The 135,313-nt window shown below is 43.8% G+C and overlaps 3 protein-coding genes, 1 long non-coding RNA gene and 2 pseudogenes across 18 annotated transcripts; all 6 read right to left on the reverse strand.

The window, feature by feature from the left end:
- Nucleotides 1–1,003: 1,003 nt before the first annotated feature.
- Nucleotides 1,004–3,831, reverse strand: LOC139552351 (uncharacterized). Its single transcript, XR_011670420.1, has 2 exons — nucleotides 3,716–3,831; nucleotides 1,004–2,641 (listed from the first exon to the last, which is right to left on the reverse strand). It is a non-coding gene; the product is annotated as an uncharacterized lncRNA (long non-coding RNA).
- Nucleotides 3,832–9,182: 5,351 nt separating this feature from the next.
- On the reverse strand, nucleotides 9,183–39,471 carry LOC139552352 (glutamate receptor ionotropic, NMDA 1). Of its 15 annotated transcripts, none has more exons than XM_071363993.1 (23): nucleotides 38,750–39,471; nucleotides 33,779–33,913; nucleotides 33,133–33,309; nucleotides 30,119–30,181; nucleotides 29,320–29,417; nucleotides 28,939–29,060; nucleotides 27,412–27,586; nucleotides 27,159–27,303; nucleotides 26,603–26,689; nucleotides 25,343–25,494; nucleotides 24,690–24,816; nucleotides 23,895–24,059; nucleotides 23,635–23,753; nucleotides 23,155–23,267; nucleotides 22,753–22,901; nucleotides 22,329–22,486; nucleotides 21,657–21,818; nucleotides 21,280–21,389; nucleotides 20,772–20,917; nucleotides 20,414–20,470; nucleotides 16,583–16,609; nucleotides 15,680–15,793; nucleotides 9,183–12,357 (listed from the first exon to the last, which is right to left on the reverse strand). In XM_071363993.1, exons 1-23 carry the CDS (start codon nucleotides 38,996–38,998, stop codon nucleotides 12,289–12,291), a joined length of 2,919 nt encoding a protein of 972 aa, XP_071220094.1. In that variant the 5' UTR covers nucleotides 38,999–39,471; the 3' UTR covers nucleotides 9,183–12,288. The 15 variants fall into 15 exon arrangements, with proteins under 15 accessions (XP_071220094.1, XP_071220095.1, XP_071220099.1 ...); XM_071363994.1 differs by having other exon boundaries at nucleotides 24,690–24,817; nucleotides 25,356–25,494; nucleotides 38,750–39,470; XM_071363998.1 differs by lacking the exon at nucleotides 30,119–30,181 and having other exon boundaries at nucleotides 24,690–24,817; nucleotides 25,356–25,494; nucleotides 38,750–39,470.
- Nucleotides 39,472–52,008: 12,537 nt separating this feature from the next.
- LOC139551850 (cholesterol 7-desaturase nvd-like) lies at nucleotides 52,009–58,712 on the reverse strand (annotated as a pseudogene).
- A 20,305-nt stretch (nucleotides 58,713–79,017) lies between these two features.
- On the reverse strand, nucleotides 79,018–87,426 carry LOC139552354 (bile salt-activated lipase-like). Its single transcript, XM_071364009.1, has 11 exons — nucleotides 87,325–87,426; nucleotides 86,628–86,778; nucleotides 86,320–86,439; nucleotides 85,679–85,876; nucleotides 84,641–84,771; nucleotides 82,343–82,450; nucleotides 82,131–82,245; nucleotides 81,719–81,905; nucleotides 79,826–80,026; nucleotides 79,504–79,713; nucleotides 79,018–79,356 (listed from the first exon to the last, which is right to left on the reverse strand). The coding sequence occupies exons 1-11, from the start codon at nucleotides 87,394–87,396 to the stop codon at nucleotides 79,182–79,184; spliced, it is 1,668 nt and encodes a 555-aa protein (XP_071220110.1). The 5' UTR covers nucleotides 87,397–87,426; the 3' UTR covers nucleotides 79,018–79,181.
- A 14,359-nt stretch (nucleotides 87,427–101,785) lies between these two features.
- LOC139551851 (general transcription factor 3C polypeptide 5-like) lies at nucleotides 101,786–111,804 on the reverse strand (annotated as a pseudogene).
- An 8,567-nt stretch (nucleotides 111,805–120,371) lies between these two features.
- LOC139552355 (bile salt-activated lipase-like) lies at nucleotides 120,372–129,515 on the reverse strand. The gene is made up of 10 exons (XM_071364010.1): nucleotides 125,925–129,515; nucleotides 125,228–125,378; nucleotides 124,920–125,039; nucleotides 124,150–124,280; nucleotides 123,504–123,611; nucleotides 123,292–123,406; nucleotides 122,882–123,068; nucleotides 121,165–121,365; nucleotides 120,843–121,052; nucleotides 120,372–120,695 (listed from the first exon to the last, which is right to left on the reverse strand). Exons 1-10 carry the CDS (start codon nucleotides 126,093–126,095, stop codon nucleotides 120,521–120,523), a joined length of 1,569 nt encoding a protein of 522 aa, XP_071220111.1. The 5' UTR covers nucleotides 126,096–129,515; the 3' UTR covers nucleotides 120,372–120,520.
- Nucleotides 129,516–135,313: the final 5,798 nt, after the last annotated feature.

Below are 135,313 nucleotides of genomic sequence, written 5' to 3' on the forward strand. Positions count from 1 at the left end.
CTAGGCCTACATGGCAACTTCATTCCACAACAAGTGCAATAATGACCATGTTTTAATTTTCCCACACCTTTTTGAACGACAAAAAGACACCATACAAGATAGTATGATAGTCGCAAAACAATTTTGATGACATAAACAGGGATTGTCCTATTGTCCACTTTCAGAATGTTCTTTAATAGCCTTCCGATGTGTCTACTTCCCCTCCATCCCTTGGGCTCATGCCTCATTGCCTCCAGTGGAAAATCTGTGATTGATCCCCTGAAGAATGGCACAACTACCGGTCCTTAACAAGGACCTGTGTCCGTTCAACATACCTTTAATCCTTAAAGACACACATGGCTAAACAGCCAATGCCAAGGGACAAATGGTAATTTCCTCAAACCAGACAGGGCCCTGGGACACCAGAATCTAAAGGTCAGAATGGACTGTGTTCCACAAGACTCACTCATGACAGGAACACTGTTGCATGCAAAAGGCCTGGGATGTATTCGTTACGTCTTGCAATGGAAACCGTTTACCGTTTAAGAACCAACCAAATGGAATGAAATGACGAAGGAGCTACATGAATTTGTCCAATAGAAACTCTTGTTTTCATTACAAAACATTTTCCGTTTGGAATAAAAAGATTGTTGCAAAAGGTTTTGCAACAGACGAAAAATGTTGCTAAAATCTGCGTAATGATTACACCCGATACCACCCAAGTGAAAACCACATTCACATAATCACACACACATTTCCCCCCATGCTTGACCACACAGAGGCATCACAATGTAGACACACAGTCCATTTGAGACCCACACTGTCTTTTTTTATCCAACCCTTGGTTTAAATTAGCAGGAAAATCAGTGAGACCACCTTCAACCCCAAAAGACATGCAAAACAACAGTTAGTGCTGCCCCTTGAAACATCTGAGAGCTGGGACTTGATGTTTTATTTATGGACAATAACTCCCCCTTGTGGTAAATACAATAAACTATAGTAGGTTGGCAAACTTACGTCGAGCTTAATATGACAAACAAGTATCTTTATTTCTAGTGTAGGAACACTTACAAAATATAAAATCATCCTCTAATATTCACAAAAGAAATAAGAACATAAGAGCTTATATACTCCAGCTTGAGTAATACACAACATGGCAAAAATAGACCATTGAAAGTGTGTTGTTTTATACAATAGTATGTGGACACCCCTTCAAATTAGTGGATTCAGCTATTTCACCCACATCCGTTGCTGACAGTTCTATTAAATTGAGCAGACCTCCATGCACTCTCCATAGACAAACATTGGCAGTAGATTGGCCCATACTGAAGAGCTCAGTGACTTTCAATGTGGCACCGTCATAGGATGCACCTTTCCAACAAGCCAGTTTGTCAAATTTCTGCCCTGCTAGAGCTGCCCCGGTCAACTCTAAGTGCTGTTATTTTGAAGTGGAAACTTCTAGGAGCAACAATGGCTCAGCCGCGAAGTTGTAAGCCACACAAGCTCACAGAACGGGATGGCCGAGTGCATAGTGCTGTAAAGTTTAGTGGAGGAGAAATAATGGTATGGGGCGGTTTTTCATGGTTCGGGCTAAGCCCCTTAGTTCCAGTAAAGGGAAATCTTAATGCAACAGCATACGGCATTCTAGACGATTCTGCGCTTCCAACTTTGTGGCAACAGTTTGGGGAAGGCCCATTACTGTTTCAGCATGACAATGCCCCTGTGCACAAAGCGAGGTCCATACAGAAATGGTTTTTCGAGATCGGTGTGGAAGAACTTGACTGGCCAGCAGAGCCGTGTCTTCAAACCCAATTGAACACCTTTGGGATGAATCGGAACGCAGACTACGAGTCAGGCCTAATCGCACAACATCAGTGCCCGACCTCACTAATGCTCGTGGCTGAATGGAAGCAAGTCCCTGCAGCAATGTTCTAACATCTAGTTTCCTTCCCAGAAGAGTGGAGGACCAACACCATATTAAATGCCCATGATTTTGGAATGAGCTGTCCACATACTTTTGGCTTTGTTTATTTCTGAACCTGAGTTTAAAACAAACAAAAATCTGACAGTAACTGAAAAACCTGGCACCTGTTCATAACTTATATGCAAAAACTAACATTGTGCAAAATGTATGGCACCATAGAATCCAAGCAGAAAAACAAACACAAAATCAGGACAAAAATGAGCTAGCTAGTGTATATGTTTGGATAGGGTTAATGTGCTTTCGCATTATCACTCCCTAAACCTGCACAAAGCCCTAGTCTCTCCCCCAACGTGCCAGTCCTATACCCCCTCCCATCATCTTAGGGAAGCCAGAGTGCTCTTCCTGGCAGAGGTGCCACACCATGATGCACTGGTAGTTCCACAGTAGCAGCAGTGCCATGACTGTCAGGGCCACCATGATGAGGATGGCCAGGAGGATGCGCTGGCGAGAGCAGCAACTGGAGGGACTGGTAGTGCTGTCTTCTAACAGTCCTGCATAATGCCTCTCCAGGTCTTCAACCTTGGGTCTGGAGGTTGGAGGATGCCACAGCCATTGTTTGATCCATGAGACAGGGAGGCGATGGACAGGGGCTTCCATTGGACCTCCAGCCCTGATCCATGGCTCGGTCTCGGCCATCCTGACCCTTGTATAGATCTCACTTGAGAACTTTAAGGCAAACTGGACAAAAGACAATGGTAGTGTCATACTACTTCTTATTGATACTGTAGGCCTACTTTTACTAGAATTTGGCATTATGACATCAGTTTGTACTGTCATTTTTTTTAAACCCAGACATCAAAAAGTGTCTGGCTATGCAGTCTCAAGGCTGAATCTGTGGGTGTTGATGTCAACTAGTACAGTAGATTCAGCAGTGAAGTAGTCTTCAGTTAGGCCTTACATACCCATATTCTGTAAATGATTATTCTACACAGTAAGTCATCAAACGGATATGGGCTAAATATTGGCACATGTTTGTTGTTGCAATTTGTTACTGTTTAAATACAAGAGAAGTAGTCTGTACAGGAACGGCACACAACCCTGCGGGTGAATATTGTAAATTGCCGTCTACATATTTTACTGAAAAGTAAAAGCGCTGAGTTCGTCGAGCTTCTTATCTTACAAACTCCAGAACTCAGATGAGGTTCAGCTCCAAACAGGTGCGGACGGTTTTAACACGTATAGGTATATTTCTCTATAAAATAGTTCCATATACCTACCTTCAAAAACGATTCACGACCCCTATCACCTCTGAAGAAACAACAACAGTAAAAAAAAAAAAAAAAAATACGTAAGCCACACCCAATTGGAAATCTTCTACCTGATGAGCAGGCGCGAGAACGTCCTGCTGTCCTAGCCCCCACCTCCGGGGTCGTCACTAGTTACCACATTCACAAAATTATAAACCCCGCCTATTTCTACAATTTCTTCTTAAAAACTGATTTTAAACCTAACCTCAACCACACTGCCAACCTTATGCCTAACCCTAACCTTAAATGAAGACCATGAAGCAAATGTATGTTTTCATGAATTTTTACAATATAGTCAATATTGAAGTAGAATGACACAGCTTTGTGGCTATGGTAACTAGTGGAAACCCAGTGTTGCCAACTTAGCGACTTTGTCGCTATATTTAGCGAGTATTCAGACCCCTCTAGCGACACATTTTCAAAAAAGCGACTAGCGACAAATCTAGCGACTTTTTCTGGTCTTATTGGAGACTTTTGGAGACGTGAAGGCACGTATCGTTCTTACTCTACTCAACGAGCAGCGGGTGCTGCCACCCAGGTCCCAAAGCACTCACAGGCGGCCCAGTCCACGCACAGCAGTCCCTCTCAGCTACAGTCAGAGCAGGAGAAGTTCACTCTTCCGCGTCCAGATTGCAAATGAATCGCGCATGCGGGAAGCCGCCGCTGGCTGGTCGCGCCCTGGTTTACATTTAAAACATTTTTTTTTACCTGAACTAGGGCCAGACTAGCTACCATAATTTTCTCACATTGCCATTGCCTTTTTTTTCTTCTATTGTCTCTTTTTGGTCCATTTAGATTGTTAATGTAGATTGTATACAAAAAAATGTTATGGTTAAAAATGTTCATGTTTTACTGTAGGCTCCCAAGTGGATGATAAGGTTAAAAAACCAAACCAAATTAAGAAAAAAAAAAATATATATATATATATATAAAACTAACTAGCTCCGTCAGAGTGTCTCTTTTGGGTCATAGAGGAGGTGGGTTTTAATTGTGACATAAAAAAAAACAAGAATCGACAGAAGAAAGTTCATTTGTAGTTCTAAACATATTTAGGGTGTTTTTCACTCACTTTTTGTCCCTCCCACGACGTTATTCCTCTCTCCTACAGCGTCCATCACAGCCGATTATGCAAATTAGGTTATGACAACATTTAGCGACTTCTAGTGACTTTTAGGACAGCCAATAGCTACTTTCCTTACTAAGGAGCTGGCAACACTGAACCCACCTCCAGCCACTGAAAACGAACGAGCTTGATTTAGCTTGCCCGTGTGCGGTTTGGATGGGGTTCACGCAACATTAAAATACCTTAATATAAGGGGCCCAACTTTGGTTTTAGAAGTGGGGGGGACATAAATTTGCGAGGGGTCTGGCAAATTTCCTGCATTTCTACACAATCCAATATAACCCATGGCCCTTCTAGCCCTCTCTATTTAGAACAACTAAAATTAAGAAAGAATGCACTCAGTCATCAAGCTAGGTAAGAGATCATTGTTAAATATGTTTTTAAGTGATTGATAAGACTGAACTAGATAAAACGTCATTCAATAATCATTATTGTGTTGCAGCTTTAACCAATAGCCTAACAAATCAAACACATTTCTTAAGACATCCTCTATATAAAATTTCTGCCAGACCACCCAGCTAGCCTAAGCCACCTGCACACCCAACCCCCACCAGTCTAGTCAATACCTAAACTCTCTCCCAAAACACATTTTCCCCACATTTTTTTTTCTCTATTCCCAAGGGAAATGTTTAGAAACAAAAGTTTAAAAAACAACAATAAAAAAACACATACAACTACACATGTAAATGAACACAGAGAAACAGCACATCCTCCATGCTGGGAAGGCTTTCTACCAGATGTTGGATCATTGCTGCGGGGACTTGCTTCCATTCAGCCACAAGAGCATTAGTGAGGTTGGGCACTGATGTTGGGCAATTAGGCCTGGCTCAAAGTCGGCATTCCAATTCATCCCAAAGGTGTTTGATGGGGTTGAGCTCAGAGCTCTGTGCAGGCCAGTCAAGTTCTTCCACACCGATCTCAACAAACCATTTCTTTATGAACCTTGCTTTGTGCATGGGGGCATTGTCATGCTGAAACAGGAAAGGGCCTTCCCCAAACTGTTGCCACAAAGTTGGAAGCACAGAATCATCTAGAATGTCATTGTATGCTGTAGTGTTAAGATTTCCTTTCACTAGAACTAAAGGGCCTAGCCCGAACCATGAAAAACAATCCCAGACCATTATTCCTCCTCCACCAAACTTTATAGCTGGCACTATGCATTTTGGCAGGTAGCGTTCTCCTGGCATCCGCCAAACCCAGATTTGTCCATCGGACTGTCAGATGGTGAAGCGCGATTCATCACTCCAGATAACGTTTCCACTGCTCCAGAGTCCAATGACGGCGAGCTTTACACCACTCCAGGCGGAGCGTGGCATTGCGCATGGTGATCTTAGGCTTGTGTGGTGCTGCTCGGCCATGGAAACCCATTTCATGAAGCTCCCGACGAACAGTTCGTGTCTTGATGTTGCTTCCAGAGGCAGTTTCTGAGTACAGATCCCTTGACTTTTTCCACATTTTGTTACGTTACAGCCTTATTTTAAAATGTATTAAATTGTCCCCCCCCCCATCAATCTACACACAATACCCAATAATGACAAAGTAAAAAAACGTTTTTAGAAATGGTTTAGAAATATCACATTTACATAAGTATTCAGACCCTTTACTGAGTACTTTGTTGAAGCACCTTTGGCAGTGATTACAGCCTCAAGTCTTCTTGGGTATAACACTAAATGCTTGGCACACCTGTATTTGGGGAGTTTCTCCCATTCTTCTCTGGAGATCCTCTCAGGCTCTGTCAGGTTGGATGGGGATTGTCGCTGCACAGCTATTTTCTGGCCTCTCCAGAGATGTTGGATTGGGTTCAAGTCCGGGCTCTGGCTGGGCCACTCAAGGACATTCAGAGACTTGTCCCGAAGCCATTCCTGCGTTCTCTTGGCTGTGTGCTTAGGGTCGATGTTCTGTTGGAAGGTGAACCTTCGCCCTAGTCTGAGGTCCAGGAGCGCTCTAGAGCAGGTTTTCATCAAGGATCTCTCTGTTCTTTACTCTTTTCATCTTTCCCTCGATCCTGACTAGTCTCCCAGTCCTTGCCGCTGAAAAACATCCCCACAGTATGATATTGACACCACCATGCTTCACCATAGGGATGGTGTCAGGTTTCCTCCAGATGTGACACGTGGCATTCAGGTCAAATAGTTCAATTTTGGTTTCATCAGACCAGAAAATCTTGTTTCTCATGGGTTGAGAGTCCTTTAGGTGCCTTTTGGCAAACTCCAAGCGGGCTGTCATGTGCCTTTTACTGAGGAGTAGCTTCCGTCTGGCCTGATTGGTGGAGTGATGCAGAGATGGTTGTCGATCTGGAAGGTTCTCCCATCTCCACAGAGGAACTCTGGAGCTCCGTCAGAGTGACCATCGGGTTCTTGGTCACCTCCCTGACCAAGGCCCTTCTCCCCCAATTGCTCAGTTTGGCCGGGCAGCCAGCTTTATTAAAAGTCTTGGTGGTTCCAAACTTCTTCCATTTAGGAATGATGGAGGCCACTGTGTTGTTGGGGACCTTCAATGCTGCAGAAATATTTTGGTACCCTTCCCCAGATCTGTGCCTCGACACAATCCTGTTGTACGCACAATTCCTTCGACCTCATGGTTTGGTTTTTGCGTTGTCAACTGTGGGAACTTATATAGACAGGTGTGTGCCTTTCCAAATCATATTGAATCAATTGAATTTAGCACAGGTGGACTCCAATCAAGTTGTAGAAACATCTCAAGGATGATCAGTGGAAAAAGGATGTACCTGAGCTCAATTTCGAGTCTCATAGCATAGGGTCTGAAAACGTATGTAAATAAGGTATTTCTGCTTTGCATTTTTAATACATTTGCAAAACAATCTAAAAACCTGTTTTCGGTAAGTCATTACGGGGTGTTGTGTGTAGATTGATGAGGGGAAAAAAAGTATTATATAAATCTTAGAACAAGGCTGTAATGTAACATAATGTGGAAAAAGTCAAGGGATCTGAATACTTTCCGAACGCCCTGTGTGTCTGAGATTTATATGAACAGGACTGGGCATTCAAACATATCTGTATCCATTCATCATCAATAGCTTCTACCAGGTGTTCCTCACATGTTTGTTTTACATGATTTGTGTCATCGGGAAAAGCCTCTATCAACCCTTGTTACAGTTTGAAATCAACTTTGGAGGTTTTTCAGACTGCTATACAATAGTTTAAATCTTTGAACCATCTGGGTTGTCCAGTGTTGCTGCACAAAGATAATAAAGTGTTGTATCTGCAAAAATTCACCTCTGCTCCATCACAGATTGGACTTCCCTGGCTGCTTAAACCTGCTGAGACCCGTCACCATCTGATCCTCCTAAGATGAGGCATGACAAAGATTTACTTGGTGAACATTTATACATTATATTTTCCAAGAATATAATCAATGGTTCAGTAATTAAAATGACCATTATTCCCAGATCCCAGACTGTAATATGCTGTCCTGTAGCTACTGTAGGTCCAACCATCAACTCAAGATGGAACTTTGTATCATTCACTGATATTGTTATTGTTAGTATACTGCAAAAGTCACCTGAGCTCTGTAGACTGGCTGTCTGACCCTTACTGGGACACATGTCACCATCTGATCCTATTAAGACATGATGATCATAGTATTGTGTACTGACGGTGAAGCCTGTAGAGCTGTTTATTACTGTGTTAGTGTTAAAAGTAGGCAATTAGCTAGGGAAACTGACAAATCAATAACATTACATTGCTATCCTGACTCTAATAAAAACTCACATTGCACAAAAGAAAGGTCAGAATTATAGGTCTTCAATCGTTTGGTTTCATCGTTTGATTCAGGTCTTTTGTGAATGAGGCAAAAATAATCCCTACCTAGTTTTGGCCAGCTCTCTCTAACGGTACATCAACTGGTGAAAGCTAGCAAAGTTCATTCATTTAAACTCAGTTTTTCACAATTCCTGATATTTAATCCTCGTAAAAAATCCCGGTCTTAGGTCAGTTAGGATCACCACTTTATTTTAAGAATGTGAAATGTCAGAATAATAGTAGAGAGAATGATGTATTTCAGCTTTTATTTCTTTCATCACATTCCCAGTGGGTCAGAAGTTTACATGCACTCAATTAGTATTTGGTAGCATTGCCTTTAAATTGTTTGACTTGGGTCAAACGTTTCAGGTAGCCTTTCACAAGCTTCCCACAATAAGTTGGGTGAATTTTGGCCCATTCCTCCTGACAGAGCTGGTGTAACTGAGTCAGGTTGTAGGCCTCCTTGCTCGCACATGCTTTTTCAGTTCTGCCCATGCTTAGTGTCATTTATAAAAATGCTGGGGAGGCCATTATTTCAGCTACCATGGCTGTGCCCCCGTGGGAGGACAATGCCCCCATCCACAGGGTACAAGTGGTCACTGAATGGTTTGATGAGCATGAAAACTATGTAAACCACATGCCATGGCCTTCTCAGTCACCACATCTCAACCCAATTGAACGCTTATGGGAGATTCTGGAGCGGTGCCACCAGCATAAACAAAACACCAAATGATGGAATTTCACATGGACGAATGGTGTCACATCCAATAGTTCCAGACACTTGTAGTTCCAATAGTTCCAGACACTTGTAGAATCTATGCCAAGGTTCATTGAAGCTGTTCTGGCTCGTGGTGGCCCAACGCCCTATTAAGACACTTCATGTTGGTGTTTCCTTTATTTTGGCATTTACTGGTACATATGCCTTGTTGCCGGCTATATTGTGGTAAGATTATTTTCCATCGCCACCAGCCAGAATGATGCACAACTCAGGGAGTCCAACCAATACAGACTTCAGATGATGTGTCCCAAGCTAGATTGCAATGTGTGTAGGCTACGCTGTATATGTGCATAAATTAACGCATCTCTAATTACATTTGGCAATAGGTACATTTTATTTACAAGTGCATCTATACAAACAATATTATTTGATTGAAAATCATTTTCTAGATCATCTTTATAATTGAGGAGATAAAACTTAAAAATGGGTACAGTGCATGTGTGTGTGTGTTTGTCATTGAGGGTGATTGTGTGTGTGTGTGTGTGTGAAAATGACATTCTCTTCAGCAGTATTACGACAAGTGCAATATTCTATTTACATTGCATTCATAGTATGCGTTTCAGAAAACGAAACAAAATCTGCATGGTCAATAATCAATAGGCATTCAAGAACCAAAAAACAATACTGCTAAACACACATAAGCATGCATAGGCCAGAATGAGAACATGACCAGAAGTAACTTTTTAAATGATCAAATTTCACATTCAGAAACTAAATGCTGTTTTAGTGCTTTAAATAGACAAATATGTGTTTTTTCTCCAGATGAAGTACTACAATCTACATGTTTCATAAAAAACTTGGCCACCAAACAAATAAAAAAATGTGTGTTTGTATGAGATACTCATATTATAACAATTAGACCATAATCTCTGTTGTGAGCCTTTTTCTACTACTATTCATATACATTTGTATGTACTTGCCTGCTGAATGCATAATAATATCTCAATCAGCCTTGTTGATGGGAACAGTATGGGGAAGCCCTCAGGTTAAAGGGATACTTCGGAATTTCGGCAATGAGGCCCTTTATCTACTTCCCCAGTCAGATGAACTCGTGGATAAAATGTGTATTTCTCTGCGTGCAGTTTGAAGGAAGTTGCTAACTACCGGTAGCGTAATTGCTAACTAGTGTTAGTGCAATGACTGGAAGTCTATGGGTATCTGCTAGCACACTAGAAGATACCCATAGACTTCCAGTCACAGCGCTAACGTTTATTAGCATTGACTTGCGAAACTGTCTAACTTGCTTCATACTAGAGACATAAAAATGGTATCCATGAGTTGGCAAAGTAGATAACTCTGGTGAAGTATATAAAGGGCCTCATTACCAAAATCCCGAAGTATCCCTTTAAAGTGCTCTGCAGTGCCATGCCAGAACTGTACAATAGTCTTTCTTTCAACATGCCACAGTTGTTTCTCAACTCCAGAGCCTGGGAAACGGCCCGTTTTCGCAACTAACCAAGATATGTACACAACCTCACAGCACAAAGACTGCAAGTTAAGCTGAATTATCAATTCACTTGGGTTCCTTCCATGTAAGACATATCAAAGTGCAAATGGAAGATAGACTGTTGTGCACAGGCAGGTTTTTGCATGAAATACTAAGTGCTGGTTGGGTGAAAAACCTGGCCCTTTGATGCAACCCCTTGAAACTGGAGATGAGAAAGACTAATGAAAGCAAGGGAGAGGGTGTTCCCAAAAATATGGCCGATAACTAAGGTCATGTTCCCCTTCCCAGACATTGCTTGCATCAACCAATGGTTGCGTGCCATGTCATCGACTGTGGAGTCTGGTACCAGATTGCTATTACATATGATGTGGTAAGCTAATATGTAAAATACCTATCCAGGCTGTGTAAGATCTCACATGTGTCAGCAACATCTGAGCAGGGCAATACGACCAATGGGTGGGCATTTTAGATTTTGCCCTAGCATTACATACCTGATTCTACTAGTCAACTAATTATCAAACCTTTGATTAGTAGAATCAGGTGTGTAGTGCTAGGGCAAAAACAAAAATGTGCACCCATTTGGGTCCCAATGACCAGGATTAAGAAACATTGATAGTGTACTTTCAGAGAGTGATAACAAATAACACATTTCCTATAGTTTCGACTAGATTAGTGACTGAAAATCCCCTTCAAATAAGAATATAACGTATTGCCACTTTCTCAATACCAAAGGTGTAAGGACCTCATTGGACCAAATACAGGTAAATGTGAACATTACGTCACAGGCAGAACGTTTTCAAGGGGTGCTAAAGGATAATACTGTCTGGACAGTTATTAAATTAATTATTTAGGGGCAAAGAATAAAATCTAAACAAAGATCATAATTTTTGTATCTCAGAAAACTGTGCGTGATTAGAATAGCAGTATCAGTATTAACACCATGGGGACAAATAATTAAATAAATAAATACTCATTTGCATCTACCCATTGGGCAAAAACTGGTTAGATCAACGTTATTTCCATGTCATTTCAATGCCAAAAATCTATGCGATGACGTTGAATCAATGTGGAAAACTGATTGGATTTGTAAAAAGTCATCAACGTAAGGGCACTGTCTTTTTTTCACCCAAATGTTTATCTATATCCAATGACATGGTGAAATGTTTTGTAGATTTTACGTTAAATTTACGTTAGTTGAAAACTCAACAAAATGTAAGTTCAAACTAGACGTTGAACGTTGACGTTGATGTCTGTGCCCAGTGGGTATGCATTTACAATACATGCATGCTTCCATCTCTAGTATTGTTGCTTCAAAATATTATATTGGCACAGAAGTTTATGTTCTCACTATTAAAACATGTCCAACTTATCAAAGACATATCTAACATTTTATTTAAATATGTGGAGTTAAAAGACAGGTATTTCTTAAACGTTGATATCCAGCAGTGTACCTTTTTATACTGTGAAATAATAATGTGTGTTACAGTCACTCCTTGTAAGTTAAATGATATGTACAGTACTTAAGTCAACTTGTTTTTCTACTTGAGTCATATAACTGAACAGGACTTTTTAAACAGCAACATTGATAATGTAGATATATTAAATAGTAGTTATATCCAACATCACAATGTCTGCACTGTAGTAAGTAAAATTAGGCAAAGATAGGACTGTTTTAAGCATAAATTGTGCATGACTAGAGAAAACAGAAAAAACAGTATGTGTAAGTAAGCTCAGAACCCTAGAGCTGACTAATGCCAGGCTAGATCCAGCTGTAACAAGTGCCATGATCAGATCAGTCCTTCCTCCAATGTAGGGTTATCTCCATGGCTCCACTGTAAAGCCAATAGAACAAAAAGCTTCAGCAGTGATGGATCCAACAATGCAGCGAGCTGGGGGAAGCCTCTCTTTGTCCACCCACCATCTCTCTCTCTCTCCAAGGAGTGAATGTTTCTCTCTCCTTCTGTCCCTCTCACACCACCGTGCTGACAGACGGGTCGGACAAGTTGAGCTGGCCCGTGATGTCGGTGGGTGGGTACTGCTGCAGAGATGGAGAGAACATGAGAAAAACTGAGCCACGGTCAGTCCCCTACAAAAGCCCTAAACAGAACTCTGATATAGAAGAGAACATCTCTGCTCCATTTCAGTCGAAATCGTCGAAGCAGAGGTGTTTTATAACCCCCCAAAGGCAGTGTAGTTAGGAAAGGTGGAAACATTTTGGTTTCATTGTGGGTTTCTCAGATTAGTACAATACAACCATGGGAATACATGTGTTGGTTGCTCTGTCTGAGGAGGGTTATCATATTACTACAGTGGTGTGGAGGTAAGGCCCAGAGCGTAGAACACAGTTGAATCAGCCAAAAAATAAGACCACTCATTTGTATGCAGACATTGTTTTATTTTCCACAGCTAAGCTGAGAGAAAAATATGAATTATGATTGAGCCTCTCGGCTGGTTCAAAGTGCTGTGCAGTTGGACTCTTACTTCCAGGCCATATTTCACTGTGCTCCTCCAGAGGAGCAGAGTTGTTGATTTTAATGGGTATCTACAGTGCTGGGTAGCAACATACCCAGCTCCATGCAGGGGCTCAGTTACTATGGCAACTGTGACTTTGGGATTGCGTAATTTAGTGCCATTGATTGTGTAATCTGCCTTGGGCTTAATGTCAGGGAACATACTTGACAATGGTAAGGATGGTTCCTTTAGCAATTGACGCAGTAGCAATATCACTAACCACTGCAATTGCTGTGGATTGTTCCTTATACATTGCAAATATGGACATGAACTGATCTTGCAAAATATAGGGAGTGTTTTTGTACCATACCACTGTGCTGAATCATGCTGTCTACAAGACATACTGTTTTCATCAGCGTTGTTTACAACATGTCAAATCGAAATCCAACTTACTTTGCCATTGATTCCGATTTACAGTGTAAAAGTTGGAAAAACCTGATTAACATCATCTTTTCACACTGTGAAAAGACTTAAAGAAAATGGCTTGATGAACAGGGTCACTTCAGTACAAGCCAATCATAATCCACCGTGTACCTCCATCCATTCTATCTTCACAAAAATAATTTTTTAAATTCCTGATGAAATCTATTTTGTGTGTCAATTTCGCAAATCCGCAAATTATTATTATTATTTTAGATGTTGATGATTGTCTCATTTTAAGCTGTATTGATGTTTTTCTTCAAGCATTGACCCATATTGCGTTTTATAAGTTATGATGCAACTACCATGCTAAGTCAAGGGTCAACATCATCATAGGGTATTACAGATATAAAAAAAACACAGATGTTTGACTAATAATTACAAAAGACTTAACACTTAGATCTAAACATTGCATCATCACAGGGCTACAACCTCTGTTTAGACGTCCACGTGGGCCTACTTCAGGGGCCTGCTGTTAGTGGTATCACTTAGAGCACCCCCTTACTAGCCGAAGGTGGACCAGCAAAAGAGAGACCCTTCAATATGTCAATACTTACAGTATGGCCACTACCACAATGACTTCTGTATTACTACAATTACTAGTACTAAAATAATATATCTTACTGATACTACTACATCTACCTCAACTACTAGTATTACTGCTAGTACTACTACTGACAACAATAACAGTAATTCACATGCTTGTAGAGGGAGAGAGGAGCAGTGTGGCATGTGGGTGAGGGACACTGACACTCAAAAGTCCATTGATAACCATTAATATAAAAGAAGAACACTTATATAAAATCAAAATAATGGTCAAAGATTGAGGATGGTACATATTTGGTTATAATCTTGTTGTAACTTGTGTGGTTTCTCTTTTTCACCATAGATTTGTGTAAGAGCACGATAACTCCCAAACCACCATCCCAAACCTCCCACAACAGCAACAGTCATTCCATCTTCTCCACTCCAATAGTTGACCAATTCTATAGAAACACCTCCAGGTGATAGTAGGTGGCGGATGGCAGATTTGTAGTTTTGATTTGGATCAAAGGAATAACATCACTCTAAATGTCAGAGACAATAGATATAAGATCAAGAAAAAAAGAGAAAATCAAACAAAGACAGACCAACAGAGACCTTTTTTCCATGTTCGATATGGCCAATACGTAATTAAGAAAAACCAGAAAGCTTTGATATCTACTGTGAAACTCTCAGCTAAATCCGGATTGAGCATAGCTGGTTAACTCAGATTTTGGTCATCAGCCAGCTATGTTAGGGTGAACAGCAGGACAGAGAACATTGCTGTTCACTGGATTGTCAGACCACTGTGGAGGAGCCTCCCCACCAGCAAAGAGCAGGCCCTTCCAACTGGACTGTGGAGAAAATGAGAGAGCATCACACTCTTATTGTGCTGCAGCAAGGCTCCAATAGAAAGAGAGGTGAATAAGGCTTGAGTTCTTTTTATAGTGGGTCTAAGCTGCGGACACAATAGAAGCGTGATGTTTCAAAGAATCTTAAGCCAAGAAAGACGGCAAACAGAGGAAGACACAATAGAACCACCTGCGTTAACAACCTAGAAATAGACCCTAAAAGGCATGCAAAATTGACACAGAAAATCCTTTTGTCAGACAATATGATTGCAAACATCACAAAGTAAACATGACAAATCAAAAGTAGACAGTAGATCTAATAATATAACTCCATGAAGAAAATCCTGAAATAGATGGTCTGTTGGTAAAAAAAAATATGTTAGTTTGTTTTCAGAACGGTTGACTGACTTTGGCAAATGGCATAACGTTGGCACATGCTTTGAAATCAAAACCAACAAACAAACAAAACGGAAGTGCAGGATTTAAGTGTATAAAAGATGGATTGAACAGGATCAGGCAATCAAAGAAACAGGAGACTAACACAAATACACACACATACACACACTACAAAGTCGCCAAGAGACAAATTGGTCAAAACCACATCCAGATCATTGGCAGGGAGGAAGAGCAGCCCAAACAAGCAAGACAGACTGCTGCATTGCCCTCTCTTCCAGTACTACACCCACTAATCCCATGAAGCCAGCCCAGCCTGGACCTGCATTTGCTCTCCCCACTGCCAGCACACCAGCTCCAGTCCCTGCCCTGCTCTGCCCTGCACTGCTGCCTAGCATCCTGTAGGGGGCATCGGCTTACAAATGGCATCTGGTTGGATGGCTGATCGATGGTGGACTGACAGACACGTGGCCATGGCTGCTGAGCCATGTAGGATGGGTGAGAGAAATGGGTCTCTCTCACAATTAAGAGATGGGAATGGCGGTAGAAAAGACAGAGGAAAAAGAGGGAGATTGAGAGAGAAGAGGAGACAGAGGTAGAGAAAAAGAGAGAGAAGAGTAGGAAGAGTAAGGGAAGATGTTGTTCCCTTCTTCATCTCCTTACCGTGTCTTTGGATGACCTACGTCTCTTGATGCTGGAGGCCAGGGAGGTACTGATGGACCTAAAAGAGGCTTTCTTTTTGGGGTCGGGGGGCTCTGCTCTACCACTTTTCCTATCCTAAAATAAATATATGTAGAACAATTATTCATATTCTTGGGGTGGAGTGATACCTTGGTCTCAGTCTCACCCATTCACCCACTCACCCTCTCTCCACACCCTCCCTCCCTCTTCCATTTCACTGTCTTAAGTGGTATGAGAGTGAGTTTCCTGACACAAAGTTGTCTCCATTGGATATTGGAGGCAACAGGAGTTTTGCACCTCTTTTAGTGGTGGGACTGTCTGGGACTGTAGTCTGGCCCATCCCATAAGAATGTTTTTACACTAGCAGCCATTTCATCATAGTGGGACTGGACATGATGGAAAATTCCTAGCCAAGCATTGACACATCCAAACACCCCCATGCCCCTAGAAATGCATTGGAATAGTTTGAGGAGCATGTGTAGGTTATACCTGTGATATGCTGCTTTAATCATCTACCACATCCTACTCACACACTCACTCCTACCCACACACACACCCACACATCAAATAATCACTTCCACCCTACCTTCACCCCAAGACACACAACCTTTCAGGGAGAAAATAAACATTAGCCGGGACTGAGGAACAACTAAATGGGCAGTATACTATGACTATGAAATGTTACAGTCAACAGAATCAACTGTATTCATTGGAGGTTCAAACATCTTCCCAAACCCATGTTTAACCATATCCTTACAACATGTTCACACATCAACTGTGTTTCTTCCCTCCCTCATGCCATCAAAGTGCCCCACAGCTACTCTCAGTCCTATATAGCTACGTGGCAGTGTTCATGTGCAAAAGCTCATATTAAGGTATTCTTACATCCTGAGTCTCTAGAGAGGAAGAGGGCTGCATGGGGGGAGGAGGGGGGGAGAAAAGAAAAATAAATAAACATCCATCTTCTTGCTATTAGATAGTTATTACTTTAAGATCCAGAAGCAAAGCCAAGGGAACCAAACGAGCCAGTAGAAAAGCTAGCAAAGGAAACAACCACATCGCAAGCCAAGCAGTCATAAAAAGGTGCTCTATAAGGCAGGGGAGCCACTAAAATGCATACCAACATAAGATAAACAACAACAGATAATAGTATATAATTTAAGCTCCTTGAGTCATTATACCTGTGGCTGGGTATAATGGAAATTCCCTAGGGAGTGAAATAGATGGTGTTGGGGTGGTAGTATATGGAATAATATATGTACTATATACAGTATACTACTAACTAGAGTTAGAGCAGGGATTGGGGGTGGAATTGAGAAATATGAGAGATTTTGGCGAGCTGGTTAGGTAGGGGGTGTGGGAAGGTTTTGGTGATAGGCGGCATGAGAGGTTTTGGCCAAGTTGTTGTGAGGTCTGGATGGGGATGGTTAGCTAGGTGAAATGGTAAGAGATGTAGAGAGTAGGAGTTAGGGAGGTCCTAGGCCTAGATAAATGGTAAGAGATGTAGAGAGTAGGACTTAGGGAGGCCCTAGGCCTAGATAAATGGTAAGAGATGTAGAGAGTAGGAGTTAGGGAGGTCCTAGGCCTAGATAAATGGTAAGAGATGTAGAGAGTAGGAGTTAGGGAGGTCCTAGGCCTAGATAAATGGTAAGAGATGTAGAGAGTAGAAGTTAGGGAGGTCCTAGGCCTAGATAAATGGTAAGAGATGTAGAGTAAGGTGAATTAGTCATAGGGAATGGGGAGGCCCTATGAGTGGATGGGTAAGAGATTTAGAGAGTAAGGTAAGTTAGGAGTTGAGAAGGCACTTGGGGGGCAGTGTGGTGTGAATTTCATCTGAGAACATGCAGAAAGGGGTATGGAAGGATGGGAAGAGTTTGGCAGGGACGGTAAGGGAAGGGGTAGAGAAGGAGACACAAAACATAAAGCATGACAGTCAACCCAGGCCAGCACTGGACCCACAGAACATCCCCTGTCATCAGATCACATGACTGGGCCTCTGTTTGAGCCACCCATCACCACCCAAACCATCCCCATTCTCTTAATGCCACAGCATTAAGAGGTGATGTTCTATTGGGTGGTGAGGAAGATGGGTGGAGCTGATTGGCTGAGGAATGATGGACAAGTCACGGGTGAGAAAAAGTAAATAAAATGGATTTCCTGTTGGAAGATGACATCTAGACATTAGTCAATGGTCAAAGTCACCTCATGTTAAAACTCCATCAATGAGGTAAAGATGAGGCATAGAGACATTTAGATTGAAAAAAGAATGCTCATTGCCCAAGCAACTCAAAGCATTGTTTTTTTCTATTCTTTTGTATTTTTCCGCTTCTCGTCAAAATTGTTTTTTCTTGTTGTACTTTTCAGCGTAGAATATCCAGGTCTCACGTGACATCAATCGACACCGACCGCTTGTGAAGTGCTGTGTTTTCAAAGTTCCGGTCATGCAAAGCATGCTGGTCCAATGGAGGAAGCATCCCACTGGACGCATGTGCCGCGGCTTCCTGTCTCCAATAGGAAACAACAGCCACTAGAGTGCATTAGTTCTCGTTGACATTTCGTTGATCTCACTCCTAATATCTCCTCCACCTTTAGGCAGTGCACTTCTGAATAAGACCTGCTACAACAGAGAAAACTAACGGCTAGATACCGTAGCTTCTCTTAAACTAGGGAGGGGGACAGATTCAGTTCACAGTGCTTTTTCAGTAGATACAAGCAAACAAAGGTGGTGAGAGTTGGGGTAAATTATAATTCAGTTGAATCAATTCAGGAAGTGAATTGAAATTCCAAATGGAATTTATCCCTAGCTGGAATGGGTTGGTTAGTTACTGGAGAAGATACTAAGGAGTAAGCAGTTCAGAGCAGCAACATAGTGAACGATAAGAAGGACTCAAACAGGTTATTCAGAATTGCACATCCTCTGGAGGTACCTGTGTTGGAAGGCGTAGATGTACAAACATGTTGCATTATGCACAGTCGTATAAAAACAAACAAAAATATAAACATACAAACACACAAGTAGTAAAAATGATGCTGGACACCTAGCTGGAAATACCCACAGAGAAAGGAAAAGTTCACATAAACTGTCACCGAACCCTGTTGTTATGATAATAGTGTATACTGAATAGTGTGAAATACTGTATGAATTATACTTCATCTGTAAGTAATCACATTGATGGCATCGAGAGACGTGGTGATAATTTGAATAATGTTCATTTCATTCTGTATTAGATTCAATGAGTTGCTCGCTTCTGCTCGCCCCAGTTAAGGAATAAGAGCAGAAAACTGTCATTTGTTTAAAGCATGTGAACCCCATATTAGCTCTAGGCCCTATTGAGAATAATGCTGTGTACGATTTGCATGGATGAAGCCATCTTTGTTCAGTAGTGCTGAAATGATTCATAAACTGTGTCAATATAACCTTGTCTTTAACACAGATATTACACAGACCTTTTCCTTTCTCAGCGGGCGCCTGCATGCATTTGTCTACTGTATGTGCCTATACATGTACACAGACATGAAGACATTGACAACAGTTACATCTGGTAGTAAGGTAGATGACAGACAGTCTCGGAAGGACATTGATTTGCTGACACACACTGGAGACTGTGATCTTACCGTACCTTCCTCCAGCCCTGCTGTCAATACAACCGGTGCACCACTGACCTTTTGTGAGTGCTTAACAAAGAGCCAGCATGGGGGCAGGCTGGCTGCCAGAGCCACATCACAGGCTCACAGTGTCCACTGCCCGTCTCAGCTCGTGTGCCCCCATCACCTCCCTCCCATGTACCCCCACACCACGCTCCTCCTGCTGAGGATGGTAGGTCAGCGAATGGTGGGGGGTGGGGGAGGTAGGGGTGGGGCGGGATGATGCCAAGGAAAGGCGAATGAGGGAGTTGGGGGGGCCACCAACGCTTCATAGCGGAAGATATTGGAGTTAAGGGCAAATCATGTTCTTCAGTGACTAGACAGACTGAGGCTCGAGCGCATAACTCAGCTGTAGCTGGAATGGTTTTTGCCTGATTATCTTTAGGTGACCACCGTTCTGAAATAAGTCACTGACACGCAGGCTTTCTCTAAGAGGACTCTCATGTTTAGGGTCCATAAACACTGTAGGGGGTGGGGATACTGGGGGATGGAGTGATGTAAATACTGGACAAGTATAGAGGTCAAGCATAGGAGAGTCGGGGTCAGAAATGACAGTGTAACAACACACTGTTGCAGCTGTTAAAAAGCATGAGATTTATCTATGAATCTCATAGTTATGTGAGATTCTCCTTATTTAAATGACTTTCATCGATTACCTTATTCCCCTGCATGTCCTCATCATCTGACCTTACAAAGCCTAAAAGCGTTATAGCAGCAGCATACAAAGTCAAATTTATATCCTATGCAGGTATGCAATGCAACAACGCAATTAGCTACGCAAAATGGCCGTTCTGCGTAGTTGCAATGCATTATACATTTTGGGCTGCACACTTTTGCATATTTTTACAACGCAAGTACGCAGAAGGGCCATTTTGCGCAGCTAATTGTGTTCTTGCGTTGCATACGTGCTAAAGTAAGCGTTAAGGCTTAACTGGCTCATGCCATGAACGTGGAATGCATATTTTAGTTTCAAATGTTCTCATGTTAGAGCTACTTTTATTTTAGCTTAACTCTTATTCGAAAAGCGAAGGGTGACGTGGGGTGGAAATGTTTGTTGTCTATGTTACATACTAACGATGGGGTCATCGATGCGCCCACAGCTTGGCTTCCAGAGGCCTCCTTACTGTCCTGCAGCACAGAGAGGAGACATAGGGGCCATTGGTCTAAGGGACTGGAGGATGGACCCACGGTGGCTCATGGTAATGCCTTGGGAACACCTTCATCACTGATTATGACACAGCAATCCGTGAGTGACTGTCACCAGTTGGCAACAAGGTCAGACAGGATGCTAATAGTGACAAAAAAAAAGATTGGTCGTACACCTGTATTGGAGGAACCTGCAGGAAGGGCTATGCTGGGCGTGTCTCAGCCCATCTCTGCCCTCCCCCCCCCGGGTGCCAGTGCTTACGGGGGGAAAGAGATGCCATACCTGCAGGTTCTTCCTCCAGACGTTGACGGCCGCAAAGGCCAGCTGCATCTGCTTCCTGCGGGCGTCTTTGTGCCGCTTGTAGGCGATCTCAATAAAGATGAGGAAGATCCCTGCTGCTATGCCTCCAGCCACCAGCATGAACACTCCTGTCAGACAGAGACAGACAGACACAGGGATGGGTGGTGAGTCGCCGTCTGACACTCAGCCGCAACCCACTGACCATGACTGTGTCTGTGTGAATCTAGTCTAATAGGTCAACGGTTGCTGTCCTTTCGTCGACCTGCTTCCACTTCACGCCGTCCGCTGCAAACCTTGCAAGTTTATATTAGGATCACAACTATAACAACTAGAACTACAGTAACCCACAACAAATGACTTTAACAGTACACACTTCACGTAACAATGAAAAAAAAAGTATTGGACAAAAAAAAAAGGCTACAGTACCTTACCACTGTAGTTTTTGTCCAATCACTTTTAGGTTTCTCAAAACCCAAAAGAGGAACCCTACCTGCCATGTTCTCAAAGGTGAGTGTGGCTGGGGCATTGCTCCGTGAGTCACACTCCTGGTATCTCACCCAGGTTTTATCTAGATCTTCCATGAAGCCATTCTCATGGGAACTGCAGGGGTGGGGGGAGTGGGCAGAGAGGTAAGACAGTTAACAAAAAGCCAAGCCATACACTCCAGAAGATAAATCCCAGAATGTCACTAACACAGACGACACAAACAAACACAGACTGACTGACAGACAGACTAACAGACAGACAAAGGGCAGGAATGAGAAGATACAGAGAGAGAAGAGAGCTGACACAGCAGTGTGTCGGATGGTTAAAAAAGGAAAATAAAAACAACAACATACACACAATGCTGCTTGGGCTGGGACAGACCTGAGAATGGCCAGGGACACATTCTGTTTCCAGGGGCTGTCCTTGCGCATGCCTATGCCAAAGCCCGAACGGAAAAACAGCTCTCCCGTGGTCACCAGGTCGCACTTCTGCGAGGCTTCAAACTCCAGCACCGCAGAGTCCCAGATGAAAGCATGCAGCTTGCTGTTGGCGGAGGGAGGCAGGGGGGAGGAGGGGGTTACAGTGCAACAGTACAGTGATTGTCACAACACACATTTATGGCTCCCCTTTGGCCACACAAAGCGTGTGAGTCAGCGTTACCAGCCATGTCTACCGCCGCTTGAAAAATGAAATCCAATGCCGGACGGACGACGGCGCGTCCCCCATTGGATTCCCCACCTCAAAGAAGCTCGTCTTGGATAAAACCTGAAAAAGGGTGCTCCTCAACTCAACGTTAGCTCAACTATAGACTGGTGTCAGTGCTACTGACACAGTTCATGCAGCCCTGTTCTAAGTCTGAGCCTGGATCTGTCTTGGCTGGATGATGGGCCTGGACCAGAAGGAGCACTGCAGTAAGACCTGCTGGGTCTCACTGTTCCAGAGGTCCAGAACCCCCAGGTCTGACTGACTGACCCTCTCTCTCTCTCCCTAACCTGACTATCTGACCAGCTCCGGCCGACACGCCCAGGCCAGGCCAGCCCGGCCAGGACTCACTTGTCGCGCACGGCCTGGATAGCCTCAGCGGCACTCTCGTAGTTGTGCTTCTCCATGTGGCGGTACATGGTGCTAAGCTCCACCTGCCGCCGGAAGTAGATGTCCACAGAGCTCTGCTTCACTGTGGCATAGATGAACTTGTCTGATGGGTTCCTCAGCTGTTGAAGGATAGGAAGGGTTGGAGGGAACATTACATTCAGCATTCACATACATTTGACCAATTCTGGAACTCTGTAAAAATGAAAACTTTTGAAGCTACACAACCACTTACTTTACAGCATTTTCACCACCAATAATTTTCGCACCTCGCTAAACATGTACATTTGTGGTAGTATGTAACCTACTATCCACAAGTTATCGAGGTGGAGGTGTACTCAAAGATTCTCTGTATGTATTTAAAGCAGGACTACTTCTTGATGCCCACCCTCGGGTCGTTGATGCCGGTGATGCGCTCCTCAGGCCGGTCCAGCACCAGGAAGGCAGCCAGGTTGGCAGTATACGATGCCACTATGATCATGGCAAAGCCGGCCCACACCATGCCCAAGATTCTCGCTGAGAAGCTGCGCGGCGCGCCTGGATAAGAAAAGCCCATAAAACGTTACATTATGTTCACTCTATGGGACATCAAATGTGGCTCAATATATTGCAGCATCTCCCAAATATGACATTATTTATCGACATGCAACACTAATATTTCTACAGTTAATATCAGTATCACAAACTGATCAGTATACCTGTAGTATTTGCAGAAATAGTACACTAACTAGCTAGTATACTAACAACTGTACTGATCTTTAGGAGTTATTTAGTGATAGTATTCTCCTACCTTCTCCAATACCGGAGTTAAGCAACACTCCCCAGGAGAACCACATGGCTGACGACAAGGTGAGGGCGTCTTCTTCTTCTTCTTCACTGTTTACTTTAAACCTCCCAAACGGGCTAGAGAGAGAGCAGGGTGTGAAGTGAGACATACACGAGAAGACAGAGGAGAAAACCCTGGCAACACCAGACAGGGAGGAAGTCTGTGTAAGTGGCTACATAAGAGCGAGCTAGAGCACAGAAAGAAAACAGAAAGAGAAGGCCAGATGAGCAGAGCAGTGGAATGATTGGAGCCAGTCTTCACCTCTGTCCCCTCATCCACTGTGAAGCATCTGGAGAGGTCTGGAGCATAAGCAGAAGTAGAGTATGTCACACACACACACAAAAACACGAGTGCACGAATGCACCCACACGTACACACGCAGGCACCCATACACACACACATATACACACATATAGACAGACGGACACATGCATCCCCTTGTACCTGAACCGGTCTAGTAGGTAAAGCATCACCGCCACCACATGCACCGAAAGACCCACCAGCAGCCACAGTGTGCTCTGAAACGGCTGCATGAACGAGTCCAATGTACTGCGAGGGATTTCCTGTAACACACAGCACCGACAGTCATTCACAGACCACTTGCAGTCTACAACCATCCCATCTGCAATGAGGACTAAATCAGGTATAGTCTGTATGAACTTTCAATTTGTCTCATAGATTATGGGAGGAATTCAGGGACATACCTTTTTAACGAGGATGGTTAGGCCTTGGTACTTAAAAGGTTTGGAGAATTCGATGTACTGGGCTCGTTCGTTGTTTATTGTCAGCGGGGCAACGATCATATCTGCCAGACCCCCCAGTAGCTCTCCCATCATGCCATTCCACTCTTTCTTGTTGCTGTTGTTCACCTGTGGTAGATGAATGTAAAGGGTTAATAACCAACCCAACCTGACAATGAATTTCAGAATGAAGTGTCCTATATCAGAAACAACAAGTAAGCCCTCTCTTGACTCTGGTGAGTAGCTAAAGGCGAAAACCTGTGTGCCTTTAACCCAAATGAAAATGAGCAGTATCGTCTAAATGGTATTCTCTGGCTCAGGGATCTGGTAACTGAGGTTGGCTCTCCCGAGAAGCTCCATTCAGCCCATCTTGCTTGTTCAATACATCCTGACAGATCAGCGTGGGTCTCACCACCACCTTGTCCCTCCAACACGGAACTAAAGTCCCCAATGTGGTGGGACCCTAGGTTTCCATGGCTCTCTCGGCTAAAGGACTTATTTTAGTTAGTGATTTAGTTAGTGATAGTTAGTGAAAACTGTTTTTGTGAGTGCAGTAACATAAGATGATTCTGTGTAATTTTCAAAACATTACAACTGCAAAAAGCACATCTCAGAGATAAGATTATATATAATTTGCTTCTTAACTTACATAATAGAATGTAATATAAATATATGCAAATAGACAATTGTTGGTCAAATCATTTTTGACCAGTAAGGTTTTCTATCTAGAGAGAAGTCTGAGTTTTTATAGGAACTGACCCGCTCCTGTGTTCCAAATTTCCCATCAGCCACCAGGTGTACTTCATAGGTAAAGTTCATGGTTCCAGCTAACTTGATAAGTAGGTCAACACAGAATCCATAACAACATTGAGGTACAATTGGACGTCCTGTAACCAAACCAGCAGAGGGTTGCAAGTTACAATCAATCAATCAACATTTTTGAAACTTTTTTTACAACACCAGACATCACTTGCCACCACACTATTCAACCAAAATCACCCATTCACTTAATAATACAGTAACACACTGCACACATGTTCACTGCAACAAGACTTCACACACTTACACTGTTTGCTTAAAACAGGCTGGCACATGCCCACACTGTTTGCAAACATTTAAGCAAACACTCTAGCATACAGTATTTACAATGCACACTCACTGTACATACACACTGTACACACTACACACTGTACACAATGTACACACACACACACACACACACACACACACACACACACACACACACACACACACACACACACACACACACACACACACACACATGCCAACAATCACACAAAGGCACAATCAGCAACATGCATACATATATAGATACCTACTGTATATATATGTATGCATCTCCAGTTGGTACTTAGCGGGCGTAGTAAAAGCACAGTGATATCATAAACGTCCCTGTTGTGTTACCTGGGATGGTCTCATTTGGTCCAGTGCAGATCACCTTTTTAATATCTGCCACTCCATTTAATGTTTTTTCCTCCTTGCAGGTTCCATCCTGCTCAGTGGGTTTCACATACACAAAGGGCTCCTGGTGTATGGTCACTATCTATAACAGACGGGAGAGAACGCTGTTTATCACACAGTGGGCTTTAGCTCACACTGACCCTGAGGGAGCTCTACATCACCAGCCCTCCAGACAACAACCCCTCCACAAGGAACACATAAAACACACACACACACATGGTAGAAATGGAGAGAGAAAATGAGAGAGAAGGATAGAGAAAGAATAGTAGAATCCTTTGCAGGCCCATTCCATTGAAGATTCTGTAAGATATAAAGCGTTGTTTTACTTATATATATATAATTATGTATGTATATACAGTATATATACACTGAACAAAAAATATTAAATGCACCATGCTACAATTTCAACGATTTTACTGAGTTACAGTTCATATAAGGAGATCAGTCAATTGAAATAAATAAATTAGGCCCTAATCTATGGATTTCACATGACTGGGAAGGGGCGCAACCATGGGTGGGCCTGGGAGGGCATAGGCACACCCACTTGGGAGCCAGGCCCAGCCAATCAGAATTAGTTTTTTCTTACAAAAGGGCTTTACTACAGACAGAAATAATCCTGTTTGATCAGCTGTCCGGGTGGCTGGTCTCAGATGATCCCGCAGGTGAAGAATGTGGAGGTCCTGGGCTGCCATAGTTGGTCTTCGGTTGGTCTTCGGTTGTGAGGCCGGTTGGACGTACTGCCAAATTCTCTAAAATGACGTTGGAGGCGGCTTATGGTAGAGAAATTAACATCACATTCTTTGGCAACAGCTCTGGTGGACATTCCTGCAGTCAGCATGCCAATTACACGCTCCCTCAAAACTTGAGACATCTGTGGCATTGTGTCATGTGACAAAACTGCACATTTTAGAGTGGCTTTGTATTGTCCCCAGCACTGATATGCCACACCTGTCAGGTGGATGGATTATCTTGGCAAAGGAGAAACGCCCACTAACAAGGATGTAAACAAATTTATGCACAACATTTTTGAAAGATTATCTTTTTGTCTATACGGAAAGTTTCTGGGATCTTTTATTTCATCTCATGAAAAATGGGACCAAGACTTTACATGTTCCATTGATATTTTTGTTCAGTATATATATATATATATATACGGAATATCATTGTTTGAAGAGGGTAAAATGCGATACCTTTAGTCTCGTGGACATCTGAAAGCCCCGCGGTTTCTCTGTCTCTCCTCCCGGCCAGATGATCTTCCTCTGATTATTCATCACCACCTACATGGTCATAACACCATGATTAGAGGAGTGCTGACATAGTGTGTGGAGCTGATGAGGGCCAAGCACAGGGGAGTCCAATACTGAAGAGTCAGCTGGTTTAGCAACAGCTCAGCATCTAGCTAATAAAACCTGCTTTCTAACTACCATGCTTACTTCTTCATAGAGGTGTAATAGCAATAGACAGGAAGATCACAGGAAAAACAGAAATAATCACTGTTGCCATTACATTTACATTTACATTTAAGTCATTTAGCAGACGCTCTTATCCAGAGCGACTTACAAATTGGTGCATTCACCTTATGACATCCAGTGGAACAGCCACTTTACAATAGTGCATCTAAATCTTTTAAGGGGGGGGGGGGGGGGGGGGTCAGAAGGATTACTTTATCCTATCCTAGGTATTCCTTAAAGAGGTGGGGTTTCAGGTGTCTCCGGAAGGTGGTGATTGACTCCGCCATGAAGTTACCTGTGTTCCATTGTAAATCCCAACTTGAATGAGTCGACTCTTCTGGTAGTTGAGAATGCTGTAGTGAGCGTACTTCCTGTCGCCATCGTCGTTGAATTCCACTCGTCCAGTGAGGCCCTCTGGGTACTTTGATGACATCAGAACCCTGAGCGAGAGGAGAAATTGAAGTAGATCTGAGTGTGAGAGTGTAGGGGGATAGGCAGAGTGAGAAAGTGTTTGTATCTTGGTGTCTTCCTAAACTATACAAATGTACCTTTTGAAGAGGGGCCCGGTCTTCCAGATGTTGGTGTTTCCCACGCAGCCTCTGGGCGGCTCCGTAATGTTCTCCTTCTCAAAGAGCTCCTGGATGGACTGGGCCACCACGGCCACTGCGTCATTGATGTGGGCCGACTCGTTCTTGCCGTTGATGAGCTGGAGGCCAATGAGACCTGTTCACATCACGCCAACAGCAGAACAAAGTAAATCAGTGACCTGCTAGACTACCAGCCATCAGGATCCTTTTGCAATACACACACTAAAAACTTATAGGAACCTCTTGTTCAGCCATCATGAGGAAAGGTCCAACCGCAAGTTTTTGATCCAGCAACATCCTGTTGCTCTATTTGTGAAATGAATTTGGATCATCCAGCACTAGAATAAACAAGCACTGGAAGTCTTTGAAGCATTTACTTCATCTTGATGGAAATTGATTTTGGATGTTCTTTTTTATTCCTTTCCGAAAAGAAGAGGCAACATGATCAGAGAGTAATAGCTAGATCAATATTTTGAGGTTGTTAGTGAACTTTGCCCAGCATGGGAGGGAAAAGAGTCCCTTGAAGTTGGATCAATTCAATTCTATCACCCACTTTATAGGGGTTAGGTTGGAAAATACCACAAGCAGAAAGCTATAGTGTATGTGTGGGACCAAACAAACATACATCAACTAGATTAGAGAATTAATATACAAATTACATTAACAATCCAACTTCAGCTAAGTTTTCTTATTGCAACTGGTCCAGTAGTCTTGCAGACTCCTGAAAGAAGCCACAGAGGTGAGTTTAAGACAGCAACAGATGCTGAGACATGGACATGACTGACAAAGAATTATCTGCAGGGATTGGGGCATTGCCTTACGTTAGATAGCGCTACTAATCGTCTGCACTGAGGGACGAGCGTCACGTAGGAGTGACGCCACCTAACGTAAGACAATGGGGGTCAGGGGTGTTGGAGTGCCTAGGGTTTTACGCTTATGTTTGTGACCACAAAGTGACATATTACGTGAGACTTGTGTAGACTCCGGGACATAAGAAAGGACAGTTGTAGCTTACCATTCTATTTCAGTTACACTTCAATGTGGGGGTTGCAAAACACCCTTTATAAACTCATGAGAACCAAGCTATTAATATACCAGAATGGCACTATAAAGGCAGCAAGCGAGATTTTGGATAACCCAATATATATTTTTAGGAAACATGCATGTACGAGTTAACCTATCAATAGTTCTGACTATAAATAAATAGGTTCGGAGACACAGGACTTAACACTGTGTTAACATTTGTTTAAGAGATTATAGTGTACATTTCTGTGACTCATTTAAAACCTTTAAACATAAAAAATGCTTAAACGTTTAAATGCTTAACACTCAACAAATAATCATACATAATACATCGTTAATAACGAGGCATTCATCTATGGGTTTTCGCCCTAATCGTATAGGTGAGATGAAAGGTGACCCCAGAAAAAGGCCAGCATTCTGAAGTGTTTTCCAAGTGGCTGTTGGGTAGCAGCGTACGGTACGTACCATCTGGCGCCTCGCTCAGGGCTTTACCCGACATCTCCCGCTCTCCCACCAGCCACACGTAACCCGAGCCCGTCATGTTGAGGAAACGGGCAGCCTTGTAAACTGCAGCAGCATCCTCTTCACTGAAAACAGAGATGTTCAGTGACATAGACATGGTTACTTATCTTTAATTTAAATCATTGCAGTAAATCACTACTGTGTGACATTATGCCATAATTTAGCAATAGAGTTGTAAACTATACCACTTTGAAGTGTAAAATGTAAGTCATTGTAAATCATCTTGTGGTCTAAATAGGAATAGTGAAAATGTACTTATGGGAGGGGATTTTTGATGGGAGGGGCCTGATGGGACAAGTGGGGGGTGCTGTAGGAGAGTCTCACCTGGCGGAGAGGATGATGACGCGAGCCTCCAGCTCTTTGGCCTCCAGAAGCAGCGCAGTTAAGTTAGTCTCCTGGCTGAACTGGAGGACTTTCTCTGCCTGTGATTGGGGCACAAAATAAGTCAAGCCAACTACTTACCCCCACCTCAGAAACCATGCTGACTCTTTACCTGTTGTGCTCGATTTGGCAGATTTTGTTGAAAAAGGGAGAGAAGAAAAAAAGGAAAGCGATCCAGGGAAATCGGCTCAACTAAAAAAAAATTGGAGGGGAAAAACGTTTGCATTTTTCGCATGCAAACTGAGGGTTATCAAGGCTCCAAAGAAGGACGTGCATGTTAGGTAGGGGGGAGAAGAAGGTCAATGCAACCAGTAACTAAAAACAGGTAAAGGGGAGTGAGGGGGAACCTTTTCCCCCCAACAAAAAACTATTGAAAACTAGGGAGGTGCTACAAAACAGGAGGGGGTAGTAATCTGGGAAAGTGTTTGTCCCACACTACCGGATCTCCACAAAGGAATAGACTTGCAATCTCTTTTTTTTCTTCTGAGAACATGCATTCCTTTAGTTGAATGAAAAAATGAAAATGGTTGAAACGGAGCGCTGTTCAGTTGTTAATGTTTATAGTCTTTCCATAACAAAATCATTGTTCAGTGAAATTATAGGGATAATGTCTCAAAGTAAAAAGAAACACGTGCTACCAAGATAGGGGCATTTCTGGGTCGGCTGGTGACTGCTTGGGCTGGTTTCTAGTTGCTACGTTTGGAAAGTTGGTGGGCGGCGTGCATTGACCATGCAAATATACCTTTGGTCCTCGCTTGTTGTCATAGGACAGTTGGTCGAGGTTTTCATAGTTCCTTTTTTTATTCTGATGAGTAATGTGCACAGAGAAAATATGCAGACACAGAAGAATATTAAAAAACTGTTGAAAATGGATCGCAGTAAAGCATTCCAACAAATCTACACTTTTCTGCTTCAAATTGGGATCCCTAACACTGGGGCTTGCAAAGTAAATCAAAGACAGCCACTGACCACTAGCAATCCTATTTAATGCTATGTCATATGACCTCATTCACAATCTTTCAAATACTACTCAAGACCCTCAAAGCATTGTCCAGCATTGGTCCAGAAACAGTCATACTCTCTGTACAACAATGAGATTGAGAGGGCTAAAATGTCTGTGTGTCAGTGCAAAGCAATCCAAACAGGTAAACAGTCTGATTCTGCAAACTAATGGCCCTCAGGCTCTCTCCATTTTGAATTCCACTCAGTTCCTGTATATTGTGAAAGGAGCCGCAAGGCAGTCTCCTGCTTTGCCTTAGTCAGGGAGCCATTTTGCAGTGAAACACAGCATCTTCTGCTTGACAGACCTGCCTCCCCTGATGCCCGACCTTTCAGCTCAGACCGCAGGCAGGCAGAGCGCTCAGGATCTGCGTCCTCCACATCCCAAATGCTACAGTGACTCTGCCGCATTCGTTCATTATACTGCCTGACAAGCAAGTCCTAAGTAAATCCCATTCTCCTCAATTGTATTCACGCTCACTCCATTGAAAGGATTACAGATCTGTTATGCCTCAAATGTAATCTGAAGTTGTTGTAGTCACTGCTGCTCTGTAAAACACTGCTCCCCTTCCAAATGTTGCATGCTATTGTGTCGTAGTGTTTCACGGTCAGTGCACACTCATAAATCATGGCATTACAAAACAAGTATTAATCAAACTGGAGTGAATGGGACTACAGTCTTCATTTAGAATATAAATAATCTAATCATGTATTGAGTCCCCAATCCCAAATCTATTTTGTCCATTTCTTTCTCTAGCCCTCCACCATCTTGCAGCTGTCTCTGTGTGGCACTGCAATGCCTTGGTAAAAAAAACTGTCTAGATGACTGGCTTTGTTTTCCCAAAAGAGTTCTTTGAGTGCTCTATTTTTGCTACTTCAGTCAAGCATGAATATTGTATGTTGTGTCGCTCATGTCAGTATTCTGACTGAATCCACTACAGGTAGAAAATTCTCGCTACCGGCTGTGGTACAGAACCCCATATAACTACTGTCCCTGTGACTTGTCACACCAGCACAGCACATAAACCTGCAATTACAGTGTGAATAATCTGCACAATACGGAATATGAAATGTGAATAAATAGAATATTTATATTAAATTAGGAAATGACACAAACTCCCCAAATGTGGCAAACTCAGCATTTGCCAACCTGGCTGGCTGAGTAATTTCTTAAAACCACTGAAAAAGAACACAGATACTTCCTTACAGCATCACATCACACTGTCTACCATCCCAAGGATTCTGTGACATTGATAGATTAATTCAATCTGGTAACTGTAAATCTATTCAATTGTTGCTTATGGCAATATTTAAAAGAGACAGAGAGAGACAGAGAGCGAGAGAGAGAGACAGAGAGAGACAGAGAGCGAGAGCCAAGGTCAGACAAGATGGATTCCAAGACGGAAGAAACATGTAGCTAGCAGTAAACCAACTATTATATAATCTAATGTAGGTATTTACCATAGAAAACACCACTTCAACACAGGTAAAGTCATTGTATAATCCAATAAAGTCAAAATCCTTTATACCAAGATGATTTATTGACAAAAAGTATACTTAGTAACTCCTAATCAATCTTGATCATGTTTGAGTGTGACTGATGAACCACAACATGTTTGACATTTCACCTCTCCCTTTGGTGTGGATTATCGTGAGCATGTGTCTGTCACATGAACCGTTTCATCAGCCTCTGATTAAATTACTCTTCAAATCAGGACTCATTTCACTCCGTCACACAATTACAGGAAGGAGCCCTTGAGGGGAACAAACAGCGCAGTATCAAAAAGTCTTAACCACATCCTGTCTTTTTAACAATGTGTTAATTGGTCCTTCTCTTTTCCTTTAGGGAACATTATCTTTTAGGGCAGGGGTGTCAAACTCATTCCTCGGGGGCCCGAGTATCTGCAGGTTTTTTTCACATTAAGAACAAAATAACCAGGCGAGGGGAGTTCCTTACTAATTACTGACCTTATTTGATCAATCAAGTACAAGGGTGGAGCGAAAACCCATAGACACTGGGCCCTCCGTGGAATGAGTTTGACACATGTGTTCTAGGGGACATCATCCCTGCTTTAGGCTTTAGGTGGATCAGCACTTTAATGAGCTAGCTACCCAGCAACACAACCTCAGAGGTGACTCTGGGCTAAAGTAATGCTTATGGACAGTTTGTCACATGCCTGTCATTTCACTTGTATGGTCTCACAGTCCATCATTTGACAAGGACACAATAAAACCAAAGATATGTATTCCACTGTCTTAGTGTCTTAGCACAGGACACTATGACCATCTGATATACTACTGTATGTCAACCATCCATCACATTACAAGTCTCCAAGTGAGCATTACACTGGATTTGTGAACTACATCCCTTCCAAACAACATACATGTACCACACCACAAATATACATCAAGGATCTATGGACCATCATTCTGTTTGGGAGTCATTGATATTTTGCAAAGCCCCAGGTTAAAGTCCGCTATTTGGCTCCTGTTGTGGATTGACACAGGAGAATTTGACTATGGTGAAAAGCAACATGAGATGAGTAAAAGATGTACTCAGATCAGAACACATTAGACGCTGTAGATGTCTCTAGCATTTTGATGTTAGCCAATGTTTACACAATGGTCAGTGAGAGATGTGTTCACACGACAGAAAGGAAAACAGTTATATACATAGAAGACCTTTGAGAGTTAAACAGAGATTACACACACACACGCCCACACACACTGGGGGTCCGGCGAGCCCGAGCGTCTCACCTTTGTTTCCCTCTCCTCCAGTAGGGTCTCCAGTCTTTTCTGCGCGGCCCGCCCCTCGTGGTCATCGCTGACGATCAGGATGATGTGGTTCCATCGAAACTCTCGCATCATGTCGAACCACACGTGAGCCTGGTGGGAGTACGGGGGGACAGTCCGCAGAAAAGACAAGTGGATACTCTGGGGAGAAAGCAAAACAAGAAGGAGTGCGAGGAAATGATTTGCTTGTCATCCACGGTTTTGCTGTTCTTTCTAACATATTCATGAGGCCTTTGCAATTGTTCACAATCAAACAGAAATGTCTTGTCCTTGCAGGACATTTGGAGCAGAATGTAATTCGTCCACAGCTATTTTGGTAGCTAGAGAAGAAGTGGAGTAGAATGTATGTCTCTCTTATCTGTTTAGATCCCCAGGGTCTGCTCCATCATTCACCTCTCTTTCCCCCCTCCCTCTCTCCCTCCCTCTGTCCCTCCCTCTCCCTCCCTCCCTCCCTCCCTCCCTCCCTCCCTCCCTCCCTCCCTCCCTCCCTCCCTCCCTCCCTCCCTCCCTCCCTCCCTCCCTCCCTCCCTCCCTCCCTCCCTCTCTCTCTCTCTCTCTCTCGCTCTCTCTCTCTCTCTCTCTTTCTCTCTTTCTCTCTGTCATTTCTCACCTTGTCGGAGTAGATGGACATGCGTGTGGTGAGGCCCACAACAGGGATGCGGTAGAAGCCTGCGGTGTAGGACACAGGCGTGGGGGTGAGGTGGTCGTTGGACTGGGGAGGATGACTCACGAGGATGGCATACACCTGCAGACACAAGTACGGGGATTAAAGAAAAACACACACGTGTAAAGGGAGGTGAAAGGATAATAAAGTGTATGGACTATTGATTCCTCACTGCGACATGGAAATGTCAAATCAGCTCTTTCCTCTTAAACCATCCTCACTTTTCATTAGCATTATGGCTGCATGGTAGATGGTTATTCATTTGGCTCAAAGCTGAATGACACTTATCCTGGATGAAGTAGACAGATGCTCCTCAATGCAGCTCTACTAACTGTATATCGATTCTTAGATTAATAGGATTCTTGAGAAATGGAACACTGATCCAACTGAGGGGGAAGACAAAGCTGGCATGATATGCAGGCATGACGGTTAGTGTGTACAGCCCGTATGGTTGGGCCTCTTTCATCCAAAGAGCGCTTCCAGGCATCTACCAACCCATCTGTCATGGACCCTCTCTCGAGTGACTAACATGACCACAGGGCCAAGACCATCTCATTGAGTCTCTCACATGGTTAGGTTTCCATCTAGGCAGTTAGTAGGCGCTGTTCCAAGTAAAGGTACATGTAGACCATTGGCACCTTTCTCATCCCTGCAGCCCTCTGAGCAAAGAGCAGCAAAGATATGTCAGCACATAACCATCTCTATCAATTACAACAATCATTACAATGAAGAGGACCGGGGACATTGTAATAGAGTGGAGGAATTAGGGAGAGACCTTTGTGTGTGTGTGTGTGTGTGTGTGTGTGTGTGTGTGTGTGTGTGTGTGTGTGTGTGTGTGTGTGTGTGTGTGTGTGTGTGTGTGTGTGTGTGTGTGTGTGTGTGTGTGTGTGTGTGTGTGTGTGTGTGTGTGTGTGTGTGTGTGTGTGTGTGTGTGTGTGTGTGTGAGTGAGTGAGAAAGAGGGATGGGGTAGGGGTGGTTCACGCCTCAGTTCTCTTCACTACATGATATTGCTGCTTTCAGAAGCAATGTAATGCTTAATGTGAATGGGATGGACAAGGGTTTTAGCAATGTGTTTCAGTGTTGGAACAAATCTCAAAGGGGTAACATCGCAATGCATAACTTATTAATGTTGTTTTCATTGTTAGGTTTAAATTGCACAAGTCGTATACACAAAAGATATTATGACCTAAAAAGAATCGCACTTGAAGTGAAAAACACAGTAATTTTTCGAGTCTAGAGCCAAAAACAATTGCTTTCCATACACTTGTGTGTCTCATTATTGATCTAGTAATAACATAAACCAAACAGTTACAACTACCCATTTCTAATGTCAAATCATACAATTTTCCATAATACAAACTAATCGCCCTTCTCGGTGACATAACGGCAAATGAGCCAAGGCATGCACCCCAGCTGCTACCCCTGGGATGCTTTGATGGACGTGCCCATTGCGTAGGTGGCCATGTTGGCCTCCTTTTAGGCAACATTTTGTCACATGGCACGAGCTGTGAAAATAGAAACTGCAGTAAAACTCATTTAAGAATGCGTCACTCATTTCTCTCTTGGTTAGTTAGTTTGTTTGCAGTTCAGCGGATCTGCAGCTGTGTACACTGAAGTGAGTTGGCCTCTCATCCCCCACAAATCTGTGTGTTTTTGGCCCTTAGATAAAAACAATCAGTCCATGGCTTTTAAAGGATATATTGATTGTCCAGTTCTAAATGATAAAGAATAACTTTTGTATAAGATTTATATTATCCCTTGAACACATAGCTTTGTCTGGATAATAGACTACAGATATGGGGATAGAGATTTAGCCACAGGCTCACTGCCCATTTTATTTTTCATGTTTTGCCTCAAGTTCTGGTTTGGTAGTTACTCATTATATTGGCTACTGCTTGTGTAACAACAACATATGGATATCCAATTTATAAATATGTATAATTTCATTTCAGCTTCCATTTGTATTACCATATGTGATGGATCTCTTAAAGGCTTGGCTGCAGTTTCATAGTATTGTTATCATAGCCTAGGCTTGAAGAAATATTGTATATTAGAGTAACAAAATGTATATTTGCAAGAAACAGATTTTTTTCCTAATATACAGTCCCATTTTTAACCATATAAACTGTCCCATTTAAAAAAAAATATATATAAACTGCAATAAAACATTTGATATTGTTGCAGTCAGCTCCCGAGTGACGCAGCGGTCTAAGGTACTGCATCTCAGTGCTAGCGGTGTCACTACAGACACCCTGGTTCGAATACAGGCTGAATCACAAACAGCTGTGATTGGGAGTCCCATAGGGCGGCGCACAATTGGCCCAGCGTTGTCTGGGGTAGGGTTTGGCAGGGGGCATCGATCCTGTATTTAACTGACTTGCCTAGTTAAATAAAAAATAAATAAAAAATAGATAGCAACCTGGACTCAGGGGTAGACACATTTCCAATACGTATGATATGTTATGAATTCCAAATTGTTGTGGCTAATGTTAGCTAGGTGGCTAACTTTAGCTAGGCCAGGAGTTAGGTTAAATGGTTTGGGTCAGGGGAAGCGTTAGCTAACATGCTAAGTAGTTGCAAAGTAGCTAAAACTTGCTAATTAGCTAAAATGCTAAAGTTGTCCGTGATGAGATTCGAACACACAACCTTTGGGTTGGTAGACATTCGGGTTATAAGTGGCTAACGCTAATGTTAGCTAGGTGGCTAACTTTAACTAATCTAGAGGTTAGGTTTGGGGTTAAGGTTAAGGTTAGGAGTTAGGTTAAAGGGGAAGGATTAGCTAACATGCTAAGTTGCAAAGTAGTTCAAAAGTAGAGAGTAGTTGCAAAGTAGCACAAAAGTAGTAAGTAGTTGCAAAGTTACTAATTAGCTAAAATGCTAAAGTTGTCCGTGATGAGATTCAGACCTTTGCATTGCTAGACATTCGCGTTATACACCTACCCATTCACCCCAACCAACTACCCTTCTTTCGTTTTTGCCTTAAACAACCCCCTAGAGTCTATGTCCTAATTAACATAATAACACAAAATCCCCATCAAAATCTGTCTGTTTTAGCTGGAGATATCTGTTTTTGCATGGACTGCGTCTCAATCCACAGCATCCACCGATGTCTGTCTTCTGCATTTGCGGTGGAAGGTGGCAGAGCTACAGTGGTGTTTGTCAGACAAGGAGACATCCCAAAAATCGGTCTTCTCACTGAAACGTCTGAAACGTCCAAAGCATTTGTACTACAAACAAATATAACCCCTCTATGGAAAGATCAGACTCTCTCTAGGACGCCCACAAGCCTCACAAGACTCATCTGATGGTAGCCTGGTACCAGTTAAAAACGGTTATGGAAGTATATATGGAAACAGTTTAGTGTCCAAAAAATGTGTTAAATATGGGTAAAAAATATATTTTTAAATATTGATCTTTCTTATATCGCTCAGTGAAGCAGGTTGAGAGCTTCAATTTCCTTGGAGTCCACATCACCAACAAACCAACCTTGTCCAAGCACTCCATGACAGTCGTGAAGCGGGCACGACAAAACCTATTCCCCCTCAGGAGACTGAAAAGATTTGGCATGGGTCCTCAGATCCTCAAAAGGTTCTACAGCTGCACCATCGAGAGCATCTTGACTGGTTGCATCACTGCCTGGTATGGCAACTGCTCAGCCTCCGACCGCAAGGCACTACAGAGGGTAGTGCGAAAGGCCCAGTACATCACTGGCGCCAAGCTTCCTGCCGTCCAGGACCTCTATACCAGGCGGTGTCAGAGGAAGGCCCTAAAAATTGTCAAAGACTCCAGCCACCCTAGTCATAGACTGTTCTCTCTGCTACCACACGGCAAGAGGTACCAGAGCGCCAAGTCTAGGTCCAAGAGACTTCTAAACAGCTTCTACCCCAAAGCCATAAGACTCCTGAACATCTAGTAAAATGGCTACCCAGACTATTCACATTGCCCCCCCCCCCACTCCACACCACTGCCACTCTCTGTTGCCATCTATGCATAGTCAATTCAATTAACTCTCTAACTGATGCCCCCGCACATTGACTCTGTACTGGCACCCCCCTGTATATATTGTTATTTTATTTTTACTGCTGGTCTTTAATTACTTGTTACTTTTATCTCTTATTCTTATCTGTATTTTTTTAAACTGCACTGTAGGTTAGGATCTCGTAAGTAAGCATTTCACTGTAAGGTCTACACCTGTTGTATTCGGCGTATGTGATTAATAAAATTGGATTTGATTTTTTTTTTATATAGGATTCACTTTAAAACATACTTCCTTTTGAATCATTTTTTGACTACCTGTTTTGCCATGTATAAATATGTTATTCAATGCGTTTCTATGCGCTAATAGCAGTAAGGCCAAATTAAATGTTTATTCCAATATTGTTTTATATATTTTTTATACCTACAGGTCCCTGGTTCGAGCCCAGGTTGGGGCAAAGAGATGGATGGAAGCAACAACAGTGTTCTTTTATACATACCAAACGTAACATATCATACTAATTTGAGTGTCCCGGATTTACTATGTTATGTTTGATCTATGAGATCAGGCAGGAAACAGGTGGCACCGTGTTTCGCAGGCACTGAGGTTATAGTCTAGAATGGGATGCTTACTGGTTTGTTCATTGCAAATAAAGTGATGGTCACAATATATCGACCTCATCTGCCCAATGACTCACATCAGTCAGTTCCCTTGAAGAAGAAACGGGAAGATGGAACACACTAAAGAGGATGATTCATTTCCCCCCCAATAGTGGCCATAGGCTTCATACAAATGTTGGACAATTCTCTGAGCCCTCTAAATTATTTGGATTCATATGATTGACATTGAATAGATGGGCTATATATGTGCTAATGACTCATGTTATTAGGCTATTATCATTTAACACCAATGCTGGTACGCCGGCGCCCTCCTGAGATACCTGGTTGGAGATGAGGTCCTCGCAGACGGAGAGAGCCATCTGGATAGCGTTGGGTTTGTGCGTTACGGAGATGGCGGTCAACTTGAATTTATCTCTCCCGTATATCTGGTTCGCCTGGGTCACTGCATCCTTAAAGACTTGCTCGTACCTCTTCTGGCTCAGGACGGCTCCGATGTTCACTATCTTCGGCTCGCAGCCAGCCCGCGCACAGGAGCACGAGAGGAACACCGCCAGCAGAAACAAACGCATCGTGTAAACGACCAAAACGCACAGTGGACCCCAGATCCGTCTCTCCTTCGTGTTGGCAGGTGGGCTTTCCCGGATTCTGGACTGCACTGTTCACCCGGTTACCACGACTTGAACCACCGTCCCGCTGGACAGTGTGGAAAATCTGCACATTTGATTTAAGTGCAATGCGGAGGAATGTGCATGGTCAGGACCTTAACCGTTGATGGATTATCTCCGCTGTTTCAGAAGCATTTTTTCAAAGATGATTATCTTCCTTTGCCTATTTCCCCCATTGTCTTTCTTCCAATGTCGATATAAACGAGTTAGAGCATATTTCGCGGCGTATGCGGCTCCCTTTGTGCACTGTATAATTGCTCTACCGATCCCCTGTGGGCTACGCGCAGGCTGTTCTGTAAGGTGATAATACTGACGCTACGCTCGGGGCTGAGCGGCTGTCCTTGGTGCTGACAGCTGTGCACGCGCAGTGGTGCGCGCCTCCGCGATCTATCTATGATTTCGCGTTGGCGTTCTTCTGTCACAGGAAATGAATCAAAGGAAGCTAATCATCAACAAAAAGTATTTTCAACATCTCAACAACAATGTTATTCACTATATGACAGAAATGGTAGTAGGCAGTTTAGATTATGAATAGAGCATCAAAGAAAAGCAAGACACAATTGGTGTGTGAGAACAACAATAATTGATCTCATAAAAAAACATAATATGTGATGAAAAACGAATTATTTCTTAAAGTGTGAATATTGTAGGTTACTTTAGGTAGGATAAATAAATACTGCAGATGGTTGCTGCCATTGCAATGAAAATTGACACCTCAATAATCCAGTGACCCAACGATTCCAATATGTGAGATGTTTTCTCAAACAGTACTCCTAAAACGCACGGAGTAGATGGACCCAACCCACTGGCCACACTAGACGTTGAATTGATGTCTGTGCCCAGTTCGAAGCCTGCTTGTTTATTTCGCTGGGGATGTGTCTCCGGTCTCAGTTGAACTGGCTCCTGCTGTAAATCCCCATAATTTCATAGACTCAGACCAACCAGGACCACCAATTACGTGTAGGCTACATCCCCTCCCCTCTCCTTTACTTTCAAACAGCCAATCAATTATGTAACCATGTCATCCATATTTCAACCTCTTCAATCATGCAAAACCTCCAACATAAGCACAGTATGCTGCTTGTCTAGGCTACTGCGAGCACTGACATGGGGATATACAAATATAAAAACGGCTGAATAATTTATAGAGTTGCATCTAAAAGCATTGCTCAGCCTGGTGTAGAATGAAACATTGAAGCTCAACTTCTTCCAAAAGTGTGACATGAATGTGTTGTTTTACCTTATTTGTATTGACAGACATGTGTGCTTGTTAGATGTTTTGTTTGATTGTGGGGGCGGGTAATGTCATTTGAAATGTCCCTGAATGGAGAAAGGGAGCAAGGTGTCCAAGTAACCACAGGAGGCACAAGAGCATCCATCTTGCTAAGCAGGGGGAAAATGTTCAACCATTCTGGTTACCTAGGAAACAAGCCTCTCTCTCCACAGTGTTAAGTTTCTGAACATTCATAATGCCTAACATCAAATAACATGTAGGCTATTGAACATCAAATAAATTATGGCACAGCTATTACTTTGAAGCACATCACACTGGAGTATTGACAAAGCAGAGTAGTCTAGGTTTATTTAGACTTAATGTCATTGCAATAGAGTACCACAGTATGAGTCATAATACCCATAAAACCTAGCTGTCAAACAAGAAAATGGTTCCAATCGTTTTTCCACCATTCATTTTTCCCATAGGGGATTTTAGAAACACTTAACATATGGGCTGTGTTTCGTGTAGGCTTACCCTGGGGTAACGTTTTAATAACAAGATGACTTTTATTAATATATTTGCTGATATTTAACCCCCCAAAAAATGAAATGTTAATGTGGCTATCATAAAGAACTACAAATGCCATGATCTGGACGAGACTGTCGAATCGAGGTTAAGGTAAGTATCTCTGGATTAACTATCTAATGTTAGCTAAATTTAGTAATTAATAAATTGGCTGAATATACTTAAATTGACAATTCTGGGAACTGTGTTGTGCAAGTTTTAAATTGATACAATACCTGTTAGCAAAGGTGTCAGCTAGAGATGATGTGCTGGAGCTTGCAGGGATTTGTGGTCTTGCATGACGTCTACTTTGATGCTAATTAGCATTTTCGAATCTGAGAGTAACTAGAGCCGAATATATTGATAAATGTCACCTTGTCCGAGAGAGATTTACATGGTTATCAAACCGTCACGCCAGGGTAAGCCTACACGAAACACAGCCCTTATTTTAAGTGTTTCTAAAATTCCCTATGGGAAAAATGATTGGAACCATTTCCATGTTTGACCGCTAGGTTTTATGGGTATTATGACACCTCCACTGTGGAGTTCTATTGGAGATAGGCCTAAAGCCTATCCTAGTTCACTGTAAAAGAAAAAGTTTTAAAAAAGATCATTCAATGTACAGTTGAAAGGCAAGCAGTTGCAATAGGATTGTGAGTTTGCTATAAAAAGAAAATCGCACACAAACTGTTCGTTGTGAGTTTGCACAACAACATTTTTGCTACGCAAACTCACAATCCTATTGTAGCTGGTTGCCTTAGAATTGTTCATTGAATCAACCTTCTTTTTTTTTTTACACTGTTCTGCCCACATTAAACCCCACACATTTCCAAGTAAAATCATATGTTTCATCTAGGGAAGTTAGGCTATAAGGTCAACAAGGGCTGTAAAAGGGATGGTTTGTTTATAAACCAGACGATTAATGGTTAAATCTCATCTGTTTTATCTCCTTTAATCAATAGTCAATAAATATTTTATTTAGCAGGAAGTAATCTGTGAGCCCTGTTGTGTGTTTACAATGTAAATGTCATAGATTTTCAAATGCAAGAGTCATTTTGGAAATTAGGTCACACTTGATCTAACGTTCTCCTGAATTATAAATTACACTGTAAAACGTTCTTGTTGTTTTGACAGTATTATACAATAAAACAGTAAAGTAGCACATAACTGATTTACAGTAAATTGTCATAAATGGCAATGCACTCTGGGTGATTTTAGGCGTAAACAGTAAATGATACCGTAAGAAACTTTGGTTTAACAGTTCATTACTGTACCGCACATCATTGTGGGATAGCCACTTGGAACTTTTTGAAACAATTCTCAGTGATAGGATTGAGAGACATCAAGGTCTGAAATGAACCAACCAAGCAACATTTATATTATTTGCAAAATTAATCACACAGAATATTACACTGTAATGAAAAACTGCGATTTATATGGTAAATTCGTACATTTAACAACAGTCAAATACTGTGAAGCATTATTCTGCAGCATACTGTAAAGAATGGTGCATTGTGGGAAAATGTTTTGGGCAGGACAAGAACTGCTGTATTTCAAATGTACCTTAATTCCAACCCACAGAATACAGTACCGTACTGTATTTATGGAGCGCAAAACACCCTTTGACCGCTAGTGGTTGCATGGTATTGTTGTTTCAGGCTCATGAACATATTTTGAGGCGTGTCTTGTAAGAGGTAACATTTGTGCCACCCGTGATGGAGAGTACTGTACCAATTTCATTGATATCTGGTAGTAGCGCCCCAACAATTAAATGTGTATAGGGGATAGATTGAAATGGCAGCAAGTCGCAAAACTGTAATGGTTGACTATTTGCCATGTCCTTCGGTCTGTTTTGTTAAGGCCCCAAAAGTGCAGGTGATATAGAATACCAAAATGTGGCATTACGTAGCAGCCAAACTGCTTGCACAAATCCCATGCAATTATGGCAAAAAAGCAACTGGCTTTAACAGCGTGGGAATGGCAGAGATGTCTCTCTACGAGAGGCACACGTATAGAGATTATATATTTTTAGTCGGCATATGGAATAAGATATTAAGATCACTTGATTGGTCAATTGCACACAAGGTCCCACTGAAATTTGACCTCCGCTTTTAACCCAACCCCTCCCGAAAAGACACACTGGGAGCCCGGGGGAGCTGTTGTTATGGGGAGTTAAGTTCCTTGCTCAAAGGAACAATGACGGGCACTGGCATCTAGGATTTGATACCAGCAACCCTCCAGTTGCAAGCTCACCTCCCACCAGATTTTCCGTCGGACCCGGGATTCAAACTGGCAAACCAGTCATTCTGTTATCCATAGACACTGACTCTCCTACCTGTCATAGGAAACATGTAGCTCTCTTTCTATGGCAGATAGGCTAGACACGATACATCTTTAGTAGTCATAGGAAACATATAGCCCGCTTATGAAGTGTTTGTTTCCGCAGTAATGGGAAAAAAACTAGCATTTTTATAGATTTATTCAATAGATTTATTTAGTATTCAATTATATTTAGATCAATGCCAACATCTTAAACACCTCCCTCATACTTCTCGATTGGTTTAAATAACCTATATGTTACTGTATGTGATATAAAGTAATATTTTATAACACGGGTGTCGAGAATATAACATTTTAACAGCATGACTGGTTTTCAGATAGCTCAGATCCATAGAGATATATTACTATATACTGTATGGCTGTGGGATAGCTGTAAGACTGTGGCACTGTTGTGTGTATGTGTTAAACACTGCCTAATGAGAGCCACTCTGAGGGAAGGCCAACAGCGACAAGGACTCTTGTTTGCTGGATTCCTGTAGCCATTAGTGTCCCTCCTCCCTCCACTCATACATCAATACAGCTCGGCCAGCCTGCAATGCAGACGTTATATAACGATGTGCACTGGCAGAGAACAAAGACTCAAGATTCTCATGCACACCAATGACACACACGCTCTAGAGTTCACACATACACACACTCGCTCTAAAGTTCACACATACACACACAATCATCGACTCACACAGAGACAAGTACATACATACATACACACCACCTACACAGTGAGGTAAGAGGGTTAAGGGACCTATGTGCGTGTGTGTGTGTATGTGTGTATGTGTATGTCTCTCTCAATCTCTCTCTCCCCTCCTACACACTAACACATAGCCTGGCAGCAATCTATTTATATGCCAGCCATTACCTTTAATTACATGTTGCAATGTGAATCAAAAGTAGCAGAAAACAGGTAAGCCTCCAGGAGCGGAACCAATAAAACACAGTATTTCACCAGCGTCACATTGCATTGCTAATTTCATCTACATGCGTGTGTGTTCATCAAGTGCTGTGACTGTTTAGCCACATTGGTTGATTGAGAGGTGTGAGTGAAGCATTCTTCTGCTCTCAATATGCTCGCACAAACAGAGTATTGTTATTCATACAGGCAGGTTTTCTAACCGGGCGTTCTAAAGATGCATGTATGATGCGTTTCTTGTGTAGAGAGCGGTCCTTGCATAAATTATTGATGAGCAGCTCTCCCTCGTTTTCTTTGGCCATGTCCCAATTGCCAGCTGCAGTATTCAACATTCACTTAGACGTACACTGAGTGTACAAAACATTAAGAACACCTGCTCTTTCCATGACAAAGACTGACAAGGTGAATCCAGGTGAACGCTATGATCCCTGATTGATGTCACCTTTTATGTCCGCTTCACTCAGTGTAGATGAAGGGGAGAAGACAGGTTAAAGAAGGATTTTTAAGCCTTGAGACAATTGAACCATGGATTGAGGAGGTGTGCCATTCAGAGGGTGAATGGGCAAGACAAAATATTTAAGTGCCTTTGAACAGGGTATGGTAGAAGGTACCAGTTGCACCGGTTTGAGTGCGTCAAGAACTGCAACTCTGCTGGGTTTTTCACCCTCAACAGTTTCCTGTGTGTATCAAGAATGGTCCACCACCCAAAGGACATCCAGCCAACGGTAGACCAGTGGTGGAAAATGGGTCATTGAAGAAAGAGGACAAAGGACCCATGAACAACATTGGTGGCCGAAGACCCATAAAATAATTCACGACACATCGTACCTTGAAACGAATGGGGTATTGCAGCCAACGACCTTACAGAGTTCCACTATTTTCATCAAATAACAAGAAACTGCGGGTGCAGTGGGCTAAGGAACGAAAACACTGGACATTGGAGAATTGAAAAAGCATTGCCTAGACTGATGGTTCCCGGTTCCTGCTGTTTCACGCTGATGGGATGACTAGGGTATGGAGAAAATCCCATGAGTACATTCATCCATTATGCCGTGTGTCAACATTGCAGTCTGGTGGTGGTGTGATGGTGTGGGGTGTGTTTTCATGGCACACATTGGGCCCCTTGACAAAATTTGAGAAATGTTTGAATGCCACAGGATATGGTCGTGGAAATTCAGTACTGAGAGAGACTTGGTCATTTCTTCAAACAATCATCTTTATTTAATATCGATTAATTATTGCAATAATGAAGCCGTCAATCAAACAGTCTTGACTGTCGGACCGAGTGCTTAACTCTTTTACAGAAATGCAGAGTTGTATATAAAGTAGACCTAAAAATGCTGTCATGGCTGGCTCCACACTTCCCATGCAGACTAGGGGCATCATAAGCCACTCTGGGTTCATCTCCTTAGTTTCATCTGCCTCTGGTGTTTTTAACCCCACCTTGTCTTAGTTTCCCAGATGCCAGGATAATTAGGAATACTGAGGCCTTTGTTCTGCTCCTCCAGGCTATCTTTATCCCGGCGAAACATATACCATATCTTGTCCATGGAATGCAGGCTCAATCAGACCAGACATATGTCTCACACTCACCACTAATGTTAGACTGGAATGTGGCTGTTTGTTTTTTTATAACAGAGACATTAATCAATTGTCAACTTCAAGCTATCTCTAGTAAAACCCCTGTCCTTGACACCCAGACTAGCTGCAGGAAGCTAGAGGGGACACCATGAAACTCAGCCGTAGCAGGCCAGTCTTACTCTTAGTTAAATATATATAGTTTACTATTAATATCAAACATATCAGGTAAGTATTTAATTTTTCAATCACAATATCTCAACATTGTCAAGCAGGTGCATCCCTTCATGGCAGCAGTGCATCCAGCAGGATAGTGCCAATGCTACAAAGCTAGGATTGTTCAGGAATGGTTCCACAAACATGACAATGAATTTAGCTTACTGCAGTGGCCTGCCCAGTCACCAGATCTCAATCCAATTGAGTAACTGTGGTATGAGAGGGAATTAGCTATTTGGAGTAGAGATCCACTACCAGCCATCTTGACACAACTGTGGGGAGCATTGGAGTCATGGGCCAGCGTGGAAAGCTGTCGACACCTTGTACAGTCCATGCTCCGATGAATTGAGGCTGTTCTGAGGTCAAAAGTGGGTGCAACTCAATATTAGGAAGCTGTTCCTAATGTTTTGTATACTCAGTGTATACATACCTGGAAAAGAGGTGGCTTACTTACTTACAAAATATATACATTCAAATATGGTAACGTTTCGAGTAATTGAGGCAATTTAAATGTCTGATCAATCATGCATCTCAAACCAGAATTTACTACTAAGTCTTATTGAAAACATCCAAGTGCATATCATGAAAATAGAACAAGCTGGACTACAGTAGTTAGGAATAAACAGGAGGAATACACAATAGCAGACATCCAAACTGCTAAAGTAGGTCAGAGGGAAAGCTGAGGGCCCAGACACTGCAAGAGATACACTGGAATATTTGGCTAATATATTAGAGGCAGTGTCGCCATGTTTCAAGAAGTGTGCTGTTAATTTGCATCCTTTCTGTGTGAAAGATGGGTGGCATTTGATAAGCCCTCAATCCCGGTTCTAATTTTAAGCCAAGGTCCATGGAGGATTCCTTCTTTATTGAGCAATATGAGAGAAACACATGGTTCAATTATGATTGTTTATAACTAAAGGCACATTGCAAAGACAGACAACACTATTATTAATAATGAAATACAGTAGATGTGAGAGGAGATGAATATGCATAGATTAACCACACATACTCATTCAAGGGATATAGCATTATGGAATAATAGTTAAAAACTATGAAATAACACATATGGAATCATGTAGTAACCAAAAAAGTGTTGAACAAATCAAAATATACTTTATATTTTATATTCTTCAAAGTAACCAACCAGCAGACAGCTCAGCTCTATCAGGAAGAGAAGCACAAGGAATGTCAGGTAGCATCATCTACAGTGGCGTTGCATCTGACTCAGACGAGAAGGGTACACAGGCAGCATCCACACAGCAATGTCGAGTCCATGCAAGACTGCAGCCTCGGTTCTATGGCGAAGCAGAGTCGTGGAGCTGGCATGTTCTCAGGCTCAGGCAGATGGTCTGTGATGAGTCCAGGATTAGAGCTACTGGACTGGTGGTGTATTATATCCTTCTGCATCCTCTTGACCTCCCAGTGACGTAGGGGAGTTTTCTGTTGACATAAGGGGCGCTGCACCCGGCTAGGATCTTCTGCACGCTTTAGATGCTGGCCAGACAGCGATGGCACAACGTGTGGTCACAGTTCAACAAAGCCATCCGATGGTGTAACTGAGTCGTACAGTTCACTGCAGATGGAGTGCTCTTTGTGCCCTAGGTTGTCACTATTGCTTTGACTCCCGACACTTGTCCCTTTGCTTTGAGGCTGCTCTGTGTTGTCAGAATGGAGCTCTTGTTGAACAGATGTATTTTGGTCATCCCCATCTGCTGGCCCTGTTTGCGTGACTGGTCTGGGAATTTGCCTGACCTCTCCCAGGACATGCTGTTGCGGAAGCAGGGGCTTTTTTTACCGAGCGCTCCTCTCCCTGCTCCCTCTCACCCTCTACCTTCTCAGTTTCCTCAACCGTACTTAACACTGCAGGACACCTCGCTCCAACAACAGCAAAATCATTTTCCTCAAGTGTCATGTCACTCCCTGCTTGCCCCGTTTCATGGTCACCCACCGCTCCATCCATATTTCGTTAGATAAAACTAAACAGCATCCTGTATCACATTTAAGATTAGGCTGAGCGGAATTGCAGTGGCATCTACAAAGCAGATCTATTTGCTAAGAAAGTCAGTCACAACTCTCTACCTGGACACAGCTTGACTCAATGTGAAAGTAGGCAGAAGTGTTCACGTAATGATTGTTTATTGCAGAGAAGGAAAGCCTCTTCCTCAGTGACCACAGTACAATAAGCACTTTCACAGATAAGGAGCAGTAAGCACAAGTGTCTACAACCCATAAATGCCAATGGCCAAGCAGTACACTAAGCATTCCACTCAATTTAACATTTTAAATCATGCATTGGAAGAGTTTGCCTACAACTGTTACAATGCATGAGCAAACACATTAATCATAAATGCCAATGGCCAAGCAGTACATTAAGCATTCCACTCAATTTAACATTTTAAATCATGCATTGGAAGAGTTTGCCTACAACTGTTACAATGCATGAGCAAACACATTAGATCAGAGTAACTTTATTCTGCTGATTTACATAAACACTGAATTTCTAGAGAACTCAATTACAAAATAATATTTTGAATCTCGTATGTCATGTGAGAAAGGTGGGCTATTTTATTGTGATATTCCACCTTTGCTGATCGTTTTTTAAAACGAACCTCCCCAAATACCATTGGCACACATAGACCTACACAGTCACATACAGTAGGCCTAACACAGAAATAATGTACTGCCACATCAGCACCATGTTAGCACTCTCACAGCTTTTCTCATTACAAAGCATGTTTTAAAGTCTGAAGTGAAGTAACTCAAACAATTTAGCCACATATTTGCTACATTTGAGTGCATAGACAGTACGAGTCAAAAGTTTGGACACACATACTTATTCAAGGGTTATAGCATTATAGAATAATAGTTCAAAACAATTAAGTAACACATATGGAATCATGTAGTAACCAAAAAAGTGTTGAACAAATCAAAATATATTTTATATTCTTTAAAGTAACCACTCTTTGCCTTGATGACAGCTTTGCACACGCTTGGCATTCTCTCAACCAGCTTCATGAGGTAGTCACCTGGAATGCATTTCAATTAACAGGTGTGCCTTGTTAAAAGTTCATTTGTGGAATTTCTTTCTTTCTTAATACGTTTGAGCCAATCAGTTGTGTTGTGACAAGATAGGGGTGGTTTACAGAAGATAGCCCTATTTGGTAAAAGACCAAGTCCATATTATGGCAAGAACATCTTAAATAAGCAAAGAGAAATGATAGTCCATCATTACTTTAAGACATGAAGGTCAGTCAATACGGAACATTTCAAGAACTTTGAAAGTGTCTTCAAGTGCAGTCGCAAAAACCATCAAGCGCTATGATGAAACTGGCTCTCATGAGGACCGCCACAGGAAAGGAAGACCCATAGTTACCTCTGCTGCAGAGGATAAGTTCTTCAGAATTACCAGCCTCAGAAATTGCAGCCCAAATAAATTATTCACAGAGTTCAAGTAACAGACACATCTCAACATGAACTGTTCAGAGGAGACTGCGTGAATCAGGCCTTCATGGTCGATTTTGCTGCAAAGAAACCACACCAATAAGAAGAAGAGACTTGCTTGGGCCAAGAAACACGCACAATGGACATTAGACCGGTGGAAATCTGTCCTTTGGTCTGATAAGTCCAAATTTGAGATTTTTGGTTCCAACCACCGTGTCTTTGTGAAACGCAGAGTAGGTGAATGAATGATCTCTGCACGTGTGGTTCCCACCGTGAAGCATGGAGGAGGAAGTCTGATGGTGCTTTGCTGGTGACACTGTCAGTGATTTATTTAGAATTCAAGGCACACCTAACCAGCATGGCTACCACTGCATTCTGCAGTGATACGCCATCCCATCTGGTTTGTGCTTAGTGGGACTTTCATTTGTTTTTCAAAAGGACAATGACCCAACACTCCTCCAGGCTGTGTAAGGGCTATTTGACCAAGAAGGAGAGTGATGGAGTGCATCAGATGACCTGGCCTCCACAATCACCCGACCTCAACCCAATTGAGATGGTTTGGGATGAGTTGGACCGCAGAGTGAAGGAAAAGCAACCAACAAGTACTGTGGGAACTCCTTCAAGACTGTTGGAAAAGCATTCCAGGTGAAACTAATTGAGAAAATGGCAAGAGTGTGCAAAGCTGTCATCAAGGCAAAGGGTGGCTACTTTGAAGAACATAAAATATAAAACATATTTTGATTTGTTTGACACTTTTTTGGTTACTACATGATTCCATATGTGATATTTCATAGGTTTGATGTCTTCACTATTATTCTACAATGTCCAAACTTTTGACTGGTACTCGATATACATTAATTTTTTCAACTGGTACCGGGGGACCTTCAGAGTCTTGTGAAGCCTATGGGCGTTCTAGAGTGACTCTCATCTTTCCTCAAAACAACCATCATGTACGTGTTCACGAGAGTCTCACCTTTCCACAGACGGGTCATATTAGTGTTTAGTCAAACTGTTCGGACGCTACAGACAGAAGTTGGCAGATCGGCTATGCCGACTTCAAACCAGTCCCAAAACGCTTGTGGGGATCGTAGAGCAAAACAGTGTCATCTTTCCATATAGGAGTCATAATTGTTTGTAGGCCAAACCGTTCGGACACTACAGATGAGAAGATCGATATTCAGGATGTGTCGTGGTCTGACACGGCTCCAGCTCTGTCACCTTTCAGATGCGGAAGTGTGACATCGGCGGATACGGTGGATTGAGACGCATCCAATGCAAAAAAATTGATATCTCTAGCTTAAACTGACAGATTTTATGGGGATTTTTTTATTATGCTAACTAGATTTCCACGGGGGCGCGGACATCGACTCTAACATGAATGCTTTAAGTACTCGTTTTGGAACACTTAGTGTTGTCCTCACAAGCCATGACTGCTTGATTTGGAACTTCCTTGAGAGCTTAGGCCGAAAATAAATGACGTGGTTTCAGTTATAGGGAGTGAGTGTTTTTACACTGGCCTATTTTGTATGCTACTCACAGGTCCATGGTTCCTGGAGGTACAAAGATCAAACTGAAGCCTGCTGGAATCATATAACAATGTACAGACAGCACACCTTTTATCAATACATTCTTGTTCATTCACACAGTATGTAGTCTTACTATCAGTTACAATACAGGCTAGGCATTCTGGCATATCTATTCATATTGCTTGGTTCTGATTGATTTTCCCGGTAATATGGGCTGGATCCTGTATGACTGAGATGAGGATAAACTGGATTTAAGACACCAGGAGAAATCAGAAGAAATCAGAAGAAAGAGAAGTGAAAGGGGAGCAGTCCTCAGAGAGTCTTAATTTCCTACACTGAACAGCCCAAAGATAGTCTGGTAACTTTTTACACCTGTACAGCGGTGATGAGAGATTTGAGGGAATTTTGTTGCTTTGTTTGAAAAATAACAAGAAAGGGAAAAGAAAAAACCTCCCACCAGCACTTTGTCTTGCTATGGAAGTCCAATTAAGAGAAAATGTGGAGCACAAATGCTTTGCTCCGACCAAACTCTACTCCACGCCCACGGACGTTAGTTTATTCTACACAAATGACTACCTCTTAAGTACCTCCCCAATGATTTCTAGAACGCAAACACATTCTAACCTAACTAATTGGTCCCTGAATCCGATGGCTTAGGCCAGAGACAGAACACAAGTGGGCAAAGCGACGTTTAAAAAATGTGTTATTGGCTTTGGTACTCTGATTGGTTAGAGATGATCCAACCGCTGATTACTTTGTTTAGTATAACACCCCTCATTTTCAGGTCACCACAAACAAATTCAATGATGGCAATCTCGGACTGAAGTATGTAGCGAACATTGAGCAGCGAATTAGTTTTGGGCTTTGGTAGAATAAGAGGCCCTTTGGGCACTTGGTTACAGCTCAGTTATCAAAACAATAACAAATGCTACTTTTATTAATGCTGCTTTGAATCACAAGGCCCCACAATTCATTATCCATGAAGGAACTGGCCGGATTAAACTAATGGTTTCTGCAAAAGACTAATCGTTTTCTGGTGTTAATTTTCTCCCCATTCTGAGTCCAAGGGTGTCCTCTTCTTTTTATATTTGAATGCCTTTTGGAGATTTAATGTCTTTTTGGGCCATTACCTCCGTTGGATTTCTTCTGCTTCCTCCAGTGTGTGAGATAAGAAGTCCAGGGTGTTGTGCTGGTAGTGCAGGCGAGGGCTGTTGTCGCTGTAGAACTGACTGAACCAGCGCCGGTGTTTCTGGATGGCAGAGTCCTCCCTCACCAGCAGGGGCTTAGAGATGTACTTCTTATTGTTCCAGATCATCACGTCCCGCTCAAACTGGAACACAAACAGTCAGAACAACAAACTGTTAGTTACACATCAAACCTTCAATAAATAGGGATGAATTTATATATATATCCATTTTCAGAAATGTTGGTCAATTCTATTTTTTGTTTTGTTAGGTTCTGAACAAACAGAGTGAAAACTCAAACCGACAACTAGAAAAAGCTCAAACCCAAGAAGTTTATTCAACCCACTGGGTGCTTCAGCTGCAAACACAACATACAAGTCACACAAGCACATATTTATACCTTGCGACTAGGCGGAGTTCCTGTACCTCCTTGCATGTCTAAGAAAAACACTGCTTCTCTGTTGTTAGGCAGAAACACAGTAGGTTCATCTTATTGGTATTGTCATGGCCCTGCCTAAATCTAGGACCCTCATGGGCATGGAAATGTGTGTGTGTGTGTGAGATAGGACTGTAATCAGATGGTCTTCGGAGTGGACCCCTCCCAGCAGTGTCTTCTCTCTTCAACTGTTGACCTTATCTCGAGTTGAGTTCCACATCCCTCATGGTCCTAGTTCCTCAGCAACTGACCTGCCTTGTCAAGAATTTAAACTAGACTGTTGCTCTTTGTCTCCCTCCTTAGGAACATTCATATTCAACAATAACATACAGAATATTAACTTTATGCACTTCCCCTTTTCTCACTCACTTCCACACACATAGTTCCTCTTTACCCTTCCTTGACCCCCAACATATACATTCCTTGTACATATTAAAGTAATCACTAAGTTCTGGTATGGTAACATGAATAAGTATATTTCAAGCTTGAATCCAACAGTGTAATGAACTTATGGAAGAGACAGGTGTGTTCCCCCATCTCATCATGGCATGGGGTTGTTAAATGACAGACATGTATTTGTTTGAAACCTTTCCCTAGATGGTTTCATTTCAGAGAGACAAACAATCACATTTTGATGCAAAAGGAGATATATCCACCTCATTCTCAGAGAATAAAGTTTCATTGCAAGGGATTACACAGTCAAACGTGACAAATAATTACATTTATAATAAAGAACCATACAAATGATTTGTGACATCAATATTTAAAAAATGTATATTAAAAAATGAATCAATACAATATGAGATCTGGGTCCTGGTCAAAAGTAGTGCACTATATAGGGAATAGGTTGCCATTTGGGACAAGACCCTAACTCTTACCAAACACTATAGCATGAGGCTAGATTTATGATGTGTTGAATTTAAACAGTATGCTAAATATACAGGGTACGAACGTTCCATTCAGCTAAACAACGGGTGTGGCGTTTTTCAAACAAATTATGACCAATTGAATATGATTAATGCCCAAAATATGCAGTTAAAAAACAAATGTTTCCTGATCTGTTTTATATCTCTCAGATATAGGAGAGACACTTCAGAACAAACTTCCTTTTGATATTATTTTGGGACTATCTGTTGTCCTATGTAGTGAATCTGTTATTAAATGCGTTTGTATGGGCTAATAGCAGTAAGGACCCCCAAAAAATTATATCTATTTTTTTTATACTTCAAAGGGTATTAAAATTCAAAATCAAATAGCTAAATTCGATATGAATTCATTAAAACAATTCCATATAGTTTAGGGCTTAGACTCTGAGAGGTTAAGGATACTAATGAGGTGTATGAATTGACATGCATATGATATTCGTCTTGTTTGTAATATGATGTACCACATTGAGAACGGTTGGACCATTGGCTGCTCTGGTAGAAGATGGAGTGGGACACAGTGCAGTAGAGGCTCCACGGGCGTCACAAATGTACACAATTCTGGGTGGAGCTAAATGGACCTTTCATCAACACATTTAATTGGCTTATATTGCTGGGCACATCAGAATGAAACACTGTTATTGATACTAAACTAAGGTGAATGTTAATTGCTTTCTATGATGAGTGTTTGGATACTATTCCTTGTTCTGTCTCTACAGCACCCAGGGACCACACTCTCCAACCCCAGATGACCTAAGACAGAGTTCTAGGTCGTCTCCACACTGCCAAAGGGCTTGTTCAACATCATCATAATGGCTGAGGCAGCTTGTTTGGAAGCAGCCGTGTACACAGATCCAAAGCACAGTCAAGCAAAAATAAGAGGTGAAAAAGCTGTCTGAATGGCCAGTTTATTCCTTGGAGACAGTGACATATATCTAAGCTGACGGAGAGGCTAAAACCAAGAGCAGTCTTTGCACTGGGTGGCCTTGGCTGACACACTTCAGCTGTGTTTTATGACTGAATGCATCACCCCAGGGACATCATTTTCTAAACACTATCTAGTGCTGCCCTGGGGGCAGTCTGTCTTTGTGTCTGTCTGTCTGTCTGCCTGCCTGTCTGTGAGCAGTGGTGTAAAGTACTCAAGTAAAAATACTTGAAGTACTACTTAAGTCGTTTTTTGGGGCATCTGTACTTTACATTACTATTTATATTTATTTTAAAAAAATTTACTTTTACTCCACTACATTCCTAAAGAAAATAATGTACTTTCTACTCCATACATTTTCCCTGACACCCAAAAACTCATTACATTTTGAATGCTTAGCAGTACAGGAACATTTTCTAATTCACGCACTTAAAGAGACAATCCCTGGCCATCCCTACTGCATTTGATCTGGCGGACTCACTAAATACAAATGCTTTGTTTGCAAATTATGTCTGAGTGTTGGAGTGTGCCCCTGGCTATCCGTAACAAAAATGTAAAGAACATTGTGCCGTCTGGTTTGCTTGATATAAGGAATTTGAAATTATTTATATTTTTACTTTTACTTTTGATACTTAAGGATATTTAAAACCAAATAGTTTTTTACTTTTACTCAATAGGATTTTACTGGGTGACATTCACTTTTACTTGAGTCATTTTCTATTAAGGTATCTTTACTTTTACTCAAGTATGAAAATTGGGTACTTTTTCCATCACTGTCTGTGAGTGATCATCTGTACCTGTCGAGCCACTACATCCACGTCCAGTAGAGGCCAGTGGCGACCAAACACAGCAAGGGCATGTTCCACCAGCATCTGGGAGCAGTGCTTAGTGGGCTCAGACTCAGATTCCCATTGCACCTTGAACACACACACACACACACTCCATCAAGTATTTGTAAGGACACACCATTAAGGCACCATTTAAAGAAGTTCTACATGTATATACAGTATAACTAGGGCCCAGAGTGGTAAGTTCACATAGTCAGGAAGCCCTTAGCTTCCAGTCATACCTTACAGAGTCCAAGGTCTTGCTGTTGGTGTAGCGCAGGTCAACCCCACTCACAATGCCTGGTGTTTGTAGGTGGGTCAGGTGGGCAAAATCTTCTGCATTCTCAGGGATCTCCTACAGGGGACAGTCACAGAGAGGAAAAGGCACAGCTGGCTTTCTATCTATAAGACAAAGTCTTGAGGATTTACAAAATAACACACACCCAGTGGCAATTTTAGCAAGACAAACTTGGTGGGCAAACAATATTTTTTTTGGGGGGGGGGGTGCATGCCAGCAAAGCCACAACACAACACTAAACAATACATTAATTGCACTGTAACGGTGACAAACAGTGACCACAAACTGTTAGGGCCTACATAAAGATGTCCCAACAGCTTACCAGTGCTACACCTGGCTATCAGCGGAGCCTTGTCTGGCAGCGAAACAATTAATTTAGCCTCATTTACTGCCTTTTAAAAAAACATAGCTGATATGGCTGACTTGCTTAAACAAATGTGGTTTCTAATGACAATTGAGATGTACAAACTATGGCATAAGGGGAGGACAAACAGATGAGAGGAAATCCGTAATTTCGATTAAGACATTAATGAGCAAGCTAGGACAGACGTGGTCAATATAACTATTTGTTCAGCACTTTTGAAATGTACAGTGACAGAATTCAGAAACTGGCCATTCTTACAGTGTTCTCCCTGTACACAAAGTCAGAACCGTAGGATAAAAAAGGGGGCATATAAGCAGACATTGAAAGCTATTACAAAATTCTATGATTACATTTCTCTAAAACATGTTATGGGCTACATGTGCACCACTAAGTCAGAACAGTAGGCAAAATTAAGAGGGGAAAATATACCAAATTATTAGTGTGAGGCACATGGGCTACTAACAGCTTACTTCACAACATACACTTAGTATTACTTTCTTAGCTACAGTATACATATCTCCCTGGCATATTATGTAACTTATGCAACAGCGTACAAGATATTTTGGACTCACCTTGTTGTGCTGTGCTCACTTGAACAGGAAGGTGGCGCAGAGGTCCTTTGTGGGCACATTTTGTCATCAAAATTTGGCATCAAAGTCTGGCATTCTCTGGATTTATGGTGCTTTGAAGACAACTGGGAACTCGGGAAAAAAGGTTGAATCATGATGATGTCAGTGATCTTCAGGTCGGAGCTTGAGAAAGAGTTCAGAGTTCCCGACTTACAATTCAGAGTTGGATGACCGTTCAAAACGTATTTTCCCAGTCTGAGCATGTTTTTTCTCCGAGTTCCCAATTGTCTTGAACTCACTGAAGTCAGATTTCCCAGTTCTGAGTTAACAGTTGTTTTGAGGCAGAAATCATGCTGGATTGCCAGCATGGCCACAAAGCCACTCAACTGAATAGCAGGCTAGTGATTGCTTTGCAATCCTTGCAGTCAGCCACTGATTCCTTCCAAACCACTCATTGTTAAATTTGCGATTTACAACTTGTTGTGTAATGTTTATGTCCAATGGCCGATGAGCACCGAAATGTTTTACCTATAATTTCTCTTCATATGACAATGATTAAAAAGGATTTGCCAGGAGATTGCCGACTTGATTCATGATGATGACTGCTAGCTAAGATTTTGAAAGTATGATGTTGACATGATCAATCCAATCAAAGCTACTGTAGATATAACATGTTTGAAGTCATTTTGTCTGTGGCCAATGACCTTGAGCTTTCTTGGATGGGCACTTCTAATGTAACTCCCCATGAGTGATAACACTGATATTTGAAAATAAAATAAACCTTAACCTGACACAATAAATTAGACTTTGGCTAAACAAACCAACAGTTAAAAATAAGTAAATAAATTAACATATCTAGCAATGGCACAGTGAAGTAATGGCACAGTCACTACAGAAAATTACCAACCCCTACGCTCTGTATTTTCCACTGGCTGCACCACCACCACAAGGCTGAAACACCTGCATTTTGGAGCTGCCTTACTCAAGAACGCAAAAAGAGACCATGTTTGTATGCAGCTTTATTAACTTTGTTTTTACATTGTTTGCAAACTAATATGTGACACGTATTAATGCCAAAATAACATGCAAAACAGGCAACCACCTGCTGAATGACGGGTCGCCACTGCACACACCTAAAGTAATCATATGGTAAAACAAAAAACAAAAGTATAAAATAAGTACTTTTTCTTTATCAAACACACATCTACAACAGAAAACAAACCTCTATGTTTGCGTTGATGAAGTGCTCAGTGCATCCCCGGTAGACCTATTCCCCCTGTGTGAGCTTTGGTACCATCCAGCCGGGTTCCTCTCCGTCACAGTGGAACCACACCAGAACCTGACCGCTGGTCTCCATACTGGGACAGCAGCGCACCTTGGATCAACAGGTATCAACTGAATGAAAAAACACATTATTATATTTCTCTAAATGACACATCAATCTATTTTAAAATGTAATTTAAGACATTACACTGTTTATAATCTTGGCGCAAAGGACCAAATCAACTAATAATGTTAAGGCTGTCACGAAAGATTACATAGTTGACAGACATCGAATCCCATTTTTTTTGCTGGATACATTATAAACATAGTTAAATTACATTGAGTTAGTCATGGCTTCTCACCTTTCTGTGCATAGGGATGCTCACACACTTCCCGTCTTCCCTCCGGCACTGCCAGCTGTGGAACGGGCACACTATGCTCTGTCCCACTACATGCCCCCCTACTGCCAGATTGGCACCCAGGTGGGGGCAGTAGGCATCCATCACGTAGGCTTTGCTCTCTGTGCCCCCGAACACTGCCTCCTGCTCACCTGGGAGGAAAACAGATTTGGGAAAGGAGGTCAAAAGTAACCTGTGAGGAGTTGAGTCTTCAAATGAAATGACTACTACAATAAAATACTTGAAATATCCTCTTGAAGTCAGTTCAGACACCTAAGTTATTGAGTCAGCGTTTAACTCTTTGACGGACAGCTCAAAATATGTGAAAAGGCTGCATTTCTCTTTATATCCACAGGATGTCACCAGTAAACAGATCAGGAAGCGTTAGGCACCAATACCACATTAAGCCATTGCCCTGCCCTGCGTAGTGAGCAATCAGAACCAAAAGCCAAGCCGCAACCCATCTGGCTCAGACCCCGACTGTGATACCAGGTAGCTAAGATTACCTTCAGATTAAAATAAATAAATAAATCATTTTGAAAAGCCACCGGACCGTCACTAAGGTTAAGATCCAGCGGCCCTGGAAATGCTTGGCAGTAAGAAGGCACTCCTGGTTAACACCCTGCCGCCCCAAGGAGAGCATTGAGCACACCATGACTGTAAACACACTGGCTGCAGAACAGAATTAGACAGCATGCAAAAGTTGACTGAGTGTAACGACTCTCCTCTTCGTCTGATGATGAGGAATAGGAATCATCGGACCAACACGCAGCGTGGTAAGTGTTCATGCCTTTTAATTAAATAAACAGAACACTGAATGACAAAAAACAACAAAGAGAGTGAACTAACCGAAACAGTCCTGTAAGGTGAAAAAACACAAAACAGGAAACAACTACCCACAAACACAGGTGGGAACAGGCTACCTAAGTATGGTTCTCAATCAGAGACAACGATTGACAGCTGCCTGATTGACAGCTGCCTGCCTCCAGTGATGATCCATGGCATGAAGCCTCCAGTGATGATCCATGGCACGAAGCCTCCAGTGATGATCCATGGCAAGAAGCCCCCAGTGATGATCCATGGCACCAAGCCTCCAGTGATGATCCATAGCAAGAAGCCTCCAGTGATAATCCATGGCACGAAGCCTCCAGTGATGATCCATGGCACGAAGCCTCCAGTGAGGAGTTATGGCACGAGGCCTCCAACGAAGGCCGTCAGTCCGGAGCCTCCAGCAACGCCCTCTAGTCCGGAGCCTCCAGCGACGCCCTTCAGTCCGGAGCCTCCAGCGACGCCCTCTAGTCCGGAGCCTCCAGCGACGCCCTCTAGTCCGGAGCCTCCAGCGGCGCCCTCTAGTCCGGAGCCTCCAGCGACGCCCTCTAGTCCGGAGACTCCAGCGACGGGTTTCAGTCCGGAGCAGCCAGAGTCTCCCTCCTGTCCGGAGCAGCCAGAGTCTCCCTCCTGTCCGGAGCAGCCAGAGTCTCCCTCCTGTCCGGAGCAGCCAGAGTCTCCCTCCTGTCCGGAGCAGCCAGAGTCTCCCTCCTGTCCGGAGCAGCCAGAGTCTCCCTCCTGTCCGGAGCTGCCTGAGTCGCCCTCCTGTCCGGAGCTGCCAGAGTCGCCCTCCAAGACTAAGGTGGAGCGGGGTCCACGTCCCGCACCAGAGCCGCCACCGCGGATAGATGCCCACCCAGACCCTCCCCTATAGGTTTAGGTTTTTGCGGCTGGAGTCCACTAGGCTACCTGCTGCCCCAATAATTATTTTTTCTAATAACCTTTCTCAAAGAAGGTTGTATATTGTCCCATACAATAACATGTACTCATGAAAAAAATTATATTGTGGCGGACCGAGGGGCAGCTCAGGACCGAGGGGTAGCTCAGGACTGAAAGGCAGCAACACTTCAAATGTTGCGACCCCGACTTCGAATTCCACTGCTGTAAACCGTTGCAAAATGGGTATGATGATCAAATGCATTTGTACAACATAGCCACATACGGAACAGGAGAAAACAGAAGTTCTGATTGGTCCAGAGCCACGTCAGTAGAATAAAAAGGGAAATATCTGAAATATTATACAGACATAGACGCACTCTACTCGGAATCATCAGGTTTCCCTAGTCATCAGCAGCTTCTAGTTTAGTTTCCTCCTTCAGTCTAATCTCCTTTCCCCACCCCAACATGTCCATGTGCATACCTGTCATTGTTTGTGACCAGATGGTAATGCTTTCACCGCAAATTCCTCAAGTTACTCCCATGAGACTGTTCGGGGGGGGTGGGGGGGGACAACCTCAATTCGTCAGGGCATGGACTCTACAAGGTGTCAAAAGTGTTCCACAGGGATGCTGGCCCATGTTGACTCCAGTGCTTCCCACAGTTGTGTCAAGTTAGCTGGATGACCTTTGGGTGGTCATCCTATGTCTGCAGGACGAAAACCTTGCAAGATAACTAAAACAGTTGATTTAACGAATCAGTGGGTCTGTTTGACAGGTTGTGACTTTAATTAATGCCACCCACTCACCTCAATTGACCTAATCTCGGACCTTGAATAGAAGTGTCAGATTCACAATGAATTGCTGTGTGAAGAGCATTAGACTTGTAGGATTAGGCAGCTAAGGTGTGTTGTCAGACTTGACCCACAGTTGAGGCTTGGGCAACCAACCCAACACTTGGGCAACCAAGACTAGACCTGACAAAACACCGCCATCCGCCTCCTGTCCGTCTGCTTTACTTACTGAAAAGCTGCTTCATCAGCATCACCCAGAAGTCAGCATTTACTGATTTACGGACTGAGTCACTGCTGTCACAGGTCAGCAGAGACCACAGAGACACACAGCAGGGTTTCGGGTGACAGAGTCTCAAAGGCCACCAGAGATGTACAACTAGACATTCCCACTTGTAAGGTCTGTAAGGTAAAACCAAAATAATTGAGTAACTAAAACAAACATTAGCCTCCCGGGTCCAGTATGCCCTGTTCCTGCTCCCCGCACTCGCCCTGAGGTGCGTGTTCCCAGCCCGGTACCACCAGTTCCGGCACCACGCACCAGGCCTACTGTGCGCCTCAGCAGGCCAGAGTCTCCCGTCTGTCCAGAGCCGCTAGAGCCGCCCGCCAGTCAGGAGCTGCCAGAGCCGCCCGCCAGTCAGGAGCTGCCAGAGCCGCCCGCCAGTCAGGAGCGACCAGAGCCGCTCTTCAGTCTTGAGCTGCCCTTCAGTCCGGAGCTGCCTTTCAGTCCGGAGCTGCCTTTCAGTCCGGAGCTGCCTTTCAGTCCGGAGCTGTCCTTCAGTCCGGAGCTGCCTTTCAGTCCGGAGCTGCCTTTCAATCCGGAGCGGCCTTTCAGTCCGGAGCGGCCTTTCAGTCCGGAGCTGCCTTTCAGTCCTGAGCTGCCCCTCGGTCCGGAGCTGCACCTCGGTCCGGAGCTGCCCCTCGGTCCGGAGCTGCCCCTCGGTCCGGAGCTGCCCCTCAGTCCAGAGGCGCCCCTCAGCCCAGTGGGGCCCTTTAGTAGGGTTGCCAGTCCTAGGTTGGCGGCGAGGGTCGCCGTTCCTAGGGGGCCACAGAAGCGGACTAAGACTATGGTGGAGTGGGGTCCATGTCCAGCGCCAGAGCCGCCACCGCGGACAGATGCCCACCCAGACCCTCCCCTATAGGTTCAGGTTTTGTGGCCGGAGTCCGCACCTTGGGGTGGGGGGTACTGTCACGTTCTGACCCTAGTTCTTGTGTTATTTCTTCGTTTTAGTTGGTCAGGACGTGAGTTGGGTGGGTATTCTATGTGTTGTGTCTATGTTGGGTTTCTCGTTTGGCCTGATATGGTTCTCAATCAGAGGCAGGTGTTAGTCATTGTCTCTGATTGGGAACCATATTTAGGTAGCCTGTTTTCTGTTGTGTTTTGTGGGTGGTTGTTTCCGTGTGAGTGTTTGTTGCCACACGGTACTGTTTCGGTTTCGTTCATGTTCACATTTATTGTTTTGTATTTCATAGTGTTCAGTTTATGTTTTAAAATAAACGTTATGGACACTTACCACGCTGCGCATTGGTCCGATCCTTCAAACTTCTCCTCCTCAGGTGAGGAGACAGCAAGCAATGCTGATGTAGAAGCACAGTGGCTAGGAAATAACTTCCTAGAAAGGCAGGGACCTTGGAAGAAACCTAGAGAGGAACCAGGCTATGGGGGGTGGGCAGACCTCTTCTGGCTGTGCCGGGTGGAGATTACAAGAGTACATGCCTATTAAGGCCAGATGGTTCTTCAAGATATTCAAACGTTTATAGATGACCAGCAGGGTCAAATAATAATCACAATGGTTGTAGAGGGTACAACAAGTCAGTACCTCAGCAGTAAATGTCAGTTGGTTTTTCATAGCCAAGCATTCAGAGGGCGAGACAGCAGTTGCGGTAGAGAGAGCGAGAGAGAGAGAGTCGAAAACAGCAGGTCCGGGACAAGGTAGCACATCTGGTGAACAGGTCAGGGTTCCATAGCCGCAGTCAGAAGAGTTGAAAATGGAGAAGCAGCATAACAAGGTGGACTGGGGACAGCAAAGAGTCATCAGGCCAGGTAGTCCTGAGGCATGGTCCTAGGCTCAGATCCTCCGGGAGGGGAGGGATAGAGAATTAGAGGGAGCATACTTAAATTCACACAGGACACCAGATAAGACAGGAGAATTACACCAGATATAACAGATTGACCAAAGCCTCCAATCACAAATCAAATCAAAATGTATTTGTCACTTTATTTGCGCCAAATACAACAGGTAGAGCACCTTATCATGAAATGCGTACTTACAAGCCCTTATCCAACAACGTTGTTCAAGAAAGAGTTAAGGAAATATTTACCAAATAAACTAAAGTAAAAACGAATAAAAAGTAACAACAACAAAAATGACAATAACGAGGCTATATATAGGGTCAATGTGCGGGGGTACAGGTTAGTCGAGGTCATTTGTTTATGTTGGTAGGGGTAAAGTTCGTAGGACACTGTGGCCCCATCCAACGATACCCCCGGACAGGGCCAACCAGGCAGGATATAACCCCACCCACTTTGCCAAAGTGCACTTTGCCAAACCCCACCCACTTTGCCACAGTACCAACACCATTTGAAGGATATCAACAGACCACCAATTTACTACCCAGAGACAAGGCTGAGTATAGCCCATGAAGATCTCCTCCATCGCACGAGCCTGAGGGGGCGCAAACGTGGACAGGAAGATCACGTCAGTGACTCAACCCACTCAAGTGACGCACCCCTCCTAGGGACGGCATGGAAGAGCACTGGTAAGCCAGTGACTCAGCCCCTGTAATAGGGTTAGAGGCAGAGAATCCCAGTGGAGAGAAGGGAGCCGGCCAGGCAGAGACAGCAAGGGCAGTTCGTTGCCTTTCCATGCACGTTCTCACCCCTGGGCCAGACTACACTCAATCATAGGACCTACTGAAGAGATGAGTCTTCAATAAAGACTTAAAGGTTTAGACCGAGTGAGCGTCTCTCACATGGGTAGGCAGACCATTCCATAAAAATTGAGCTCTATAGGAGAAGGCCCTGCCTCCAGATGTTTGCTTAGAAATTCTAGAGAGAATAAGGAGGCCTGCATCTTGTGACCGTAGCATACGTGTAGGTATGTACAGCAGGACCAAATTGGAGAGATAGCTAGGAGCAAGCCCATGTAATGCTTTGTAGGTTAGCAGCACAACCTTGACATTTTTTTTTTCCTTTATTTAACTAGGCAAGTCAGTTAAGAACAAATTATTATTTTCAATGACGGCCTAGGAACAGTGGGTTAACTGCCTTTTTTAGGGGCAGAACGACAGATTTTTACCTTGTCGGCTCGGCGATTTGATCTTGCAACCTTTCTGTTACTAGTCCAATGCTCTAACCACTAGGCTACTCTGCCGCCCCTAGCATTAAATCAGCCCTAGCATTAACAGGAAGCCAGTGTAAAGAAGCTAGCACTGGAGTAATATTATCAAATTTTGGGGTGCTAGTCAAGATCCTATCGTTCGTGTTTAACACTAACTGAAGTTTATTTAGTGCTTTCTCTGGATATTCGGAGAGTAGAGCATCGCAGTAGTCTAATCTAGAAGCATGAATTAGTTTTTCTGCATAATTTTTGGACAAAACGTTTTTGATTTTTGCAATGTTACGAAGATGTCTTTGAAATATTTTTGATATGTTCATCAAAAAAGAGATCAGGGTCAGGGGAACGCAGAGGTCCTTCACAGTTTTATTTGAGATGACTGCACAACCATCAAGATTAATAGTCAGATCCAACAGCAGATCTCTTTGTTTCTTCGGACCTAGAACTAGCATCTCTGTTTTGTCCGAGTTTAAAAGTAAAACATTTGCCACAATCCACTTCCTTATATCTGAAACAAAGGCTTCCAGCGTAGGCAATTTTGGGGCTTCATCAAATGTACAGCTGTGTGTTTTCCACATAGCAGTGAAAGTTGACATTGTGTTTCCGAATGACATTTTCAAGAGGTAGAATATATAGTGAAAACAATAGTGGTCCTAAAACGGAACTTTGAGGAACACCGAAACATACAATTGATTTGTGAAAGGACAATCCATCCACAGAGACGAACTGATATATTTTCTGTCAGATTAGATCTAAACCAGACAAGAATTTGTCCATGTAGACCAATTAAGGTTTCCAATATCTCCAACAGAATGTGGTGATCGACGGTGTGAAAAGCAGCAGTAAGGTCTAGGAGCATGAGGACAGTTGCAGAGCCTTGGTCTGACGCCAGAGCCTTGGTCTTCACGAGTGCAGTCTCAGTGCTATGATAGGGTCTAAAACCAGCCTGAAGCGTTTCATATACATGATTTGTCTTCAGGAAGGTAGTGAGTTGCTGCGAAACAGCTTTTTCTAAATCATTTTAGAGGAATGGGAGATTTTATATAGGCCGATAGTTTTTGAAACATTTTGGAGGTCAAGTTTTAGTGAGTTTGGTACACATTCAGAGTATAGGGGGCCATTTATTATCTTCAACAAAGGGGGGCCAAGTACAGGAAGTAGTTCTTTCTGTAGTTTATCTGGAATAGGGTCCAGTACGCAGCTTGGTTTAGATGGTTTAGATGCCATGATGACTATTTTCATGAATGTATCAAGAGATACAGGATTCCAAAACTTGATTGTCTCCATTGATCCTAGGTCCTGGCAGTTCTGTGCAAACTCAGGACAACTGAGCTTTGGATAAATATGCAGATTCAAAGACAAATCTGTAATTTGCTTTCTAATGATCATGATCTTTTTGTCACTGCTCAAGTGAAAACCATCCTCTCTTGGGGAATGCTGCTTTATAGTTAGCTTTGCAACAGCATCAAAAATACATTTTGAATTGTTCATATTCTCCTCAATTAGGTTGGAAAAATAGGATGATCGAGCAGCAGTGAGGCCTCTTCGGTATTGTACAGAACTGTCTTTCCAAGCTAGTCGGAAGACTTCTAGTTTGGTGGAGCGCCAATTCCGTTCTAATTTTCTGAAAGCTTGCTTCAGGGCTCGAGTATTTTCTGTATACCAGGGAGCTAATTTCTTTTGTTTTTAGGGGTGCGACTACATCTAGGATATTATGCAAGGTTACATTTAGATCCTCAGTTAGGTGGTTAACTGATTTTTGTACTCCGACTTCCTTGGGTAGGTGGAGGGAGTCAGGAAGGGCATCTAGGAATCTTTGGGTTGTCGCAGAATTTATAGCACAGCTTTTGATGATCCTTGGTTGGGGTCTGAGCAGATTATTTGTTGCGATTGCAAACGTAATAAAATGATGGTCTGATAGTCCAGGATTATGAGGAAAAACATTTAGATCCACAATATTTATTCCATGGGACAAAACTAGATCCAGGGTATGACTGTGGAATTGAGTAGGTCTGGAGAGATGTTTGGACAAAACCCACTGAGTCGATGATGGCTCCAAAAGCCTTTTGGAGTGGGTCTGTGGACTTTTCCATGTGAATATTGAAGTCACCATTTAAAAAAATATATATCTGCCATGACTACAAGGTCCAATAGGAATTCAGGGAACTCAGTGGGGAATGCTGTATACAGCTCAGGAGGCCTGTAAAGTACCTATAAAAAGTGATTGAGTAGGCTGCATAGATTTCATGATTACAAGCTCAAAACAAAAAAACACAGTCATTTTTGGGGGGTAAATTTACATTTGCTGTTGTAAATGTTAGCAACACCTCCGCCTTTGCGGGATGCGCAGGGGATATGGTCACTAGTGTAACCAGGAGGAGAGGCCTCATTTAACACAGTCAATTCATCAAGCTTGAGTCATGTTTCAGTCAGGCCAATCACATCAAGATTATCATCAGTGATTAGTTAATTAACTATGACTTCCTTGGAAGTGAGGGATCTAACATTAAGTAGCCCTATTTTGAGATGTGAGATATCTCAATCTCTTTCAATAATGACAGGAATGGAGGAGGTCTTTATTCCAATGAGATTGCTAAGGCGAAGACCGCCATGTTCAGTTTTGCCTAACCTAGATCGAGGCATAGACACAGTCGCCAATGAGGATAACTGAGCTGACTACACTGACTGTGCAAGTGGCAGACCCCACTAAGCTGGCAGGCAGGCTGACAGTGGAGCTAGACGATGTTGATGGATAAGATGAGAGCACCCCTCCAGCTAGGATGGAATCCGTCACTCCTCAGCAGAACAGGCTTGGTCCTGTTTGTGGGTGAGTCCCAGAAAGAGGGCCAATTATCTACAAATTCTATCTTTTGGGAGGGGCAGAAAACTGTTTTCAATCAGCGATTGAGTTGTGAGACTCATCACTTCCCTTAACTGGGAGGGAGCCAGAGACAATTACTTGATGCCGACATATCTTTCTTGATTTACACGCTGAAGTTATGTTGCGTTTGGTGACCTCTGACTGGTGACTGGTTTTCTCAGGAGTCCCTAAAACATTAAACAACATAAATTACAATTTCACACTCATGTCACAACGCCCATAAAGCTCGCTAGCTAGCTGGCTAATGTTAGCTAGTCAGCTAGCTTGCTTTATGACAAAAAAATATGCATAATCATTTCAAATCAAATCAAATTTATTTATATAGCCCTTCTTACATCAGCTGATATTTGTCTCTACATTAACTATCATATTCCTCTCAACTCTACATTTGTTTTATGATTTGTTATGATATTAGAATTACTTACATTTGCTTCCATCCTAGCATTTTTGTCAGTCATCTTTTCTGAAGAAAGTTCCCAGGGTTGGGTCGCATAGCGTTAAATTCGTCGTGGAAACCACTCAATATCATTGGTCATCGCCTTGCTACTGGTGATTTGCATACAGTTGGGAAATGCTGACCTTTTTCACTGACTCCCACACCACATTTGCACCGACCAATGACCCACCGACCACTCCGCTTCTCACCGGTTTCCTTCAATTGAAAATGAATGCGAAGCAGTGTTTCACCGCACGGTACCATGTGCTAGTGTACATGAGCCATTAGCTAACTAACTAAGTTGCTAGTTAGGGACACTGTGTGCTAGCTAGCTAGAATGCTATTTAGCTAGCTAGAACACGATGTCGCCCCTGCCTCCCGCCTGCTATGTACCGGACTAGCTGGCTAAGCTAGCACACAGTGTCCTTTGCTCCCATCTGCCCTTGCCGTCATTAACAGAATTGTGGGAAAGGACACTGTCTACCGGTGTACGGCTCCCGCCCCTTCTTCTGTGGGGTTTATCGGCGGCTGGCATCCAAAGTTATTGTGCATTAACACCATCTATTTTCATGGAATGTTCTACCTATCCATTTTAGAGAAGCAGACTCGGCTGACCAACAAGATCGAGAAGATCCAGGGCCTAGCACCAACAGCACGAGGGTAACATAACAACAAGCACCTGCACTTCCATTACCCCAGCCACTAGCACCTGACGACCTGTTGGATCTAACCAAAACTGAACCAGTGAACCAGTGGAAGCAGAGTTGATTGATTCTTGCAAAGTGAAATCGGACCCACAGCCATCAAAAACAAATGGACCATTTGTCAGCAATGCCGACTGTGCTGTTGGTACTGAAACATGGATTTGGATTAACAGCAATGTGTGAAAATTCCTTCTCCACTCTGAAGAACGTATTCAGTGAACACAGACAGACTCAACATGTTACAGCTTGTCCAGCTGGCATCTGAGAGGGACCTGACAAATACATTTATCCAGGAAGGAGAATATAATCAAACTTCTCATGAGGTTCAACACAGCACGGAGGAGGCTGCAACTCGTCTAAATGGTCAACTACAACCTTTATGTCCCTGACAGCCAGAATAATTCATTCATTGGTTTTCTCTCATGTAAGCCAACTGGTTGTTTGGCTTATTTTTGAATAATGCACAGTTTAGGCCTTTGCTTTTTACTCCAATGAATCTTTTAGATTTATCGCTGATTATTTATGTCATTGCTTGCTTTTGTGGGTCTAATTGTTATTCATAGATATACAGCTTTGCATTATTTGACGAGTATAGTGTCGTGTCTTTGGCTATGCCGGATTAAGTGATATGACATGCTATTTTATAAAATCCTTTCTCTGTAATTCATATTACCTGATTGAGCTAATCATGTAAATGTAATTAACTAGAAAGTCGGGGCACCACAAAACTGTTATCTTCCGAATAAACTCTTAAAGACCTAGTAATATTTTACATCAATAGCAGTCAATATTATTTGTCACCTTATTTCAGTCTCATCTGAAAGTTGTAAATTCTTGGTTATCTTCACGAACCATGGCTAACAAGTTGAATCAGCAATACAAAATTGGGTTTAATTATTTATTTACTAAATACCTAACTAATCACACAGAATTACATATACACAGAATTAATCATACCTTGATTACAAATTATGTCATAAAGGAAAACGTCCCTAGCGGGCGGAACAGATATGACAGCTGGTGGTACAAAGCAAAGGGGGCTGGGTTTGAGTGAAAGAGCAGGAAGATTGAAGAACAAAGGGAGAAGTGATATCTCTATCGGGCCGTAGGCAGCTACTCTATCGTAAATACAGAATCTTATGCATTCTAAATTACCGCCCATTTGGAAAAGGAAAATGCAATAAATATTTACTCTGAGCTGCGCTTCAATAGGTTGGTGGTAGATGGAAGGCCGTGTTGCCCAACAGAGTCCTTTGTCCTTTGAAGAGTGTCTCTGGTGGTGAACGGGAAACGTTGTAGTGTCGTCGTTGTGTGGTAGACGGGATACTCTGTCTGTCCTCTCCTAGCCCACGTTTACAGCGGCCGCTGCTAACTCAACGGCTAGGAGGTATCACTTCTGTAGTGAATAAGAGTTAAAAGTTCATACCATTCGCAACCAAAGCTCACGCTGAGGTTGGCTTCGTTCCGTAGTTATTATCTGAATCCTTCTGACATCGGACCGTCATCCTAATGTACCCAGAACAGAAGGTTACATTTTCGTCAAGGGCTTATATAGTGGAGGGAGAAAGGTGTGTTTCACAGTCTTATAACCCATGTCTCTTCACAGGGGCGGGCCACTGATTGGCCCTAACCTTATGAAAACCCAAATCTCTCATTTGGAAGCTAAAATTACATTTAATATTTTCACCAATAATTTTATATTTAAACATTTGAATTGCACAATAATTCCATGTGAATCTGATAAATATAATGTGTAGACTTTCCCAGATACAGTTTAGGTCATCCTGTCATCAGTCATAATGTCTCAGATGACAACCGAACTGACATCATATTCATTAAGTACCAACGCATATTTTCAACTGGTTCTATTACCGAAATATGATTCCTTTCCCTGCACTTGTTTGATGTTCCCAGACTCTCTATGTTTAACAAAGGCTTTTCAAGAGAGAGAGGGAAGGGAGAAAGGAGAAAGGTATTTATGAGGGGGTCATAAACCTTACCCACAGGCCAACATCATGACAATAGGGAAAATGTAGCCTATTGGTTGTGCTCTGAGGAGACCTGAAATTGGAAGTGCCTCTTATGTTATCCTTTCATCGTGCTGACTGGCATTAGCCTTCTGTCCTTGGTCCTGAATTGATGGTTAAGGTGTATGCTGTTTTAATGAGCGCATCTTGGGCTACCAGTCATCGTGGGGCTTCTCTTCAACATTGAATGCTTTCTTATGTGCAAAATGACAGTTGTTGTCAATATGATGCATTTCAGATAGGCCTACATTTTTGTAAATGTTGTATGTAGGACCAATACCGTGTGTAGACAAACTTTAACTCTGTTATCATTCATTTGCATTATACAGTTATTGTATGATAGGCTACTGTAAAAGGGATGTCAATACGATTAAAATGACACAGCCTACTTGTTCGCCCCTGCCTGCTCTCTTGCTATAGCGTGTGTGTGTGTTGCTCTCAGAATGGGCATTTACTCTTATTCACGGCAGATTCAAAAGACCTACTGCCATGTAGGACATTTCGCATCAGCTATGACTATAGTGTCAGGTTTTGGCCAGGACTGTTCTGGTTTTTTGTCACTAGATGTCCCCATTGCACCTTTTTTGTACCTTTTGTTTTTCCCTTGCTCTATTATTGTTTGCACCTGTATGTCGTTCCCTTGTTAGTATTTAATCCCTGTGTGTTCCTTAGTTCCTTGCTCAGTGTTTGTATGTTAGCACCCAGCCCCAGCCCAAGCCTTGTTGTGAACATATATTTTTCTCTTGTTGGATTTTCCAGAGGTTCTCTGGTTTTGTTCTTTTGTATTTTGGATTAGTCTTTTAGGTTTGTTTTTTCCCTTGCTGTTTTTACCACTTTGTGGATTTTCTTTGTATTTTGGAAGTTATCTATTTTTTTATTAAACCACCATCTCTAGTACTGCTGTGTCTGCCTCATCTTCTGGGTTCTGCCGATTTAGTGACTGTTTCTAGCACCGGGTCCTGACAGAAACACTGAGCCATTAAAATGAACCCAGAGGCAGCCAGTACCCAGGACTTTTTTCCCATGCTGTCCCACCACGAGGGGACTGTCCAACGTCACGAAGCTGCTCTGGTTCAGCAAGAGGCCTTAATGGCTGGACATTCTCAACTTCTGTCGGAGATGATGACTTCCATAAAGCAGATTTCTGATCAACTTTCTCCTGCAACCGCTTCTGCTCCAGTTCATCAGATTCAAGTGCCCGTGGCAGTTAACCCCCTGGCTGAACCTCGTCTGCCGCCTCCCCAACGGTTCTCAGGTGATCCGAGTGGTTGTAAGGGGTTTTTCACCCAATGTTCTCTCTCCTTCGAGCTGCAACCCTCGTCATTTCCCACCGACCGGTCCAAGATAGCATATATCATCACCCTGCTGTCGGAAAAAGCCCTAGCCTGGGCTACTGCTGTGTGGGATGCCCAAAGTCCCTGCTGTGCCAGCTACTCTACCTTTGCTGAAGAATTCAAGCGAGTGTTTCAAGGTCCTACCAGCGGTCCTGACTCAGCCAAACAGCTCCTGACTCTCCGCCAAGGTCGGCGCAGCGTGACGGACTATGCCATCCAGTTCCGCACGGTGGCAGCAGCGAGTGGCTGGAATGACGAGGCGCTCACAGTGTGCTTTTTGAAGGGTCTTTCCGACACCATCCAAGATGAACTGGCCACTCGGGAACCACCGGACAACCTCGAGTCCCTGATCAAGTTGGCTTCACGCATAGACCAGCGTCTGAGAGAGAGAGAGCTCAACCGTAGATCTCTCACCCTAGCTCCTATCGGTCCCAGCTCCGAGTCTCCACCTTTATCCCCGCTGACTCCACCGGAACCCATGCAGGTTGGACGCATCTCCCAGGCTGAGAGAGACCGCCGGATGAGGGAGCGATGCTGTCTATATTGCGGCAAACCGGGCCATTTCCTCTCCACGTGTCCCGGGCTCCAGGGAAAACGCACTCTCCCGTGCAGGCCTGGGAGGACTGTAACGGGAAACATAACCTCCTCCCATCCATCCAACTCCCGCCTGCTCATTCCAGTTACCCTTTCCTGGGACAACCACGAGCTTCCCCTTCAAGCCTTGGTAGACTCTGGAGCCGCAGGTAACTTCATGGATGGTGTCTGGGCGAAGGAGAATGGCGTTCCCTCTGAACCTCTAAGTGACCCCATAAGGGTTACTACGTTGGATGGAAGCCCTTTGGGATCTGGACTTGTCACTCGTGTCACTACCCCCTTGCGTCTTTCAGTTTCCCAACACCAGGAAGTGATGAACTTTCATCTGACCTCGTGTTCCGAGTTCCCTCTCGTCCTTGGATACCCCTGGCTTCACAGCCATAACCCTCACATCGACTGGTCTGTGGGCACTATCAAGCAGTGGGGTCCTACGTGCCAAGCCACTTGTATCTTCCCAAGTTCCCCGAGTTCCCCTCCCGAGTCTCTAGAATCCATCGACCTGTCCCGAGTTCCCGAGTGTTACCATGACCTCAAACCGGTATTTAGCAAACAGAGGGCCACCAAACTACCACCCCATAGACCTTACGATTGCCCCATCGACCTGTTTCCGGGCACCTGCCCCCCCAGGGGTCGGATCTTTTCCCTATCTCCTCCCGAACGAGCTGCTATGGATACCTACATCAAGGACGCTCTGGCAGCAGGCCTCATGCGTCCATCCACCTCGCCGGCGGGAGCAGGGTTTTTCTTTGTGGCCAAAAAAGACGGGGGATTACGTCCTTGCATCGACTACCGGGGACTTAATGCCATAACCGTCCGTAACCGCTACCCCTTATGGCCACAGCCTTTGAGCTGCTCCAGGAAGCAGTGGTCTTCACTAAGCTTGACCTGCGGAACGCATACCATCTTGTGCGGATCAAACCCGGTGACGAGTGGAAGACCGCTTTCAACACGCCTACTGGTCACTACGAATACTTGGTGATGCCCTTCGGCCTGACCAACGCCCCGGCTGTGTTCCAAGCGCTCATAAACGATGTGCTTAGGGATATGCTTAACATTTTCGTGTTTGTTTACTTGGATGACATCCTCATCTTTTCGAGCTCCCTTCAAGAACACACTAAGCATGTCAGACAAGTGCACAAACGCCTCCTAGACAGCCATTTGTACGTTAAGCCGGAAAAGTGTGAATTCCATTCCTCTCGAGTACAGTTCCTGGGATTTGTAGTGGAACCCGGTCGAGTCCAGATGGACCCCAAGAAGGTAGGGGCGGTAGCAGATTGGCCCACCCCCAAGTCCGTTAAGGAAGTTCAGCGTTTCCTGGGCTTCACTAACTTCTACCGCAAGTTCATCAAGAACTTCAGCTCGGTGGCAGCCCCTCTCTCAGCTTTAACCAAGGGTGGCAACACAAGGTTTCTGTGGGGAAGAGAAGCTGAGACGGCCTTCCAAGGACTCAAGCAGCGCATCCTCTCTGCTCCCATCCTGACACTACCGACGGCGGATGAACCTTTTGTGGTGGAGGTAGACGCATCAGAGGTTGGTGTTGGAGCTGTCCTGTCTCAGAGGGGTGAAGACAAGAGGCTTCATCCTTGCGCCTTCTTCTCTCACCGGCTTACCCCGGCCGAGAGGAATTACGATGTGGGGGATCGTGAACTCCTAGCGGTTAAGATGGCATTGAAGGAATGGAGACACTGGCTCGAGGGGGCTTCTCAACCGTTTCAAGTGCTTACGGACCACAAAAATCTGGAGTATATCCAGCAGGCGAAGCGGTTGAACTCCAGACAAGCTCGATGGTCTCTTTTCTTCAGCCGATTCCAGTTTATTCTCACCTATAGACCCGGGTCGAAGAATCTCAAACCGGATGCCTTGTCACGAGTCTACTCTCCTGCCATTCGAGAAGATACTGACATGACTGTTCTTCCTGCCGCTAAGATCGTGGCTCCGATCTCGTGGCAAGTGGAGGATACCGTGAAACAAGCTCAAGCCATCGAACCGGGCCCTGGAGGAGGTCCTGCTAATCGGTTGTTTGTTCCCAAGGCAGCAAGGTCCCAAGTCCTTCTGTGGGGGCACTCCTCTCGCCTCACCTGTCACCCGGGCGTAGGTCGCACCTTGGAGTTCATCCAGCGTAAGTTCTGGTGGCCCACCATAAAAGAAGACGTTGCCACTTTCGTCAAGGCCTGTTCCGTGTGCTGCCAGGGCAAATCTTCTCACCTCCGCCCTCAAGGACTCCTTCACCCTTTATCTATTCCCCACCGACCCTGGTCCCATATCTCGCTGGACTTTATTACTGGCCTTCCTCCGTCCCATGGTAATACTACGATCCTAGTCATCATCGACAGGTTTTCTAAGGCGGCCAGGTTTGTTCCCTTGACCAAATTACCTTCTGCCAAGGAAACAGCTGAGTTGGTGATTAACCATGTGTTCCGAGTCTTTGGCATCCCGCAAGATATGGTTTCCGACAGAGGTCCCCAGTTCGCCTCAAGGTTTTGGAAGGCCTTCTGCCAACTCATAGGGGCCACGGCCAGTTTATCTTCAGGGTACCATCCGGAGTCCAACGGCCAAACTGAGAGGATGAATCAGGAGCTGGAAACCACCCTCAGATGTATGGTTTCCAACAACCCATCCACATGGTCATCCTTCATTGTTTGGGCTGAGTACGCGCACAACACCTTGTGCTCCTCCTCCACTGGTATATCCCCGCACGAGTGTCAGTTTGGCTATGCTCCTCTATTGTTCCCGGACCAGGAGGCAGAAGTCAGAGTGCCTTCAGCCTCGAGGTTCATCAGACGCTGTCGGCTTACGTGGAAGAAGGCCCGTCTTAATCTTCTGCGTTCCTCTCAGCAGTACCAACGACAAGCCAACAGACGTCGCCGTCCCGGTCCTACCCTGTACCCCGGCCAGAGAGTATGGCTCTCAACAAAGAACTTACCGCTACGGGTGGAGTCTCGCAAGCTGTCCCAGAGATTCATCGGACCCTTTAAGATTGCCAGGAGAGTCAATCCCGTTACTTTTCGCCTGCACTTACCCAGATCCCTTAAAATCAATCCCACATTTCACATTTCTTTATTAAAACCTGTTGTTTTTTCTCCCCTTATTCTGGCAGGCAGACCTCCCCCTCCGCCCCGTGTCATCGGAGGCCAGTCGGCTTATACCGTCCACCGGATACTGGACTCCCGCCGGGTGCAGCGGTCCTGGCAGTATCTGGTGGACTGGGAAGGCTACGGTCCCGAGGAGCGCTCCTGGGTTCCTGCCAAGGACATACTGGACCCTGACCTCATTCGTCAGTTCAGGGCCCTCCACCCTGAGAAGGCTGGTAGGAACGTCAGGAGCCGTTCCTAGGAGGGGGATTCTGTCAGGTTTTGGCCAGGACTGTTCTGGTTTTTTGTCACTAGATGTCCCCATTGCACCTTTTTTGTACCTTTTGTTTTTCCCTTGCTCTATTATTGTTTGCACCTGTATGTCGTTCCCTTGTTAGTATTTAATCCCTGTGTGTTCCTTAGTTCCTTGCTCAGTGTTTGTATGTTAGCACCCAGCCCCAGCCCAAGCCTTGTTGTGAACATATATTTTTCTCTTGTTGGATTTTCCAGAGGTTCTCTGGTTTTGTTCTTTTGTATTTTGGATTAGTCTTTTAGGTTTGTTTTTTCCCTTGCTGTTTTTACCACTTTGTGGATTTTCTTTGTATTTTGGAAGTTATCTATTGTTTTATTAAACCACCATCTCTAGTACTGCTGTGTCTGCCTCATCTTCTGGGTTCTGCCGATTTAGTGACTGTTTCTCGCACCGGGTCCTGACATATAGAATATGCACTTAGTTTGATTTAGTTTGCTTTTCTGAAACTCTCCAGCACAGAAAATATTGCGCAACTGGAGAAGTAGCAGCTTGGTTATACACATTGCATAGTGTCACAAATTCAACAGAAATGCAGCCTATAGTTTTAAACGATCCTTAGGGATAGCCCCCTTTTTTTCCATTTTCACCTAAAATGACATACCAAATCTAACTGGCCCTGAAGCAAGGATATGCATATTCTTGGTACCATTTGAAAGGAAACACTTTGAAGTTTGTGGAAATGTGAATGGAATGTAGGAGAATATAACACAATAGAGCTGGTAGAAGAAAATACAAAGAAAAAACTCAATACAAAGAAAAACTTTTTTTCCTACCACTATCTTTGAAATGCAAGAGAAAGGTCCCAGTTCTAGCCATTACTCTGGTTGTAATTCCGATGGTGTCCACAAGATGGCAGCAGTGTATGTGCAAAGTGTCAGATAGATAACTTGAAGTATGAGCGAACTACATGACATTTAGTGTGAATTCACCCAGGTACATTTGGGCAAATCGTGAAGGAGACATTTGCATTCATATTACATTTTTCTGCAAGAATATCATCAAATCTGTATACTTGGACTTTGATTTAGCTTTTCCAGTATTAGTAGCCATATTATAAGTTCAACATTTGCAAAACAACCAGTTTTCATAACTTCATAACTCTGAATAGTCTTATAATTTGTCCAAAAGGAAAAGGCATGCTGTCGCAAAAGGTTAGCACCTACATTTTGCGACAGATACAGGGTTTTACCAGATACTCCCATAAAACCCAGCTCACTGGCTATCTAGCTAGCTTTGTTTGACCCCGATTGGTGCTTATTTGACAAAGATACAGTCGATCAAATGAAGACCGGCCGCGTCATCGGTGTGCCATGAAAGCGTTGCTTACAAATTTTTCTGACCAAATTTGTATCCTATAGGATATACTACACTCCTAATGATATAGTGAAGTCTGGTTTATATTCTAGGATCTCTGAGGAATACATACGAACGTCATTTGACTGGTTGAAACAATGTTTAGGGTTAGATTTACACAGATTCCTTTCTTTGCAAATTGAACGAGTGAAAATACAAAATCGATCGTGCATGCTATACGGACCTTTTTAGGATATGAAAAAGGATTTTATCTAACAAAACGACACTTCATGTTATCTCTGGGACCCTTTGGATGATAAATCAGAGCAAGATTTCAGAATGTAAGTACACATTTCACCTTTAGAGGTGAAATTATCAAACCTATTGCAGTGAAAAAAGTGTTTTGTTGTTTGGAGCTCTCCTCAAACAATAGTATGGCATTTGTTCGCAGTAATAGCTACTGTAAATTGGACAGTGTAGTTATATTAACAAGAATTTAAGCTTTCAGCCGATATAAGACACTTATATGTACCGGGACGCCTATCCTTAACAATCTTTTTATTTATTTTGTATTTATTTAATGAAATACAAATAAAAACAAACAAAAATGTATCAAGCTGTCAAGAGGTGTGTGTGTGTGTGTGTGTGTGTGTGTGTGTGTGTGTGTGTGTGTGTGTGTGTGTGTGTGTGTGTGTGTGTGTGTGTGTGTGTGTGTGTGTGTGTGTGTGTGTGTGTGTGTGTGTGTGTGTGTGTGTGTGTGTGTGTGTGTGTGTGTGTGTGTGTGTGTGTGTGTGTGTGTGTGTGTGTGTGTGTGTGTGTGTGTGTGTGTGTGTGTGTGTGTGTGTGTGTGTGTGTGTGTGTGTGTGTGTGTGTGTGTGTGTGTGTGTGTGTGTGTGTGTGTGTGTGTGTGTGTGTGTGTGTGTGTGTGTGTGTGTGTGTGTGTGTGTGTGTGTGTGTGTGTGTGTGTGTGTGTGTGTGTGTGTGTGTGTGTGTGTGTGTGTGTGTGTGTGTGTGTGTGTGTGTGTGTGTGTGTGTGTGTGTGTGTGTGTGTGTGTGTGTGTGTGTGTGTGTGTGTGTGTGTGTGTGTGTGTGTGTGTGTGTGTGTGTGTGTGTGTGTGTGTGTGTGTGTGTGTGTGTGTGTGTGTGTGTTGTGTGTGTGTGTGTGTGTGTGTGTGTGTGTGTGTGTGTGTGTGTGTGTGTGTGTGTGTGTGTGTGTGTGTGTGTGTGTGTGTGTGTGTGTGTGTGTGTGTGTGTGTGTGTGTGTGTGTGTGTGTGTGTGTGTGTGTGTGTGTGTGTGTGTGTGTGTGTGTGTGTGTGTGTGTGTGTGTGTGTGTGTGTGTGTGTGTGTGTGTGTGTGTGTGTGTGTGTGTGTGTGTGTGTGTGTGTGTGTGTGTGTGTGTGTGTGTGTGTGTGTGTGTGTGTGTGTGTGTGTGTGTGTGTGTGTGTGTGTGTGTGTGTGTGTGTGTGTGTGTGTGTGTGTGTGTGTGTGTGTGTGTGTGTGTGTGTGTGTGTGTGTGTGTGTGTGTGTGTGTGTGTGTGTGTGTGTGTGTGTGTGTGTGTGTGTGTGTGTGTGTGTGTGTGTGTGTGTGTGTGTGTGTGTGTGTGTGTGTGTGTGTGTGTGTGCCCGGCTCCAGGATGACATGCCTGAGGAGGCATTTTAAATCCATGGGGGGGACAACAACTAGTATTGCTTTAGAGCCCTAATAACACAAGGTAGATTGGTCCTACTACTGTTCAATTGTTTAAAAAAAATGTATCTGAAATGTAGCCGTGCACTTCAACCATTGGTTTATATAAAAACACAGGAAAGATATGTGCCCCGCTATGACATGTATCTGAAATGTCGCCCCAGCTGCAGTAGACTTACACATAATTTGCACCTACGGACACGCACAGATAAACTCGACAGGATGAGCATCACTAGCTTATCAAAGATTGTTACAGGCTTCATAGCTTAAACTTCTATAGTTAATATTAAACAACTACATTTTACTTGGCATACATTGCCTTCAGAAAGTAATCATACCCCTTGACTTATTCCACATTTTGTTGTGATACAGCCTGAATTGAAAATGTATTAAATACATATTTTTATCACTTATCTACACACAATAACCCATAATGACAAAGCGAAAACATGGGTTTTGAAAATTTTTGCTAATCTATTGAAGATGAAATACAGAAATATCAAATTTACTGTATATATGTCCACATACTTTGTGGACATATAGTATGTGGATACCCCTTGGTGGCAAAAATAACTTTTGCAACTAATCAGAGAAAAACAACTCCAATGTAAATTCTGATGATAATAGGTCTACACCAACATACTGTTTCTTTCACCATCGGGATTTGATAAAAATGTGAATATTACTTGGTAGGAGTTCATAATGTCCATATAAGGTAATTTCTTGATAAATACAAACAAAATACTCTGGACAGTATTAAAAACAGAAAACAGGGTAAACTTCTTAATTGCATTAATTTAATTTGTCAATGAAGAAAAAAAAAATTACAATCAGAAATGCATCTGGTGATACTGGTAGCCTTGCATTTGTGACATGACAAGACCAATCTGTATATCTGTGAATGATGCATCAGGGAGCCTGTGCTCAGTGAGAGCTTCCTCAGACGGAGGGCAGGCTGGGAAAGATGTTAGACCACCAGTTCACAAAGCGCACCCTCATCTTCTCATGGACGTAGTTCTTGTTCATGTGTGCATTGATCTCCAGGTATTTTTGCCCAGAGGTGGTGTATGCAGGCCAGGTCACAGGCACCTTCGACTCTCCGTTGTTAGGGTCTCTGTGGTGGGAAAGGGGTTGATGGTAAGAAAACATAATGGTGAGAACATTAGATATATTGTAGTATTTGTGAGGAAAATATCACTTATACAGTAATCACATCCAGTGGGGGAGACATATACATGATTGCATTGCAGCTCTTTTTTACCCGGTCCTGGCGAAGTTGGTCCAGTAGGCAATCAAGTATCTGGAGACGTCACGGTGGCTGGGCCAGTATGCCAGGGGCGTGGTGAAGGGCTTGCCGAACACATACTGCAGGTCATCAGCATGGTCAGCCTCCATCCAGCTGGGGTAAGGTTGGACTATCCCAGCCATGCGGCTGGGCTCCGAAAAGAGGTAGGAGTAGGTGCGTGCAGATCTGGGGTAGGGCAAGGAGAGGAGAAATTACTAGATATCAGATATGTAATGCTAGGATGGGAAACAAACTGGGTGAGAAGGGCTGTGCTACAGTAACAATGAGGAAGACTCACTCGGCATTAGAGGCGTGCAGGTAGAGAGCAACCTGGGTAGGAACCAGGAAGATGTAGTCAGTTTCGATCATAACAACGGTCTTCTTGATTGTCTTCTGGCTTGGCTCATCTCCCCAGTCAGCCGTGTACTCTGCGAAAGCGTTGTTTGTAGCGGCCTCTCCCTTTTTAGTCAAAGAACTCAAGAGCAGTTTCACGTCTGACCTGTAGTGAGAAAGAGGAAGAGAGATGCACTATATATACAAAAGTATGTGGAGACCCCTTCATATTACTGGATTTGGCTATTTCAGCCATACCCATTGCTGACAGGTGTATAAAATCGAGCACGCTGCCATGCAGTCTCCATACACAAACATTGACAGTAGAATGGCCTTACTGAAGAGCTTAGTGACTTCCATTGTGGCACAGCCATTCTACTGTCAATGTTTGTCTATGGAGATAGGATGCCACCTTTCCAACTAGTCAGTACGTAAAATTTGCTAGAGCTGCCCCGTTCAACTGTAAGTGCTGTTATTGTGAAGTGGAACGTCTAAGAGCAACAACGGCTCAGCCCCGAAGTGGTAGTCCACACAAGCTCACAGAACAGGACCGCCGAGTGCTGTAGCATGTAAAAACTGTCTGTCCTTAGTTGCAACACTCACTACTGAGTTCCAAACTGGCTCTAGATGCAATGTCAGCACAAGAAATTGTTCATCCGGAGCTTCTTCAAATGGATTTCCATGGCCGAGCAGCCACACACAAACCTAAGATCACCATGCGCAATGCCAAGCGTCGTCGGAGTGGTGTAAAGCTCGCTGCCATTGGACTCTGGAGCAGTGGAAATCCGTTCTCTTGAGTGATGAATCACGCTTCACCATCTGGCAGTCCGACGGAAGAATCTGGGTTTGACAGATGCCAACGCTACCTGCCTCTATGCATAGTGCCAACTGTAAAGTTTGGTGGAGGAGGAATAATGGTCTGTGTCTGTTTTTCATGGTTCGGGGCAAAACCCCTTAGTTCCAGTGAAGGGAAATCTTAACGCTACGTTATACAATGACATTCTAGATAATTCTGTGCTTCCAACTTTTTGGCAACATTTTTGAGAAGGCCCTTTTTTGCTTCAGCATGACAATACCCCCATGCACAAAGTGAGGTCCATACAGAAATGGTTTGTCGAGATCGAGTTGGAAAAATCTTGACTGGCCTTGACTGGAGGCTATTATAGCAGCAAAGGGGCAACCAACTCCATATTAATGCCCATTATTTTGGAATAAGATGTTCGACGAGCAGATGTCAACATACTTTTGATCATGTAGTGTACCTCTATATTGTTTTATGTCCTACGGATTCGTGAAGAATAATGACGAGTTAAACGGAAAGTGACCCTGTCAGGTAGACTTCATTCATACATAGCATCCAGCCTAGCTGATGCGATGCTGTGCAATATTCCTTATTTTTTATAACTTTTTTTCTCTTGCCTCCATTGATTTAGTTATCGTAATGTTGGCCATCCTACAAGGGTAAAAACGTCAATTACTTTTGAATGGATGACGCTAGAAACATGAGGTTTGGACCATTGGTTTTCTTAGAGGAGTTTCTACAAAATTGACACATTATTTTACCCATTGGTCAAAATATGCATTTTTGATTGGATACCCTAGAGATAAGGCTCAACAGATATAACAACGTCTTCTGAATCTCACTGTGTTAGGGACCTGGCTGAACTGATAACCCTGTCCTTTATTATTTGATTCTACTACCACTTGTTAGACTCAGTTGGTTCTGTAAAATCTGCAGTCCCATTTAAGCTACACCATGCACATGGCAAACACCAAACAGAGTGCCCTCTTCCTCCCAGGGAACCAATCAGCCCTCTTCCTCCCAGGTAAATAATCAGCCCATAGCATAAGCACTCACACAGGGACATTTGCGCTTGGATTGTTGATATTGGGGATGTCCTGGCCAGTGAAGAGGTGGGCATCCATGCTGTTGACCCCGGCGAGGTAGTCAATGTCAGCGGCGTTGTGGAACAGGTTACCTGGGTGATCAGGCAGGAAGTCCCCATCGATCACAGGGGAGAGGACCAGGTTGTCTACCATGGGGGCTAGAGAAAACAGGCAGAGACAGACATACCTCTTGATGCTATCGGCAGGACATGGCCATCACCAAATTACTGTGTAAAATGGTGGTCTGAGGAGACGTGAGCATCAGGCTAATGCTCATCTATACAGGTATCATTACAGGCATCAATGCATGCAAATCACATCCTCCTCAGCGTCTTTCTCACAGTGTGCCACAGCCCTGTACATTAATCAAAGTGAATACTCACTGGAGGGAGAACCACTCAGGGACGTGGAACCGGCCAGAGTGAGAACCTTAGCGTCAATACGTTTCAGGCAGGCCATCATCTGATCATCCTTGGAGCAGCCCACCTTCTCAGCAACCTAAAGAGACAAAAAGGGGGATGAAACATCCCTTTAACAGCCAATATCCCTCTCTGTCAGTCCATATTCCACCTCATTGTTACAGAAGTACACATACGTTCTCTGCAAAGGCACGGGGGTTCCTGTTGATAGCCCAGGGGCAGAGAGCAACACCACTCTGGGAGATTGCCCTGCGGATCAGCCCTTTGTTATGGGGAGAGAGTGTCTGTGTGGCGGTAAAGTACATTTAAACTCGAATTAGTACATTGCATTTGCTACATTATCATTTGCTAGCCTACTGTGGACAGAGGACCCAAGCCGAATGGCATATCTGTACCTATCTTTGCTTACAATCATAACAGGAGAACCCTGCTTAATGCTTACACATATCTAACTATCTAAAAAGTTCAACGTTAAAAAGGTCTGAAATACAAGTGTTTTCCATCAACCATTTTAGACACAGGACACAGAGTTCTCCGAGGTCTCAGGAACTTGTGACAAACAGCTAACTATGTAGCGTACAGGACATCATGGTCCAGTATAAAGAAGCAGAAATCTCACTGTTCTCATTGTTAAATGTATCACCACCCTACCAACTAACTTCACAGACACAACAGTTAACAGAAACTAGACACTTTGATAATTAACGTATGCTTTACGGCAGGAAGACACTGAATAATCATGACATTTTAATGAAGAGTATATACAGTGGGGCAAAAAAGTATTTAGTCAGCCACCAATTGTGCAAGTTCTCCCACTTAAAAAGATGAGAGAGGCCTGTAATTTTCATCATAGGTACACTTCAACTATGACAGACAAAATGAGAAAAAAAAATCCAGAAAATCACATTGTAGGATTTTTTATGAATTTATTTGCAAATTGTGGTGGAAAAAAAGTATTTGGTCACCTACAAACAAGCAAGATTTCTGTCTCTCACAGACCTGTAACTTCTTCTTTAAGAGGCTCCTCTGTCCTCCACTCGTTACCTGTATTAATGGCACCTGTTTGAACTTGTTATCAGTATAAAAGACACCTGTCCACAACCTCAAACAGTGACACTCCAAACTCCACTATGGCCAAGACCAAAGAGCTGTCAAAGGACACCAGAAACAAAATTGTAGACCTGCACCAGGCTGGGAAGACTGAATCTGCAATAGGTAAGCAGCTTGGTTTGAAGAAATCAACTGTGGGAGCAATTATTAGGAAATAGAAGACATACAAGACCACTGATAATCTCCCTCGATCTGGGGCTCCACGCAAGATCTCACCCCGTGGGGTCAAAATGATCACAAAAATCCCAGAACCACACGGGGGGGACCTAGTGAATGACCTGCAGAGAGCTGGGACCAAAGTAACAAAGCCTAACATCAGTAACACACTACGCCGCCAGGGACTCAAATCCTACAGTGCCAGACGTGTCCCCCTGCTTAAGCCAGTACATGTCCAGGCCCATCTGAAGTTTGCTAGAGAGCATTTGGATGATCCAGACGAAGATTGGGAGAATGTCATATGGTCAGATGAAACCAAAATAGAACTTTTTGGTAAAAACTCAACTCGTCGTGTTTGGAGGACAAAGAATGCAGAGTTGCATCCAAAGAACACCATACCTACTGTGAAGCATGGGGGTGGAAACATCATGCTTTGGGGCTGTTTTTCTGCAAAGGGACCAGGACGACTGATCCGTGTAAAGGAAAGAATGAATGGGGCCATGTATCGTGAGATTTTGAGTGAAAACCTCCTTCCATCAGCAAGGGCATTGAAGATGAAACGTGGCTGGGTCTTTCAGCATGACAATGATCCCAAACACACCGCCCGGGCAACGAAGGAGTGGCTTCGTAAGAAGCATTTCAAGGTCCTGGAGTGGCCTAGCCAGTCTCCAGATCTCAACCCCATAGAAAATCTTTGGAGGGAATTGAAAGTCCGTGTTGCCCAGCAACAGCCCCAAAACATCACTGCTCTAGAGGAGATCTGCATGGAGGAATGGGCCAAAATACCAGCAACAGTGTGTGAAAACCTTGTGAAGACTTACAGAAAACGTTTGACCTCTGTCATTGCCAACAAAGGGTATATAACAAAGTATTGAGATAAACTTTTGTTATTGACCAAATACTTATTTTCCACCATAATTTGCAAATAAATTCATAAAAAAATCCTACAATGTGATTTTCTGGATTTTTTTAACTTATTTTGTCTGTCATAGTTGAAGTGTACCTATGATGAAAATTACAGGCCTCTCTCGTCTTTTTAAGTGGGAGAACTTGCACAATTGGTGGCTGACTAAATACTTTTTTGCCCCACTGTAACATTGAGACTGAAGAAACATCATTCTACTAGACTTTCTTTGTATTTTGACATCACTACCTTTGCCCTGAGACCTCTGTATTAAAACTGTTACTCTCCTTTTTTAGTCCCACACCTGAAAGCTGGAGCTAACAGCGCCGGCAGACTCCCCGAAGATGGTGAGGTTGTTGGGGTCTCCTCCGAAGGCACGGATGTTCCTGTTTACCCAAGCAATGGCAGCGTGCTGGTCCCACAAACCATAGTTACCTGACATGGAAGACAGTTTTGTGAGCCAGCAGCAGTACTCTACCTACTAATTTCCCGTGGGCAGATTCTGCGTGTCAGGGCCGGCTCCAGGCATAAGCGGTCGCTTATGGGACTCAGTCTGGGGTCTTAACTTACTGTTGAGAGTTTGAGTAGTAGAATACATAAGGTGCGATTTCAAAATGTTGTTGTGCATCAGCAGTTTTTCTCTTGTTATGTCAGTTACTGACAGTCACTCAATTAGCCATGTCAGCTAAGAATGTATTGATTTGTAAGTTAGTCTAGACAGCTATCATTGCCTAATACCGATTGGGCATGCAGGGCATGTGCCCAGGGGACTTGACCTTCAGGGGGCCACCATTGATTTTGTTTGTCACTCTCACTCAGATATCATTAACATGGCATAAATTAAGTTTTGGCTAAATGTGTAGAATTTCAGGAAATTTGCATTAAAACTGCAAAAAAAAGTCTCTCCACACCATGTCTAGATGGGTAGAGTTTATTTTTGAGTTACCTTTTGCGAGGTTGGAGACTTTGTTTTTGATGGAAGTTTCCATTTCTAACACATACAGTATGGACACGAAGTTAAAGCAATCACGACGCTGACCAAATTACTCAAGATTTTACTTCTGGGTTAAGAGAGACCATGTACCTACTAACATACTGTACATCTGGCTCCAACAGAAGGGCTCAAGTTTCTGAACGAGCCAGTTGATTACCAAAAGTTAAACAAACACACTATTCTTAAACAGTATTCTCATATAGTGGATTCAGTCACCTGAGAATCAGTACATGAAGAAAAGGTCAATGTCATACTTTAGCTGATGTGACACCGATTGTGCCACGGCCATTCACCCACCCACCTAGCCAGCCCGCCAGCCCACCAGGCAAAGCCTTGGTTGACACCTACCAGGTCCGCTGGCATCTCCAGAGCTGAGGAAGCCCAGGGTGCCCACACGGTAACCCAGGGTCACCACGATTACGTTGCCTCTGTTAGCAATCTCCTCCCCGTCATACAGATAGTTATCCAGGAAGTTAGCGCCCATAGAGCCACCAACCTGGAAACCACCTCCATAGAGCCACACCATTACTGGCAGACCAGTGGAGACTAGAAAGATAGGAGAGATATTTCAATACATTTGTAGAATTACACCATATAGTCATGTCATTATTAGTATTACTACACATCAGCAGTTCATACTATATGATGTCTTGATATGTGGATGAAAGACAAGGGCTGATGCCTTGTTAGCTGATGTCCTACTCTAGTGACAGGTAAAGACACAGGCACAGGTGTAGGATCTTAATTTGAGCCAGTTTGCTTCAGAAGGAAAATAATTCTGCAGCAACAGCAAATGTGAATTCTTATGTGGATTATAGTCAATGGACATTTTCGTTGAGGTTTATGCAATTTTCAAAAGAGAAAATCAGGTCTGAAATTTCAAAGTGAAAATTACAAACTTCAGAAGCTTTTTAAAACCTCAAATGGATTACAAGTTCACTGCAACTGGGTGATCAAATTAAGATCCTACATTTGTACATAATACATACCGCTGCTGCCCTGAGGGACCCATATGTTCAGGTATAGGCAGTCCTCTTGGCCACGGGTGTTAGACTGGAGCAAGTTCAGCTGCATACACCTTGGTTTGAACTTAGTGGCCTTGAGAACACCTGGAAGGAGACACAGGGAGAAGCAGAGTCAACTGAGATGAATGTTAGTAAGAGTAAGGTCTGATACATACCTGTCCAATATTTATTTTACAATCTGCTTCAGTATTAGTACATTGTTTTGTACAAATAACATAATATTCCTTGCTGAATGGATAGACATCTGAGGCATTTAGTTTTTTGGTACCCACCATCCCATCCAGGGTGACGCTTGGGCTTCTCAAACTTGCCGGGCTTGTCAGCGAAGGGGATTCCTTTGAAGACGTCCATGGTGTGAAACAGTCCATCAGAATTGATGTTCTTCCCCTGCACCATGCCTCCCTCAGTGTACACCACTCCAAGCTACACATCCACACCCAAAGGTCAGATACTAACTCATTAAACATTCAGTAACATGTGCATGTGTAAAGAGTGAAACTGTTTTTATAATAGGCACCAATCTATTCAGTGTTGCTGTTTTATGGATGTAGTGTCATTGTTTTTTGTTGTTTATGAGTACGAACTGTTGCAAAAAAGATGTTCAGCTGTTGAATTCACACTGCTTGTCAACCCATTGCTGATAAACATGTGAAAAAACCTGCAGCGTCAGTACAAACGCAGGAGATGTTTTTAACTCTGATGTTTTAAGCCTTTGTGTTTTACTATTGTTTACCTTCTCAGTATAAACTAAATACTTAGTAGCCTTTTTTTGTCCAACTACATTTCTATAGTATCTTCTTCACCTCAACGAGGTGATCAAAACCACAGTAAGAAAAAACAGAGCTACATTAAAACAGCTACATTAACAAATATGGTATTTGGACATTTGTTTTACTAAAAAATATAATTATTTATTTAATTACAGTAAAGATGAAATGATCAAAACCAAATCAACTAAAATGGACTTACAGTGGCAGCAGAGGCGGACCCCAGGAACAGGGCAGCAGAAACCAAAATCCACAGCATCTTCATAACGGTCATCCAAAGACACCTGTAAGCACACCTTTTATACAGGAGGAGGCCCCTCCCATATTATACCATCACGGTTTTGTTCAAGACAAAGTCCATAAAGGTGCCCGCTGGTTAAGTTTTTACTGCTCCTAGCAGAACTCGGTGAGGCAAATATGAAAGTTTGTGCTCGCTAGAGCTGAGCGATTAGCGCTTTTTGAGTTTGTTTCGGTTTGATTATGACATTGTTTTCAAAGTTTTCGATTTCAATTATATATTTTTTTTAATTAAATGTGTTACGCATTATGTGGGTTGAATGTTGTAACCCAGAGTAAAATAATTTATTTAAAAAAATCTAATGACATTTTATTGGTCACATACACATGGTTAGCAGATGTTATTGCGAGTGTAGCGAAATGCTTGTGCTTCTAGTTCCGACAGTGCAGTAATATCTAACAAGTAATCTAACAATTCCACAACAACTACCTAATGCACATAAAACTAAAGGGATTGAATAAGAATATGTCAATCTAAATATATGGATGAGCAATGACCGAACGCATAGGCAAGATGCAGTAGATGGTATAAAATACAGTATATACATATGAGATGAGTAATGTAAGATATGTAAACATTACTAAAGGGGCATTATTTAAAGTGCATTGTATAAAGTGACTAGTGATCCATTTATTAAAGTGGCCAATGATTTGAGTCTGTATGTAGGCAGCAGCCTCTCTGTGTTAATGATGGTTGTTTAACAGTCTGATGGACTTGAGATAGATGCTGTTTTTCAGTCTCTCGGTCCCAGCTTCGATGCACCTATACTGATCACGCCTTCTGGATGGTAGAGGGGTGAACAGGTCGTGGCTCAGGTGGTTGTTGTCCTTGATGATCTTTTTGGCCTTCCTGTGACATCGGGTGCTGTAGGTGTACTGGAGGGCAGGTAGTTTGCCGCCGGTGATGCGTTGTGCAGAACGCACCACCCTCTTGAGAGCCTTGCGGTTGAGGGCGGTGTAGTTGCCGTACCAGGCGGTGATACAGCCCGACTGGATGCTCTCAATTGTGCATCTATAAAAGTTTGTGAGGGTTCTAGGTGACAAGCCATATTTCTTCAGCCTCCTGAGGTTGAAGAGGCACTGTTGCGCCTTCTTCACCACACTGTCTGTGTGGGTGGACCATTTCAGTTTGTCTGCGATGTGTACGCCGAGGAACTTAAAACTTTCCACCCTCTCCACTGCCGTTCCTTTGATGTGGATAGGGGGGTGCTCCCTCTGCTGTTTCCTGAAGTCCACGATCATCTCCTTTGTTTTGTTGACATTGAGTGAAAGGTTGTTTTCCTGACACCACACTCCGAGTGCCCTCACCTCTTCCCTGTAGGCTGTCTTGTCGTTGTTGGTAATCAAGCCCACTACTGTTGTGTCGTCTGCAAAGTTGATGATTGAGTTGGAGAGGTGCATGGCCACGCAGTCGTGGGTGAACAGGGAGTACAGGAGGGGGTTCAGCATCACCCTTGTGGGGCCCCAGTGTTGAGGATCAGCGAAGTGGAGATGTTGTTTCCTACCTTCACCACCTGGGGGCGGCCCGTCAGAAAGTCCAGGACCCAATTGTACAGGGCGGGGTTGAGACCCAGGGCCTCAAGCTTAATGATGAGCTTGGAGGGTACTATGGTGTTGAATGCTGAGCTGTAGTCAATGAACAGCATTCTTACATAGGTATTCCTCTTGTTCAGATGGGATAGGGCAGTGTGCACTGTGATGGTGATTGCATCGTCTGTGAACCTGTTGGGGCGGTATGCAAACTGAAATAGGTCTCGGGTGGCAGGTAAGGTGGACGTGATATGATCCTTGACTAGTCTCTCAAAGCACTTCATAATGACAGAAGACAGATAGTCATTCAGTTCAGTTATCTTTGCCTTCTTTAGTACAGGAACAATGGTGGCCATCTTGATGCATGTGGGGACAGCAGACTGGGATAGGGAGCTATTGAATATGTCAGTAAACACACCAGCCAGCTGGTGGCTAGGGATGCCGTCTGGGCCGGCAGCCTTGTGAGGGTTAACAGGTTTAAATGTCATGCTCACGTCGTCCACGGAGAAGGAGAGGGGGGCCCACAGTCCTTGGTAGCGGGCCGCGTTGGTGGCACTGTATTATCCTCAAAGCGGGCAAAGAAAGTGTTTAGTTTGTCTGGGAAGCAAGACGTCGGTGTCCGTGACGTGGCTGGTTTTCTTTTTGTAGTCCATAATTGACTGTAGACCCTGCCATATACGTCTTGTATCTGAGCCGTTGAATTGTCCCTATACTGACATTTTGCATGTTAGATTGCCCTGCGAACTACGCTGTGTATTTTCGGCCATATTCCCATGAATCTTTCCATGGTTAAATGCAGTGGTTCGCGCTTTCAGTTTTGTGCGAATGCCGCCATCTATCCACGGTTTCTGGTTAGGGTAGGTTTTAATAGTCACAGTGGGTACAACATCTCCAGTGCACATCCTTATAAACTCACTCACCAAATCAGAGTATAAATTGATGTTATTCTCTGAGGCTGCCTAGGAACATTTCCCTGTCCGCATGATCAAAATAATCTTAAAGCGTGGATTCCGAATGGTCAGACCAGCATTGAATGGTTCCTGTCACATGTGCATCCTGTTTGAGATTCTGCTTATAGGACGGTAAGAGCAAAGTTAGCAGTGGTCCAGTGTACTGCCCGCGCAAGTGCTACAGTCAATGTGCCAATAGAATTTAGGTAGCCTTGTTCTCAAATTTGCTTTATTAAAATCCCTAGCTACAATAAATGCAGCCTTGGGATATATGGTTTCCAGTTTGCATAGAGTCCAGTGAAGTTCCTTGAGGACTGTTGTGGTATCTGCTTGGGGGGATATACACGGCTGTGACAATAACCAATGAAAATTCTCTTGGGAGATAATATAGTTGGCATTTGATTGTAAGGAATTCTTGGTCAGGTGAACAAAAGGACTTGAGTTCTTGTTTGTTCTTATGATTACACCATGAGTCATTAATCACGAAGCATACACCCCCTGTCACGTTCCTGACCTATTGTTCCTTTTTCTTTTATTTATTTAGTTGGTCAGGGCGTGAGTTGGGGTGGGTTGTCTTTGTGTGTTTTGTCTAGTTTAGGGTGGGTAATTGTCTATGTCTGTGTCTATGTTGCATGTTTTTGCACTTAGTCATTTATAGCTTCACGTTCGTCTATTTGTTGTTTTGTTTAGTTTTTCTTCTTCTAAATAAAGAGAAGATGTATTTTTCACACGCTGCGCCTTGGTCCATTCATTCACCTCAAGACAACCGTGACACCCCCGCCCTTCTTCTTCCCAGAGAGATGTTTATTTCTGACGCTGTGACGCATGAAGAAACCCGGTGGCTGTACCGACTCCGCCAACATATCGAGAGAGAGAGAGAGAGAGAGAGAGAGAAAGCCATGTTTCCGTGACTGTATTTTTAGATTTGCAAAAATGAAGCAATCAACCATTAGTAAGAATAGTTCAGAGTGTAAAGCTTAACGAACATACTGTAGTTGGGTCTCAGCTTTTATAGAAAAAGTACCACCTATTTTGTCTACGTGGCAGTTTAGCAGAAGTGTGGAAACGGGCGGAACATACTGTAAAAGGCGATTGGTTTGTCTCTGCAGATTAAGATAGCCCGAGGTTGATAGCACGAGGACTCAACCGTATATAACTGCATTTTGTCACAGTTCACACCATAATGTGCTCCTTCCCGCAAGGCTCCATACAGCTGACTTCCTGCAGATAGTAAACCCAGGGGATGTCTCACATGCCGCGGTCACACCTAAACGGATCTCAGCTATATGCCCAGTCTTATGACTAAGTCACACAAAGACAAGTTTGTATCAGGTGAGAAAAAACACTAGCACATAACAAGAGACTATTCTTTAAGCAGTAAAACACGGGATAGCTTGACAGATTATGTAATTTTTCACGACAGCACACACACCTGTCTATATAAGGTCCCACAGTTAACAGTGCATGGTCAGAGCAAAAATCAAGCCATGAGGTCGAAGGAATTGTCCGTAGAGCTCTGAGACATGATTGTGTCGAGGCACAGATCTGGGGAAGGGTACCAACACATTTCTGCAGCATTGAAGGTCCCCAAGAACACAGTGGCCTCCATCATTCTTAAATGGAAGAAGTCTGGAACCACCAAGACTCTTCCTAGTGCTGGCCGCCCGGCCAAACTGAGCAATCGGGGGAGAAGGGCCTTTGTCAGAATACCCCCAGCCCACTAAATACACTGATCCAGTGCCTTATTTAGCTGTGGACACACTGTATTAACATACAACTGCTACTAATGGGCCTTATCTTCCCCTTGCAACCACTTACTGACATGCAAAAATGCTACAGTACTATATTTAAGCAATAAGGGCCGAGTTGGTGTGATATATGGCCAATATACCACGGCCAAGCATTGTGGCAACGCAGATTGCCTGGATACAGTCCTTAGCTGTGGTATATTGACCATATACGACAAAACCCAGAGGTGCCTTATTGCTATTATAAACTGGATACCAATGTAATTAGAGCACTCACATGCTGCTGCTAAAAACTCCCTGTTTAAAATGGTGCAGATCGTGCATATTTAGGAGTTGATACATAAATAAAATAGGAATGGAAAGCTGGGATCCCCCTCCTTTTAACAAATGCCATTAAAACTGTTGTTTTTTCCCCCATGGTTCCAGGTTTCCTCCAGACGTGACACTTGGCATTCAGGCCAAAGAGTTCAATCATGGTTTCATCAGACCAGATAATCTTGTTTCTCATGGTCTTTGAATCTTTAAGTGCCTTTTGGCAAACTCCAAGTGGGCTGTCATGTGCCTTTTACTGAGGAGTGGCTTCCGTCTGGCCACTCTACCATAAAGGCCTGATTGGTGGAGTGCTGCAGAGATGGTTGTCCTTCTGGAAGGTTCTCCCATCTCCATAGAGGAACTCTGGAGCTCTGTCAGAGTGACCATCGGGTTCTGAGGGTGCCCAGTCTGGGGCCCGCAACGAGGGTGCCCAGTACGGGGCCCGCAACGAGGTTGCCCAGTCCGGGGCCCACAGCAAGGGTAGACTAGTAGTCTCTCGTTGACTGACAGCAAACACTTAACTGACGAATCCCGTCCATAGTTCCTACTCCTACTAGGAGTAGTAGTGTTGAACAATCACGGACGAAGGGGCATAGACTTCAGTTACCGAACTTCGACTTGCATCATGAAAACATGTTGTGTGCACGAACAGCGTTTGAGGGAGGAGTGGTTGGCAGTGGAGAGGGACGAAAGAGTTTGGAGGGGTTGGAGTCTGGAGCAAGATAGTCGCTTTGAGGAGCGTGGTACTGGTCAGGCACCGTGTTATGCGGTGAAGCGCACGGTGTCTCCAGTGCGCGTCCACAGCCCAGTACGTCCTGTGTCAGCACCCCGTAGTTGCCGGGCTAGGGTGAACATCCAGCCAGGACGGGTTGTGCCAGCCCTGCTCTCCAGAACTCCAGTGCGCCTCCTCGGCCCAGTATATCCTGCGCCGGCTCTACGCAAAGTGTCTCCGGTGCGTTTGCACAGCCCAGTGCGTCCTGTGCCAGCGCCCCGCATGTGCAGGGCGAAGATAACCATCCAGCCAGGACGGGTTGTGCAGGCTCTACGCTCAAGACCTCCAGTGCGCCTCCACGGCCCAGTGTATCCGGTGCCTCTGACAAGAACCAAGCCTCCAGTATGTCTCCCCAGCCTGGTGAGTCCTGTGCCTGCTGTCAGAACCAGGCCTCCTGTATGTCTCCCCAGCCTGGTGAGCCCTGTGGCAGCTCCACGTACCAGACTGCCCATACGTCTCCTCACTCAAGTGATGATCCATGGCACAAAGCCTCCAGTGATGATCCATGGCAAGAAGCCTCCAGTGATGATCCATGGCACAAAGCCTCCAGTGATGATCCATGGCACGAAACCTCCAGTGATGATCCATGGCACGAAGCCTCCAGTGATGATCCATGGCAAGAAGCCTCCAGTGATGATCCATGGCACGAAGCCTCCAGTGATGATCCATGGCAAGAAGCCTCCAGTGATGATCCATGGCACAAAGCCTCCAGTGATGATCCATGGCACGAAGCCTCCAGTGATGATCCATGGCAAGATGCCTCCAGTGATGATCCATGGCACGAAGCCTCCAGTGATGATTCATGGCAAGAAGCCTCCAGTGATGATCCATGGCAAGAAGCCTCCAGTGATGATCCATGGCACAAAGCCTCCAGTGATGATGCATGGCACGAAGCCTCCAGTGATGATCCATGGCAAGAAGCCTCCAGTGATGATCCATGGCACGAAGCCTCCAGTGATGATTCATGGCACGAAGCCTCCAGTGATGATCCATGGCAAGAAGCCTCCAATGATGATACATGGCACGAAGCCTCTAGTGAGGAGTAATGGCAGGAAGCCTCCAACGACGACCTCCAGTCCGGAGCTTCCAGCGACGGACTCCAGTCCGGTGCCTCCAGCGACGGTCTCCAGTCCGGGGCCTCCAGCGACGGTCTCCAGTCCGGGGCCCGCAACGAGGGTATCCAGTCCGGGGTCCACAACGAGGGTGCCCAGTCCGGGGCCCGCAACGAGGGTGCCCAGTCCAGGGCCCGCAACGAGGTTGCCCAGTCCGGGGCCTGCAGCGAGGGTAGACTAGTAGTCTCTCGTTGACTGACAGCAAACACTTAATTGACAAATCACGCCCATAGTTCCTACTCCTACTAGGAGTAGTAGTGTTGAACAATCACGGACGAAGGGGCATAGACTTCAGCTACCGAACTTCGACTTGCATCATGAAAACATGTTGTGTGCACGAACAGCTGGAAGAAAACCTGCTGAAGACCAAAACGGAAAAAAAGTTTGGACACATCTACTCATTCCAGGGTTTGTCTTTATTTGTACTTTTTTCTACATTGTATAATAATAGTGAAGACATGAAAACTATGAAATTGTCACGCCCTGACCTTAGAGAGCCTTTTTATGTCTCTATTTGGTTTGGTCAGGGTGTGATCTGGGGTGGGCATTCTATGTTTTGTTTTCTATGATTTTGTGGTTCTATGTTTTGGGCGGTTATGGTTCTCAATCAGGGACAGCTGTCTATCGTTGTCTCTGATTGGGAACCATACTTAGGTAGCCCTTTATCCCTCCTTTCGTTGTAGGTAGTTGACTTTGTTAGTGGCACTTAAGCTTCACGGTCGTTTTTGTTATTTATTGTTTTGTTGGCGACATTTTAACAAATAAAAGAAAATGTACGCTAACCACGCTGCACCTTCCCACTTGTTGGCTGCTTTTGCTTCACTCTGCAGTCCAACTCATCCCAAACCATCTCAATTTGGTTAAAGTCTGGTGATTGTGGAGCCCAGGTCATCAGATGCACCACTCCATCACTCCCCTTCTTGGTCAAATAGCCATTACACAGCCTGGAGGTGTGTTGGGTCGTTGTCCCGTTGAAATCAAATAACTTGCTTCAAGAAAAAAAATGGTGTGCACGAACAGCCGAAAAGAAACCTGCCGAAGATCAAAACTAACAAAAACGTCACAAAATTTCGCCATAATATATGTGCCAACTGTTTTGACTGGGAGGCATAAGGTATCTTCCCCTCTACCCAGACAGTTGAGAACAGAGAAACATAAACATGGGAGGGACGTTGTCATTGTAGCTTCCATGGTGGGCCCTGGTATTTGACATGTTTATTTTCAACTGGTTCAAGATGACCATTTATACTAGAGTCTACACTCAAGTTCAAATCTGGACCTTGAAGGCATTTTTTTATTAACCAGGGACAGATTTAGACCTGGGATACCAGATGGTGGCAAAAATGATCAGGTAGAACAGAAAAACCTCAGGGTAGGATTTGCTTAACCCTGGTCTGTGAGATGTTCAATCACATTACTAAATATATTGCAGCTCATGAAACTCAATCTTTACAATCGATAGATTAGTTAGGTGTCAGAGAATATGCAGACAGCAAAACAAATGGCATCCTGGTGGATGGTGTACAGATATATGACCTTGGGTGTAGGCAGTAGTATGCATGGTGACAGAGTTAGATAGCAGACACATGCTATTTTGGGAGGTGTCTTTCCTGTCACTTTTTCCATTGGTTATTGTTATGTGTACAGCCAGAAACTCACCAACTGATAGCTTATTGACAACCGATACACTTCTCCTGAATACATTTTTCCATTGTGGACAATAAAGGAGGAAAGATCACTCCTCAACTTAAACACATTTATTCACACTAATTTGCAAATACACAAAAATATATGTTTTTTCAGTGAACGAAGCAAGTTTGTACAATTCCAGTCCATTGCTCAGGGCAGGGATAGACTGTGTCCTTCCTCACATATAATCCAACATCTGTCTGCATCTCATTGTCACTCCTCTTCATCATCATCCTCTCCACTCTCTAGGGTCTTTCTCCTGGTAACAGAACTCTCAGGTCCAGAAGACTATGGTGCTGCAGAAAGCACAGATATACTGCATGATTGACATAGAAACAACTAAAACATTCACTGAGTGTCCCCATATTTGATTTAAATCTTACATCAACAAGTCAACAAAACATACACTGTATACTCACACAAACACATTTATTTCACAATTAATTGATCCACATGTCATCTAACATACTAGATTGCACTCTTTATTGTGCCCACACTTGCACACCGGCAGTGGGGAAGTAACCAAAACCTCAGACAGACAGACTGTTGTGACCAGAGCTAGAGGAAAGTATTCTCATGGTGACTGGGCCTACAGTATGGTTAATCTTGGACCACACTAGTTCACTTCACATCAGGGATAGCAGAAGAAGGGGTGCGGAAGGTGTGGCCGAACCCCCTGGTCAGCGAACCGTTGAAGTTCAGATGGGTGAAATGGACATCGACTGTAGGCCTATAACCTCTCACATGAAGCATAACATAATATTAACTCCTGCTGAATTATGCATTTCTTGCAGTAAATTCATAAACCAAATGTTAATTTTGTCTCGGGAACAGGAGTGTAGAAATGCTATCTTTTTCAGCAATATAAAAGCTGACAGTATTCCAACCAACCACAATATGCATCCAAGTAGAACTTAATATTATCAGAAACAAGTTGGATCGTTTTCCCAGCCTTTAATTTCCTTAAAACCAGTCAAACTGAGGTTATTTGGAAATTTTGAACAGAAAATCTTTCCGCTGTTTTAGAGTTATTTCATTTTCTCCCCAATCACTTAATGCCCTCGCTCCGTGAGAGAAGCAGAAATGAAAGAGAATCCGATCGATTTTACATTCCTCGGGTGAGCAAGCCTTTATTTAGTCGTCTAGGGCAGGGTTTCCCAAACTCGGTCCTGGGTTGTTGTTTTTTTTTGGGGGGGGGGGCTGAGTTTTGGAAACTCTGGTCCAGGACAGGGAGAAATGGTAGAAGAGAAGCTGCATCTATTTAAATATAGGCAAGTTGAGTAAAAAAATTGCCTACCAAATGTCGGAAATGATATGCAAAAAAATATCTAAATTAGGCATAACAACTATTTTTCCTGCACTACATCTGAACATTAATAAAAAGCAGCTTGACCTATGAGAAAGACTGTAGTCATCACTTGTTGTGTATTGTAACAGTTTTATCCCTCCCCAGGGGGTTCTCCTTCAACTCTTATGAAAGAACTGCAATTCAACACACACTCAAAACCACCTAAACACCATGAAGTCAAACTCTGCCAGGTCGATCATAGGTTAATGCTGCACCAGTGTTAGAGAGAGAGGTCTCACCTGACCTCTTGGCACGGATAACCTGCTTGATCATAGAGGACATGATATCTCGGAGGTCATCAGAGGTGTGGGACAGACACCAGCCATCCCTCTCGTCACACTCCTTCTCCTGGCCATCGTTCCGACTGATCATGTTCCTTATGCTGAGCCAGGAGCAGGGTTATAACATTAGACACAAACAGACAACAACATGCAGAGATTTTTGCCACTGCAATTCCAAAGGAGATTGGCCCAAAGATTCACACAAATTCAGGCTATAACACAACAAAATGTGGAAAAAGTCAACATTTTGTTGTGTTATAGCCTGAATTTAAAATGGATTAAATATATATATATTTTTTGTCACTGGCCTACACCCAATACCCCATAATGTCAAAGTGTAATTATGTAAAAAACAAAAAACAAACATATATTTAATAAAAATTAAAAGCTGAAATGTCTTGAGTCAATAAGTATTCAATTGGAAAGCCTAAAGAAGTTCAACAGTAAAATTTCCCTTAACATGTCACGTAATAAGCATGGAATCACTCTCTGTGCAATAATGGTGTTTAAGAATCCGCCCTTCTGTGTTTAAGAATTTTGCCTAAAATGACACACCCAAATCTAACTGCCTGTAGCTCAGGCCCTGAAACAAGAATATGCATATTCTTGGTACCATTTGAAAGGAAACACTTTGAAGGTTGTGGAAATGTGAAAGGAATGTAGGAGAATATAGCACATTAGATCTGGTAAAAGATCATACAAAAGAAATAACCAACCGTTCTTTTGTAATTTTTTGTACCCTCATCTTTGAAATGCAAGTGAAAGGCCATAATGTATTATTCCAGCCCGGGTGCAATTTAGATTGTGGCCATTAAATGGCAGCAGTGTATGTGCAAAGTTTTAGACTGATCCAATGAACCATTGCATATCTGTTCAAAATGTTGTATCAAGACTGCCCAAATGTGCCTAATTTGTTTATTAATAACTTTTTATGTTCAAAATTGTGCACTCTCCTCAAACAATAGCATGGTATTCCTTCACTGTAATAGCTACTGTAAAGTGGACAGTGCAGTTAGATCAAGAAGAATTTAAGCTTTCTGCCAATATCAGATATGTCTATGTCCTGGGAAATGTTCTTGTTACTTACAACCTCATGCTAATCGCATTAGCCTATGTTAGCTCAACTGTCCCGTGGATGGGATACCGATCCCAAATAATTATTTTTTAATGACTACCTCATCTCTGTACCCCACACATACCAGATACAATGTTATTTTACAGTAAACAAATTGACAACAGACTTTCAGCACTCTTATAGGGAAGGATATTCAACAAGCACAGCACTTACAAAAATGACTGATGATTGGCTGAGAGAAATTGATGATAAAAAGATTGTGGGGGCTGTTTTGTTAGACTTCAGTGCGGCTTTTGACATTATTGATCAAAGTCTGTTGCTTGAAAAACGTATGTGTTATGGCTTTACACACCCTGCTATATTGTGGATAAAGAGTTACCTGTCACATAACACAGAGGGTGTTCTTTAATGGAAGCCTCCCCAACAAAATCCATGTAGAATCAGGAATTCCCCAGGGCAGATGTCTACTTGTTTCAATCTTTACTGACGACATGCCACTGGCGTTGAGTAAAGCCAGTGAGTCTATGTATTCGGATGACTCAATACTATACATGTCAGCTACCACAGCGACTGAAATTACTGCAACGTTTAACAAAGAGCTGCAGTTAGTTTCAGAATGGGTGGCAAGGAATAAGTTAGTCCTAAATATTTCAACAACTAAAAGCATTGTATTTGGGACAAACCATTAACTAAATCCTTAACCTGAACTACGTCTCGTAATGAATAATATGGAAATTGAGCAAGTTGAGGAGACTAAACTGCTTGAAGTAACCCTGGATTGTAAACTGTCATGGTCCAAACATATTGATACAACAGTAGCTAAGATGGTGAGAAGTCTGTCCACAATAAGGTGTTCTTAACAGCACTATCAACAAGGCAGGTCCTACAGGCCCTAGTTTTGTTGCACTTGGACTATTGTTCAGTCATGTGTCAGGTGCCACAAAGAGGGACTTGGCTCAGAACAGGGCAGCACGGCTGGCCCATGGATGTACTGGCTCAAAGTGGAGGAGATATTGACTTCATCACTACTTGTATTTGTGAGAGGTATTGACATGTTGAATGCACCGAGCTGTCAAACTACTGGCACACAGCTCGGACACCCATGTATACCCCACAAGACATGCCATCAGAGGTCTGTCTAAACTACTGGCACACAGCTCAGACACCCATGCATACCCCACAAGACATGCCACCAGAGGTCTCTTCACAGTCCCCAAGTCAAAAACAGACTATGGGAGGTGCTCAGAGCCATGACTACAAGGAACTCTATTCCACATCAAGTAACTCATGCAAGCAGTAAAAGTTGACTACAAAAACAGATTAAAATACACCTTATAGAACAGCAGGGAATGTGAAGAGACATACACAGGCACATGCATACACACACAAGATAACATATGCACTATAAACACACGTACACATGGATTTTGTGTTCTAGATATGTGGTAGTAGAGTAGAGGCTTGAGGGCACACACTTAAGATGTTGTGAAATTTGTTGTGACTGTATTGTAATGTTTAAAAAATGTATAACTGCTTTAATTTTGCTGGACCCCAAGAAGAGTAGCTGCTGCCTTGGCAGCAGCTAATGGGGATCCATAATAAACACAAATACAAATACATACGATTATCTTTAAGGTCCCTCAGTCAATAAGTGAATTTCAAACACAGATTCAACCACAAAGACCAGGGAGGTTTTCCAATGCCTCGCAAAGGGCACCTATTGGTAGATGGGTAAAAATAGAAAAGCAGACAGTGAGTATCCATTTGAGCATGGTGAAGTTGTTAATTACAATTCGGATGGTGTATCAAAACTACAAAGATACAGGCGTTGTTCCTAACTCAGTTGCCAGAGAGGAAGGAAATCGCTCAGGGATTTCAACATGAGGCCAATGGTGACTTTAAAACAGTTACAGAGTTTAATGGCTGTGTTAGGAGAAAACTGAAGATGAATCAACAACATTGTAGTTAATCCACAATGCTAACCTAATTGACAGAGTGAAAAGAAGGAAGCCTTGTTTACAACAAAAAGTAATACTGCTAAATATATGACAAAGCAATTCACTTTTTGTCCTGAATACAAAGTGTTATGTTTGGGTCAAATCCAATACATTACTGAGTACCACTCTCCCTATTTTCAAGCATATGGGGGCTCCATCATGTTATGAGCTTGTAATTGTTAAGGACTGGGGAGTTTTCCAGGAAAAAAGAAACCTGGTTCATTCTGCTTTCCACCACACACTAGGAGATTAATTCACCTTTCAACAGGCCAATAACCTAAAACACAACGCCAAATCTACACTGGAGTTGCTTCCCAAGAAGAATGTGAATGGCGCGACCAAGTTACAGTTTAAACTTAAATCTACTTGAAAATCTACGACAAGACCTGAAAATGGTTGTCTAGCAATGATCAGCAATCAATTTGACAGAAGGACTCACAGCTGTAATCAATGCCAAATATGCTTTACAAAGTATTGACTCAGGGGTATGAATACTTATGTAAATGAAATATTTCTGTATTTCTTTTTCAATAAATTTGCTAAAAATACTAAAATCATTTTTGGGGACTTTATGGGGTATGGTATGTAAATGGTTGGGAAAAATAATACATTTAATTCCTTTGGAATTCAGGCTGTAACACAACAAAATACGGAATAATTCTGAATACTTTCTGAAGGCACTGATGTAATGATGTTTTGAATCTATCTGAATTGAAATCCATAGAAAGGTTCCCTGTGGGAAGGATGTTTGGCATACCTTTGAAGTCTGTACCCAAAATCGTTATTGAGAAATAATTGATTAAAGTTAGGCAATTTTTCACATACCCCAGCCTTCTTTTAGACACTACAACAATGAGTCTGTGGATGCTGTAGATGCTACAAAGCCATTCTTGGTGTCATTTGAAACCTTACTGTGTGATCTGACCCATTTATTTATTGAATTTATAGGCCATTCACAGCCCTCCTTTAGGATTGCATATTTAGTAAGTCACCAGCAGAAGGAGTTCCTTTGAATCCATTTGCCCATTCAATATATTGGTGTTGCTCATAAAATGTATCATAACTTCAAAAGTAGCAGAGAACCAACTCTGGAAATGTTATGCACTTGTAGAGTATATTGTTTAAAACAATATGCCAAAAAATGAAAATCAAAAAGGGTACCTAAGAAATGTAGGTTTATATTTTTAATGAACCATAAATTAATGTACAGAAATGGTATTCTTAATCTCAACACTACTCATATTTCAGAGCACACAGTACTGTTTAAAATGACACTAAGTCTGGCTTTGTAGCATCTATAGACTCATTGTTGTAGTGTCTTAAAGAAGACCTAGGTATATTCCAAAATGTAAAAAATGTCCCAATTTGAATTAGTTATTTCTCAATAGTTATTTTGGATACAGATTTCAATAGGTACGCCAAACATACATCCCACAAAGGACCTTTCTACGGATTTTATTTCAGGAAGATCCAAAACATTAAATATTTTTTGGGCCAATCTCGTCTGGAATCACCCGTATACCATGTTGGATATTACCTCTCCATGTCCAGATCACAGAGCTGGTAGAACATCTGCCTGTGGGGGGGGGGGGGGCATGGTCCCATCTCGGAATATATATGAGGACTCCTGGACAAACAAGAGACATGGTAGAGGGGGGTTAGCATATGATGTCTTATTACTATGACATTATTTTTGTAAGTACAGTGTATCATGTAGAATGTGAAAAAGTTGTGGGGAAGTCTTTAGTCTCTTACCTTGAGCTGGCACCTGGTTATATTTGCACTAAGTCCACCAGCAGGGCCCTCAGGGGGTAAATCTGTCACATTAGCAGCCTGGGGCACTGAACAACAAAGAGGGACATTAGTGAGACAATCCTCACTAATACACACACACACACACACAGTAACGGTTTTCCTCCTCCTCTTCATCCGAAGAGGAGGAGCAGGGATTGAACCAAAATGCAGCGGATTGTGAAGACATAATGATTTATTAAAGTAAAGACGGAAAAACACGAAAACGAAATACACTTGAATAATTAACAAAATGGAGTAGACAGACCTGGACATGGAACTTACAATAAACACGAAGAACTCACGAACAGGAACAGACTACAAAAACCGAGACAGTCCCGTATGGTGCGACAAACACTGACACAGGAGACAACCACCCACAACGAACACTGTGAAACAACCTACCTAAATATGACTCTCAATTAGAGGAAACGCCAAACACCTGCCTCTAATTGAGAGCCATACCAGGCAACCCTAAACCAACATAGAAACAGAAAACATAGAATGCCCACCCAAACTCACGTCCTGACCAACTAACACATACAACAAACTAACAGAAATAGGCCAGGAACGTGACATAACCCCCCCCTTAAGGTGCGAACTCCGGGCGCACCAGCACAAAGTTTAGGGGAGGGTCTGGGTGGGCATCTGACCACAGTGGTGGCTCAGGCTGAGGGCGAGGTCCCCACCCCACCATAGTCAATCCCAGCTTTCGTCTCCCCCTACGAATGACCACCCTCATATTACACCCCCTAAATTGAAAAAGTAACCTTAAGATAAGGGGCAGCACCGGGACAAGGGGCAGCACCGGGACAAGGGGCAGCACCGGGATAAGGTAGCTCAGGACAGAGAGGTAGGTCGGGATATAGAGGTAGCTCAGGATAGAGAGGTAGCTCAGGATAGAGAGGTAGCTCAGGATAGAGGGGCAACTCCGGACTGAAGGGCAGCTCCGGACTGAGAGACAGCTCTGGACTGAGGGGCAGTTCTGGATTACTAGCAGCTTAGGGCTGAGGGGCAGCTCATGGCTGACTGACGGCTCTGGACGCTCATGGCAGGCTGACGGCTCTGGACGCTCATGGCAGGCTGACGGCTCTGGACGCTCATGGCAGGCTGACGGCTCTGGACGCTCATGGCAGGCTGACGGCTCTGGACGCTCATGGCAGGCTGACGGCTCTGGACGCTCATGGCTCGCTGACGGCTCTGGACGCTCATGGCTCGCTGACGGCTCTGGACGCTCATGGCTCGCTGACGGCTCTGGCAGATCCTGTCTGTCTGGCGGCTCTGGCAGATCCTGTCTGGTTGGCGGCTCTGGCAGATCCTGTCTGGTTGGCGGCTCTGGCAGATCCTGTCTGGTTGGCGGCTCTGGCAGATCCTGTCTGGTTGGCGGCTCTGGAAGATCCTGTCTGACAAATGGCTCTAGCGGCTCCTGACTGACTATCGGCTCTGACGGCTCGGGACAGACGGGCGGCTCTAATGGCTCGGGACAGACGGATGGCTCAGACGGCGCTGGGGAGACGGATGGCTCAGACGGCGCTGGGGAGACGGATGGCTCAGACGGCGCTGGGGAGACGGATGGCTCAGACGGCGCTGGGGAGACGGATGGCTCAGACGGCGCTGGGGAGACGGATGGCTCAGACGGCGCTGGGGAGACGGATGGCTCAGACGGCGCTGGGGAGACGGATGGCTCAGACGGCGCTGGGGAGACGGATGGCTCAGACGGCGCTGGGGAGACGGATGGCTCAGACGGCGCTGGGGAGACGGATGGCTCAGATGGCGCTGGGGAGACGGATGGCTCAGACTGATCCTGTCTAGCGGAAGGCTTTGGCTGCTCCTGTCTGGCGGAAGGCTCTAGCGGCTCCTGTCTGGCGGAAGGCTCTAGCGGCTCCAGTCTGGCGGAAGGCTCTGTAGGCTCATGGCAGACGGGCGGCTTTGCAGGCTCATGGCAGACGGGCGGCTTTGAAGGCTCAATACAGACGGGCAGTTCATGCGGCGCTTGGCAGACGGACAGTTCAGGCGCCGTTGGGCAGACGGCAGACTCTGGCCAGCTGAGACGCACTGTAGGCCTGGTACGTGGTGCCGGAACTGGAGGCACCGGACTGGATACACGCACTTCAAGCCTAGTGCGGGGAGCAGGGACAGGGCACACTGACCTCTCAAAGCGCACTATAGGCCTGGTGCGTGGTACCGGCACTGGTGGCACCGGGCTGAGTGCACGCACCTCAGGACGAGTACGGGGAGAAGGAACAGTGCGTACAGGGCTCTGGAGACGCACAGGAGGATTAGTGCGTGTTGTCGGAACTGGAGGCACCGAACTGGATACACGCACCATAGGAAAAGTGCGTGGAGGAGGAACAGGGCTCTGGAGACACACCGGAAACCTGGTGCGTAGTGTAGGCACTGGTGGTACTGGGCTGGGGCGGGGAGGTAGCGCCGGAAATACCGGACCGTGCAAGCGTACTGGCTCTCTTGAGCATTGAGCCTGCCCAACCTTACCTGGTTGAATGCTCCCGGTCGCCCGACCAGTGCGGGGAGGTGGAATAACCCGCACCGGGCTATGTAGGCGAACCGGGGAAACCATGCGTAAGGCAGGTGCCATGTATGCCGGCCCGAGGAGACGCACTGGAGACCAGACGCGTTGAGCCGGCCTCATGACACCTGGCTCAATGCCCAATCTAGCCCTACCAGTGCTGGGAGGTGGAATAACCCGCACCGGGCTATGCACACGTACAGGAGACACCGTGCGCTCTACTGCGTAACACGGTGTCTGCCCGTACTCCCGCTCTCCACGGTTAGCCTGGGAAGTGGGCGCAGGTCTCCTACCTGCCCTTGGCCCACTACCTCTTAGCCCCCCCCAAGACATTTTTGGGGTTTCTTCACGGGCTTCCGTGCTAGCCGTGTACCTTCATAAATCCGGTCTCGAGCTTGATTCTCCGGCTTCCATCCATGTCTCCTTGCTGCCTCCTCATACCACCGCTGTTGGGCTCTCGCTGCCTCCATCTCCTCACGAGCGCGGCGATATTCCCCAATGTGCGCCCAGTGTCCTTTTCCCTCCAATACTTCCTCCCAAGTCCATGATTCCTGTGTAGCAGGCCACTGCTCGAATTCACGCCGCTTGGTTCTGGATCGGTGGGTGGTTCTGTAACGGTTTTCTTCCTCCTCCGAAGAGGAGGAGCAGGGATTGAACCAAAATGCAGCGGATTGTGAAGACATAATGATTTATTAAAGTAAAGACGGAAAAACACGAAAACGAAATACACTTGAATAATTAACAAAATAACAAAACGGAGTAGACAGACCTGGAACTTACAATAAACACGAAGAACTCACGAACAGGAACAGACTACAAAAACCGAGACAGTCCCGTATGGTGCGACAAACACTGACACAGGAGACAACCACCCACAACGAACACTGTGAAACAACCTACCTAAATATGACTCTCAATTAGAGGAAACGCCAAACACCTGCCTCTAATTGAGAGCCATACCAGGCAACCCTAAACCAACATAGAAACAGAAAACATAGAATGCCCACCCAAACTCACGTCCTGACCAACTAACACATACAACAAACTAACAGAAATAGGCCAGGAACGTGACATAACCCCCCCCTTAAGGTGCGAACTCCGGGCGCACCAGCACAAAGTTTAGGGGAGGGTCTGGGTGGGCATCTGACCACAGTGGTGGCTCAGGCTGAGGGCGAGGTCCCCACCCCACCATAGTCAATCCCAGCTTTCGTCTCCCCCTACGAATGACCACCCTCATATTACACCCCCTAAATTGAAAAAGTAACCTTAAGATAAGGGGCAGCACCGGGACAAGGGGCAGCACCGGGACAAGGGGCAGCACCGGGATAAGGTAGCTCAGGACAGAGAGGTAGGTCGGGATATAGAGGTAGCTCAGGATAGAGAGGTAGCTCAGGATAGAGAGGTAGCTCAGGATAGAGGGGCAACTCCGGACTGAAGGGCAGCTCCGGACTGAGAGACAGCTCTGGACTGAGGGGCAGTTCAGGATTTCTAGCAGCTTAGGGCTGAGGGGCAGCTCATGGCTGACTGACGGCTCTGGACGCTCATGGCAGGCTGACGGCTCTGGACGCTCATGGCAGGCTGACGGCTCTGGACGCTCATGGCAGGCTGACGGCTCTGGACGCTCATGGCAGGCTGACGGCTCTGGACGCTCATGGCAGGCTGACGGCTCTGGACGCTCATGGCTCGCTGACGGCTCTGGACGCTCATGGCTCGCTGACGGCTCTGGACGCTCATGGCTCGCTGACGGCTCTGGCAGATCCTGTCTGTCTGGCGGCTCTGGCAGATCCTGTCTGGTTGGCGGCTCTGGCAGATCCTGTCTGGTTGGCGGCTCTGGCAGATCCTGTCTGGTTGGCGGCTCTGGCAGATCCTGTCTGGTTGGCGGCTCTGGAAGATCCTGTCTGACAAATGGCTCTAGCGGCTCCTGACTGACTATCGGCTCTGACGGCTCGGGACAGACGGGCGGCTCTAATGGCTCGGGACAGACGGATGGCTCAGACGGCGCTGGGGAGACGGATGGCTCAGACGGCGCTGGGGAGACGGATGGCTCAGACGGCGCTGGGGAGACGGATGGCTCAGACGGCGCTGGGGAGACGGATGGCTCAGACGGCGCTGGGGAGACGGATGGCTCAGACGGCGCTGGGGAGACGGATGGCTCAGACGGCGCTGGGGAGACGGATGGCTCAGACGGCGCTGGGGAGACGGATGGCTCAGACGGCGCTGGGGAGACGGATGGCTCAGACGGCGCTGGGGAGACGGATGGCTCAGATGGCGCTGGGGAGACGGATGGCTCAGACTGATCCTGTCTAGCGGAAGGCTTTGGCTGCTCCTGTCTGGCGGAAGGCTCTAGCGGCTCCTGTCTGGCGGAAGGCTCTAGCGGCTCCAGTCTGGCGGAAGGCTCTGTAGGCTCATGGCAGACGGGCGGCTTTGCAGGCTCATGGCAGACGGGCGGCTTTGAAGGCTCAATACAGACGGGCAGTTCATGCGGCGCTTGGCAGACGGACAGTTCAGGCGCCGTTGGGCAGACGGCAGACTCTGGCCAGCTGAGACGCACTGTAGGCCTGGTACGTGGTGCCGGAACTGGAGGCACCGGACTGGATACACGCACTTCAAGCCTAGTGCGGGGAGCAGGGACAGGGCACACTGACCTCTCAAAGCGCACTATAGGCCTGGTGCGTGGTACCGGCACTGGTGGCACCGGGCTGAGTGCACGCACCTCAGGACGAGTACGGGGAGAAGGAACAGTGCGTACAGGGCTCTGGAGACGCACAGGAGGATTAGTGCGTGTTGTCGGAACTGGAGGCACCGAACTGGATACACGCACCATAGGAAAAGTGCGTGGAGGAGGAACAGGGCTCTGGAGACACACCGGAAACCTGGTGCGTAGTGTAGGCACTGGTGGTACTGGGCTGGGGCGGGGAGGTAGCGCCGGAAATACCGGACCGTGCAAGCGTACTGGCTCTCTTGAGCATTGAGCCTGCCCAACCTTACCTGGTTGAATGCTCCCGGTCGCCCGACCAGTGCGGGGAGGTGGAATAACCCGCACCGGGCTATGTAGGCGAACCGGGGAAACCATGCGTAAGGCAGGTGCCATGTATGCCGGCCCGAGGAGACGCACTGGAGACCAGACGCGTTGAGCCGGCCTCATGACACCTGGCTCAATGCCCAATCTAGCCCTACCAGTGCTGGGAGGTGGAATAACCCGCACCGGGCTATGCACACGTACAGGAGACACCGTGCGCTCTACTGCGTAACACGGTGTCTGCCCGTACTCCCGCTCTCCACGGTTAGCCTGGGAAGTGGGCGCAGGTCTCCTACCTGCCCTTGGCCCACTACCTCTTAGCCCCCCCCAAGACATTTTTGGGGTTTCTTCACGGGCTTCCGTGCTAGCCGTGTACCTTCATAAATCCGGTCTCGAGCTTGATTCTCCGGCTTCCATCCATGTCTCCTTGCTGCCTCCTCATACCACCGCTGTTGGGCTCTCGCTGCCTCCATCTCCTCACGAGCGCGGCGATATTCCCCAATGTGCGCCCAGTGTCCTTTTCCCTCCAATACTTCCTCCCAAGTCCATGATTCCTGTGTAGCAGGCCACTGCTCGAATTCACGCCGCTTGGTTCTGGATCGGTGGGTGGTTCTGTAACGGTTTTCTTCCTCCTCCGAAGAGGAGGAGCAGGGATTGAACCAAAATGCAGCGGATTGTGAAGACATAATGATTTATTAAAGTAAAGACGGAAAAACACGAAAACGAAATACACTTGAATAATTAACAAAATAACAAAACGGAGTAGACAGACCTGGAACTTACAATAAACACGAAGAACTCACGAACAGGAACAGACTACAAAAACCGAGACAGTCCCGTATGGTGCGACAAACACTGACACAGGAGACAACCACCCACAACGAACACTGTGAAACAACCTACCTAAATATGACTCTCAATTAGAGGAAACGCCAAACACCTGCCTCTAATTGAGAGCCATACCAGGCAACCCTAAACCAACATAGAAACAAAAAACATAGAATGCCCACCCAAACTCACGTCCTGACCAACTAACACATAAAACAAACTAACAGAAATAGGTCAGGAACGTGACACACATACACATACATACACACACACACACACACACACACACACACACACACACACACACACACACACACACACACACACACACACACACACACACACACACACACACACACACACACACACACACACACACACACACACACAGCCCCAGTCACACAAACACCCCAGACATATGCCCAGTTGCTCACCTGCTTTGTTAAGTGTGATTGGCAGGGTATAGTTGAAAGTGCTCCTCTTGGCCTTCACTGGCATGTCATTTATAGTATATCCTGAAGACAGTCACAGAGGGGGAAACATGCTCATGAAACAAAGCATGATGACTGGACTAACAAAGCTGTGAGATTAGATTGTATAATGTCCCTCCAGATAAATTTGAACCAAACATCCACCCTGCCCCCACTCCTCACTGTGCTTAGTACTGCAGCGGATCTTGAAGTCCAGCACCTGGTATTCTGGGCCTCTGGTGTCGTAGTCAAATCTCACCTAGAGGCTCCTCCAGGAGAGGTTTTCGATGGAATTTGAATGGCATATAAGAACAATGGGTTGTTCCGTTGACTCAATCTTGATGTCGACCCAAGCATCAGTGCCCAACCTCACTACTGCTATTGTGGCTGAATGGAAGCAAGTCCCCACAGCAATGTTCAAACATCTAGTGGAAAGCCTTCCCATATGAGTGGAGGCTGTTATAGCAGCAAAGGGGGGGACCAACTCCATATAAATGCTAATGATTTTGGAATGAGATGTTCGACGAGCAGGTGTCCACATACTTTTGGTCATGTAGTGTATTGATCAAATAGATTTTCATGTTTGCGTCTTCTTTCTCTCTTGCCACCATCCACTTCTACTTCTCTCAAGAGGTTAATTTCAAGTCAAGTGAATTGAATAGGACATGGCATGTAAATAGAGAGATGCCCTATTTCCCTTTATTGACCCCCTGCTGGTCTGGGTCTGCTCACCATATAGATTAGTTAGGTGTCAGAGAATATGCAGATAGCCAAACAATTGGCATCCTGATGAATGGTATACAGGTATGTGACCTTGGGCTGTAGTATCCATGGTGACAGTTAGATAGCAGACATATGCTATTTGTGGAGGTGTGTTTCCTGTTGCTTTTTCCATTGGCTGGTCTAGGTCTCCTAACCATATAGTAGGCCATGATAGGGAGCAGCAGCTTCAGTTTATCAGGGTGGAGGTCCAGGTTGGCCTTGACCGCGTACCCGGACCAGATGGGCCGGCTCTCAAACATCTACACACAGTGTGGTTTGGGGAAAGACAACACAGATGGGATATCAAAGCAATGTAAGTAACATTTCCCATGTGTATATTTTCCATATCACGTCTCAACAACTGCTTCTCTTTGACACATTTTTATTTCTCTTAAAGAGCCTTTATGAGAGAGAAGTCAGACATGAACGAGAACTACATGATTTAAAATAGATCCAATTTATCTCAGGAGATCAGAAAAATACCTTATTGAGCAACACATTTCTCATATGTGCAGACAAATACCTTAGGAACATTCTCTGTACATGGTGATGTAAAGAATATAGGCTAGGTGGGCAGGTAACGTCAGTGATGTAGTGGTAAAACAAGTAGGTGGGTAAACGCTCCCTTTATTTTCAATGCATTTTTTCCCCCACAGAAAACGTCATCAAGGTCTGAGAGCATCCATTGTAATTCCCTCTAAATCATAGAGATAAAATACAAACTGGCCTATAGGCTAGGGATCATCAACTAAATTCAGCCGTCGACGGATTTTTATCTTGAGCTGTTCGTCAGAGGGCAGAAAGATAATGACAAATAATTTGTAGACTCCAAATATAATATTTGACTAAGACATAATAATTTCAAATCGTGTTTACATTTGTATATGATCACATCTCTCTATTATGTGTGGGAATACTTTGGAACAGATTTCCAAAATTTTAATCACAGATGATTTGCTGGTGTTTTTACAATGTTGTATGTCAGAAACTCTGGAGAGCTCAGAAAACTTTGGGGGCCAAATAACATCCCCTACTGGCCAAATAAAATCACCTACTGGCCAAATTCGTCCCACGGGCCACCAGTCGGGGAACCCTGCTATTGCCTAATACCCAAGTAAATGTTTCAGTCTTGAAATAGCATTAGGATTAAAAAACAAAGGCTCAAACTGAAAATAAGCTATGTTCCTATGCATATGTAATTAACACATCTGTGATTAACAATAATACAAATAGTTTAAAATATCACCCGCTGTGTGTGACTTCCTGCAGTCTTCACAATAACCTCAGAAGCCCAATGCAAAGTGTACTAACCTCCTTCAGTTGTTCCTCTGCCTTTATGTCACTGGGGTGAACACACACTCTCTTCCAGTTGACCTTGGCAGCCTCCATGGGCTCCGTGGGGATGTTCTGGTCGTTAAAAGTGAGGAAGATGGCATTATGAGGCCGACGGGCTCGACTCAAACCAATCAGATTATCCCTGGAGACTGTTGGGGGACAATGGCCTTCTCTGCACGGAAGACACAAGACCACAATGGTTTAGCTAATAACCCTTATGGGTTGGCCAATGGCCAAATCTATTAGCACCTGCATCTTTATAACTAAATAAGGGGCTTCCTGTCTTGCTCCTCTTGTTGAACACACCATTTTCTAAAGTTGTTGTTGTTGGGAATTCCTACGCATAATTGCTGACACACATGTTGACTTCCATTGGCATATTTGTTTCTGAGCTGAACACACTACCGCTGATGAGGGTGAAAATGTGTAGTGTAACACTGCTCCAATGCCCCTGCTTACTTGTGTTGGATTTCAGGTCGGTAGTTATAGTCCACAGCACTGTCCAGGCGAGAGAAGATGGGTGGAGGAAGGAAGAGGGGCACAGGCTGCTCAAAGAACTCATTATTCTCTGGTTTACGCAAGATGATCTTATCATAGAGGGATGTGTGTGAGCCGTCCTTTGCTGAATGCACCGCAAGATACTGGAAGTCTGTCACCCCTGCAACAATTAACAATATAGAATTGCACCCCCCCTTGCCCTCAGAACAGCCTCAGTTTGTTGTGGCATGTACTCAACAATGTTTTCGAAAGCATTCCACAGTGATGCTGGCCCATGTTTGACTCCAATACATCCCACAGTTGTGTCCAGTTGGCTCGATGTCCTTTGGGTGGTGGACCATTCTTGATACACACGGGAAGCTGCGTTGCCGTTCTTGACACAAACCGGTGCGCCTGGCACCTACTACCATACCCGTTCAAAGGCATAGAGATATTCAACGTCAGATTATTTATTTTTTTACCCTTCTTCCAGTAGGTGCCCTTTTTTGCAAGGCATTAGAAAACCTCCCTGGTCTTTGTGGTTGAATCTGTGTTTGAAAATCCCTGCTCGACTGAGACACCTTACAGATAATTGTATGTGCGGGGTACAGAGGTGAGGTAGTCATTCAAAAGTCATGTTTAACATTATTATTGCACACAGAGTGAATCCATGCAAATTATTATGTGACTTGTTAGGCACATTTTTACTCCTGAACTTATTTAGGTTTGCCATAACAAAGGGCTTGAATGTTTATCGACCAGAAGATGCCCAAAAGCCTTTTCTCCATCTTTGAACTGGCATAGCATGGGCATCTTATGGTGTGGCATGGCAATGACACAAGATTATTGATATACTCGTGGCACACATGCCACAAATATTTACCATGCATTTTAACTGTTTTATACTTGAATTATGTTCCCTCAAAGTTCACTGTAATAGGAAGAGAAAAGCTTTTGTCCATTCTTTGAGCTGGCATAATATGGCAATATTATGGTGTGCCATGGTAATGACAATGGATTATTGATCTACCTCTCCCACACATCTCACAAAATGTCTACCAGCCATTTTGACAGTGCCATTTTTGAGGTAAGGCTCGTCAACATTCACTTTAATGGTAATAACTAGATTTTTTTGTTATATGTAAGGAACGTGGAGATAGTAAAATGTTGTTATTTTACAATCATTTACTTCAAATTTTCTTTATTTCTTTAATGAAATACAAAGAAAACATAGAAAAACCTATCAAGCTGACTTATCTTGCTGTCAAGCTGTGTGTGTGTTTGTATGTCATGACCGTAAACACATGTAAACACATGTAAACACAATTTAACATTTGCTAAACAGCACCCCATGTAGTTTACTGCAGCTTCTAGTCTATGCTCACTCTACTGGTGATATAAAAAAATTTGATAAGGTGTGAAAAGGAAAAAAGCTTTGATATAATTTTTATCATGTAAGATTGAATAAGTGTGCTTCAAACTGTTTGCTTGGAATTACTTGTAGCTATCATCTCTATTTGTGCATATCTTCTTTATCTGTGCTACAACTCAGTTTCCCCACCAGAAAACACACCTAAATTCAGGAGGGGACTGAGGCATGGATAGCTTGACTGCCTTTTGCAAAAGTTGGCTCCAGTGCCGGTTTAATGCAGGGGCTTACTGGGGCTGAAGCTCCTAAGCCCAGGCCTGTGGGGGGACCAAGAGGCAGCAAAACATTTGATTAATTAATTAATTAATAATAAAGGAAATATATACTGTATACAGTGAATTCGGAAAGTATTCAGACCCTGTGACTTTTTCCACAATTTGTTACATTACAGCTGTCACGCCCTGACCTTTTTATGTCTCTTTTTTGGTTTGGTCAGGGCGTGAGTTGGGGTGGGTATTCTATGTTCTATGTTTTGTAGTTCTATGTTTTGGCCTGGTAGGGTTCTCAATCAGGGACAGCTGTCTATCGTTGTCTCTGATTGAGAACCATACTTAGGCTGCCCTTTTTCCCACCTGTGTTTGTGGGAGGTTGACTTTGTTTATGGCACATAGTCTTTAGCTTCACGGTTTGTTTTGTAGTGTTTAGTGTGTTGTCGGCGTATTCACTTAAATAAAGGAATATGTACGCTGACCACGCTGCACCTTGGTCCTCTTCTTTTAACGGCCGTGACAACAGCCTTATTCTAAAATTGATTAAATAGATTTTTTCCCCTCATAATTCTGATGATAATGGCATCGACGGATATGGCTGCCATGCTTCAAGCTCTTAGTAAACTTTGCAATATTTAGTTTTTTATGTGTTATTTCTTACATTATTAGCCCTGGACATGTTTTGTGTTATTACATACAGCCGGGAAGAACTTTTGGATATCAGAGCGACGGTAACTCACCAGCATTACCAGCAATGCGACCAGGAATACGAATTTCCCCGAACCATTTGTATCCCCCAGGGCAATTAAACTGATCCCAGAGGCTGTTTCAAATCTTCACCGGCAGAAAAGACAGACTCAGAGCTGACTTTTAGTCCGACTCAGGAGGCGGGCACACCACCAACCGCTTCCAAGTATATTACTCGCTAATGTTCAGTTTCTGGAAAATAAAGTAGATGAGCTCAGGGAGAGGATTTTCTTCCAGAGAGCCATCATGGATTGTAACATACTCTGTTTCACGGAAACATGGCTCTCTCGGGATATACTGTCTGAGTCCGTTCAGCCAGTTGGGTTCTCAGTTCATCGCACAGACTGGAATAAATATCTCTCTGGGAAGAAGAAGGCCAGGGGTGTATGTTTCATGATTAACTACACATGGTGTGATTGTGATACCATACAATAACAAGTCCTTTTGTTCACCTGACCTAGAAAACCTCACAATCAAATGCCAACCATATTACCTCCCAAGAAAATTATCTTTGGTTATAGTCACAGCCGTGTATATTCCCCCTCAAGCCGATACCACAACGGCCATCAAAGATCTCACTGGACATTATGCAAACTGGAAACCACATTTCCTGAGGCTGTATTTATTGTGGCTGGGGATTTTAACACAGCAAATTTGAGGAAAACGTTACCTCGACTACACTCGACTACTGCCACTCCAACTTACAGGATGCCTCCCCACCCTCCCTTAGACAAATCTGACTACGACTCGATTTTGCTTCTCCCTTCCTATAGGCAGAAACTCAAACAGGAAGTACCCGTGCAAAGGACTATTCAATGCTGGTCTGACCAATCGGAATCCACACTTGTTTTGATCACGCGAACTGGGATATGTTCCAGGTAGACTCCGAGAACAATATAGACGAATATACTGATACGGTGACTGAGTTTATCAGGAAGTGGATAGGAGATGTTATATCCACTGTGACTATTAAAACGTACCCTAACCAGAAACCATGGACAGATGGCAGCATTCGCGCAAAACTGAAAGCGCAAGCCATTGTAAGGTGACTGGGAATATGGCAGTGTAGTTATTCCCTCCGTAAGGCAATCAAACAGGCAAAACGTCAGTATAAAGACAAAGTGGAGTCGCAATTCAACGGCTCAGACACAAGACTTATGTGGCAGGATCTACAGACAATCACAGACTACAAAGGGAAATCCAGCCACGTCGCAGACACCAACTTCTTGCTTCCAGACAAGCTAAACACCTTCTTTGCCCACTTTGAGGGTAACAAAGTGCCACAGCCGCAGCCCACTACAAAGGACTGTGGGCTCTCCTTCTCCGTGGTTGACGTTAGTAAGACATTTAAGCGTGTTAACCCTAGCAAGGCTGCCGGCCCAGACGGCATCTCTAGCCGCGTCCTCAGAGCATACACAGACCAGCTGTCTGGAGTGTTTAAGGACATAGTCAATCTCTCCGTATCCCAATCAGTTGTCCCCACATGCTTCAAGATGTCCACCATTGTTCCTGTACCCAAGAAAGCAAAGGTAACTGAACTAAATGACCATCGCCCGTAGCACTCACTTCTGTCATCATGAAGTGCTTTGATAGACTAGTCAAGGATCATATCACCGCCACGTTACCTGACAACCTAGACCCACTTTAATTTTCTTGCCGCCCCAACAGATCCACAGACGATGCAATCGCCATCACACTGCACTATCCTATCTGGACAAGATACCTATGTAAGAATGCTGTTCACTGAATACAGCTCAGCATTCAACACCATAGTACCCTCAAAGCTCATCATTATGCTCAAGGCCCTGGGTCTGAACACCGCCCTGTGTGACTGGGTCCTGGACTTCCTGACGAGCCGTCCCCGGATGGTGAAGGTAGGAAACAACATCTCCACTTTGCTGATACTCAACACTGGGGCCCCACAAGGATGTGTCCTCAGCCCTCTCCTGTACTCCCTGTTCACCCATGACTGTGTGACCACTCACGCCTCCAACTCAATCATCAAGTTTGCAGATGACACAACAGTAGTAGGCCTGATTACCAACAATGACGAGACAGCCTACAGGGAGGAGGTGAGGGTCTTGGGAGTGTGGTGCCAGGAAAACAACATCTAACCCAACGTCAACAAAACAAAGGAGATGATTGTGGACTTCAGGAAACAGCAGAGGGAGCACCCTCCTATCCACATCAACAGGACGGCAGTGGAGAAGGTGGAAAGCTTCAAGTTCCTCAGCGTACACATTGACAAACTGAAATGGCCCACCCTCACAGACAGTGTGGTGAAGAAGGCGCCTCAGAGCCTCTTCAACTTCAGGAGGCAGAAGAAATTTGGCTTGTCACCTAAAACCTCACAAACTTTTACAGATGCACAATTGAGAGAATCCTGTCGGGCTGTATCACCGCCTGGTACGGCAACTGCACCGCCCGCAACCGCAGGGCTCTCCAGAGGGTGGTGCAGTCTGCCCAACGCATCATCAGGGACAAACTACCTGCCCTCCAGGACACCTATAGCGCTTGTCACAGGAAAGCCAAAAATATCATCAAGGACAACAACCACCCGAACCACTGCCTGTTCACCCCGCTATCATCCAGAAGGAGAAGTCAGTACAGGTGCATCAAAGCTGGGACCGAGAAACTGAAAAACAGCTTCTATCTCAAGGCCATCAGACTGTTAAACAACCATCACTAGCACATTAGAGGCTGCTGCCCTATAGATAGAGTTGAAACACTGGCCACTTTAATAATTGGAACACTAGTCACTTTAATAATGTTTACATAATTGCATTACTCATCTCATATGTATATACCGTATTCTATCCTATTCTACTGTATCTTAGTCTATGCCGCTTTGACATTACTCGTCCAATTATTTATATATTCTTAATTCCATTCCTTTAGATTGTGTGTATTGTTAGATATTAATTGTTAGATATTACTGCTCTGCTGGAGCTAGAAACATAAGCATGTCGTTACACCCGCAATAACATCTGCTAAACACGTGTATGTGACAAACAAAATTGTATTTGATTTTGATTTGACAAAACCCCATGATGACAAAGCAAAAACTGGTTTTTAGATTTTTTGCTAATTTATAAAAAATAAACTGAAAATCCACATAAGTGTCTGACCTTAGTATTCTTTGTTTTCTTTATTATTTTGGTTAGGTCAGGGTGTGACGAGGGTGGTATGTGTGTTTTTGTCTTATCTAGGGTTTTTAGTATGTCTAGGTGTGTGTGTCTAGTCTAGACATATGTAGGTCTATGGTGGCCTAGATTGGTTCCCAATCAGAGGCAGCTGTTTATCGTTGTCTCTGATTGGGGATCCTATTTAGGTTGCCATTTCCAGTTTAGGTTTGTGGATTATTGTCTATGTTGATGTTGCATGTCTGCACTCCGTGTTTATAGCGGTCATGTTCATTTTGTATAGTTTGTTAGTGTTCTTCGCGTTCAGTCGTCTTGTATTAAAATATGTATTCACATCACGCAGCGCTTTGGTCTCCTCACTACAACGAACGTGACAATAAGTATTCAGACCCTTTACTTAGTACTTTGAAGCACCTTTGGCAGCGATTACAGCCTTGAGTCTTCTTGCGTATGACGCTACAAGCTTGGCACACCTGTATTTTGGTAGTTTCTCCCTTTCTTCTCTGTAGATCCTCTAAAACTCTGTCATGTTGGATAAGGAGTGTCGCTGCACAGCTATTTTCAGGTCTCTCCATGGATGTTCAATCGGGTTCAAGTCCGGGCTCTGGCTGGGCCACTCAAGGACATTCAGAGACTTGTCCTGAAGCCACTCCTGCGTTGTCTTGGCTGTATGCTTAGGGTCCTTGTCCTGTTGGAAGGTGAATCTTTGCCCCAGTCTCAGGTTCTGAGCACTCTGGAGCAGATTTTCATGAAGGATCTCTCTGTACTTTGCTCCATTCATCTTTCCCTCGATCCTGACTGATCTCCCAGTCCCTGCCGCTGAAAAACATTCCCACAGCATGATGCTGCCACCACAATGCTTCACTGTAGGGATGGTGCCAGGTTTCCTCCAGACGTGACGCTTGGCAATCAGGCTAAAGAGTTCAATCTTGGTTTCATCAGACCAAATAATCTTGTTTCTCATGGTCTGAGTCTTTAGGTGTCTTTTGGCAAACTCTAAGGAGGCTGCCTTGTGCCTTTTACTGAGGAGTGGCTTCCATCTTGCCACTCTACCATAAAGGCCTGATTGGTGGAGTGCTGCATAGATGGTTGTCCTTCTGGAAGGTTCTCCCATCTCCACAGAGGAACTCTAGAGCTCTATCAGAGTGACCATCGGTTTCTTTGTCACCTCCCTGACCAAGGCCTTTCTCCCACGATTGTTCAGTTTGGCCGGAAGGCTAGCTCTAGGAAGAGTCTTGGTTGTTCCAAACTTCTTCCATTTAAGAATGATGGAGGCCACTGTGTTCTTGGGGACCTTCAATGCTGCAGAAATGTGTTGGCACAGTTCCCCAGATCTGTGCCTCGCAACAATCCTGTCTCGGAGCTCTACAGACAATTCCTTCGACCTCATGGCTTGGTTTTTGCTCTGACATGCATTGTCAACTGTGGGACCTTATATAGACAGGTAAGTGCCTTTCCAAATCATGTGCAATCAATTGATTTGACCACAGATGGACTCCAATCAAGTTGTAGAAACATCTCAAGGGTGATCAGTGGAAACAGGATGCACCTGAGCTCAATTTCGAGTCTCATAGCAAACTATCTGAATACTTATTTTTTTAACATTTTTGTTTTATTTCACCTTTATTTAACCAGGTAGGCTAGTTGAGAACAAGTTCTCATTTGCAACTGCGACCTGGCCAAGATAAAGCAAAGCAGTTCGACACATACAACAACACAGAGTTACACATGGAATAAACAAACATACAATCAACAATACAGTAGAAAAATATATATACAGCATGTGCAAATGAGGTAGGATAAGAGAGGTAAGGCAATAAATAGGCTATGGTGGCAAATTAATTACAATATAGCAATTAAACACTGGAATGGTAGGATGTGCAGAAGATAAATGTGTAAGTTGATATACTGTGGTGCAAAGGAGCAAGATAAATAAATTAATTAATACAGTATGGGAATGGGGTAGATTGGATGGGCTATTTACAGATGAGCTAGGTACAGGTGCAGTGATCTGTGAGCTGCTCTGACAGCTGGTGCTTAAAGCTAGTGAGGGAGGTAAGAGTCTCCAGCTTCAGAGATTTTTGCAGTTCGTTCCATTGGCAGCAGAGAACTGGAAGGAGAGGCGGCCAAAGGAAGAATTGGCTTTGGGGGTGACCAGGGAAATATACCTGCTGGAGCTCGTGCTACGGGTGGGTGATGCTATGGTGACCAGTGAGCTGAGATAAGGCGGGGCTTTAACTAGCAGAGACCTGTAGATGACCTGGAGCCAGTGGGTTTGGCGACGAGTATGAAGCGAGGGCCAGCCAACGAGAGCATACAGGTCGCAGTGGTGGGTAGTATATGGGGCTTTGGTGACAAAACGGATGGCACTGTGATAGACTGCATCCAATTTGTTGAGTAGAGTGTTGGAGGTTAGACAAGACAATTGTCATACTTGAGTAAAAGTAAAGATAACTTAATATAAAATGACTCAAGTAAAAGTGAAAGTAACCCAGTAAAATACTACTTGTGCAAAAGTCTAAAAGTATCTGGTTTTAAATTAACTTAAGTACCAATGGTGGAAAAAGTACTAAATTGTCATACTTGAGTAAAAGTAAAAAGTAAAAGTAAATGCTATACATCCAAATCCTTATATTAAGCAAATCAGACTGCACAATTTCCTTTTTTTGTATTTTTTTGACAGACAGTTAGTGAAGTAAATGTTTTGTCAAAAATATAAATAGTAAAGTACAGATACCCCAGAAAACATATTTAGTACTTTCAAGTAATTTTACATAAGTACTTTATACCACCGACCCTAAGCATGATGGGATGTTAATTGCTTAATTTACTCAGGAACCGCACCTGCTTTCAACAAACTTTGTATCCCTAATTTACTCAACTGTATCCTTTATTTTGGGAGTTACCTGTCGCGTCAGTGACCTCTGGTGGCAAAACTATTTACTGCATCTAATCAGAGAAAAACAACTCCAATGTAAATTCTGATGACAGAACTTCGATGTATAAGTTTACCCCAACATATTGTTTCTTTCTTTCACCATCGGGCTTTGATACAAATTTGTATATTACTTGGTAAGAGTTCATAATGTTCATTTAAGATAATTTCTTGACAAATACATACAAAATACTTTTCACTGGTGGACAGAGTGGTATACTAGCAAGCAGGATCAATGAGTTAGTCAGCAAACTTGCCTAAATATATGTTTTATTCTTTTGAAAGATAAGCTTGAAATGGGCATGGTCTAATTGACTCAACAACCAAAAACACATATATACGTTTAGATGTATTAATGAACCAGAAAATCTGGTTGTTTCTCAGTTAGCTGGCTAACTCATTGATCCTGATTTGTCGTATACCCCTCTGGATAGTATTAAAAACAGAAGACAGGATAGACTTCTTAATTGCATTAATTTATTTTGCCAATGAAACCATGGTTACAATCAGAAATGCATCTGGTGATATTGGTAGCCTTGCATTTGTGACATGACAAGACCAATCTGTATATCTGTGAATGATGCATCAGGGAGCCTGTGCTCAGTGAGAGCTTCCTCAGACGGAGGGCAGGCTGGGAAAGATGTTAGACCACCAGTTCACAAAGCGCACCCTCATCTTCTCATGGACGTAGTTCTTGTTCATGTGTGCATTGATCTCCAGGTATTTTTGCCCAGAGGTGGTGTATGCAGGCCAGGTCACAGGCACCTTCGACTCTCCGTTGTTAGGGTCTCTGTGGTGGGAAAGGGGTTGATGGTAAGAAAACATAATGGTGAGAACATTAGATATATTGTAGTATTTGTGAGGAAAATATCACTTATACAGTAATCACATCCAGTGGGGGAGACATATACATGATTGCATTGCAGCTCTTTTTTACCCGGTCCTGGCGAAGTTGGTCCAGTAGGCAATCAAGTATCTGGAGACGTCACGGTGGCTGGGCCAGTATGCCAGGGGCGTGGTGAAGGGCTTGCCGAACACATACTGCAGGTCATCAGCATGGTCAGCCTCCATCCAGCTGGGGTAAGGTTGGACTATCCCAGCCATGCGGCTGGGCTCCGAAAAGAGGTAGGAGTAGGTGCGTGCAGATCTGGGGTAGGGCAAGGAGAGGAGAAATTACTAGATATCAGATATGTAATGCTAGGATGGGAAACAAACTGGGTGAGAAGGGCTGTGCTACAGAAACAATGAGGAAGACTCACTCGGCATTAGAGGCGTGCAGGTAGAGAGCAACCTGGGTAGGAACCAGGAAGATGTAGTCAGTTTCGATCATAACAACGGTCTTCTTGATTGTCTTCTGGCTTGGCTCATCTCCCCAGTCAGCCGTGTACTCTGCGAAAGCGTTGTTTGTAGCGGCCTCTCCCTTTTTAGTCAAAGAACTCAAGAGCAGTTTCACGTCTGACCTGTAGTGAGAAAGAGGAAGAGAGATGCACTATATATACAAAAGTATGTGGACACCCCTTCATATTACTGGATTTGGCTATTTCAGCCACACTAGTTGCTGACAGATGTATAAAATCGAGCACACAGCCATGCAATCTCCATAGACAAACATTTGCAGTAGAATGACCTTACTGAAGAGCTCAGTGACTTTCATTGTGGCACTGTCAACGTAGGATGCTACCTTTCCAACTAGTCAGTTCGTAAAATTTCTGCCCTGCTAGAGCTGCCCCGTTCAACTGTAAGTGCTGTTATTGTGAAGTGGAACGTCTAAGAGCAACAACGGCTCAGCCTCGAAGTGGTAGGCCACACAAGCTCACAGAATGGGACAGCCGACTGCTGCAGTGCATGGCGTGTAAAAACTGTCTGTCCTCAGTTGCAACACATACTACCGAGTTCCAAACTGCCTCTGGAAGAAACGTCAACACAATAACTGTTTATTGGGAGCTTCATGAATTGGGTTTCCATGGCCGAGCAGCCGCACACAAGCCTAAGATTGCTATGCGCAATGCCAAGCGTCGGCTAGAGTGGTGTGAAGCTCGACGCCATTGGACTCTGGAGCAGTGGAAATGTGTGATGAATCACGCTTCACCATCTGGCAGTCCGACGGATGAATCTGGGTTTGGCAGATGCCAGGAGAACGCTACCTGTCCGAATGCATAGTGCCAACTGTAAGGTTTGGTGGAGGAGGAATAACGGTCTGGGCTGTTTTTCATGGTTTGGGCTAGGCCCCTAATTTCCAGTGAAGGGAAATCGTAATACTACATAAAAAAATAACATGCTAGAAGATTCTGTGCTTCCAACTTGGGGGCAACAGTTTGGGGAAGGCTCTTTCCTGTTTCAGCATGACATTGCCCCCGTGCACAAAGCGAAGTCCATACAGAAATGGTTTGTCGAGATTGAGTTGGAAAAACTTGACTGGCCTTTACTGGAGGCTGTTATAGCAGCAAAGGGGAGACCAACTCCATATTAATGCCTATGATTTTGGAATGAGATGTTCGACGGGCTGGTGTCCACATACTTCTGGTCATGTAGTGTACCTCTATATTGTTTTATGTCCTACGGATTCGTGAAGAATAATGACGAGTTAAACGGAAAGTGACCCTGTCAGGTAGACTTCATTCATACATAACATCTAGCCTAGCTGATGCGATGCTGTGCAATATTCCTTATTTTTTATAACTTTTTTTCTCTTGCCTCCATTGATTTAGTCATCGTAATGTTGGCCATCCTACAAGGGTAAAAACGTCAATGACCTTTTAATGGATGATGCTAGAAACATGAGGTTTGGACCATTGGTTTTCTTAGAGAAGTTTCTACAAAATTGACACATTATTTTAACCATTGTAAAATCTGCAGTCCCATTTAAGCTACACCATGCACATGGCCAACGACAAACAGAGTGACCTCTTCCTCCCAGGGAACCAATCAGCCCTCTTCCTCCCAGGTAAATAATCAGCCCATAGCATAAGCACTCACACAGGGACGTTTGCGCTTGGATTGTTGATATTGGGGATGTCCTGGCCAGTGAAGAGGTGGGCATCCATGCTGTTGACCCCGGCGAGGTAGTCAATGTCAGCGGCGTTGTGGAACAGGTTACCTGGGTGATCAGGCAGGAAGTCCCCATCGATCACAGGGGAGAGGACCAGGTTGTCTACCATGGGGGCTAGAGAAAACAGGCAGAGACAGACATACCTCTTGATGCTATCGGCAGGACATGGCCATCACCAAATTACTGTGTAAAATGGTGGTCTGAGGAGACGTGAGCATCAGGCTAATGCTCATCTATACAGGTATCATTACAGGCATCAATGCATGCAAATCACATCCTCCTTAGCGTCTTTATCAGTGTGCCACAGCCCCGTACATTAATCAAAGTGAACACTCACTGGAGGGAGAACCACTCAGGGATGTGGAACCGGCCAGAGTGAGAACCTTAGCGTCAATAAGTTTCAGGCAGGCCATCATCTGATCATCCTTGGAGCAGCCCACCTTCTCAGCAACCTAAAGAGACAGAAAGGGGGATGAGACATCCCTTTAACAGCCAATATCCCTCTCTGTCAGTCCATATTCCACCTCAGTGTTACAGAAGTACACATACGTTCTCTGCAAAGGCACGGGGGTTCCTGTTGATAGCCCAGGGGCAGAGAGCAACACCACTCTGGGAGATTGCCCTGCGGATCAGCCCTTTGTTATGGGGAGAGAGTGTCTGTGTGGCGGTAAAGTACATTTAAACTCGAATTAGTACATTAGTACATCTGTACCTATCTTTGCTTACAATCATAACAGGAGAACCCTGCTTAATGCTTACACATATCTAACTATCTAAAAAGTTCAACGTTAACAAGGTCTGAAATACAAGTGTTTTCCATCAACCTTTTTAGACACAGGACACAGAGTTCTCCGAGGTCTCAGGAACTTGTGACAAACAGCTGACTATGTAGCGTACAGGACATCATGGTCCAGAATAAAGAAGCAGAAATCTCACTGTTCTCATTGTTAAATGTATCACCACCCTACCAACTAACTTCACAGACACAACAGTTAACAGAAACTAGACACTTTGATAATTAACGTATGCTTTATGGCAGGAAGACACTGAATAATCATGACATTTTAATGAAGAGTATATAACATTGAGACTGAAGAAACATCATTCTACTAGACTTTCTTTGTATTTTGACATCACTACCTTTGCCCTGAGACCTCTGTATTAAAACTGTTACTCTCCTTTTTTAGTCCCACACCTGAAAGCTGGAGCTAACAGCGCCGGCAGACTCTCCGAAGATGGTGAGGTTGTTGGGGTCTCCTCCGAAGTTACGGATGTTCCTGTTTACCCAAGCAATGGCAGCGTGCTGGTCCCACAAACCATAGTTACCTGACATGGAAGACAGCTCTGTTAGCCAGCTGCAGTACTCTACCTACTAATTTCCCGTGGGCAGATTCTGCGTGTCAGGGCCGGTTCCAGGCATAAGCGGTCGCCAAATCCACTGGCTCCAGGTCATCTATAAGTCTTTACTAGGTAAAGCCCCGCCTTATCTCAGCTCACTGGTCACCATAGCAACACCCACCCGTAGCACGCGCTCCATCAGGTATATTTCACTGGTCATCCCCAAAGCCAACACTTCCTTTGGCCGCCTCTCCTTCCAGTTCTCTGCTGCCAATGACTGGAACGAATTGTGGATGAAAGACAAGGGCTGATGCCTTATTAGCTGATGTCCTACTCTAGTGACAGGTAAAGACACAGGCACAGGTGTAGGATCTTAATTTGAGCCAGTTAGCTACAGCAGGAAAATAATTCTGCAGCAACAGCAAATGTAAATTCTTATGTGGATTATAGTCAATGGACATTTTCGTGGGGTTTAATACAATTTTTGTAAGGGAAAATCAAGTCTGAAATTTCTAAGTGAAAATTACAAACTTCAGAAGCTTTTTTAAACCTCAAATGGATTACAAGTTTTAGTTCACTGCAACTGGGTGATCAAATTAAGATCCTACATTTGTACATAATACATACCGCTGCTGCCCTGAGGGACCCATATGTTCAGGTATAGGCAGTCCTCTTGGCCACGGGTGTCAGACTGGAGCAAGTTCAGCTGCATACACCTCGGCTTGAACTTAGTGGCCTTGAAAACACCTGGAAGGAGACACAGGGAGAAGCAGAGTCAACTGAGATGAGTGTTAGTAAGAGTAAGGTCTGATGCATGCCTGTCCAATATTTATTTTACAATCTGCTTCAGTATTAGTACATTGTTTTGTACAAATAACATAATATTCCTTGCTGAAAGGATAGACATCTGAGGCATTTAATTTTTTGGTACCCACCATCCCATCCAGGGTGACGCTTGGGCTTCTCAAACTTGCCGGGCTTGTCAGCGAAGGGGATTCCTTTGAAGACGTCCATGGTGTGAAACAGTCCATCAGAATTGATGTTCTTCCCCTGCACCATGCCTCCCTCAGTGTACACCACTCCAAGCTACACATCCACACCCAAAGGTCAGATACTAACTCATTAAACATTCAGTAACATGTGCATGTGTAAAGAGTGAAACTGTTTTTATAATAGGCACCAATCTATTCAGTGTTGCTGTTTTATGGATGTAGTGTCATTGTTTTTTGTTGTTTATGAGTACGAACTGTTGCAAAAAAGATGTTCAGCTGTTGAATTCACACTGCTTGTCAACCCATTGCTGATAAACATGTGAAAAAACCTGCAGCGTCAGTACAAACGCAGGAGATGTTTTTAACTCTGATGTTTTAAGCCTTTGTGTTTTACTATTGTTTACCTTCTCAGTATAAACTAAATACTTAGTAGCCTTTTTTTGTCCAACTACATTTCTATAGTATCTTCTTCACCTCAACGAGGTGATCAAAACCACAGTAAGAAAAAACAGAGCTACATTAAAACAGCTACATTAACAAATATGGTATTTGGACATTTGTTTTACTAAAAAATATAATTATTTATTTAATTACAGTAAAGATGAAATGATCAAAACCAAATCAACTAAAATGGACTTACAGTGGCAGCAGAGGCGGACCCCAGGAACAGGGCAGCAGAAACCAAAATCCACAGCGTCTTCATAACGGTCATCCAAAGACACCTGTATGCAGGAGACCCCTCCCATCTCTCTAGCCATATTACACGATCACAGAGCATGTTCTGTTCCAGACAGAGTTTCACAATGTCCATAAAGGCGCGTGCAGATTAGGTTCTTACTGCTTGTAGCAGAACTCGACGAAGCGAAAGTGAACATCTGTGCTCGCTAGTGCAGAGCAATTAGTGCTTTTTGAGTTTGGTTTCTGTTCGATTATGAAAAGATTTGCACGATTTTCGATTTCAATATTTTTATTTATTTTTATTAAGTGCACTATGCATTATGTGAGTTAACAATCATTTATTCACATTACTTTAAATGACTTCACTTTAATAACATATTTCAGTTGTGTATATTACATTTTATTTTATTTCAATAATATTATTTCATTCCAAGTCATCATCTCATTTCTATAGAGCTGCTGCCCAGTGTTTCTGCTGCAGGCATTTATATGTGGCATTGCACCGCGGGAAAATTATTGCCGCCACGGCAAAGAAAATATGGAACATGAAAAAATATTTCTGCAGAGGTGCACATTGAAGATGCTAGAACAGTTCTCATTTACTCAGGATTATCCGTAATTATGGCGGCATCCACATTAATGTAGAAGTGTTTAGAAACATTCTATTTTTAACTTGAATAAAAGTGACTCCAAAATGACACAATACATTATTTAACATTAATTTCTATAGAACACAAAATAATCTGAAACACAACCAAAATAAACAGTAAATGCATCCAAAAAGCTTGACATAATCATTGTGTGCTAGGAATATGGGATCATTTCAAATCCAGAGCCAAAACAACAAAAAATTGTCACTCTCCCAATACTTTTGGAGCTCACTGTATTTACCTAGTCAGCTTATTGTTGTGTGTTTTATACAAGATAAATATTCCTCTCGAGGCGCATTCAGGAGTGCCACAGGGAGGGAGACATGCATTCTGACAAGCAGTCAATGCACTACAATTCTTGAAATAGAGGAGGAAAAGACAGCAGTTTTAACGGCCTTTGTTGAAAGGAGGGGGATACCAGCTTTCCATTCCTACTTGATTTATTTCTCAACTCATAAATATGCTGGAACTGCACCATCTTAAAGTGTGAGTTGTTAGCAGCAGTGTAACAATTGTCATCTGGAGAAGGAGAGGAGGACCAAGGTGCAGCGTGGTAAGTGGTCATATTTTAAATAAAATACAAAAACACTTGACAAGCAATAAAAAAACGACAAAACGAACAGTCCTGAAAGGTGAAACAAAACACTAAACAGGAAACAACCACCCACAAACAAAAGTGGGAAAACAGGCTACCTAAATATGGCTCCCAATCAGAGACAACGATAGACAGCTGTCTCTGATTGGGAACCACACCAGGCCAAACACACAGAAACAGAAAACCTTGACCTACAACATAGAATACCCAGACATAGAATACCCACCCACATCACACCCTGAAAAATAGAAACATACAAAGCAATCTACGGTCAGGGCGTGACAAGCAGCATGGTTGTGAGTGCATAGGGAAGAGTGGGGCTAAATGTAACAGGGGTCAATTGTAGAGTAAATTGGGTTCAAATACCTCCTACTTTTTTTTGCTGCCTATGCTGTCTGACAAAATCACTATTTTAGTTGTTTTTCTAAAGTAAATAAGGCATACTTTTATGACTGCTGAATAAAAAATAGCAATCACTTAGATCATGTATTTTCAGGTAGAGATATCACAAAGCCACTGCTGTCTATCGCGTGTCTGCCTCCACACAGACCGGACAAGTAAGAGCATAATTACTTATGGTCATTGTAGTTAATAACCATGTTTTTTCCGCTAAACTATGTAGAATATTGGCCTGTTGGAAACTACAACTCCCTACTATATCGCACAGGTCGGGCTTGATCTGATTTATATCTAGAGAAACTACACATTGAGCTCACAGAAAAAAAAATACGAAATGGTATTCAAATAATTGAACCCAATGTTGGTCAATTAATTGTTTCAAAAAAAGAAATAATGCGATTTCGGTTAATTGCTCAGCACGAGTGCTTCCATACTCCCTTAAAAGACAACTTAAAAAATTTGAAAAAAGCTAAAATATTACTGTAGTAACATAGCCAGTAACACTTCCTCAAAATAGTCAGAATTGATCTAAGATAGATCGAGAAATCTGTAATAAATGTTGAAATTTTGACAAGGAGGTCTTAGTCACACAATTTTACATCTAACTAAGATGTTTGATGCAGTATTTCTCAAGTGAAAAGATTTGCATGAAAACTAGTAGTCTCTCTTTGAATGACAACAAATACCTCATTAAAGAATTCCGTCCATAGTTCCCACACCTACTAGGAGTAGTACTGTTGACCAATCACCAACGAAAGGGCATAGACTTCAGCTACCGAAATTCGACTTGCCTCAAGAAAAAATGTTGTGCAAGAACAACCGGGGAAAAAAACTGCCGAAGACCAAACCGAACAAAAACGTCACTAAATGGCGTCATGATATACAGTACCAGTCAAAAGTTTGGACACACCTACTCATTCCAGGGTTTTTCTTTATTTTTACTATTATTCTACATTGTAGAATAATAATGAAGACATGAAAACTATGAAATAACACATATGGAATCATGTAGTAACCAAAATAGTGTTAACAAATCAAAATATATTTTATATTTGAGATACTTCAAAGTAGCCACACTTTCACACTCTTGGCATTCTCTCAACCAGCTACACGAGGTAGTCACCTGGAATGCATTTCAAGTAACAGGTGTACCTTGTTCAAAGTTAATTTGTGGAATTCCTTTCCTTCTTAATGTGTTTTAGCCAATCAGTTGTGTTGTGACACAGAAGATAGCCCTATTTGGTAAAAGACCAAGTCCACATAATGGCAAGAACATCTCAAATAAGCAAAGAGAAACGACAGTCAATCATTACTTTAAGACATGAAGGTTAGTCAATACGGAAAATTTCAAGAACTTTGAAAGTTACTTCCAGTGCACTCGTAAAAACCATCAAGCGCTATGATGTAACTGGCTCTCATGAGCACCGCCATAGGAAAGGAAGAGCCAGAGTTACCTCTGCTGCAGAGGATAAATTCAGTAAAGTTAACTGCACCTCAGATTGCAGCCCAAATAAATGCTTCAGAGAGTTCAAGTAACAGACACGTCTGAACATCAACTGTTCAGAGGAGACTTCTTGACTCAGGCCCTTCATGGTCGAATTGCCGCAATGAAACCACTACTAAAGGACACCAATAAGAACAGACTTGCTTGGGCTGAGAAACACGAGCAATGGACATTAGACCGGTGGAAATCTGTCCTTTGGTCTGATGAGTCCAAATTTCAGATTTTTGGCTCCAAACGCTGTGTCTTTGTGAAACCCAGAGTAGGTGAACAGATGATCTCCACATGTGTGGTTCCCACCGTGAAGCATGGAGGTGATGGAAAGATTGTGTGGGGGTGCTTTGCTGGTGACACTGTCTGTGATTTATTTAGAATTCAAGGAATACTTAACCAGCATGGCTACCACATCATTCTGCAGCGATGCTCCATCCCATCTAGATTGCATTTAGTGGGACTATCATTTGTTTTTCAACAGGGCAATGACCCAACACACCTCCAGGTTGTGTAAGGGCTATTTGACCAAGAAGGAGAGTGATGGAGTGCTGCATCAGATGACCTGGCCTCCACAATCCCCTGACCTCAATCCAATTTAAATGGTTTGGGATGAGTTGGACCGCAGAGTGAAGGAAAAGCAGCCAACAAGTGCTCAGCATGTGGGAACTCCTTCAAGAGTGTTGCAAAAGCATTCCAGGTGAAGCTGGTTGAGAGAATGCCAAGAGTGTGCAAAGCTGTCATCAAAGCAAAAGGGTGGCTACTTTGAAGAATGTAAAATCTAACATATTTTGATTAACACTTTTTTTAGTTACTACATGATTTCATGTGTTATTTCATCTTTTTGATGTATTAACTATTATTCTACAATGTAGAAAATAGTAAAAATGAAAACCCTTGAATGAGTAAGTATGTCCAAACTTTTGACTGGTACTGTATGTGCCAACTGTTTTGACTGAGAGCCATACGGTATCTTCCCCTAAACCCATACAGTTGGTAACAGAGAAACATAAAATATGGGAGGGACGCTGTCACTGTAGCTTCCATGGTGGGCCCTGGTATATAACATGTTTATTTTCAACTGATTCAAGATGACCATTTATACTAGTCTACCCTCAAGTTCAAATCTGGACCTCGAAGGCGTTTTTTCATTGTTCCCCTCTAATCAGGGACGAATTTAGACCTGTGATACCAGGAGGGGGCAATAATTATCAGGTAGAACAGAAAGACCTTAGGGTAACATTTGAATACCCCTGGTCTATAAGATGTTCAGTCACACACACAATAACGTAATTTCCTGTCACAAACTCAGATACCTCCAGCGCCTCGAGCTGTTGTTTCTGAAGTTTAACTTTCTATTTTATTTTTTATAAGTGTTTGTGTCAACACCTTATACCAACTAGTCAGCTAGGTTGCAATGGAGCCCGCATTGCCTGGAATAGCTAACAAACGTTTCCTGCGCTGTAGAAGCTGTGTTTATTACACAATTTTGACAATCCGGAGTTCCAATGTGGCAATTGTTTGCTAGTGGAGGATTACAGTAATGAGGTGGCTACGCTTATCAAGCAAATCTCAATTCTGTCCGAATATATGGGAAAAACGCAAATTGTAACTTTCTCGTTCTCAACTCCTAAGGCTGGACGCTGCTCGGGCCTGATGGATGTTTCCCCGCCTTGTCATTTGTCCCTATCCGAATGGCCTGTGCTACCTGGAACTCGCCTGCCAAGGAAGTCGCCTCCATCTGCTTATCCTGCTGACTCCAACTACGCTGACTCCAGTAGCGGCTTTGTCATTGAGTTTGGCTCTTTTCCCTCTTTCTGGATCTGACGGGGCACTGCCTGCTGTGGGAGGTCTGGACCTATCGCCAGGATCAGCGGCCGTACGCTATCCTGCTTCTCGTGGACCCTTGAAAGATTCAACAAATTATGTGAGGGGTAGGAATGGGCAGATTTCTCTATTCCCTTCTCAGGCAGTTGTATTGGGCAGTTCAATGGTGAGAAATGTCTCAGTCCCTGGAGTAAAAACACTGTGCTATCCAGGAGCACGAGTACAGGACATCAATAAGCTGCTCCCCAACATTTTAAACCAGCATCAGAAAATGTTGTCTATCATAGTTCATGTGAGATTCAAAGACATTATGAAGGGCAGCTGGATTTTAAAGAACTGATTGGGTCCCTGCTTGACACCAACAAACACCCCATAATATCTGGCCCTCCCTAAATCATGGCATTGAACGTTTGAGCAGACTTATAGCTCTCCATAACAGGCTACGAGACTATTGCAGCTCTGTGGGTGTAACATTTATTGACAATTGTGATACCTTCTGGAAACAAAGCACACTTTATAAGGAGGATGGGATCCACCTAAATCATTTGGGTTCCTGGATTCTTTCACAGAATTATAAGGCTGCGTTTAGACAATGACTTACCAATGACCCAAACCCAGCTCAATTAATTCCTACCATTGTATTGCTGAGTTATCATAATGCCTCAGCAAATGTACATTATCCCAGGGACGTTGGAAGACACAATGTAAGTAACCTAATTTATGTCCCTCTAACTGCCCTGAATGCCTCTGCTGGTCCCACAGCTAAAGTATGCAGTATGTGTGCCTATATAATGTGCATATGAACTAGCTATACTGTTAGCACTGAGGCGGTGTGCCCTAGGAGGAAGTCCACTGTGTGCAGCTCACCCTGCACTAACATAAATATTATGAGCATGTCTACTTCTGCTAAGCTTTCCAGTAAACCAATGAAAACAATCAAGCATCTCAGAAAAGTGCTAAAAATAGCCCACATTAACATATGTAGCCTAAGAAATAAGGTTCATGAAGTCAATAACTTGCTAGTAACTGATGACATTCATTTTCTGACAATCTCTGAAACACCTTTGATGATACAGTGGTAGCAATATGGTTCTAACATACACAGAAATGACAGAAATGACAATGGGGCGGTGTTGCAGTCTATATTAAGAACCACATACCTGTAAAGCTTAGAGAGGATCTAATGTTAAATACTGTTGAAGTAATATGGCTACAGGTTCATCTGCCCCACTTAAAGCCCATTTTTGTGGGAAGCTACCATCGACCACCAAGTGCTAACAGTCAATATGTGGAGAATACGTGTGAAATGCTTGATAATGTGATCCCAACAGAGAGGTATATTTTCTGGGTGATTTCAATATTGACTGGCTTTCATCAAGCTGCCCACCCCCCCCAAGAAAAAGATTCAAACTGTAACCAGTGCCTGCAACCTGATTCAGATTATCAGTCAACCTACCAGGGTATTTACAAACAGCACAGGAATTAAATCATCAACATGCATTAATCACGTTTACTAATACTGCAGAAATTGCAGAAACAAATCGATCGGATGTAGTGATCACAATATAGTAGCCATATCTAGAAAAACCACATTTCCAAAGGCTGGGCCTAATAGTGTATAAGAGGTCGTTAAATAAGTTTTGTAGCGATTCTTATGTTGATGATGCAAATAATATTTGCTGGTCTGTGGTGTGTTATGAGGAGCAATCAGACGCTGCACTTGACACATTTATGAAATTGCTTATTAGTTGCTAAAACATGAACCTACTGTATTAAGAAAATGACAAAAAAAACTTTTGAATCGACTTGGATTGATGAGGAATTGAAAAATGTAATGGTTGAGATGGATGAGACAAAAGGTATGGCAAATATAGTGCATTCGGAAAGTATTCAGACCCCTTGATTATTTCCACATTGTGTTACGTTACAGCCTTATTCTGAAATGGATTACATAGTTTTTTCCCCCAATCTACACACAATACCCCATAACGACAGAGCAAAAACAGGTTTAGAAATTTTTGCAAATGTATTCAAATTAAATAACTGAAATATCACATTTACATAAGTATTCAGACCCTTTACTCAGTACTTTGTTGAATCACCTTTGGCAGCGATTACAGCCTCGAGTCTTCTTGGGTATGACATTACAAGCTTGGCACACCTGTATTTGGCGAGTTTCTCCCATTCATCTCTGCAAATCCTCTCAAGCTCTGTCAGGTTGGATGGGGAGCGTCACTGCACAGCTATTTTCAGGTCTCTCCAGAGATGTTCGACCAGGTTCAAGTCCGGGCTCTGGCTGGGCCATTCAAGGACATTCAGAGACTTGTCCCAAAGCCACTCCTGCATTGTCATGGCTGTGTGCTTAGGGTCGTTGTCTTGCTGGAAAGTGAACCTTTGCCCCAGTCTGAGGTCCTGAGCAATCTGGAGCAGATTTTCATCAAAGGATCTCTCTGTACTTTGCTCCGTTCATCTTTCCCTTGATCCTGACTGGTCTCCCAGTCCCTGCCACTGAAGAAAAAAAACCTTAGCATGATTCTGCCACCACCATGCTTCACCGTAGGGATGGTGCCAGGTTTCCTCCAGATGTGACGCTTGGCATTCAGGCCAAAGAGTTCAATCTTGGTTTCATCAGACCAGAGAATCTTGTTTATCATGGTCTGAGAGTCATTTAGGGTGCCCTTTTGCAAACTCCAAGCAAGCTGTATGTGCCTTTTACTGAGGAGTGGCTTCCATCTGGCCACTCTACCATTAAGGCCTAATTGGTGGAGTGCTGAAGAGATGGTTGTCCTTCTGGAAGGTTCTCCCATCTCCACAGAGGAACTCTGGAGCTCCCTGACAAAGGCCCTTCTCCCCCGATTGCTAAGTTTGGCCATGCAGCCAGCACTAGGAAGAATCTTGGTGGTTCCAAACTTCTTCCATTTAAGAATGATGGTGGCCACTGTGTTCTTAGGGACCTTCAATGCTGCAGAAATGTTTTAGTACGCTCTGTGCCTCGACAATCCTGTCTTGGAGCTCTAGGGACAATTCCTTCGACCTCATGGCTTGGTTTTTGCTCTGACATGTACTGTCAACTGTGGGACCTTATATAGACAGGTGTGTGCCTTTCCAAATCATGTCCAATCAATTGAATTTACCACAGGTGGACTCCAATCAAGTTGTAGAAACATATCAAGGCTGATCAATGGAAACAGGATGCACCAGAATAATTATGTAAATAAGGTATCTGTTTTTTATTTTTAATAAATTACCTAAAACTTAAAAAAAAAATATATATATATATTTGTCATTATGGTATATTGTGTGTAGATTGATGGGGGGAAAATGTATGTAACCAATTTTAGAATAAGGCTGTAACGTAACAAAATGTGGCAAATATGGTCTAAATACTTCCCGAATGCACTGTAAGGCTGGCTGCACAACCGATTTTCAAAAGTACTGCAAATTGAGAAATTATGTGACTAAACTGAGTAAAAAGAAGAAACTATACGATGAAACAAATATTAATGATATAACGAATGATAGTAAAAAGCTTTGGAACACCTTAAATTACATTTGGGGCATAAAGGCAAACTCCGCGCCATTATTCATTGAATCAGGTGGCTCATTTATGACAAAACCCACTGATATTGCCAACTACTTTAATGATTTTTTCATTGTCAAGATTAGCAAAGTTAGGCATGACATGCCAGCAAGAAAACGATGACACTATACATCCAAGTATATTTGACCAAATTATGAAAGACAAGCATTGCAATTTTCAATTCCATAAAAAGGAAGAGGTGAAAATATTATTGTTGTCTATCAACAATGACAAGCCAACTGGATCTGACAATTTAAATGGAAAATTACTGAGGATAATAGTGGACAATATCTTCAATTTAAGCCTACTAGAAAGTGTGTGCCCTCAGGCCTGGAAAGAAGCAAAAGTTATTACGCTACCTAAGAATAGTAAAGCCCCCTTTACTGGCTCAAATACCCAACCAATCAGCCTGTTATCAACCCTGAGCAAACTTTTGAAAAAAATTGTGTTTGACCAGATACAATGCTATTTTACTGTAAAGAAATTGACAACAGACTTTCAGCACGCTTATAGGGAAGTACATTCAACAAGCACAGCACTTAAACAAATGACTGATGATTGGCTGAGAGAAATCGATGCAAAAAAATATTGTGGTGGCTGTTTTATTAGACTTCAGTGCGGCTTTTGACATTATCGATCATAGTCTACTGTTGGAAAAACTTATTTAGGACTAACTTATTCCTTGCCAGCTATTCTTTAGCAAACTGCAGCTCTTTGTGAAATGTTGCAGTCATTTCAGTTGCTGCAGTAGCTGACGTGTATAGTGTTGAGTCATCTACATACATAGCGACATTGTCTTTACTCAAAG

The sequence above is a fragment of the Salvelinus alpinus genome, chromosome 24 (assembly GCF_045679555.1).
Source record: "Salvelinus alpinus chromosome 24, SLU_Salpinus.1, whole genome shotgun sequence".
NCBI classification, from domain to species: domain Eukaryota; kingdom Metazoa; phylum Chordata; class Actinopteri; order Salmoniformes; family Salmonidae; genus Salvelinus; species Salvelinus alpinus.

What these genes read in the sequence shown, in the direction of transcription:
- LOC139552352 (XM_071363993.1), bottom strand. Translation starts at nt 38,998, where the DNA reads ATGCGTTTGTTTCTGCTGGCGGTGTTCCTCTCGTGCTCCTGTGCGCGG. An exon ending in AGGACCTCATCTCCAACCAG is followed by an intron (nt 33,914 to 38,749) that starts GTATCTCAGGAG and finishes TTGTGTCTGCAG; the next exon opens with GTGTATGCCATCCTCGTGAG. An exon ending in TGTCCATCTACTCCGACAAG is followed by an intron (nt 33,310 to 33,778) that starts GTGAGAAATGAC and finishes CTTTCTCCCCAG; the next exon opens with AGTATCCACTTGTCTTTTCT.
- LOC139552354 (XM_071364009.1), bottom strand. Translation starts at nt 87,396, where the DNA reads ATGACCGTTATGAAGATGCTGTGGATTTTGGTTTCTGCTGCCCTGTTC. An exon ending in CCAAGCGCAAATGTCCCTGT is followed by an intron (nt 80,027 to 81,718) that starts GTGAGTGCTTAT and finishes TTCTCACTACAG; the next exon opens with GTCAGACGTGAAACTGCTCT. An exon ending in ACCAACTTCGCCAGGACCGG is followed by an intron (nt 79,357 to 79,503) that starts GTAAAAAAGAGC and finishes TTCCCACCACAG; the next exon opens with AGACCCTAACAACGGAGAGT.
- LOC139552355 (XM_071364010.1), bottom strand. Translation starts at nt 126,095, where the DNA reads ATGGACATTGTGAAACTCTGTCTGGAACAGAACATGCTCTGTGATCGT. An exon ending in CTGTTAGCTCCAGCTTTCAG is followed by an intron (nt 123,612 to 124,149) that starts GTGTGGGACTAA and finishes ACCGCCACACAG; the next exon opens with ACACTCTCTCCCCATAACAA. An exon ending in CCAAGCGCAAACGTCCCTGT is followed by an intron (nt 121,366 to 122,881) that starts GTGAGTGCTTAT and finishes TTCTCACTACAG; the next exon opens with GTCAGACGTGAAACTGCTCT.